General features: G+C 25.9%; 1 protein-coding gene across 1 annotated transcript; it reads left to right on the top strand.

Moving 5' to 3' along the window:
• The first annotated feature begins 28,638 nt into the window (after nucleotides 1–28,638).
• On the top strand, nucleotides 28,639–125,216 carry LOC129606711 (dendritic arbor reduction protein 1-like). The gene is made up of 7 exons (XM_055517196.1): nucleotides 28,639–28,821; nucleotides 119,400–119,604; nucleotides 119,669–120,651; nucleotides 120,725–121,295; nucleotides 124,503–124,562; nucleotides 124,662–124,853; nucleotides 124,983–125,216. Exons 1-6 carry the CDS (start codon nucleotides 28,762–28,764, stop codon nucleotides 124,850–124,852), a joined length of 2,070 nt encoding a protein of 689 aa, XP_055373171.1. The 5' UTR covers nucleotides 28,639–28,761; the 3' UTR covers nucleotide 124,853; nucleotides 124,983–125,216.
• Nucleotides 125,217–144,179: the final 18,963 nt, after the last annotated feature.

Below are 144,179 nucleotides of genomic sequence, written 5' to 3'. Positions count from 1 at the left end.
AAATCACTATCCATAAATTCGAACATTTAACCAGATATACTAAAAGTATTCAATAAAAATCTAAGGTTCATTGTATATAAGATTTCTGCTTTCTATGTATTATAATAATATCATTAAGGAATTAGGACTTAGAATATACTCATCCTGAAAGTATGCAATAACTGCTTATTACATTATGTATTAATAATTCTGTACATTATAATACTAAATAATACAATTTTGGTATTTAAATTTAAATAGTATATAGAGAGAAAATTATAATATAGTATTTAAACTTGTTTCAGGAAAGCGTGCCTTTGTTTTAACACAAATTCGAACAAATATTAATATTAGAGCCACGAAAATCAAATTAAAATTTACAGATGTATACTTAAAATTGAATTTATTCAGTACAAATAAGTTTAAAGAGTAAATAAGTTAAGTTGATTTTATATTTTTTAAATTAATTGTCCAAAATTTCATATTTGATTTCCAATTAAATATAGAATTGTAAAGATGATCCATCAGAAATCCTGTACTTAATCTATAATATCAAAGAATAAAAATTGCTTTCAACGAGGTCTGCCAGGCACAAATTTAGCAAAAATTAAAAATCTTATACGAGTATAAAGTCTTAAAGACATTACTAAATTTTAGTATCCGTGAATTACTGAACACTATCAGACTAATTAAATCTATTTAATTGCATTTCTTTAGTCATAATTTGTTATAAAAATTCCTAAAATCAAACTCTATATCAATACGAAATTAAATTTTTTCATAATCCTGAGCTATTTTTAATTCTCGAACACCTAAAAACGTTGAAATTTCATAGTCATAGTAAAAAACTCAACGATTACGTCTTAAACATTTTAACCGCAGTTCAATTCAAGAATTTTATTTAAAAAAGTGTTAAAATTTTAATAAGATAGTTTAAATAAAAAAACGACTTTCACTTCATATTACAAACACAATTTATTTTAGTCAACATTTTATTCTAATTATACGTGAGTGACCCAAAAAAACAAAAAATAAATAAAACAAATTATGAACGTGTACTGTTAAAAATACAAACAAGATTTCGGAAACATTAATTTTATATCTACACACTTATAATTAGCGATCAAAAGATTAATTTCATAAACAATACATGAAGATATTTAATAAAATTTCAATAAAAGTTTTATAATTTTTTTTTTTTTTTGGACATCATAATTATAGGGTAAATTTTGACAAGATAAATAAAAATTTAACATAATAAAATCACTTTTAAATCACAAGAGTACAATATTTAAGCGTTTGCGTATAAATCGTCCCTGTTATTTTCAAAAGAAACAATAACAGGCAAAAAAAAAACAATGTTTTATTGCGCGAATTAAATTATATGTTGTAACACTGTTGAACTAAATAATAATATGCGAAGAATGCAATTAATAATAATATAGAACAAGAGCTTTTAAAATATGTTAAAAGATTGGAGAGCAGTTCAATAAAAGCAGTTCAATTTCAGCAGTTTTGAGTCTGACGTCTGACCCAAAACTTTTCTTAAATTTCTAACAAAAGTATAGAGTAACATTATAGTTCTCATTGTCTAAGAAGATTTTCGCGTATTGGGGTAATCAAATTTGTCATAATCAAATCAAACATTAGACATAAGTTTTCCGTTTTGAAATTTTTCGTTTCGTTAACGTTTGCTACAATTTTAAGTCGAAATTTTAAGTAAAAATATGAACCTTAATTTTGCGCTTGCTGATACCACTGTTTTCATGGCTATTGTCGTCTATTATAGCCCACCGTTGTATATTTTTCTGAATATAGATTAATTTATTGAAAAGCTGTAGTGTGGTAACAGTTTAACGTTGAAAATTGGGGTTGAACCTTTAAGCGTAGGTGCTCCTGACGTGACGTGACGTAACATGATGTGAAATGATTTGACGAGACGTGATACGGTATCAAAATAAAAATTTTCACATTTATACGAGGAAGATTCATTCATTGTTCTTTGTTAAACGGTTAACGAGAAGAATGGGCAGCTTTGTCATATCAACTGGGATAACATGAAAAGTAATGAAGTTTTGGTTTTCTTCTTAATGAACTAAATACACGCTTTGTACCTACTATTTAATTTTAATTTGAAATAATTCGTGTGCCAACTAGATCGGATATACTCAACTTGAGTAATATGATTGATTTTGTGGATGTGAAAAATCTTGCCGCACATCGTTGCAGCGAGATATCGGTAGTAGCATAGATACACGGTATAATCGACATACATACACCAGTAAAGTTGACGTTTTCGCCACATATTTATAATATTTGCCTGCATAATTTATGTATATTACTGAAAAATGATTATAATCTCTTTGCCTATAAAATATTTATGTAGAAAATAAAACAATAAATAAATATTAAACGAAAACGTTTTAATAAATTAAATCAATATTTTACAAGTATGTATAAGGAAAATGGAACTGTAAAAAAAAATTTGAAACACAACAGAACACCGGAAATTGTAAATTTGCACTTATCAACATGAGAAAGTGCGTGTTTTGAAAGTGAAAGGATATTCAATCCTTTTATTATTGAATTTTCAATATTAATACCTGCATATTGCAAGGGCACGATTGTAATTATATAGAATTCATTGCATCAATTTAGTAATTGTGCAGTTGTGTGTACGCAAGTATACATAAATTTTAAATTTCTTGGCGTTTTATATTAAAAATCTTTTTGTCGATTTGCATATCATTATTTATATACGTTCTTTGATTTATTCTTCTATTATTAAAGTTTCAATAAAATTTTGAAAATATATTTAAATTTTTATAAAAAATTTCATTGCTTAATTCAGCAATTGCTACTTATAAGCTGAATTCCGTAACTGCATTATTACTAAAAAGTGGTCCGTTGCAGTCAGTGCAGTGGAAAATTTCTTCTTCAAAAGCATCGATTTTCAACATCACTGTTACTTGGTTACTCATTTAACTCATTTCAGCTACTTGAATCATATTTTTCACTTAATTGACTCTTTGGATCAGATGAATCTAGAGCAGCTGGTAGATCATTTACAAAATATTTTTTGATTTATGTACTAACAAAATTCGATTCCTGTAGATTAGTATGAAAAATAACTATAAATTTTTTATAATAATGTTATAATTATTGTTTTACAAATAATTAATTTTCACAATAGGACAATAATTATAATATCTTGACATTCAAACAGCAATAATAAATTGAGTTAATTTAGCTTATAAGTTCTAGTTGCTGAATCGCGTAACAACATTACCGCAATTTTGGTGTTAGCGAACAAACTTTACCACTGTAATACTGAATAATTCAGCAATTGTCACTAATAATCCAAATTGTACAGTAACAGCATCTTACTTTTGTTTTGTAAGGTTTGTACAAAACTGTAAACCATAAGCGCTCGTTTAAAAATAAACACTTTCCAGCTTTAAAAATTAGGTTCGATAATAACCTTCTTGTTTGTTGTCATTTAGAAATTTCGATTATTTTCTGAAATTAATAAGTACATAAATAATTTCTTTTTATTAAAACAATTGATTTTATTCAAACCGGTTTTAGTTCGGCTTTTGAAAATTACATAGTAAAATAATGAATTCATGTGAAGAATGTTGTTTTTGTTTTTACAAGTGATTTTTATAATGTGAAAATTTAATAATAATTACGAAAGTTTAATGGAATTTTTCACAGCATTATCTGATTTTGGGGAAAAAAGATTTTATCAAACATACAAAATTTCAATAATCCTTAAACAATTGCTTTAATTTGATTGTTTAATTTAATTGAGTATTCAAGGTAAGGAAAGTTAACCCTATGATTAATGTAACTTAAAGAAATCAAATGACCAATTCTTTATTTATTTATTAACAATTGCAATTATGCATGCCTAAAAAATATCCGTGTAAGTTCTGACATCGATGCACAGTACTCAACAGTAAAAATCTGTACCGAATTCCAACGGAAGCATGTACAATTGAGCTATGTCTATAAGAGAAATTTTCGGAAGGAAATACAAAAGTAAATGGTTAAAAAAGGTAGATCGATTCTCTCGGTTAGATCATACCTTTAGAATAAATTCTAAGCTAGTGTGGAGTTTCCTTACGGTATACTGCATAAACCATAGTTTAAAGATTTGCCTTCAATAGACATATTATCAGCTTTCTAAACCATTACTGCCTTTCTCAGTAAGACGGTGAACTAAATTCGCTATTAACTGAAAAATTTATACAAATACAATGCCGTTTATCCTAGAATCGAACTTTGACCAGTTATTACAGTCATTATTGATTCCTGATAGTAGTCAGTAGATTTTAATAAATAATTATAGGATAAAGTTTAGGAAAAGTGCAAATTTGTTTTTCTGACTTATATGACTGTAGGAGCCTGTAGAAACTGTAGAAAGCACTTAATGTTTATTAAACTCTTTTATTTAAAGCTGATTAATTTTATTTTTCCCCGTTTTGTAGATTTTTCTTTTTCAAAATTATAAATTTTTATGTGGAATTTTGCACCATTAAAAGTTTTTCCCAAAAACAATAAAGAAAAAAAATTATTAAAATTAAAGAAGGGCTAAGAAACACCAAAAAAATTTGACACAATTTTCCATTTTAACCACAATCACTTTGTGCTGATCTCCTTTTATTTTTACATTCTTTTTATTGTTTTCTTTAATATAATTTTCACGAATTTTGTGGTTATAATCAATTTAACCAGCACCAGAGTATTGCATAATTTTCTGTAGTACAATATTAGGCTAAGATGTTTTTTTTGGTTTTTTGCAAAAAAACATGAAAAAAATTATGTTTATTTAGTCCTCTATCTTCATTTTTCAATGAAAATATCTATAGAGTGTAATAAAACTTTGTTTCGTTAACAATATCTAAAAACAAGTGAAATCAATTTTAATTTATAATTTTTAGCTTAATTTGATTTTGCTTTAATATGCTTTTAAAGTTCGTTTTGTGAAAGGGTTTTACATATAAAAATATGACAGCTATAGGATAATAAGTAGATAATTGAAATTTAGAACCAAATGTATAGCTATTATATAGAAAATAGTGGAAATAGGTTAATGAAGTATAAATTGTAAATAAATATAGAAAAGATAAGGGAACTTTATTCGGAAGGGAATTCAGAAAATAAATCTGAAGAGTTTGACTAATTGGCTACGGTTATTTATTTATTTGAATAGCTAACAACTATGTGGCTAAGGCTAAAATATGAGGCATCTTTGTAATAAAGCAGTGACAATATGAAATATGACAAAAATAACGGCAACACAAAGTGATTACTTTGCCATGAACGTATTTTATTGATCTCCGGTTGATTTAACGATAATATTGAATTTAATGAAAGAATTTGTTCTTTTTATTTGTTGTGCTCATTGTATGCCTTCAGTCTGCTTCTTCTTTGCTTTTTTTCAGCCTGCACTCTTCTTGTAACATCTTTGTATATAATTTTTTCTAAATTTTAAATATTCTGTAATGGATTCAAATATTTCACAAATATGGTTAATAAACATTAAGAATTTTAATAACGAGCGATACTGAATATATCAGAGTTAACATCACGTAAACCCGACAATTAGCAGCTTCATGTCAAAATATGACAATTAAAATATTGAACTTCAAAGTTAAAGAAATAACCACAATCAAATTGCAAAGCGGGGATCTGGGCAACGATCAACAGGGTAGGCTCTGACTGGTTGCTAACCCAGAGTTGTAACTGTTGAATTCGTAGCCAAGTGCTTGCAGTACCTCCACGTCGGTGGTCCCTGTAAACTAAATACTCGACACCCGTTGTTTATTTAGGCTAAAACTGCAAGGGCGTAACGTCGAAGGCCAGCCTAGCAAGCTACTGGAGACTTTAAATCTATTGCTCATAGTACAATAAATACAGCCTCGGATAAAAATATGGATGACTTAACTGGTAAAGACTTGGAAAGGAAAAGGATAAAACGATTTTGGAAAAGAAATATACTAAGATTTGCATGCTGGAACATAACATCTTTCAACAATAAAGACCAGGAACTCCTCATGGAAATGGAAAATCATAAGATCGATTTCTGTTCCATTTCAGAAACAAAGAAAAAAGGCAAAGGCACTATAAAGTACAAAAATTATTTGCTCGTCTACAGCGGTAAAGAGAAACACCAACGCGCTAAATCAGGAGTAGGATTGCTTCTAAATAATAAATTCATACCTCACATTGAAAACATAAATTATATTAACGATCGCTTACTAGTAGTAACTTTTAAATTTAATAATAAAATTTTGCACATAGTAAACACGTACGCACCAGATATCAGCAAACCAAAAGAAGAAGCAGAAAGGTTCTACGATCAGCTACAGTCAGAAATCGATAAACTCCCCCCTAGTGATAAAATACTAATATCAGGTGACATGAACGCTAGAATAGGTAATAACGTAATAAGTGGCATCAAGCAGCGCTTCAATGAAAATATTTTAAATGAAAATGGCGAGATGCTCGTTGACTTTTGTGCCAGAAATGAATTTCGGATTAATAACACCTTTTTCCGTCATAAACCTCAACACAAATTCACGTGGTGTAATACCAGAGGGCACAAATCAACAATAGATTACTTTATTACTAATAGGAGTTTTCATCCAACACAAATACTGGATGTGAGATCTCTTGCTTCTGGGAACGTTGGTTCGGATCATTCTCTTGTACTGTGTAAAATAAGAATGGTAGCGAATCTGGAAAAACAAAAAAAACCTCTATATATAGAAAAAATAAACATTGAATCAATCTCAGAACCCTCTTCTAAATATTTATATGAAAAACGATTAGAGGAAAAAATTGACAACAACTCTATCGGGGATCAAGACGATGTTAATCAAGCTTGGAAGAAAATAGAAAGTAATATACAAGCTGCAGCAAATGAAGCACTTGGTAAGAGGAAAATCAATGTAAACTCGAAAGGGAATGATAAACCATGGTTTTGTGAAGAAGTGAAAGCACTAGCAAAAGAAAAACGTGAATTCTATTTAAAATACAGAAGTACAAGATCGCGATTGGCATTCCGTCTCTATGTACAAGTTAGAAACCGTGTCAACAAAGAAATAAGAAAAATTAAGACAGAGTATTGGATAAAATTCACGAAGGACATGGAATATGATATGTACAGTGGTCAGAAAAAAATATGGAACTTTCTAAGAAATAGAAAAAAGCCAATAAATGACTATGTAAGCATTCCTTCTATAAAAATCTGCGATTGGGCCTCCCACTTTAAAACACTATATGAAAACACTGACATGGAAGCAACAGAACATCGCAATTTTATATTCACAAATGAACCAACTTTTTATGTAACTGATCAAATTGTAGAGGAAAACATAAAGTTACTGAAAAACGGAAAATCACCCGGTGAGGATGGAATCTTAAATGAATATTTAAAATATGGAGGTAAGAAGCTATTCTCCGAAATTTCAAAATTATTTAATATAATATTGGAAAAGCAATCGGTGCCAACAGATTGGAAACATAGCATCACAATACCAATCCATAAAAAGGGCAACAAAAATGAGCCTAGGAACTACAGAGGCATAACTTTGTTAAGTGTAGTATTAAAATTACTGACAAAAATTATTAACAAAGAGATACAGACATCTGTAGTATTTAGCGAAGAACAGAATGGCTTTAGAAAAAATAGATCAACTGTAGATGCCATATTCATTTTACGTCAACTGGTAGAAAAATCAATCGAGTTCGACAAACCCTTATTTATGTGCTTCGTGGACATGACACAAGCCTTCGACAGAGTTCAACTTAAAGATTCAATACAAATATTACAAGAAAGTAATGTACATAAAAATATAATAAGTTTGGTCCAAGATTTGTACACAAATAACAAAACCAGGATAAAACAAAAAAATGAACTGTCCCAAATTATACATGCAACCAGCGGTATCCGGCAAGGAGATAGTCTTAGTCCAACCCTGTTCAATTTGGTAATGGATAAAATAATAAGGGCAACTATCCAAAATGGGAAAGGATACAGGATGGCCGACCATGAAATTTGCATAATATGTTATGCAGATGATGCGGTATTATTAGCTGAAAACGAAAATGACCTTCAAAGAATGTTGTTCACATTTAACACAGTTGCCGGACAATACAATATGAAAATATCCACCGAAAAAACGAAATCAATGACTATATCGAAGGAACCAATTAGGTGCAAATTAGTAGTCAACAACAAAACGATAGAACAAGTCAATCGTTTCAAATACCTCGGTGTCGATATTACTGATTCCCGGCAAATTGAAACAGAGGTTAGTTTGCAGACCGCTAAAGCGGCAGCCATCTCTGGGAACTTACGCGATGTCATTTGGAAAAATAAATACATGTTAATAGACAATAAAGTCCGAATTTACAAGACCTGCGTTCGACCAATAATGACATATGCAGTAGAAACCAGGGCCGATACCGCGAAGACAGAGCAAATACTCCGAAGAACAGAAATGAAAACTCTTAGGCAAATATGTGGATATACGTTAAGAGATAAAATACGAAACGAAGACATAAGATCTACTTGCGAAATACAAGATGTTGTTCGGTGGACTAGATGTAGAAGGAGGAACTGGAGAGATCATGTAAATAGGATGTCAGAAAACAGAATCGCAAAGATTGCAATGAATAACAGGCCGAGCACCAGAAGACCAGTAGGAAGACCACCTAAAAGATGGAACGAATGCTGGACCTCTTCATCACAAGACCAAGAAAATTAAGGCTGCATTTATATGAAAAACAGGCTAGTAGCCTAAAACACGAAGAAGAAGAAGAAGAAGAAATTGCAAAGCGGTACTTCAAAATTTAACAGTTTTAAAATTTTGTATAGTAGAACGAACAACAGCGACTTCAAAACTGCATCATTGCATCCTGATTATGTTTATTGAATAAAAATTTTATAATTTAAATTTTTGATATGCAACACTATGTGTAGACGTGATTCAAAACACACCAAATTAAAATGTTTTTTTAAAATATCTTCGAGTGTCTCTATCAGTCATCGTTTTTTTTTTTAAATTTGAAATCTAAATCAAGGAAATTTTGACAAACACCCAAGCGACGATTTCTTAATTCTTACTTAATACAAGACTATGAATACTTTGTAATCGAAATATGAGACTTACTATATACTGTTGTCCATAGGAAAATAGAAAAACAATAATAAAATCAAAATACCATTTTTATCGCCAATTTAGACAAAAATATAGAATAAAATATATTTCTTGTGTAATTCAATAGTTTAATTTAATATCTCTCCGCAAAAAGATAGTTATACCGAATATCATGAAAATCATTGAAAAAAAATAAATATTACAAACTTTTTTTTTTTTGAAAATCATTAAATTTGATAGGTTTAAGCCGACAAAACAACGCCAAAATAAAAACAGTTTTTTTTTAAATGAAATGAAATTCGTGCAAAAACTCTGAAGCGAATCTAATTTATTTTATTCAGTGAATCACTGTAAATTGTTTGTAAAGTTTTTTTTTTCTTTTTTTGCAAAATTAGAAAAATTCAAGAGGAAAATTGAAACATTCTCTCTATTATTGTTTATTATTTTAAAATAAATTGAAACATGACATCTTTTGTTACTTAAATTTTATTTTTTTTATTTTCATATTAGCTGGTAACCGCATTGGCACGAAATGTTGCATTCAAAGAAAAAATTTTTACAAAATTTTTGATTTAATTTGTACCCACTTTCATTATTACGATATTTTTCTGATAAATATCCAAATTTCTTCCTTAATTTTCTTAATTTAATTTTTTATTCTCATTTCTGTTATAGTTCAAGTAAACCGCGGTAAAATTAAGGTTTTCTTATAAATAAATGAAAGTGAATTTCCATTTTAAATTGTTTAAAATGAAAGTAATATTAATATAGGATTACAAATTTCATTTTGAACTTTAAGGATAAAGTAAACTTGTGATGATAAAAAAATTAAAGAAAATTTTTTCTATGCAGAAAATTTTGCCATAATTTTTTTCCTAATATGATTTTTATCAAAATCTAATTTTAATAAAAAAGGATCACTTAAAAAGAAAATTTTTAAACTTATTATTAGAAAATTTTGATCTTGCATTATAATTATTTCGGTATATAATCCATTTCTAGTTCCAAATTCTCATTTGGAGGTTAAAATTCCCAAAAATCAACTTTGCAAGATTGAAAACTTAAAATTTAACTATGAAACGATTAGTTTGCAATAATGTAATTCTCTATTATGAAATGTAATGTCTGCCTGCCTGTCTGTCTGCCGGTGCACTAGCGTATTTTAAACTTTAGTTGATCTGATTTTAATAAATTTGACTATGTAATTTAAATTTGCTGTACCAGACGTCCGTAAATGAATTTTTATTTTAATTTTGAGCTGATTTTAGTTTTTCAAATATTTTTTAATGAAGCTATTATGAACAAATTTTCTTTCTAATTTTACATTAGTATAAGCGAGAGTCTTGTGATGAGCCGACAAATAATAACAACATTTTTTTCCAATTTATTTGTAAAAGCTCTCGTACAAAATGTTACGGAATTGAAGTTAAATGCAAATGTAGATCAAAAAGCAAAAATAAAAAATATTATGAGTGACTAATTGCATATACGACTAAGTGCATCAAAAACTGGACGAAGTATAATGATTAAAGCTAAAACATCCTTTTGAATTACCATGAACTTCCGTTTCTTCTATTTATCTGGCGCAAAATTTAATCTAAAAACAAAAACACAGTTTAAATATTCCAAGTTTACTGAAATTAATTTTATACTTCGTTCATTACCAAAAATTAAATCCTCTCCTGCCTTTTCAAAAATAAGTTTTTTCTTAAGATAAAATCAATATTAATAGCATTTTATTAATGATTTTTTTTTTGTTATTCTGATCCTCCATATCCAATAATTATTACTCACCAATTTGTCACTTTCTGTTTATGGCCACCATTTTATAATATATAGGAAGAGTGAAATTTAAGAAAAAAAAAATATCATCTTGCATTTTATAAAAAATATCAATATATTTTCAAGACCTAGGTACAATACATTGTCGTATGAAAAATTTTTAATACAAAAAATCATTGGGACAATTTTCAATCACTGCACCATATTTAAAAATTATTAAAATATTGATTGATTTATGCGTATGCCTAGTACCTGTATACAATCATACAATTAATATTGGATCTAAATACTGCTGGAAGCTGTTATTATATCGTATCAATAAAATTCCTAGAAAAATTATTACATTTTATCACTTAAGTAATAAATATTCTCTTAAGATTACATGCACTTAATATAACAAATATGACACACCTTTTATCCACAAACAGCTATAATCAAAAAAAAAAATTTTTCATTCTTATAAAATTTAAAATTTCTACAAAAATACAAAACTCTTCTTACTTACATTATTGATTTCATTATTATTTTGTATATTTTTTTATAATTTTCGATGATTTTTTAAATTTAGATTTTGAAATAATTCAATGACATTTAAAAAGTTATAAAAAAAAAAAATCGAAATTGTATGCGACATGTCCTCTGGTTGCATTTCACTAAAATCACTTTAGCTACCATATAAAATAGTGCGCGTACATTCATCAAAATCTGTCACAAAAAAATCTTAAGTTCCATTACAAAAATGTATGTAAAAATTTACTTATATTCAAATTAAATTTTTAAATATAATAAAAAAAAACCATCGAAAAAATGAGATACCGATAACAACGTAATTGAATCTGATTAATATTATACCACAATATATGTATGCATGTATGTATAGATCTGCATGTGTAATATAAAAACCCACCGCCGCGTCGCATGCCATCGTCAACATAAAAACTGAAAACTCATCGTTTCACAGTTAAACAGAGTAGCTACTTTAATGCTCAATTTCATTCATCTTTCCTTTCAATTTAATCACATTTATGTATCTTTAAGAAAAAGAAAAATGTTAATTTCCCCGAGTAGAAAAGAATATTACTCAAGTCCATATAATATGCATAATAATCCACATAATACAAAGTGTCTGGGATTTGGTGGTATTCCCGAAATTAATGTAGAGTTAGCTTAGACGAACAAAAAATAATAATAATTTTATCGTTTTCCTCCTTTAGTTTCTTAATTTAAAAGATCATTTTACTTATAATCAAATATTATACCGGTCCTATTGTGGGAAAGTGCCAAACAAACACATATCCACCGAATACACAACGTTCAAGAATAGGGTTTTACGGAATATGGTGGATGCCCCTTTGTATGTGCGAAATGGAGATTTGCACAGAGATCTAAAAATTCCATATATAGTTGCCGAAATTAACGAAAGGGCGGTGAGACGTAGAGCTCATCTGGAGCAACATGTCAATGTAGAGGCCTCTCGGTTTCTTGTTATCCGGGATTCTCTCAGAAGACTTTGCCCTCTGACTAAGCGAAAATGCACTTCACCAAATCGGGGAGTATTGAATCTCTTTCAATCTATATTAAAAAAAATTTGATGGTTGGTCTAAGGGGACTAGTGTCAGAATAAAAGGAGGAGGTTTTGGTTGTAAAATACATAAATAACTATGGATTTCCAGGGAATGGCATGTTATAAAAAAAATCGTTTCACTTACAGCTCGGAAAATATGACGCTCTGGCACAGTTTATAGTATCAGTCAAAGAGCTTACAGGCTTTACGAAGTATTTATTATACTTTTCGGAAAAACTTATTTAAGTATAATATCAACATTTTTGGTAGTAACTTTTGGTTTTGATAATTTACATGTGTTATCTAACGCGATTTCTGATATTTCGCGTTCTCTCGTTATAATGCGAAATTATCGAATGACCTACCTCTTTGTATCAGTACTGAATTATTTCATGTGTTTTTAATGTGATATTAAGCCTATTGCCCTGATCTTTTATATCCGATACAAATAGAGTGAGAATCTCAGAAACAAGGTACCTACGGAGACGAAAATTTGCAGTCAATCAATAACAATAAAAAAACGAAGCATATTTTGGTTTTACCCATCGGATCCTGTTTGATTGTCCGCCTTTACAAATACTGTCGTATCTCGTACACTCTTTATATTTATAATAAAATTAAATCCAATAATAAATACCAAAAACAATAATTTTAAGTATACGAGTATTATTGTAATACTTATGAATATATCATAAGCTCGCCAGTTGATTTATGAATTATCCATTTCTGATTTATCTTCTTCTGATCAGGGTGACAAAAACAAAACCAAAAAGAAAATCCAAAAGAGTTAAATCCAAATGAAACAGATGAAGAAGCTAAAAAGTCACTACCACATACTTAAATATACAAGATACCAGTAACAACGCAGTCATTGATAATAAAAAAAAGAGAAGCAAAATGGAAAAATTCAGATATAGAACTTGAAATGTACTTAATTGATTATAAACGACAGGTTACTTTTTTTTTTTGAAAAAAATGAAAAAGTAATTCAGTACTTTTAAAGTAAATTTCGTTATCGAAATCTTTAAAATGAGAAAAAAAAAAAATAAGAAATTATTGTAAAGAAATTTTTTAATTAAAAACAATTTTTTGTCATTATACTCGTAAGATTAAAAATTTTATTTTGTTTTAAAATTCTACATAATATTGCCATTGATATTAAGTAGAAATTTTTGGAGATTTTCTATACAGTATTTTTTGGCCGAAGTTATAAATGAAAGGTACAAGGCTGTGTCTTTGGATGCATTATATGAACAACGACTATAAGTTAGCAATAGATGGTTAGTGAATGGTGGGTAGGGGTTTACAACAGAACAAATTAAAAGTTCTAATAATTAAAACGAGCGAGATACTGCTGAGAATGCCGTAAGAATTTCGAACTTATTGCAGGACTACCTCATTTTTTTTTACAGGATTTTCCTTCAAACCGGATGCAATAATTTCGTGTTACTTCAAGCCGAAATTTTTTCTCTAACATTACTCTTGCTGATTTCTAGAATTCAATGTAGTATACTGATTAATACAACTGAAGCAATCCAAGTAATTATCGTAATTCATATATTATGTAATTATTGTCTATTTAGTCTATTCATCTTTTAAGTGCTCCCACACGAAACATGATACTAATTCTAATTAACGGTATTCTCCATATTTTTGATTTATAAGTTCTTTCTACGTATATTTATGTAAGTAAACCACCAAATTCTACCAGTTTACAGACTATATGAATTAGAAGCTTCCTAAAAAGGGAAATTTTGAAGCAAAAATCGTCTTCGTTAAGAAACTATTTCAAAAATTTTAGTTTTCCTTTTGTGAAATTTTAAAATAAGGCTTGCTAATATTAATCTTCAATTTTATATTACGTTGCCTTTTCAGCTATGTATAGATATTTTGATTTACAATCATACTTAAAATGAAATTTTCAACAATTTTAAATTAGAGAACTACATAAGCTATTAATTTTTTCGTTTATCAAGCTGATATTTTAAATAATTAAATTTAGAACGGGTTTCGTATTCATATTTGGTCATTCCATTCCAATATTTTCTAAAATTAAAGAGTCAGATGTAATCTGCATATGACCAACTTAAAGTTTGCATAATATGTGCTACTGAAATCCGGAAAACAACCCACAGTAAATGTTCTTTCTCTGTAGCTCGATTTCCACCACTTTATATAGATAAAAATAAAAACACTGCATCGGTTTTAAATAGATATTAGCCTACTTGGTTCCCCTTTTCTTTAAAGAGTCTACACATTTGTTCTATTATTATTCGACAAAATTGATGTAGGTTCTGAATCCTTAAGTAATCCTTAAAGTAAGTTGGAATGAAAATATTCTTTTCCTCTTTTTATTCCAGACATATTATGTAGGCATATCAAATGAATTGAATCTTTTGCACTGTACAACAGAAATCTGATCTTGAATTTGTCAAAAACAAAAAACAAAGAGTTGAAATATTTTCGAAAGATATTTATTTGCGATTTCAAAAAGATCAAGACGATTTTAAATAATCATTCTCTTGCATTACAAGAAGAAGAAAAAATCTGACAACCGGCAGCAGTTCATATGCCATAAAAGTTAATTTTTTTGAAGTTAATTTAATTAAATAATAATATGGATAAAATTTTTGCACAATTTCTTCATATTTACAAAATCTTTAATAAAATATCAGAGATTTACAATTTTATTTCAGGATTCAAAGTGAAAATGTGAAAAAATATTATTGCTTCATTATAATTCATCATATTTTGCAGATCGTAGGCAGGTATTTAGGATGTCATTTCACCTACCAGGTGAACACAAAACGTAAATCAAAATATGAAAATTAAATTTTGTTGAAATTTTTGAGTTTCAAGATAGCGAATAAACTAAGACCTTCCAAATCCTTTCTCATATTTCGTTTACATTTTCACATTATCATCAGTTTCCTGTTGCGGAAAAAGATAAGCACATCTTTATGATCTTACCTTCTTTTTACACAAGTGAAGGCTGAATCTTGGATTATGGTCAAAAGAGATCGTACCCGTGGCGGACCACGACTAATAAATTTTTGATTAATTCTGATTTCAACAATCGAATAAGCACTATACGATGTGGCAACCGTCGACTCGTTGAAATGAAAATATGAAACAGGCTGAATTCAAGAAATAAACCCTTCGAATGATCTCCTAGGTCCTATGATTTAAAACATTTCGATGTTATTCCCATAATTTTTTCGATAATTCTCGATAAAATTTTAATACTCACTTTGCATATCGTATAGGTATGAAACAAATATTTTGAGAAACACAACTTTTCATCAGATATAATAAAAATTTCATTTAATATTTTCATGTTCAATGAATAGTCATAAACATTCAAATAGGATTAAATTGGATAAAAAAATATTTACAAATATAAATATAGTAAGACGTTTTAAAGTGAATTGTTAAAAAAAAAAGAGACAAGGATGAATCAAGTACCCACGTTCGTAGGTATGTTAGCGAGAAGAGGAAATTATTCCACATTTGTTTTTTTATTAATGATAAATTCTTTATACAGTAAGGAATAAAAAGGCATAAACAATAATGATGATGCAATAACAAACAGATAATCCAATCCAATAAGAATCCAATAAAAGAATCTCATTTCACAAAATAGGTAGTCAGCATTGACTTCTTTTTGTACTGTTAACATTAAGATGATCGCGCGGATATGATGTTTAGATTTTTTGCTGCTTCTTCTTCTTATCTTCTCTTCTCGTTCCAACTAAAATAGCCGCGTAAAAGAATATGGTATGCATAAATAAATTTATGAAACCATGTATGTGTTTACAGTTGAAGAATACAGGACGAATTACTAAAAGAGACAAACGAAAATTGTAAATAATTCTAAAAGAAGACCTGCGTCAAAGAAAAATTCGTGAATTATTAAACGAGAATTATCAGAAAGTCATATTGTGCTACATTAAAGAAAATGAATTAAATATTAAATGCTATATCCAAAGGAAAATAAATGGATTCAATTAAAATTTTCTCCAAATAAACTAGCACTCACTGTACGTAGTAAGACTTAAAATTATATATTTTAAGTGAACAAAAGTAGATGATGCGTCAATAATTGTATACTATGTACTTGTGTCTGCTTCCATAACATTAAGAATTAAGTTCAGTTTTGCACTGGTTTTATTGCAAAATAATACGAGTAATTGGCCATATTTGTAAATGTGTGCGGTTTATTAGATATTACAAGTTTGATTAAAAATTAACAATTTTTCTGTTTTCGGATTCATTCGGATTTGAAAAATTTGATAAGATAATGACTTCTTTGGAAATTGAAGAGAATTTTATTTTTCCTTTGATTTTTGTGTTCTTTGTTCTTGGTGATGTAGTGCACGCGTTCGTATATCGTTCATATTTTTTATTTCCATATTCTTTTATTTTCCGATAAAATTTATAAGTAAACGTGTTTGTTTGAATATGTGGCAGACTTTGTGTCAGTATATACAAATTACAAATTATTCATTTAAATGTCATTCTTATTATTGAATTGTTTCTATTTCGAGCAGAGTATAGGAACAGTTGATGTTATACTTTGGTAAGTTATGAATTTAGAATTGAAATTTCCTTCTTCTGGAACTGTTTTGTATTTCCTTTTATTTTGTTCTTCAATCATTCTTCAATTATTCTTCTGCTTCCCATATATTATATCATTACAAAAAAATTTTTGTCAAGTCAACCTGCTTACACTTTATGACACCAATTCATGTTGCTTAATAATTTTTAGGTTCTATTTTGGATTCTATTTTGGTTTGTTTTTTTGTTGTGTATAACTCTTATTATCAACTGCTTTCTCTCTCTTTTGTATTGTTGTTATTTAGCAAAATAAGAGTAAGAATTGAGCATTATTGATCTTACTGTAAAGATAATTTTGATGAATTTTTTTTTTATGTAATCTTACCTTTTTTATTTGATTGTTTGTTTGTTTGGTTTGGTTATGTTTTTATCTATTGTTAAAATTAAAGTTCTAAGAAGGTTTTATTTAAAAAAAAAATTATATAAAAGGTTTATAATATACAAGTATACAAAAATAAATTCATAGGATATTTTTATATTGTCAAGGGTATACAAACATCTTATATATTATGTATAGTTTATTTACCTTCAAATCTATGTATGTTTGTGTATGTGAATGTTTTGATCTTTTGATTGATTTCTTCAATTGTTGAAAATGTGAACATTATATAGAATAATTTAATTCTCTGATGAATTAAAATTAAAATTAAATGATGGAAGAAGGAAATTATTTATTAAAAATACTTACCTCACATGATGTTTAAAAAAAAAAAGCAAAAAAAAAAACTTTTGCATAATTTTTTGTCTTTTTTCAATTTTTTTTTTCTTTTCTTCTTTATTCTTTTTGCCTCCTTTATTTTATTAAAAAAAAATTATATTGGATGAGTGCGAGTGTACAAGTGCATATTGTAATTTTGTTGTCAGGTACACATTGTGTATGTTTATGACTATGCGTGAATTATTATGTAGGTATGTGCATATAGGAAAAAAATAAATTATTATTAAAATGTAGAAAGATTATTTTAAAAGGACAACGCGTGGGACGTTTTTCTTAATATTGTCAATTTTAAATTTTTTTTTTAAATGAGTATTTGATGTTATAGATTTCATAGTTCGTTCAACATAGAAAGTGAGTCCGAATTTTAAAAAATGACAATATCAGGAATCGTAAATAATATTTTGCTTATATGGTCGAAAAAGAGCTACCCAACTAAATTTTTATTAAACACAACAAAAATCTGATGTGATCAGCACAAAGCCGACAACGTCTATTGCCTAGTTTTGCAAAAGTTTTATCTAAAAGGCATTTATAGATTATCAAAATGCCTTTTAACCATTCCATTGCTTGCAATTTTATGTCCCTAAGTTCGGTTTTTGAGTCTTAATCTTTCCAAAAAAAAATACAGGTTGGTTAATTATTTCGCCTAATATGCTCAAAAATGTGAAAATAGCCCAGAAAAAATTCCAGTTTTCTAGGTCTGATATATTCCAAAAGTTGACCAGTCCGTGATATAGCCGAAAAGAACTCACATATAAAAATAAGTTCCCACTGAAAACTCGACATCTAAAATTTGCAGCACGTTCCTTCCTGATTGTTATGTAATGCGGTCGGTAAGAAACCTCTAGAATTTTTTATAATACGGTTTTGAAACTAAAAGTGTGACTTGATAAAATTTAATCGGAATATATAATAAGGGTATAGGAAATTTGAATTTCTCAAAAAGACAGTTTTTGGTTATACAGTCACAAATAAATGGAGACATCTACGATCTATATGTTAAAAATCTTGAGTTTTGATTGTAAAGTAAGGCAAATGTTTAAATTATGTAACAATTTAAATTCAGTTCGACAATGTAATTTATTTGTTATAAAAGTTATGCCTTAAATGTTTCCTCAAATGTGATGAATCAGGTGTGCTTGCTAAAATCGTTGAAAAGGATATATAAGTATTTAATTTAATGTCAAGCAAAATTAAAATTCGAACAAAATTGAAAAGTTTATTAGAAGAAATTTAATTCATGTGCTACTAATTCAAAAAAAAATTTCATACTTGTTTCACTATGTACTTGTTGATCTTGTCCTTCAATTCGTCTGCTTACCAAATATCAAACATCGTTCATAGTGGAGGGTTAAAAATTTGAACACAGACAAAACTTCCTTTCTGTTTACAATAGTTTATGTCAAGTTACTGTTTCCAAATCTATAAATTTTGTAAATTCTGCGAGGGTACAGATGTAAAAGCTTATATTTTTAAGATAAGCTGATTATTTTCATGAATTTCTTCTCCCGGTAAAGTAATCAGTTCAAAGTTTAAATCAACTAAATGCTCCCTTCGTAAACACAAATTTCCACCATTACGTTTAGAAACTGCTAGCAAACACAATTTTCACAAATAAAATGCAGTTCTAGAAAATTTTTGCGGACGCCTTTCTCAACACTTCATTAAATTCAATGTTATGATCCCCCTGATAGACTGTTGCGCTGATGTATTCAACTTTTTTTTAATTTAATTAAATTAAATTCGATACAGTAATAGGTAACGCGCAGATCTTAATGTTTGGAAGAACAAGCGTATGACCTTTTAAAAAATTTCTGCGATTATAGATAAATCAATATAACGTATAAGGTAAGAAGAAATGAGGGACAAAATGTCATTGATATTATTAATAAATATAAGACCAGATGAAAAAAAAAGTGAAATATAATTGTAAAACAAGTTAGAATTTAAACGATTAGAGATAAAAATTGTGTTTATATAAGGAAGATTTATTAGCAATTCCACAGAAGTATTGAAATTTTATGAAATTGGATACACAGAAGTCATATTTTTTATAGTGTAATTTTTTTTTTTAATAAATCTTTTTATCAAAAAATTTTCATCTAATTTCAGTTAATTGATACAGTAACTATTTATGGTGATCATACATTGAATATGACTCTTCAAATCTGTATATAGTTATAGTAAGTGTTTGTGGGATTCTTAATAATTTGTTTTTATAAATAAGGGATTAAATCAAATAATATAAATTGATTTGATTTTGAAAATTGCATAATAATTCTCAAATAGGGAAAATTTGTAGTACCTTTATATCTATGAAACAGGAATATGTAATTACGGGATGAGTAATCTGGTTGTAGCTTATGTGTGAAAAAGGGTTTTAAAATAAAAAAGCGTCTTATAACTTCGAACTTTTAGGAGATGGTTGACTCTCTAAATAATATTTTGGAAGTTATTTTTTCATTATACAAACCACGATATAGACTGTACAAGTAATTTCGCTACTTTTGATGCAATAAGAGGATTCGGTTCCGAAAGTTTTGCTTGACGAATACAAATTTCACGAATACGAACACGACTCTATTGTTTTTTTAAATTAGAAATTCTCCTAAGCCTTATTATACGCCAATTTTTGAGAAATAAAATACTTAGTTCTGTTACCTTAATTCTGTTGACGGAAATTCTAAAGAACCTGCGAATTTACTCAACACACTGCTCTATTAAAAAAATCGCATGATATATACCGAAAAATTTGTTCCGAATGTCATGTTCTTTATTAAAACGATCGTAAAACCATTCTGCATATCTTCGAATTGAAGAAAGAATCTTGAAATAACATACTTTAATTTGAGGTAGAAACTATTGATGTAATATAGTATGACTTTCGTATATTTTAACCTTGGATCAGTGCTGTTAATTTTACTACAATTGTAGTATTTTACTACATTTTGGCATTCTATACTACTATACTACTGTAAAGTTATTTTTACTACTTTTTTGCCTTTATGCTAAAATGTCATTATTTATATTGGTTTTTGAAAATGTTATTATTGTATTGCTAAAAAAACCACTTCCAAACCATTTTCCAAAAAAAGTTTGTTAATGTTTAAATTCGCGCTTTGCGCAATATGTGAATTCACAGTAATCAGATCAATTTGACATTAAAAACAACAATAAAAAAACAGAAAAAACATGTACCTATACCGTTGCCAAAGTCGAAAATATACGTTGCCAAATACGTTGCGTAGGCGGCTTGATTTTATGTGTACGGATATAAAAAAACTTTTACGCAAGCTCTTCCTGCTATGCATCTATTTAGTCAGATGTCTTACTATTTGTTTGGAGTTAATGATAACCCCAAATTACTACACTAAAGCTCTCCATACTTCTGTTTTTAAGACAAAATGGTACTGAAAAACAAGTTGAAATTTACAACAATGCCTTGGATTACTAAGCGTGAGGAAAATTTACTCATAAAATTTTTGGAAATTTGAAGTGAGACCATTATAAAATGAATTGGTAAGCTTAGATTAAGCAGTGACGTATTATTGAAGATCATTTCATTAAATTATTTTTTATGCTTTTTGAATTCTTGTCATAACATCTAAGAATGTTAATCGCTATTATTATAACATTATTACTAAATAGTATGTAAGAGAGAACTCTTTGTTCAATTTTTAACACTCAACAGATTAATCAAAAAATTCTCTTAATTTTTTTTTAACAGTTAATATTTTATTACTATTTTACAGAATCATTTTATTAAAACATTTTAACAGAATGAATATCATAAAGAGAAAATTTAATTTTTACAGTATTTTTACAGTATTGGATTTCGTGTTTTTAAATTTTACTCAATTTAGAAATAGTAAAAATTTTAATAAAAAAAAATTAAATTTTATGTTGCTGAAAATCTTTCAAAAAAAAAAATCAACTCTGCAACTAAATCTGTTACTGTAATTTAAATATGAAATATATTTTATGTTATAATAATATTAAATACTCATACAGTGCATAATCTAACAAATTAATATAAAAGTATAACAGTTATTTGTTGTTGGTATTTCTTCTTTTTCCATATTTTCTGTATCTCTTTTGTTACTTTCGTAATATTATATCATTATGTCATAAAGTATGTACATAGTACATAATATACGTTTTTGTATTATGTATATGTATATATGTGTAATATATATTTTCGCATATTTAAATGTTATTTGCTTAATTATAATTCGTTATACATGATTTAATTATTAACTATGTATGAAGGTATACGATATACGTAATTACTTTATCTCTAAGTATTTTCAAATCAACATTTTACAAATATTTTAATATATACATATGTACATATTATGTATGTATGTAAATACCTATATTATAACTGGTTAGATGTATAGATAATAAATTAAATTTATTCACATTAATAAATGAACATTCATACAAAAATAAATGATTATACAATAGTACCGCTGTATCACTGATTGCTACATACATAAATTCTTCCAATCTACTAACACCATATACAAACATTTATGAACACATTCTTCATTGTAAATACATGCATGCAATACCATAAACCATAATGTAAACTATATAGAAATGAAAGTGAAAGAAAATCATAAGAAAGAAAAGAAAAAACGAAATGAAATTTTTTATTTTCTGTTTCTTTTTATATGGGTGTGGCAATTTGCGAACCAATGAAATTATTGAATCTTCACGTGGATAGATTAACAGGTGAATTATTGTTTTTGTATTTTGTTTTTCTTTCTCTCTTATTTTATACTTTTATTATTTTTTTCGTTCATTTTATTTTTCTAGAAAAAAAATGCCTTTATAGCTTCATAGATTTTTTATTGTATAAAAAAAATAATTGAAAATAAAAATGAAAGATTCGTAACAGAGGGTTAATATGGAAAAAAAATAAAATAAAATAAAAAAAAATTTGATTTTAAATAGAAGAGAAAATTTTGATGTCATTAAGAGGGTGAAATTTAGAAGTTTTAGAAAAAATTTCCTCATTAGGAATATTTTTGTATTTGTATGTATGGGGTCATTGTGATATTAGAATATAAAAGATGGAGGAATAATGAAAATATTTTTATTGATTTTAGCATTTTGAAAGCATTTTAGCATTCAAATGAAGTTACGAGTTATAGCGTTCTTTTAAATGAGAATTTTGAATTTTTTAATTAGAAATTAGTCACATTACATTTTTTATTCTAAATTATTAATGTATGTATACGTAGACCTACATGGTCTAGAAATTAATTTTAAAAAATTCATTACGACTATGTCTACATGCAAACAAATTTTATAAAATAGTCATATAGTATTTTATGAAAAAAAAACTAGTCATTTCCTTATGTCCTTTGGGAAAATTCCATATTATAAACCTTTTGGAATTCCCGATTGTAAAATTGAATAATAAAAATATTCTGAACTACTATGGCATTATAATAAATAAATAATTTATAAACTTTGATATTAAAAATTCTAGATAATTTATAAAAGACTACCTACATACATAAATAATAATAGAAAACCTTTAAAGGATCAAATGAAATACAAAAGAAAAATCCATATAAAAATTCTTACGAATGATGTAAAAGAAATTTTTATTTGGAATTTCTTTTTGTAAGAAAAAATTTATGGTTTTTAAAAGGATTCATAAAAATTTTTTAAATATAATTTTTAAATTCGCAGTCGTATGTTATAATGAACGAATTAATACTATCTATAGTTATATAGAATTTTATAATTTTTAATTGAGCAATAATTTATGAAAATGTAAATTTATTTAATCATCAACATTTTGCGTAAAACAAAGTACCTATGTACTTTGTATACATGCATATCGATGGTGAAGCGCACAGACATACTATGTATTAAATTTAAAATTCTGCAAGAGAGCATTTTGAAAATTTGCAAATGTGCGAGAAGAAGCCAGTTAATTAGAATTCTTTTTCTTCTTGCATTGCATATTCACATACTGGATGTTAGCGATCATATAATGCTGGATTATATGATCGCTGTACTTAATGTACCAGTTCACCCGCATTTTTTATATTACGGAGGCATGATAATTGTTTTGTCAACTCATCTTTTACCTTCGATTTTGCCCTGAGCAAGGAGTTGAAGAACTTCATATTTGTCGTTTCTTATTAGAGATCTTTTTTCTTTTGATATTTGCAAAATCTCTCGATTTGTATACATTCTTCTTAGAACCTCTTCATTTGTAATGTGATTAGAATAACGCTGCAAAATTAAATTAGTTTCTGATTTCAAATAAGTTTTTATAATCCTTCTGTCTATAACCGTATACCTGGGTATATATTTTGTAATTTAACTAATCATAACTTTTTGTTTATGAGTCCGATTGGTTTCTCATTCATTTCAAATATAGTAATTCACCAAAATTTTTCTCCAACACAAAAGCAACATTTTTGTAGAAACATATTGAACGTTTTGCAACTAAAAAATTTGTGCAATTTCCATATAAAATTTATTAAATCCCCGGGTATACTGATTATTGACGGAACGTATATTTTTTAGAAGGTTTAATAATACTTGAGTTTGGGCACAAAAGGTCGTGCACTTAGCATTAATTGGTTAATAGTGTTGAATTTGCTAATGCCAACTGATGTGCTTAGCATATTTGTGATCTTCATCACTATATAGGTTTTTGTAATATAAGCATTCAAAGAAGGCACTAAGACCTTTTTTTGTCAGAAATTAATGCACGTACGTCACTGTGCCGTTCGAAATTAGTATTGGTATAAGAAAATTTGCTACTTAACATATCAGTGCACTTCACCACCGACATATTATTATACTTACACTCGAATAAGTGTTGCAAATATCATTCAGCCTTTAAAATACTTACATAAAAATATTATAAAAAATATTGAAGTGTCCCATATTTAAATAAACTATTTCACCTTGGAATTATATTTGCATATATTATAGTTTTTAATATGTAGGTATGCTTATAATAACTAATAAGTATTATAGGAACAATTTTTAATGCATTTAAAATTTTGTTTAAAACGAAAAACAGAAATGGGAGTGTTTTATTTTCTATATTTTTTTTTAATTTGATATTATTGCGTTAATTCTCAACTATTAGTTTGTATTTAAAATTTCTTTTTATGAATGTGAGAAAGAGACTTACGAGTTCTAGTAATTATATTGTTTTTTCTATTGATAATTAAGTATATTGCGGTATATTGCGACAAAATAAGTCAAAATTTATTGTAAGGATTTGAAAAAAACAATAGTGTTAAATTATTTAGCTCAATAATGTTAGAGATGAGAAATTTTCACTGCATAATAGATTGTAGATTTCAACGGAACGGAGTGGGGCAGAAGTAACCCTCCGAGCCACCGCAGCAATTCCTTTCTTATTGTAGCCTGTAACTGAATAGTTGCATATGGTCTATTTTTCAAATTTCAACACATTATGTTTTAACCGGTCCTACTAGCACGGCAGAGTACTACCCTTATGCAACAAGAGTATTTTATTTTTTCTGTATAATACGAAGTATTATCAATGTCCGTTTTTCGTGCATAGATGGAATTTTTAATAACATCAATGTAGATGGCTTGAGTTCTACATTGTTTAACGAAAGAACCTTAAGTACAAATAACAAAAAATTAGCTGTGTCTTTATTGATTTCTATTATATTGACTTTCCAAACTAATATTATGGGTTTCGATAAAAATGTATTTTGTATTTACTATTGAGAGTGTATGCCATTCCTCGGTTGCATCACCTACTAATATTAAAAATTATAGATAACACTATACATAATATACTGTTTTTTGAAAATTTCTTCCCATTTAATTTTATATTTCGATGAATGAACCACTGCAAAGAGTTGGAAAAAAATATAGAACAACATTGGCTCTTGAAGAACATTTGCGTTTGTTTTAACTAACAAAATTTCAAAAGCAAGAGGTTCCTAAATACAAATAAAGTTTGTACTACATAATATTTAATAGCTTTATTGGAATATTAATGGATTGGCGTACATTAATATTTATTATTGAAGGTATTATTGAATTTTATGTCAAACAATTTGTGCTTAATTCTAAAAATTATTATTTTTTTGTTCCTACAGTATCGAAGTATACATACAACATAATTTTATATTTGTATTTTATATTTATTTATTATAAATGAATCCGACCGATTATGCAATGGTTGTTGTACTGAACCTTTAATCGAAGAGTTTTTGGTACAAATCGTGGTTGGATCATAAAAATGATAATTGATTAATTTATAATTGTATAGCCTAGTATTAAATATGAAAAAATATTTTATTTCAAATTGTAAATTTTAAATTTCCTCCAAAAATGAGCGTTCATTAGTGCACACAATAATCATATGCAATTAATTTGTAATTGTTTCATGGTTAGATACAAAATGTTACATGAATTTTTATGTTACATGAGTAGAAAATAATCACACTACTAGCTCTTATTAATACATATTAAGAATAAAATTTATAAAATTTTAATTTACTTAAAATTTAAGTCTCACTTTAACTTAAAGCTTACTAAAATACTTAATGTAACTTAAAAGGACGCCTAGTAACAACGTTTTTGCAGCTAGTTGAATAATAATTTTTTTTTTCGTGGAACACAACAGTTAATGTGTAAGTTTATTACTTAATAAATGTACAGGTATGTGTATAAGTACATAATATATAACATTATCGATTCCGTTGCCTTTAATTCCCACTACAATAATATGCTAGCGATTACTACAATTTTCGCGAAATAAAAAAAAAATTAAAATTATTTTTGGAAGTGATTTTACTTTCATTTTATTTTTAAAACTCATAAAAAAATTTTTTTTTTAATTTATATTTTCTTATCTTTAAAAATTACAAAACAGAAAACCACAACAGAAAAAAAAAACTTCAAAAGAAAATTTATTTTCTTTCACCTGTTATCTTTAAAAAATTATTTTTAGAATTATTTTTTCATTTTTTTTTTTGTTCTTTTCTTTATTTTCTGATAAGAAATCTTCAATCACATAGTCACATATACATAAATTTTTATGCTTTTTACATTTTACACAAACAAAATTTAAACCACAAGAACAATAATCGAAAATTTATAAATATAATGTTAATAAAAATGTTACGATCGTAACATGTCTGTTAAATTTAATTATGTTTTTAGTTAATTTCTATGTAAAATAAATAGCAAGCATGCAATCAAACATGTAGTCAAGTAATCCATTCGTGTTACTCACCTTTAAAGTGAAATAGGAGTTAAAATAAAATTACACAATATTTAATTCACCTCTTTTAATCTCATTTTTTCTCAATTTATTTCTCTCTTTCTCTCTATTTTCATCATTATATCTTACCTGTTTTATAATTATTATATACAGCTATGTATAGCTATGGCTTTATACAATTATTAATGATCATTTTCGGAGTTGAATTCGGAATATTTTTATTTTAATTATTTTGGAGGAGATGGAGTAGATGTAATGTAGATATTTTAAAATTCTTATTGAGAAAATAAAAATGTTAAAAATATGTGAGTGAACGGAAGATATTTTTTTTTTGTTTTCAACTCTTCTCATAACAGAATATTATGTTAGCAGGTAAAAAACAAAAATTATATTACCTTTTCATTAAATTTTATGCTATTCGTTTTTTTCTTATTTTCATTTTTATTATGGTTTTTAATTTTTTTTTTTTTTATTATTATAATTTTTTTTTTCCTCGGTTAGGTTGATATTCATTTTGCGGCAAACTATCCAATCAGTATCGTTCAGGATATTGAAATGTAAGTGTGATTGCATTATAGTTCGTGACAGTAAAAAGAAAAATTAATTCGCGCGTGTCTTTAACGGTATTTTTTCAGCGCTTATATTTTGTGTGAACGAAAGCAAATAGAAAAAATATTTTATGAAAAATTTAAAAGTAAAATTAAAATTTATTTTTTTTAAATTATGATGTAAAATTTTTTTTTATAGAGAAAAAGGCAATAGAAAATTATTATTTATAATTAATAAAAAAAATAAATAAAATAATAAAATGGGGTTTTAATTTTATTCCCCATATTGGAGTAAAAATAGCAGTAAAAATAAAAAAAATTATTATATAAAAATTTCTTATTCATACAGAAAGAAATTTAATAAAAATATTATTAGTGAATTAGAAGAAATAAAAAATATTATTAAATAAAATAAAAAAAAAATTTATTAATGAAATTAAACTTAAATATTTATGTACTTAAAATTAATTAATAATTAATAATGTGGGATTATACTTAAAAATAAATGGTACATAATTTATAATATTTAAATTTAATCTAGTGAAATTTTAACTGATATAATAAAAAAAAATTCTAATATATTAATTTAGAATTTAAAATTAATTATTATTCATTAATGGTACTTATTATATAAATTAAATAATTATGTAATTAAATAATAAATAAAATGATTTAAATTTTTTAATAAACTAATTTTGGAAATTTAATTAATCTGTATAACAATAATGTATAAAAATTTTGAATTGTTATAAACAAAAACTGATTTAGAAAATATTTTTAATATTTACACACAAGTATATTTCATATTATTTAATAATTATGACGTATGTATTTTTAATATTTGAATAACATGTTTCTTAAAAAGAATTTCTGTACATGCATCATTAGTTTTTAATTATAAAAAAAAAAATAAATTATTTAATACAATTGTATATTGTACAAAAATATCATTTGAAATTATAAATTAATGTAAAATTAAAAAATATTAAAAAAAAAACCTGAAAAAGAGGAAAAAAATTAACAGCAAAACCCAAAAAAAAATTAAATAAATAAATAAAATACAAGAAAATTGAAAAAAAAAAAAATAAGTTATACCAAGTTATTATTATAACAGTGTTATACTCTAAATGTATTTGGATATAGAAGGTGATCAAATTGTACCATCACCAAGTTCGTGGGTAATGCAGGTAAGTTATTTAGAATTTCAATTATAATTAAAAAAAAAATTTTTTTTTTTAAATGAATTCCGGATTTTTGGTCGAAATTAAAATTAATTTAATTGGATCAAAATTGAAATTCAATCGAATTTCTTTATAGTTGTCATTAAACTCAAAATACAATTAATTTAAAATTATAACTTTTGTTGAACTAATGTGTTTTTAGAGAAAAGAGATGATATTGTTAGTTACCATAGAGTTACTTATGGTTTAGTTACTTTTCTTAATTAAAACCATTATAGGTTTTCTAATATTTGTATAAGAACTAATAAAAAATTATCATCTATTACAAATTATTACCTATTCGTTCTATAAAATTATAATTTTCGAGTATTTTTAAAATGTATAGAAAATTTAGCCACAATTTATTTATTTTACTTTTTATGGTGAATTAGTTCAGTTGATATTTTGAGGAAAACTTGAAAAATTTTAATTTTTTCTTTTTATTATGACATTTTCAGTCGATATTTTGAGAGAAATTTAAAAAATTTTAGCTGAAAAATTAGTTGTCTTATTAGAAAAATGTGAGAATTTCCAATTACTTCACTTCTATTATAAAAAATGAAATTTTTTATTTGCAATTGATTTAAAAGCGAGATGAGAAAATGGGGTATACAATACATTTGAAAATAATATTAAAATTTTACTTTTAGTTATTGAAAGTTTTTGCAAAATTTACTATATAATAGAGATGTCAAGGAGTTAACATGAAACGTTAAAGACATTCGTAGTAAGAAAATGGGAAGGTATAAAATATTAATTTTTCGTTAAAGTTTCATAAATTGAATAAATTGAATACAAAAAAAAATAAATTTTTTAGGCATAGTGGAATAGGAACTGCTGTCTGCAATTAAATATTTTTATTAAAAAACACTTAAAATTCGTATTACAATTTTACTTTAATTGAAATATTTATTTTTCAAGTTAAAATTTTAAATTTTTTTTAAAGATGACAATACAATTTTACAGTACATAATTTGTGAATTTTAATTATTTGATTAAAGTAAATCGAAGTAAGTTAAAAAATATTTTAAAAAATAAGAAACTAATATGGGAAAGCAATGATTTAGAAGAGCCCTAGTAAAATCTAGTTTTCATATTTTTGTCAAATTATACAAATTTTTTTTTTTGTAAATATTGTTCAGTAATAGAGCAAAATTATTGGGTTTGTGTTAGACCTTTCTAACCCTATTCTCACTGTTATATGAGGTATAATGATAATTGTGTGTAAATTACAATGGAAAAAATTTCATATTTTACTTTTAATATAGAAAATAATAATTCACTTCATTAAAATTTTTTATAGTGAAAATTACTATAACTAAAAAATTATTATAATGCATGAAAATGTAAAAAAATATTTGCAATATTAAAATATTGGAATAATTGTTTAAAATTTGATTAAGAGCGACAAAAATAATAGAACAATTTTATAAATTCTGTTTATGAAAATAACAATGTATTTGGACTATTTAATAAGATTTCATTAAAATCTAAAATATCAATGACTGTATATCATTATGAAAAATTTACAGTCATACTCCAAAATAAGAAATCAAAACACATCTGCAACTATGTTGTATAGAATCATATGAAACCAATATAAAACATTAGACAATCCTAAACCATAACTGCCTTAATGTTAATCTATAGCCTTCTGCATAACGTTTCGATACCCTAAAAAAAAAAACTAGTCATCATTATTGCATTAATTTCGCTACAACTGTTATTTCCAGTACCAAAATGTTCTCTTTTATTAAATTCCGAATTAAAAACTAGAATTTTTTTTTTATTAAAAATCTAAAATACTAATAACAATATTGAAAAATTCGTAATTTCCTGCCTGCCGAGTATATCTATATAAAACTGTTATAACAGTTAACACAATTCCAATATCGAAAATACGATAAAATCGAAATGAACTTTAAATCACAATTTAATTCTTATTTTTTATTTTTTTTTATATTTTTTTGCTTACCAGCCATACTGTCTGTTCTAAAAAACATAAAAAAACAAAAAAAGTATTAAAAATTTTAATTCTAACATTTTATTTTATTTCTGCTTTTTTTTTTATATATTTATTTTTTTCGAACATCAATTGCTAATACACCTATGTACACCTGTTCTTATAAAAGAAAAAAACAGAATTACTGTATATAAAAATATGTGAAATCAGGATGACTCAAAACAATTACAAAAGTTATTAATAAAAAAAAACATGAAAAAAAACTATGTGTAAAATAATAAAAAAAAGTAAAGATTTATTAATTGTTTTTTATCAATGTTTTCGCGGATTGATAAAAAACAAAACAAGTAAAAACGTTTCAGTCGGTATAAACCGATTGAATTATACCCTGCACCTTTCGTTATTGTGTAGCAATTACTCGAACCTGTGAGATCATTCTATAGAAACTTCACGGACATATCTGACCTATAATTGGACATCCGACTGCCAAGTTTCATGAATCTGACCTTATAATTTTTCCAAATATTTAAAATTAGCTTTTGGAGTTGTATGGTAAGTACCTGAACCTGCCAAGCAATTCCACCAAAACTTCACAAATATATCAGATCTATAATCGGACTCACAACTGCCAAGTTTCATGAATCTGACTTTATTATTTTTTCAAATATTAAGAATAAGCTTTTAAACTTGTATGGGAGCTACTCGAACCTGTCAGGCAATTCCACCAAAACTTCAGAAATATATTTGAGCCATAATTGGACACATGATTGCCAAGTTTCATGAATCTGACTTTATTATTTTTCCAAATATTTAAAATTTGCTTCTGGAGTTGTATGGCAGGTACCCGAACCTGTCAAACGATTCCTCTAAAACTTCAGAAATATATTTGACCTATAATTGGACACATGACTGCCAAGTTTCATGAATCTGACTTTATTATTTTTCCAAATATTAAGAATAAGCTTTTAGACTTGTATGGGATCTACTCGAACCTGTTAAGCAATTCCACCACAACTTCAGAAATATGTCTGACCCATAATTGGACACATGACTGCCAAGTTTCATGAATCTGACTTTATTATTTTTCCAAATATTAAGAATAAGCTTTTAGACTTGTATGGGAGCTACTCGAACCTGTCAAGCAATCGCACCAAAACTTTAGAAATATGTCTGACCCATAATTGGACACATGATTGCCAAGTTTCATGAATCTGACTTTATTATTTTTCCAAATATTTAAAATTTGCTTTTGGAGTTGTATGGTAAGTACCTGAACCTGCCAAGCAATTCCACCAAAACTTCACAAATATATCAGATCTATAATCGGACACACAACTGCCAAGTTTCATGAATCTGACTTTATTATTTTTCCAAATATTAAGAATAAGCTTTTAGACTTGTATGGGATCTACTCGAACCTGTTAAGCAATTCCACCACAACTTCAGAAATATGTCTGACCCATAATTGGACACATGACTGCCAAGTTTCATGAATCTGACTTTATTATTTTTCCAAATATTAAGAATAAGCTTTTAGACTTGTATGGGAGCTACTCGAACCTGTCAAGCAATCGCACCAAAACTTTAGAAATATGTCTGACCCATAATTGGACACATGATTGCCAAGTTTCATGAATCTGACTTTATTATTTTTCCAAATATTTAAAATTTGCTTTTGGAGTTGTATGGTAAGTACCCGAACCTGTCTAGCAATTCCACTAAAACTTCACAAATATATCTGATCTATAATCGGACATACAACTGCCAAGTTTCATGAATCTGACTTTATTATTTTTCCAAATATTTAAAATTAGCTTATGGAGTTGTATGGCAGGTACCCGAACCTGTCAAGCAATTCCTCCAAAACTTCGGAAATATATTTGACCTATAATTGGACACATGACTGCCAAGTTTCATGAATCTGACTTTATTATTTTGCCGAATATAAAAAATTTGCTGTTGGAGTTGTATGGCACCCACCCGAACCGGTGCAGCTATCCCATTATAATTTTTAGAGCATGTGTAGAATATAATTGGACACATGTATACAAAATTTTATATTTATAGCTTTGTTAGTTTTTGAAATATTTAAAATAAACTCTTGGAGTTGTATGGCAGCTACCCGAACCCGTTGTCCGACTTAGTCCAATAACAATAGGGTTCGTCCTTGGCACAAAAGAAAAAACTTGTGAAAGTTTGGTGTCGATTGCATTATTCGTTTTTGAGTTATCGTGCGATCGGACGGACGGACGGACGGACGGACGGACGGACGGACGGACGGACGGACGGACGGACGGACATGTCTAAATCGACGCAGAATTTTACGCTGAGCAAGAATATATATATATGTCCATACCGCAGATGACTCCTTCAAGTAGTTACAAACTCCATACCAAAGTTAATATACCCTTCACGAAGTGCAGGGTATAAAAAAAGTTTTTTAAATAAAAACACAACGGGAACAAAATAAATGAAAAAACAAGAACAATAATAAAGAAATGATTTTAGAATGACGGTTAATTATTATTGGATGAGTATATATAACGGAGAATTTATCATTTTTATGTAGTGATCGTTTGTTTTCTTGCTTCGTTATTATTTTTTTTTTCATTGCAATTCATTTTCATTTATTCGGATATTTTCAATATGATCGTAAAATCAATATTAATTTACGATAAACAACGAAATTTTATTTGTAATTACTAATTATCTTATGTATTTAATTTTATTTTTAGTCATAATATTACGGGCATAAATTATAATAAAATTTTAGAGAGTATTATAAGTAGCAAATAATTTAAGATTAGAATTTTATATTATGAAAGAGGTTATTGCCTACAGATTTGATCCAGAATTAAAATTAATTATCACATCCAATTTAATGAACTGTTTATTGATTTTTTGTCAGTTTGATATACTTACTGTAGTAAAATTATTCATTTTAAGTAATTAATTTGTAAAATATTTAAAAGCGTCCTCTATATATGTACTGACCAATAAAATTGCTATCGTATTAATTATCGTATTAAAACTATTTTAAATAAAATTTTTTAAACGAGATAGGTAAGTGTGATGATTTGTTTTTTATTTTTTAAAATTTTAAAATTTTGTTTTATTAAACTTTTATTAGAGATTAATTGACTAAAACATCAATTAAATTTAATGGATATTTTTTAATGTTCAATTTAATTACAAGATTTTAATGAAAATAAAAAGGTTTAGAGAGTGATCACATTCAACATAGTATAAATATGAAAAATACGTGTGTGTACACTAAATTCACACTGAAATTTTAAAATTGGAAAATTGGTAGTAATTTTAATTTATATTTACACAATCATATACAAGCAAATAAACAAATAGAATTCATTATAGCGCGTTATTTAGTCATTTCAACATAAAAACTGTTATATTATACATGTGTGTGCGTATTTTTCGTTTTTTTTTAATCGGAATCTCGTAAAATTTTAATTTACACATAGTAATTAAGAAAAAAATAAAATTTTATAAATTTAGCTTTTTTTTTCCCCGTCGGCTAATACAATATTTGTTTCAATTTATTTTTATTAGCAAATGATAACAACGTAGCTATGTTTAAATTTATTTAGAATTACATGCTGATAAATATCTTAAAATTTGCAAAATTGCATATTTATTGGGGTATGTAATGATTATAATATTCAGTTGTAAATTTTTGAAATGTAGCTATATTTACAATATCAGACTATTAATTAGAATTAATTTAAATACATGAGTAATTCAAGATTTCGTAAAACAAAATTTGAAATAAAGGGAAATCTACTGTTATATATCGAAAAAGGCACTGTATTTGTTCCAGTATATTATTTCATGTGCAATATACGCCCTTGTAATCAAAACTGATTTTCTTCAGGAAAATAGGGTTAGAAAATTCAGGTTAGAAAACCATCAACTCATTTTGCAAAATTCTTCTTAGTTTCAATTTATACTGTAAATATGTTGTTAAAATAGATAAATTGTTTTTCATGAAAATATGACATTTCCTGAAATTCAGAGAAAATTTATAAAAAAGAAGACGAAATTCGAAAATTTTTGAATAATCCAAAGTTACTACTTATATGAATGAACAAAAGTAGGCTATGAATTCAATTCTTGAGGTGTGACAATGTTTTGAAAGAATTTTTTTAATACACTTGTTGTAGAGCGTTAAAAATATTGGAAATCTTAATATGGAATTAAAATATATTGTTTTTATCTTGATACCTAGCATTTGCAAATACGACATGCTGTTAAGTGCAGAAGTACAATTTATATTTTTGAGCGCCTTTTCTCCTTTTCAAACTTTATTTTGTTATTATCCCTTTTCTTCAGTTTTACTTTTGTTTCTACTCTTTAACAATTTAAAAAAGTACTTTTTTTGATAGTGTAGACTTGGTACAACAGGAACTTCGCAAATTTTTTAATTAATTTATTAAAAAGTAAAATGTAGTTGGTACTTGTTGTAAAGAATAAATTTTAGATGACAACAATTATTTCGATTCACATTGTTGTTTGGGTCAATAATTCCAAGTAATTATGAGTTTTTTTTTTTATAAATATTTGCACAAAAATATGACAAAAGTCGAAAATGCACAAAAACAATTAATATTTTCAAAATTTCTAATTTGACGTCAAGTATAATTGAATTTAAGAAAATAATTTACATTTCTTTCTTTCTCTGATTGTTATATCCAAAATCTTGTTTTCAGTTTGTATGAGTGACATGAAAATTCCAACATAATTTTAATGTTTAAATTAACCAGTAAGACTACCGAGCTGAAATTTTGGTCTAAAATAAAATTAGAATTAATATTTTTAAATTATACAAAACCCTAAAATAGTTGTAACACAATTCAGTAGATAAGATTTGATTCGACTATTATATCAATTTTAATAAAAAATCGATTATTTTCAATTGAACAAGACGAACTTTCATGGAAGCTGTAATCCTTAAAATTATATTTTCACTTAAATCACAGAGTTGAAATGACCAACTTTTCATTTCTCTTATACAAATATCATAATTTTATTATGTACAATTATTGGACAATAAAATAAGATTCATAAAAAAATACTAAGGTATTCACAACAAAAACATATACCTATTTTCTTTTAATTAATAAAAATGTTTTGTCAAGATGTCAACAAAATTTTATCAATATTACCAATAACTGAAGGAGTAAAAGGAAGGCAAAAATAACTGACAGGTTAAAAAAACAACTAAAACAACAAAAAAGTTATGAATTTTATAGTTTAAATGTAATGTTAACATAAATACTTCCAATTCACAATACATAGGTACATATGTACTTAAAACTGTATATAAGGTGCATATAATATACATAAATATGTATATAATATAAAAGAATGTATATTTGCAAAAAAATGTGGCATTCTTTTTAATTTTTTAATGACTTTTTATTTGAAATTTAATATCCAAACTTTTATTTGAATAAAACAAACATGAATGGGTCATGAAATGAGAATTTTATTACTATGGACTTCTAATTTAATTTTTATTGAAATAATTTTATATTCTCCCATAAATTATATTATATATTTTGAATACAAATGAAAAAAAAAAATCAAAAATAAAAAGGAACAGTTAAAAAAGGTCCTATAGTTTTCATGTACGTACAAGATCTGGTGTATATATGTAGATAGATTTCTTATATAATGAATATGATAAGTGCGAATAAATATATTTGAAGAAAATTTTCTGCAGGTCATTTAGGGTCAATCATCGGTTTCTTAGCTTATAACTTAAAGGGTTTATAATGCCTTTAACTTGTACCTTTTTAATATTCTAATTGGTTATATATGAATAGAAGGAATCAACAAAACCTGCTCAGTATCAAAATTGAGATACATTTATAATAGGTTTAGGCGAACATTGTTACTTACAAGTAGTGGAGCACAATTGAGATTTCAAGTGACTTAAAGAAAACACAGAATAACTGAAAAAATTTGTAGATGATTTTGTGTACAACAAGTTCGTCACTTCATTTACTGAAATTCTTTTGCATTAAGATACCATTTTTTAGAAATTTCTAAAACATTTAAAGTATTTACCCGTCATACTTCACCCACCATAATGTATGTACGTGACCGTAGACATGTAAAAACTCATAACAAGAAAAGTGGTGCAAATAGAGAAATTTTTTTTTAGTTATATCTAAACAAATCACTAAAAACATGGTATATGGTGTAGTCATTTCAGTGATAATTTTAATGTTACTTCATGGAGGAACCGAGAAATGTATAACATTTATGAACAATTGTATAACAGTTCATTTACTAAAGAGTTCCTTTAATTAAAGGCATATGACGTTATGAAAATCTCACTTAAACTATTTCAATATTAGATAATTTTTAATTCTCTGTCTCTCTATCATTTTCAATATCTCAACACTATATATTTTTCGATTTTCTGTATTTTCAATATAGACAGTTATATACCCCTGTTCAATCATAAAGTTAAAATTATTCTCTTTACTATCATTATTAAGATATTTTGTATTTGAGAATTAACACATATAAAAGTATAAGTATAGATTATCAGTCTCTCCAATTTCGTATTAACTATGTACCTGCTTAGTTTTAAGACCACAATTATTGTATATAATATAAAATATAAATTTTTATAAGAAAAAATTTAGTATGTAAGTTGTAAGGGAATAAATTGGTTGTGGCGTTTTAAAATAAAAGAATTTTCATTTTCCTATCACGAAACATACGCACAACAATATTTTTAGAAGAATTTGAAATACCCAATTTCAGCAGTTCTTATTTAGTTATTCTTTTTTATTTCTTTTTGAGCTTTTAACTTATAGAACGGTTGGAATATTATAAAATTTAGCTTGACAAATATTCTCATTATTCTCTCCAATTTCAAAATTTTGAGATATGAGTAAATTTCATTGTGCTATTTATTATGTTATTTATTAGTACCACAGAAAATTTTGTTCTAAATTTTTTTCATTAAAGAATTATAAGATTAAATATATGAGGTAATTTGTGTTTCGTTTGTAATATAGTAATTAAACGCATTACGAACGAAATGCAAAGAATGTATCTAAATTTAGCATGTTCATTAAACCATTTTGTAAAAAAATATTGTAAATACTTATTTGTTTGTTTCCTTTTTTTAATGACTTTTTAAACAAGAAGAAAAAAGCAAAAATCAATATGAGTGGGGTCATTAAACAAAAAAAGAAATGAAATTTTTACGTATTTTTTTCTCATATTTTTAAAATAAAATTTTTTTTAAACCAACATTATTAAATTTATATGTTTATATAATAAAATTAACACAAGAAAAAAAAAATGGAGAAAAATAAAAAACAACAGTATATTTTTTTTATTAATGAAAATAAAAATTGCGCGGCGTTATGAATAATTTAGGATACGCGCAGGTATAAATTTTTTTTTTTTTTTAAATATTTTATTTCAAGGAAGTACTGGGTGTTTTTTATATTTATATATGAATTATAAGACCTACTATTATAAGATAGGCAATGAGGTTTAAAAAGGATCAAGTGCGGAGGGTGGCGGGGGGGGGGGGGGGGGGGGGGGGAAGCATATTATTAATATTAAATTGGGAGAGACAAGTGCTTTTAAAATAAAATAAAATTGATAAAAATTCATGTTTTTTTCATTTTTTTTTTAGTATAAATTTTTTATTTCATATTTTAATGTAGTCTAAGCCGAATAATGGGTTGGATATAAAAAGATTTTATTATAAAAACGTGCGTTAAATCTCATTTTTTATTACATATCGCGTACATAATCCCAAAATAGGTAAAAAAAAATCTAAAGTATTTTTTTAAAGAAATGGGCAAAAAATGAAAATTTTAACACTCTTAATGGAAATTGCAAATGATTTAGTATTTATATTTTATATATTATTAAATTTAATATAAATCAGGAAATACAAAAATATGTTTTTTATCTTATTTATAATGGTTTAAGAAATTTGTCTAATAAAAATAAAATTTTTAATTATTCACTTAATAATAATAATAATAATAAATTAAAAATTAAGTAAATTTAAAGGATTCTTAAAATATTTAAGAGGATAGGCGCCAACAAAATCACTTTAAATTTAATATTATTTTATTAAGAGGTTTCACTTTTTATTAATACTATAAATTTTAATAAAAAAAAATTGAAAATTATGAGTGATAAAGAGTATATAAAGTAATTGATTTAAAAATTCCTACTTAATATTTTTGTTGTTATAATCCAATTCTTAATTTTTATAATTTTTCTTAATCTCGCAATTTCTTTTTGTGTTAATTGATTTGCTATAAGTATTGTGAGTAATTCATCTACAAATATTTTAAATATGTAATAAAATCTTGCACTTAAATATATTCGATGTTAAAGATGTTAAGGATGATCCAACTCCTGTGGCAATGATACTATGGCAAATCTTAGTCGACTATATAAAAAATTTACTCATTTTTTTTTGAAAAAATATCCTGCTAATTTTATTTTCCTGCTATTTATTTTCGAATTCAATCTTATACTATAAAAATAATTCAATATAAATTTAAATCAAATATACAGAGTTACACTTCTAAATCTAACAATGAAAGAAAATAAGAATTTGCAAACAAGTTAAGAACACTCTTTTATATAGCAAAATATAAGTGACGAATGTAATTTAAAAATCTAATGTCTGAAAATTAATTTAAATTGATTAAACAATTGTGACGTTTAAACTAAATAATATAAGTAATGATTAAATTAATAAAAACCTTACATTTTTTAAGAAAAGAGTAGAATTTCTTTCAGCGGTAATTGCATATGGGAGTTGATTAAAGCTTTTCGGAGCCAAAACATCAAAAAAGTGCTCAAAACTAGAGAACTAAACTCTGAGTACAGAAAACCGAAAAAGATAATTACTTCTTAAATTATATATTGGAATAGTCCTAAAGGAACGGTTACCAGATCATAAAAAGAAAATTTTGAGTGCTTTATAAAAATATGGCTTAAAGGTAAAATATTTAGAGAGAAAAATAGAGGAAATGTAGAGGAACAAATGATCTTAATTCCACACTTTTCGGCCACAAGAAGTTTATATAATTTGTTCATCTAATCTAAATTAAAACATTTGAATGCTAAGATATATATAACAATATACAAGCATCATTAAAAAATAGTATAAAAGTCTATGGTGTACCAAAAAATGAAAATGAAAAACTAACCTCAATTGCAACAAAATTGTTAAACAATTTAGAAATTGATTGTTCGGTAAATATTATAAAAGAAACATATCGAAAAAAAAATGAACGGGCAAATGACACTTTACAATCAGCACCAATAATTATTGAATTTATGCAAAGCACTTCAAAAGTAAATTTACTTTCAAAATATAAAGAACTGGTTAAAAATAAAGCTTTCCTTCATTCTGGTAAAATGCTCAATGATAATAGCAAATCTCCAATATATGTAAATGAATATTTATCAAATTATTATAACTTTTTATTCAAAAAAGCAAGAGACATGAGAAGAGACAAAAAAATTGAATTCACTTGGGTTAATGACGGAAAAATCTTTGTTCGCAAGAACAGAACCAGGAAAATTTTTCACGTAAACTACTTTCAACAGATGTTAGGAACAATATTGTTTTAAATGGCAAATAATTCTAAGAACATTCCGAAAATATGCATTCAGATTATTTATATGGTCCAACCACGTTAATTTAAAATCCAATGAGTCCAATTTTGCAAAAGAAAAAACTGTTGAAAAAAGCTACAATAATAAATTAAATTATAATAAGTTAGGCAACAATGCCTCACAAAGCTGTATACAAAAATGGTTAACACTGATCATGCTTTTATAATTAAAATTTTCAAAAGAATATAATATTAGGAAATTATTTGACATTATTTGCAATAATAATTTTGATTTTCGATTTTCAACTCAAAATTTTACCCACTCAGTGCACTCACTTTACACATTTTACAATACGTATTTGAATTTTGCAATAATTGAACACTATAAATAGTGAATATATAGCGAATCATATAGTTTTAAGGAATGCTAAACTTGTACTAATTGACAATTTTTACTAGTAATTTAAGAATATTAATTTTAATTTTAAAAAAATGTTTGCTGTTTTTTTTATTATAATTCATATGCGAATTTACTACATATTTTAAAACGTTGGCAACACTTTTAACACTTATTTAAGTAATTTTTTTTATACTTTGTAATTATTACTTAAGTATTATACTCGTATCCTATTACAAATTTTAAAACAAATGTGAACAATTTAATATTGATTATAGATTATATAGTAGCTAGAATTAACAATAACAGTCATCAGCGTAATTGTCATGATTCAGATTAATTAAGTTAAAACTCATTTTTGTACTATAATGTTTAAGATATTACAGCTAAAATATGTAACAGGAAATATTTTTATAGTACTTAAATAATATTTTGTGTATTTTATATGCGGTTGTAATATTTCTTATCTTTATTACAAACATTTGTATGTGACTCAGAAATTCTTAGTATTTACATGTATGATATTTTAGTTGTATAACTAAACCGTGGGAGAAAATAATTACATTATTGTAGTCTTGGGAATGAAAATCTCTCAATTTTGATGTCATAATGATAACTAGATTTGTTTTAGTTCGGTAATTTATCAAAGTTTATTTAAAGATAGTGAGTAAATAAAATAATTTTAAAGTTTTTTCTTACAAGTAATAAGTGTCATAGGTACCTATTTCTAATTTTTCTTAGAAAATGCAATTTACTATTGTTAATCTAATTTTTTTTTTATTTATATTCTTAAGTATACATTTTGTAAAGTCTTTATGTCATTGATGAAAATTTTGATCAAAACCACAAAAATTAGGATTTAGTGTTGACAACTCTCTTAAATTCTTGTTAGATTTAAATGTTGAACTTTTTATTTAATTACAATTTTTTTCAAAAATTCATAATGATCTTTTATATACAAGCGACTGAAATAATATTATTTCGGGCGTTTGTATATGTAGATCTTACACAGAATTTGCAATAATTTTGTAGAGTTTTTTGTGGAATTTGGAGAGTTTGTCAAAAAAATATCATTCGGCATTGAAAATATTTTCAGAATTAAAATATGGAATTGCTGTTTTTAAAATTTAATATGAGTGGCAACACTGAATCTCTATTCTAATAAAATTTTCAAAAAAAAATTTCCTTTGAAGAAAAATATTTGTTAATATTATGATTTTGATTTAAGGGCTTTGTTTTGGGCCACACGCAAAAAAAAAATAATATAGAAAAGAAATTCTTTAGTATTCTTCATAATTGAAATAAATGAAGAAAATTTTTGTGTACATAAGATAAAATAATATTACCGTTATTTTTCATAGAAAATGCATAATTTGTAAGTACATAGAAAATATAAGAAAATATTTATTATTTCCTGGAATAGGAAAAACTAATATTCATTAAGGGAATTTACTGTCGATGCAATAAATCTATTTCAAAATTTCTAAGAATTTAAATGATTATTAAAAATTTTTTTAATATTTTTGAAAAAAAAAATTTTTTTTTGAATGAGAGAGATTAAAATTAATTTATAAAACACTTAATTAATATATCATTATATTTTGTATTAAAACAGAATTTTATTAGGAATTTCTTATTCATATATGTCGGCAGGTCTCCACGCCAGATCATATAGGTTCCTGGAATTATTAAAAAAAATTAAAAAAAAAAAACACTGTAAATTACAACACCAATGGTGAAGTAATTATGGAACCGGCCCTTTAACCAGATGGTCTCGGATCGGGTCAGATCACTATAAAAATTATATTCAATATTATAGCTTAGTATACAATACTTATAAAATAAAAAATTAGTATACAGGTAATTTTCATATATCCTAATATATGGGATTATAAACTAAGAAAAATAAATAATAAATATCAATAACCTCCAATATTTAATATAAAGAAAAAACTATGGCAGGTTAGTCACCTACATAGTTTATTCCGAATGAAACAATGAAATAAGAACATGCCTATCTATGATATCATGCACCAGCCCTATGTTCCTTGTAGCAGTGAAGAAGATCGAAAAAACAATTGCAATACAAATTATTTAACAATTTGAACTGATTCTGCTCAACTATAATTGAATCACTAAGTTAGTTGAATACACTTAAACAATTCGGAAAAGTGACTAAGAGGCAGCCCAGTCTTAATTTTTAATTTTTTGAGCAAATTTTTTACTCAAAATCGCATAGCCGAAAAGATCCTTAATATGAGGTTAAAACTTTATAGTTTTTAACAATACAAATGCAAGTTTCTGAAATTTTTTCGCTCAGAGTAAATTCTTTTTTTACCCTTAAGAAGACGATCGAGTTCTTGATTTTTGGTTGTGGAAATTTACCAACTACACCACGTTCAATATAGGTAATACACAAAATTTTATAAAAATAAACATAGCGTATGGTCAATGATATGGTAAACGCTTCAAGTTCTGGCGACATTCTCGCCATAGCGAAATTGAAAGCCTAAAAGAATCAGTTTGATTTTTTGAAGCAGTTTAACATAAAGTGTCAAAAAACTAATTACTCGCTATTCAATAATAATATTTTGATAAAATCTTACATAAATAATAAAATTGAATTGAATTCGAGTGCTATGGGGTTCGGAATTAAAGTAACTTTAAAACCTAGTGAAAAATGTGATCAATTTTCAATTAACAAAAAATTTTCGCTCAGTATTTTGGTTCTGTCGTTTTTCGAATAGATATTATAGAAATAATTCAACTTTGACACACGAACAACAGTGCGGCTAATATAATCTTTAATAACATAAATATTTTTTTAGGTGTTTACGATATAACGCGCATACATAATATAATATATATACAAAATTCTCAATAACTAATTTTTTATTTGCTGTAGGTTAATGTTTAACTATAAAAATATTTGCTTATGAAAACAATTTAGAAAAAATCAAAAATATCATGAAAAAAAAAAGAGTCACAACATGGTATTTAAATTGCACATACATCATCAGTTCATTTGCATTCAAAAAATATTTAAGCCTAACAAACTGTTCATACAGACTTACAGCCTATAATACAAACCAAACTATCAATAATAATTTAGAATATAAGTAAGTTTATATATGTGTCTACACCAAATATAACAAATTTGTGCGCATATGTAAATAGCTTCGTGTTTTAAATACTTATTTTTGTGTTTATTTTTTTTTCCCCTAAATTCAAAGTAACTATGTAGCTATTTTTATTAAAATTATAAATTCAAATATTTTGTATATACCTACAATATAATGTGTAGAATAAGCAACACGTCAAAGTTCATTACACTAAACATGTCAGAATTTTTGTGAAAATGTGTCAGAATACCTGTCAAATTTCAAATATTATATATATTAGAGTTTGTATATAATTTATAATTTTTATTTGTTCCTTAGTTTATTTTGTTTTATTTTGATTTTTTTCCGTTGGTTTGTGCTTTAGGCGATTCCTGAAGAAAATTTTTAAGAAAAAAATAATATTTTGCTATATCTACACTTAAGTGTGTTTGTTAATATGTGTGAATAATATCATATATATTTGGATTCCAAATTATATTTACAATAATTGAAAAATAATATTATGTGTAGACTATAATAGTAAAAAAGTCTAAATTATGTAGAATTTTTTAGACATACATGGGTCAAAAAAGAGCAAATTTATTCAATTATGTATTGAGATAAAGGAAATATGCAATATAATAAATAAATATTATTATCTGTTATTATTATTATTTTAATTTTTCTTTTGCCGATTACAATATTTAAATAAATATTTAAACACATTTATTATTATTATTAATAATATACGAGTATAACAATATTGTATACATTGTGTTATATACAATATGCATCTATAAACGTAAAAAAATTTTTCTACTGCATCTCTATATAAAATATTATAAATATAATTATACTACGTTTATATATTACGTGTATAATTGAAGTGAGGTGAAAAATCAAAAATTTTATTAAATTCATGTTTTTAGTATGTACTTATATATGTACAAGTATAATTATGTAATCTTCAAAACAAATCAGTGATTCACTTAACACTTTAGCTTTTTACATTTATACTATATGTTATTATTTGTCACTTTATACTTCTTTACATGTAAATTTAGTATGTAGATATATCAAATGATCTAACGAACATTGATCATATCATCTCATACGAGAATTTATAACTCTTAATATTATAGAGTTTAAACGATTTGATCATTGAAATTAAAAAATATTTTATTAAGTTCTCCGTTATGTATGGTATCAAACATTATGTATGGTTCGGTATGATATGGTATGATGCAGATTTTCGTATATGGTTATAAGACTTATAATTTTATTCTTAGCAATACTGTGAGTACAACTCAGTTAAAAAACGCTTAAAATATGGTTCAAATATTAATTATAATTTTTGGGAATATGGGCAAAATGTAAGTTTAATTTTTTTGTTTTAATTTGCAACGTGTTTGAATCTTTCAATTAAAACGGTAGGGCGTGGGACTTCCATTTATACCATTTTCGTTATCGTATCCAAAAATCACAATTTAAAACATGATAACAAATGCCAATGCATGGGCAATGGCTGCTAATTCAATAGATTGGTAATTCTACAGTTTTTTTTAAATTTCTTTGAGTGTTTCTTTCTAAATTCTGGTGCACTAATGATGGTGTTGTTGGCCTTTAAAATTTTTCTGCCAAATACCAATTTTTTTATTTTTGAGCGCCCAGAAAATGTCCTTATTTTTTTATTATATGCGAAATTGTCGTTTCATATATATCTTACTAGCTTTAATTTACGAAGTAGTTTATTCGCTAAAAATCCTGTCAAAGTTTTCGAATAATAAACTTAGAATGTGAATTGGAAATTAATAATAGTTTCGCATATACGATCGATAATATAAGTAATAATGGAGTTTAAATGAAAAAATGTAAAATTTTTAAGTCCCAAGAAATTCAATAATCTACATAATATATACATAATACTACAAATATGTGAACAATTTGGAGAAATATAATTATGTGAACAATTTGAAGAGAAAAACTAAAATAATTTATTCTATATGTACAATAATTTTTTACATATTCTCATACTAAATTTGCTGAATTTTTTGATCGACATGGGAGTGAAAATTGTTATGAAGAAATTTACTTAAAAGATAGATTTTTGAAAAATTTTAGTTCAAGACCTGCGCAGACCTAAAGTCAAAATTCAACCCCAAAATATAAAGAAAAAAAAACGTTATTATTTCTCAACAAACAACAAAAGAATGACAAAAATGAAAATACCCAAAATTAGAAAAAAATATTTGTTTGTTTGTTTGTTTTTCTTAATATTTTTTTTTTTTTGAGAAAATTGAAATGGAAATCCGTACCTATACAATGAATTCGATGGCACCTTAAGGCATACTTTTTTCATATTATATACATACACATTGTATATGTAAACATACTGTACAATTATACATACATAAAATATAAATGTAAACTATGAAAATGAGTTGATTTTCATATATATAGATTGAAATCGAACATTATTTACGACGAAAGAAAAACAAAATTGAAAGCCGAATAAAACGAAAATGTTTCGAGATATTCAAAAAATTTTTTTAACATTAAAATGGTAATAGAGTAAATATTGTGTGTAATGTTGTGTTAAACCTATATTTGTTTTTATATTATTTTACTTGCAGTTTTATTGATACCTTTACTAAAATTCACAACAAATTTGTATATATGAACTTCCAAGAACTACAAGAGTAAAGACAAAATAAGGAAAACGCTTTTTGTTTTTGTCAACACATAAAATATTCTTCTGTTTCATGTATAAATTTTCTTCTATTATATTAAAAAAAAATATCCAAAAAAGTGAAAAATATTGAAAAAAAAAATAAAGTTTTAAATAAAATTATGTGCAATATATAGAATATAAGAAGCACATACCCACATATAAATCTAGCTATGAACGAATCTTGAAAGTACCTAGAAGAGTGTCACCAGCGATACGACTCATATGAATGCCTTAAGTTTAATATATTATGAATCAAATTAGTTAATGGAAATGTGGCGTACATTTGAATGTAGTTGCATAAGTCGAAATAAGAGTTTTATTGTTCTGTATTCGCCGTAGCAAAACTTAGAAAGAACTGCAAACCGTACGAGTCAAAATCTATTATCACTTTCAAAGTATTATCATGGGACAAATTCCTATAGAGCGAAAAGTAAGTAAGTATTTTCAAAAAATAAGACCTAATGTTGACTTATAATGTATGCAAAAAATTTATTGCAATTAATTTATAAATACACTACAGCCTATTCGAAAAATTCTACACTTTCAGAGTAGAGTGTTAAAATAATTCAACCTACATTCAAAATGATACGTAGATCTTTTACACAATAATATAAATTTTGAATAACGCAAAAGCTTAATATTTAGGCATAAAAATTGATTCTCACCCCACTTAGTAGTTAAAGCATAGATTTCATTTTCGAAAATGCATATCTACTAACTATATTAAAAAATGTAAATACGCACCCGATCTCTAATTTATCACTTAATCATCAATATATTGCCTGTAACATAAGACAAAACATGCACACAGGGTATGTATCATGCATTATACGTACACGCGTATATTTCTATAAGTACATCTCAATATTATATGACAGTAAAATTCCTTTTTGTCTCAATAATAATAGTTATAATAGTTGCAATAGCAATAAAATCAGAAAAAAAAAGTAGAAAAACAAATTCTTCGGGTGTTGCTGCTAGCCTTAAGCAAAACAAAAGCGAAAAAAAAGTATGTTGCGCAATTTACTGATGGTATTTGTTTGCTTTTTTTTTTTTACTTTTTTCCAATTTTACTTATTGTCTATTTGTTTTCATTTTCGAATTTAATTTCAATATGAATTCATTATGAATTTTTAAGTTAATGTACATTCAAAATTGTAAAATTTTGTACAGTTTTTACCTTTCGAACAGTTTTTACCTTTCAAAGAATTTTTCATATTCAATAATTCGAAGAAAATCTGCGTATGTACAAATGTTTTCCAATTTTATTGTAGAAAGAGTTAATTTTTAACAGGCTGCAGAAATGAGGTAATTTATTATTATGCGCCTAAAAGTATGCAATTTTTCTCATTTTTTAATTTCTTAAATTATGGACTGCTCTGCTATGTTAGACTTAAACTAAAGTCTCTTAAAAATAAAAATTTTAATTTCTGTTAAATTATAGCAATTCTTTGACCGTTTTTTCGTAAATGAGTTCAAGATGCATTACTTAATTATTAGAGGACTCTTCTCAGCATTTATGTTTGAATCAAGTTGAGAAAACCTTTTCTTTATATTAAATGAAAAATATAACAGAGCAAAATTTACAAGTAAAATGTGCTTATATTAAACTCTTATTTTCAATATTAAACTGCTTTGGTTTTTACAAATTTCTAATATACAGAAAATTTCATTAGAAGAACATTATATCATTTTATTACTCGTATTATGCATTTAAAAAAAAAAATATAGGAGTAAAATGTCTTTAAATGTCTGTAAAAATAAAATATTACAGATGTATGCACACACTGTCTTTTAAGATATATGCATGTCAGTATATGTTGTCAGTTACATAAAAATGTGTGTGCATATCAATAAATGTAGATCTAAATATACTTTACTTATATGTATATCAATATTCGAAGTGCTATGAGTAATAACATAAAAATTTAAGAATTATTTAATTTTTTTTTTTCGAAGATTTTTCTTTAATATTCAAATTAATTCAAATGAAATGCAATTGCAATTTATTTATAATTTTTTTTTTTTGAATAATTTGTTTTGATATAAGCTTTAAGATTAAAATTAAAAATTTTTTTTGAATAAGAAAAAAAAAATATAATATATTATTTAAGTAATTTAAATTTTTAAATGATTATAAATTAAATAATGTGTTATTTAGGTTCGAAAGTTCATAATTTGAGAATAATTTATAATTTTGTTTTTTTTAAATCGAATTTTTGTATATGAGTTTTGGGGTAAGTATTTTATAGGTGATAATTGAAAATATTTAAATTTTTTATTGAAATACTTGAATTCAAGTTGTGAGAAAAAATATAATACATTTGAGTATTTGATAAACAGTTGAATAAGAGAAATTTGGAAACTAAACTTATGGTTCACTTGTACAGTCTTCAATTATACGTGTTCGGCTGCGGTGGTCGGAGCATAGCAATTCATTCGTTCATATCTCCTTTTAGCAATCTACAATCTATAAGCTTCTTATAAATAACTTTAGCTTGAAATGTAAGCTTACTAAAACTAAAATATTATTATGTAAAAGAAATTCCAATTCAGAATACAAGAAGTAGTTGTTTGTCAAAATTATTCTCTCACATGAGTAAAAATTTATTAAATTAGGTAGTTAAGTCATATTAAAGCTAAATCGTTTAAACATACCAAAAAATTGCATATTTTCAGGCGCAAAATGAAGTGGTATAAGAAAAATAATTGTCATAATAGTTTTTAGCTTTATTCAGATGCTGTATATCCTTGTTCGACTGAAACATTATTTTATTTTTAGCCTTTTTAAGGTAGTTTGGATGTATTTTTGTCAAATTCATCCAGAGATAGTCTTTTCGATTTTGATAGAATAAAAAATCAGTGGTAGACCGGCTATAAGATGAAAATATTGTGGTTTAATTAACACGTTGTTAAAATTATATTATGTTTATAACACCGATGGTGCGAATATATAACTTTAACTACACAAATTTAATAATTGAAAAGATTTGACCTATTTTGCTAACTAAATTATGTACTTAACTTCAAAAATTCATAGCTACAGAGATTAACATTATTAATGACATTGCCTAATATTTTTGTCTATTTTTTGTTTACTATTGTTTGTCAATATTTTTTGGTCTACATATTTTTAGAATCAATTAATATTTTTGTTAACAGCCAGTCTGCGTACGCATAAATATATTTCTTATTTTATATTTTTAGACTAATATTATAGAATTGCGGATTATGAATATTAAAGATAAACAAAATTTTTATTTTAGCATAATTTTACCATGTATAACAGCATCTGTTCAGTTATTTAAAAGAAAACATAAATTGCTAATAACCTTATTTTAATTTTTAATTTATATTTATAATTTTCTATGGGAAGTCACTAAAAATATAGCCAAAAAAAAATTAATGTATGTTATGTATTATGTATAATTTACAGCAAGTATATTTTGTGACTATATACTTTGAAAACTCCCACGTTTTTCGATTTGCTGAGAAAAAATTTAATAGTTAAATTTCGTACAATATACAATAAGCGAAATATTATGCATTTCAAGTATACATGAGTATATTGTTATAATCAATTTTAATATATATTATTTATAGACTTCTTAAGCTGCTCAGGTGTATTATAGCTATAAAAATCAGAAAAAGATATAGAGTCAAAAATTTTTTTTACCATAAACTATATAAATATAAATTTTATAAGTCTAGATTTATATTGAGAATATTATGTAAATATTTTATATAGTCAATTCGATTTTTGATGCTTAAGCATCAATAATTTAATCTGCATCTTAAAATTTCCGATACATAAAATATAAGTGTATGATTGTATGTAATAATATCTTTTAATATTTTATAGGTATGTATATACCATTATTAAGAGTGTAAAACTTTTTCCTACTCAAAAACGCTTTGTACATTTCCAATATTAATTTTCATATAGAAAAATTTTCTTACCTGTATGTTGTGGTAACACGTAAATTGGAGGAAAAAATAAGGTGTAAAATATATTTGATTTCCCAGATTTGGTGGCTTTTTATATTTTCTTTTCATTTTGGATTTCTTTTTGCATAAAAATTTCATAATTCCTAAAAGAAAAATATTATTCTTGTATGTTAAAAAGAAAATTAAAATTTGCAATAAAAATAAATTTTATGCGATTATTTTCAATTAATCACGCATTACTCGTATAATTTATATTTTAAATTTAAATTTTATTTTATATTTTTAGAGTTAAATTAAATACACATAAATGTATAATAATTTGATTATTTTATTAATAGTTTATAAATTCATAACACTGTTAGAGTTACCATATGCCACACAGAAATGTTGTTATAATTTGTCAATTTTCTTTGAAAAGTAAGTGTGAAATCCAAAATTCAGTATTAAATTTACATATATTCCGAATATTAGCTCAGTAGTTGCACAACTTGAGTTCTGCAATACGCATTTCCGATTTCATATTTTAGATATTTGAGATGAAATAAGTGAGTCACACTTATAAATGTAGTAATTTAAAAGAGAGTAAAAGAGTTTTTAGAGAGTAGAAGAGTTAAAAAAGGGTTTAACTTCTTAAAATCTGAAGTTAATATGAAGGAAGTAGAAGAAAAATTGATTTAATTGGAAATTTGCATTCACTTTCATTTCAATGATTGCACAGTCTTGAAGTTTATCTCAGAAAAAATTAATAAATTTGTACTATAGAGTACTCGTATTTCAATATAAATAAATTACTTTAAATTCAGTATTGAAATAAAGATACTCGAACAAAATTATTTACACACAAAAAAAAAGTATTTTCGCTAGAATATAGAAACCCTAAGGAAATTAAAAGCAAAATACAGTAATCAGTATTTCGATACTCGTTCAACTTAAGAGGCTTAGATTTTAAAATAAGCGAAAGAAGCAAAAATTAAGACAACATGAACGTAACATGAAACTAACTAAAAAAATTTATTGTGGGTACAGTTGTGGGCATATCAGCTTATTCTGTTATCTTACGATCAGCTTATTCTGTATTGATTTTGTAAAGTATATTGTCAACGTAATCAACTCTAGCATACATATACTAATTACAAATTATTAACATTGTTCAAATTAAATTTTTCTGCAACCTGATGAAACAACTATAAATAATGGAACTCACTTTTTTTTTTACTAACAAAAATTAATTTAATTTTGGCAACCCTAGATATTAATGACACATTAAAAATTTCTTTGTATAATACCGAATTATATTCATGTTTTTTTATATAGGCTTACATGCATTATGGCATTATATACATAGATAATACAATAGTATAACATAGATAATATGAATAGTGACGTAACATGATTTTAAATATTCTTTGAATATCAAATCAAATTAATAATGCGCGCGTTCTGTTTTATACCTATAAAAAGAGATTATATTTACACCCGAATAAAATGAATGATCGACCTACATCGAAAAATTTTATATATATATGTATATGCATACATGGTTATTTTTAAATTACACACCTGTATAACACATAACCCTCTATATATATGCAATATATGCAATATTACAATACTTAAGGTAATTTATTATAAATTTTTTTTATTTATTTTATTATTTTTCTATTATAATTATTGTTAGTTTTTACTTATTATTGTAATATTTTTTTAAATGCACATAAATAGAAAAAAAAATTATTATAGGTAACTATTTGTTTATTGTAAACTAAATTGTTATTTAAATAATTGATAGATCCGCTCCTTTTTAAATTGATGCTTACAATAAATATAAGTACACGATATTGTATTATGGATAAGATGCAATCATTTCAATGAAAATAATAAGGAAATAGAAAATTTAATCCTGATTACAGTAAGATATTAATGAATAGCCTGAGGTTGGAAAATTTTCATATAATAAAGATATATTTAGATGAGTATAACAATTAGAAATGAGTATAACAAATCAGAATCGTGAAATTTTTTAAAAATAGCTCATTTAAGAAAAATCAGATAGCTTGGATCCGATTCAAAGGCAACTTGCGTCAGAAATAAATTCCCAGTTTTTACCATTTAGTTTTAATTTTTTTAAATAAAATAAGTTGGACCTAAAATTTACAATAGTTTGCAATTACAATTTTAACCATAAATAATCGATAAGCTCTAATTATCAACTAATTCTGATATTTTTTCTAAATTCTTATAAATTTTATACAATATTGAATTAATATTATTTTTTTTTTCCTCCACGAGGAGCGAGGCCCCTAGGCCCCATTCACGTCGACCCATAAGATCTTTTGTGATTCCCATCCCTCTACATTGACTTTAATCCTAGGCCCCCGACAAACCGCAGTATGGCAGCCACATCAAACTGCGAGATCCTCTCCAAGGTCACAAAGCCCTCCCGAAGCACCTCAGCCGCAGGCGAGCAACCGCCTTGCACTCACACAGTAAGTGCTCCATGGTTTCATCCTCCTCCAGGCATAAACGGCAGACCTCATCCGCCACTCTGTCCATCCTTTTCAGGTTTAGTTTCCATTAGTCTAGCATATATTTGAATATCAATATCGTTCAAATAAATTTGATTTCTGGTGGTCTAATCTTACATTTTAAAGATGTTCAAAATCATTTCGTGCCCATATTGATGACCGTTCTATATTTTTATATTAAATATAAGAATTTAGACCTTTTTTTCGATTCAGTCTCGAAAATCTGAAAGAAAATCATTATTTTACTAAATGTTTCATTACAAACGCATTAAACAATTTATAACCACATTGGTCTTTCCCATGCAATTCCTAAAATTTGAAATTATACTTAAAGCAAATAAGAATTTTACAGATTTGTTAAGTGTTTTGTATGTTCAACAGTAATTGATTAGTATATAATTGTAATGATTAATTAATAATTGTAGTAAATTTTTTTTGTTTTCTTTTTGTACTTTTATAACTAAGTAATAATTATTGAATGACTTTATTTAGAATATTATAAGATTGACTCAACAAAATTGATTATTAAAATTGTTGTTCAACAACTAGAGAGAAAAAAAAAGTAGGTATTATGTGGGAAGTGCTAGATTTTATCTTAAAATGTAATTTATCTCTTAAATTGGTATTTATATATATAGAAATACAACAAATATAACAGTGTACTTGTATGACCTACAAGTTAAAAACAAAAAAAATTGTAAATTATACTTGATTTTTTTTTATAGTTTGATTTTGCAATCTTATAATTAATTCAATTCTTTCAATTACTCAATTAAAATTCATTTTGTTATTTCAATTTTTTTTTAATTTATTAAAATTTTTAATAGACACGTTGAAATTATTATTTTTGCACGTTAGTTTCAATACATTTAGTTTTCAAGTGTGGTCTCTTACAAATACTTCCATATAGAAATATTTCAAGTGTCATTCCAAATTATGAGAAGAAACCTTTGGTCTTTTCTTATAGATGTCGCGGAAATATAAAAATCGTTTTTTACTTACACTGAATTATAAAATTACTTCTCCGTTTCTAGGTCCAAGGAATCTCTGAAATATAGACTTTTACTTGTTCAAAGCCGAGTTCTATAGCCATTTTAAATCTACTTTTGCCTATCCACTTATTCAAACGGCAGCACAAAAAAGTAATTCATTTGAGCTGATTCATTTAAGATCCGATCGAGTCAGTCGTACAGCTTCAATTTCAAAAGCAATTTTGTTGACATCTTCTCAGTCTAGATAAAAACCATTGATATTTTGGTTTCAAAATGAGTTTCTTCATTCCGCTTTATTGGATCAGTTCGGATTTAAGAATTGGGGGGTATTGTATCAGCTTTTAATTAACACATACTCTCATTTTGTAATTAGGTTTTAAATACGGCAACTTAATATTTGCCAAAATCATCAAATTTCATCCTTTTGTGTGATTAATTCATTCAAATGTACTTGTTTTAACATTACATAAGAGCACAGTATGGGCATTATTAAATTATTAAATGGAAACTTAAAATTCATTATAACAAACACATTATTTACATTTTATTATGCAACTTCATTTAACATCATTAAACATCATTATTTTTTCCCTAAATTGATATTATTGTATAAACTTGTAGAAAATGAGTCTTATTGATGATAGAAAATAGTATGCAGCAGTATTACGCAAATCTTTAGTACTTATTAATATTGTCTAATCTGTTGTTAATCTCATTGTACGCAAGCATTTTATTATAGTATACCATTTTATATGATTACTATTTTAATCTTTGAAAAAATGTACTCATGCAGCTACTGTACTATTTTTTGTTGTATTCAAAGAATAATAGTAATTGTTTAAAACAAAAAATAGGAAGAAAACGAAAAAAAAAGATTATAAGCTAAATGAAATTGTTTTCAATATAATCTCAAAATTATAATCCTAACAATTTACTTAAATTTTATATTTATTTTATTCAAGTATATTATAAAATAATATTTATGCTGTAGTTACAAGAAAAATTCTTCTTCGAGGCAAACAGTTTTTAACAATGTTATTATGGGAGATCTATTACTAAAATATTTTAATGGATATGCTTATATAATTCAGGAGATATCTTGGTAAAACGCATACGGAATGGGACACGGGTTATTCTGATTTTGATTATTATGAACTACTTATATACTTTGAAGATTAATTTTTATAGGGCCATTGGTTTTGAAGGGACACTGTGTTTTATCTTATGTACTAAGTGTGTTGCATTAGGAATAAACTTTATATTTAAAAGCATAACCCTGTACTTATTTCTCGTTTTCTAACTTTTTGCTTCAAAATTTTATACCAGACGATCACTTAGCCAACAAACTTAGAAAGGGAAAGGAAAAGAGGGAGAAAATAATATTATTATAGTAGTATTAGGTCAATATTAATAAGTAAATTAAAATTTAAACAGCTATAAACAAACGTATACAACTACTGTACGGTGACAACATACGCGTAACGCGTTCGTGCATCCTATAGTCCGTATTATGACACAGAACAATGAAAAGCTCGACAAGTCTTAGGTAACTGTGATTCTCCCTGTAAAAAATTCGTCTCAATAAAGCTGAGTCAACCACATTCACCACTGCAAGTTAATGAATGAAAACTATAACGAAATTTAATTCAAATATCCAAATTCGATTATCAAAACTTATCATCCTTCATCTAAATAAATCATCTATTAAAAATTTTAATTGAAATAATTAAATCAATTGATTTGAGCTAATTTTTCATTAGAGAGAAGAAGAATAATAAGATTCTCCTATGGAGGGTGACTTGAAAAATTTTAAGCGACTCAATATTATTAATATGAATATTTTAATATATAGTATTTATTTGGATTTGGATTTGTACAACATGTTTGATATGCATGAGTTTTGTGCAACATGTTTGATATGCAAGAGAGGCAGAACTATTTAGAAATAAATGTTATAATATGATGTATGATAGAGTGTTTATAATGTTAAGAAGTGATAAGTACAATTCTGGAGATATTTGTATATAACTATATATATATACTTATATATATACAAATTGTTTGTATATATATATATATATACAAATAATTATTCTTAATGGAAATATTTTTAATAATCCAATTTTTATTTCTTTCAATGATTAAAAATATTAAAATTTTTTAGTAATTATCTCGATCATACTAATTCACAATTACTCATTTCTGTTATACTCTGTACTTTATATGTATATGTACACATACATGTATGTATGTCAATATATCTCTTGTTAATTTCCCTTGCATAACAAATCAAACTATCTAATATACTTGCCAAATATAGGCATTTTTATTACGAAATAACAATTATTACTATTGAAAGTCACTTATATAAAAACAAAAAAAAATGTATTAAGAATCATATCAGCAGACATGTTGTATACATGCATGTATAACAGTAATAAATATATTTAAAAATAAAGAGTCTATAAGAAGATCATAACATTTTACCATAATAATTAAATAATAGTATATATGTAGCTTTCGATTTCATAATATTTTAACAAATAGATACGATCCTATAAATAATTCTATATTTTCAATTATAAGCAGGAAAATATTAGAGAAATAGCAAAAAATTTACATTAAGCGCAGAAAAAAAGCACTGTAAATTACATATTACGAAGATGTATAACACATATGCATATAAATACGCAGATTATCAGTAAAGGAAAAAATAATAAAAAGAATAGAATAAAAGAGCAGAAAAGTAATAATAAAATTAGGTATTCCTAAATAGAAATCAGCCAGGTAACTAAATCTTGTTTAGAGTTTTTTAAATGTCATTTGTTTATATGTGGGCTTCTTGAATTTTTTCATCTTTAAAAAAGTGAATAAATAATGAAAATTTGTTTTTGTTGTTGGTATAGGTATACCTACATACAATTACATATTTATTTCAATACATTGGATCAGTTATATGGAGATATGCACATATGATGTATATTAGAGAATGTTTAAGATTACTGTATAACAGTTATAGGTAAATATATGCCAATAATATTTTGTACTTTTAACATTAAATCATGTTGTATAGAATAATAATCGCAGGCGCAGTTGTTTATGTAATATATATATTATAATATATAAGGTAAAGTAAGGTAATTTCGTCATGTTAAGGGACTTTTTCGGTTTTTTAACAATGTATTTGGAAGAGTTAATGTGTTTGCAATAAAAGTATCATTTTTTGTTAGTTTGGAATGTTGACAAAATTATTTTTAAGTTTTTCAGACAGTTACTTTGTGAATTATTATATTTTTTTAAATTTTAAAATATCTCCAAAAGTCATGTAATTTCGTCAGCAAAAACTTTGAGTTTTTAATTTCGTCATGTGCAGTTGCTAATTTCGTCATGACAAAAAAAACTAGGTTTTAATACAGTTCATTGGACTAAAATAAAAAATAACGCAAATTTAAACTGTGTATATCATAATTAATAACTATCCGGTAACAATTTTGAAAAAAAAAGCATGACAAAATTTGAACAATTCAAAAACTATGTAAAATTTTAATTTTGTCAGCACCCTATTTAAGTATTACATTCCGCCGTCTCACAAAATATGATTGTAAATAAAATTTAGTAAAAATTAATTTTAAATTTATTAAATTTTTTTAGATATTGTACAGAACTGTTATATTTGTCAAATTTAACATTTCAATTTCCGTTTTTCTCGTGTTCTTATCATTATTTGTAGAAAAACTTTGCCAATCTACATTTTTCGTTACTATTAAAATAGATTGTACCGGTGATACCTGAATAAAATATAACTGACGAAATTTTATATTTTGGTTAGAAACACTGTAAATAAAAGTTCTGCATTCAATTTTTTTAATATTTTAAGTTTCGAAAGTAAATATTCATATTTTAAAATGTTTTAATAAACCACTTAATTTCGTCATTCTGACGAAATAATCTCCAACTCCAAGAAATTTGGTTGGTAATTTCGTCACTTAACTTTTATTTTTTAATATTTCACTTTTTCAATTTTTTTCTTAATAATAATGTTTTTTTAAGTTTAATTTGTTAAAATATAAGCAAATATGTAAGAAATTACACATATTTCAACAGATATACCCTTAAGAAACTTTCTACTTTTCTTAACGAAAACACTAAGAAAAAGCAAAAATTTGCCCCGGTATTTTTTGCAGTAATTAAGAATGCTTTTTAAAATTAATTTATTCAATTTTTTTAAAATTTAAAAACGGATCTTCTCAGTTCAAGTATATTTAAAAACAAAAATGTTTAAAGTTTATTGAAAATAGACGGGGTTTCCTAATATTTGACAAATATGTGAAGGAAGTGCGACCTATGACGAAATTAAATGCACTGACGAAATTACCTTACTTTACCTTATAGAAAATGCAAAAAAAAAAATTTCAATTTCAATCGTTTCCCATTATTAAAAAATTGTTGTTTTCTAAAATAACAATTTACTAAAACGTATATACATGCTTAAATTGTTTTGTATTTTTATAGTGGGATTGCATTCATAAATTTACTCACCTTGATGAGTCAGTTTTATATTTTCTTCACATTTAATATAGATACGAGTATATTATATCTAGGTATATTCATTCATCTTAATAAATCTAAATGATGTGCAATAAAGAAGCTGTTATACTAATAATCATAATAATAAAAAATATAATAAAATGCTGCGCATTGGGAGAATTTTGTTTTCTTTATTGCATTTTACATTTTGATTCTAAAGCACAAAAATCTTTAAGAATATTTTTTTTTTTTTAAGGTAAGTCAGTCAATTCATAATCTAGTATAATTTGAATTTTTTATTTAAATTTATTATAGTAAATAGATTGTAGATCTTGAAGAGACTATCGGTATATACGAATAATAATGTATGAAATATTAGTATATGCATGCATTTTATTTATTTGACTATAATATGTGACATTAATTTTTTTTTTTAAATAAATTTAAGAAAATTATAGATTAAAATGGTATAATTTTGAAGATTTAAGTACCAACTTTTAAATTTATAGCTATATGATATTGAAATGTATAAAAAAGGTGATTTTGTCGTTGACAAATTAACTATTGTCAGCAAAAACAAAATAATAATAAAAACGTGTATTCTGAATGCTGTGAATAATTGAATGATAATAAAAATATGAAGAAAATTTTATATTATGAAAGTTTATGTTGCACCTATAGAATGTAGTATTGCCATAACGCGATATATGGGCACAAAAGTGAGATAAACGGTGTAACCATAGGTATAACATGAAATCCAATGATGATTTTTATATGATAATATTTTGTGGATTTTATGCAATAATTTATCCAACTAATTTTTGTATGAAAATTATCATGATTATTGCTTAATATCATGAATTTCCGATTATAAATGCAATAAAACAAACAGTATAAACAACTGTATATCAACTCTAATATACAAAATAATTATAAAATCCTATTGCAACTTACTTAGAATATAAGAATTAATTCTAAGCAACTTACTAAGAATATAATATAATTAATTTTTAGTTGATACGTGTGCTTTTTGGGCTCGAAAATTTGATTAAACTCATAATACAAAGTACTTTTTTTGTTCATATTTTTTTGAAAAACTCATTTGTACTCCAATAAGAGCACTTTATTGAAATCGTCAAAATTTCATTTAACGCAAATTTTCAATGCAATAAGTATCGCAGTATTGTTCTTTGGGTGTGATAAAAATAACTTTTAAATTTAATTATTTTTTTGTATTAAATTACTTAGATTAATAAATTATTAAAATTTATAATAAAATATTATTTATTTATTACATGGAAGACACAATATCATAAAAGAACAATGTATTTTAAATGAAATGAAATGCCCTTGTGTTAGGAAAATGCGAAAACCTTTTGTAATTTATTTATTTTTCATGAAATACGATCACATACATGTATAATGTGGTGTATGAAACTACGTTTGAGATGTATACCTATAAAAGTTTATTAAATTATATCTCTTTTATAAATAGGACAATAAAATATAATTTATTACAAGTTTTAATAAATAATTGAAGCCCGTCCTATTCTCTAACAATCAATTTTAAACACGATTTTTCATTATATATGATGGCGTCAGCTATAATGCAAGAAGCATTTTAAATTTAAAAGAGGTATATCAATATTTAAGTTAACAATTTCAAATTTTTCTATAAATATAATACTCGATTATTACTATTCCATTTTTGAGTACCTTATACCTAATTATGTTGTTATTTTATCTGGCTTCTTAGTCGGTTCAATTGAATTAATTTATTTAGCCATGTTTTTACGCTTGTTCAGAATTGTAAGTGATAGCTCTAAAAATATGAAACTAAATACATAATACATAAGTTTTTTTCAAATGATTTATAATGAAAAATTCCAGAACTCTTATATTTATTCTGTGTGATTGGACTAACAGTCCTGGTATCTATAACATTACTTCAAAAGTTATTTAATCGTCATTATTTGAAAGTAGTTGAGGCTACACAAAACTAGTGGCAACTGCCATATAACTTTACAAATTGTTTCACCTCAATTGATATTACTGTTCTGAAATCGGGCCTGAATGAATATTACAGTAAGGTCATTAGCATGATTGAAAGAAATTGAGATTACATGAGTCCTTATTGTAGTTGTCATACAACTTCAACAGTCATTTGGTCACATTAGCTTGAAATGTATTGCAGGTATAATATTGAAATTTTAAAACATTATTGAACTTGAACGTCCGGATATCATAGAGTTGAGATGGTCAACTATATATAGGTATTCTCGTTGTATATTAATAATTTTTATACAAAAAATTTATAATTTATATTCAACAAGTTATACAAAATTTTCATGTTTGATTATTCAATTCTTTCAATAACATAAATACAATTTTCCTTTCTTTCTACACAAAAAAAAAAAGAAAAATTGATTCGATTCGAACAATTATAATAAATATACATATATGAAATCATTGAATCGCAACCCCCTTCATTTCTTTGGTCACCTTTAAATTTTCTTCATATTATTATAACTATTAAACTGTGTAGTTTTTGATGATGGTGATTCAATTGTTTGAAGTTCATTTTTCATGCTCAATGAATTTTCAGAAAATTACTTCTTTATAACAATTTTTTTTTTGTATAACTTTTTCCTGTTGAATATGTTTTTGTATATTGATTGAACTCGATAAATTCTACAGTAGAAATATTTATAAAATTTATAATATCCCCAATTTATTTGCTAATTCTTTTGTATCAAATTTCATTCTCTTTTTAGCACTTTTCCAAAAATTTTTTGAAAAAAAGTGCTTATTAGTTTCACTCTGTCCGTCCGTCCGTCCGTCCGTCCGTCCGTCCGTCTGTCCGTGTGTCTGTTTACAAAACTTCTATACCCTTGAAAATAGAAAGCTGAAATTTAATACGCACATAGATCTTTACTAGAAACTTTTTTCCGTAGAACAAAATTTTTACCTATCTCCCCCCCTCCAGAAGTTATACCCCCCAAAGTACTAAAAATGGCCAATTTTAAATATTTGTTGCAATGAAACCATAAGCATTTTTGAAATTTTGCAAACGCAGAAAGGCAGTGGCTTGCTTCTCCTTGCGCGGTATTTTATAGTTAGACTTTAGAAAAACAAAATGGCCGTTCAAATTTACCGTTATCTACAGTCCTTTTTTTCCAAATTTTTGATGTCGTTTTTCTTCTAGACTCCAGCCTGTAGAAGCTTGAAATTGTAGGAGCTTTTAGACATTAACAAGTAGCTCATTTCTTTAGAAGAAAATTTTTTTCCATCTCCACCCCCTCTCAAGTTATGTCCTCTTGAAATTTGTAAAATTTGCATTTTTGACACCTTATATTTCTGAAACCGCAAGCTTTTTCAAATTTCTATAAACGCAAAAATTTAACGGTAAATTCCACGACATTAAAAAATATAATTATTTTTTTTAACTCACGCAATTAACCCTTAAAATCGAGCATTATGTTAACCCCTGTTTATATTAATTTTTGCTTTATTTCAAAGACTGCATAAATGGTTCATCCTAAATATATGCAATGCTAGAAATAGTTTCGTTTATAAATGAAAATAATTTTAATAGTGTGGTGGATATACATAGACTGTTTTTAAAAGCAGTATTTTCACTTGTTGAAGGGAAAAGTGCTACAATACAAACCATTGGTTTGACCCAACTTTATTTATTTGTTTTTGCTTTCTCGCTTGATTTTCTGATAGTAAAAATTAAAATTATTTTGATATACGATATTATCTATTGACATAGTTGCGTCCACGTCCATGTACTTATATTAATGACCCTATATAGATTCTCTTTTACTACCATTACATATATATTGAAAATATTAAAAATTATGTAAAATTTAAAATTATGTTAAGGATGTTAAAATCTTTTTCGATTGTTTGATTTTTATACTTAAAGAGGAAATTGTATTAAAATCTATTTTCATGGGAGATTGAACTTTAAAATAACTGAATATATTTTAATAATGATATGTAATGTTTGATTGTATAATTTTTTAATATTATTGTATAGAGGGAAGCATTTGAGGTTTAATGAACGATGATAAGATAAATATAGTGTATGATGGGAAAGTGGTTCGGACGTGTGTTAAGTACAAACATTAAATTATATTTGAAAATTAAAAATCGAAATTTTTGTATTCATATTAAACGAAATAGCTCTCTTAGTCAACATTCACAACGTCAATTTGACATAAAGTCATATTTTTCTCCCGGTTGATTTATAAGGTCAAATTATTACCGTTCGCAAACAATTAACATTGTTTACAAAAATATGAGTATTTCTTTAAAAATTGGATAACAGTCTGAGAATCAGATTCATCAATTCGTAGGAAGTGAAATTAAATCGGATAGTGTCGATTTTAAATATTTTTTTTCTGTCTGATTACAAGTAAAAATTTTTTCACAACATATTCGAAGAGGCAAGTTGATTTAACTATGTCTTTTCATTGATCTTAGTAAAGATCAAAATCTCTTTGAAGCAGGTGAGTCGCTAGATATTAGAACAAAAACAGAAAGTGGATAAAATTGGACTCAGTTGTTCTGGCAATCGAACAGTTAACACTCTTTGTTGTTCTTATTATTTATTCAAAACTTTCCTCAGCTTATACGTAAAATTTTACAGTTACTTATATTTATTTCATAATAATTTCTTTAAATTTATTAGCAATCAGTTATGTTGCCTTTAAAATTTCATTGAAATGAAGAGTTAACGGCGGATGTTATTTATTTCACTCTTTAAGTCACTTTTCCAATTAAAATCCTCATTTTCTCGCATTAAATTTACAATTTTTATTTTGTGTCTGAATTTTATAAAATTTTACTAAAATTTTTTGTTTTTAGAAAAAGTAACGCTATACATAACCCGAGAATTTTTTTTTTCTCTTATAGAAATTGCATTTTACAAATTACTCACTTTCTATACTCTTTCTGTGAGTAAAAAGTGACGTATATACGTAGAATGAGACTGATAAACTTCCAATTAGAGAATTTTTTTTAAATTTTCTCTATATTAAAAACAAAATGCAGACATTAACGATTTAATTTTTTAATAAAATTAAAACCTAGATTCTGTCTACAGGTTTCAAGTTTATTAAAAACTTGTTTTTCTGTCCTTTATTCACATAGAGTGTCTTAAATTGAAATTTAATTGAAATCGCACGTTAAATTAAAAAAAAAACAAGGATTAATAGAGCAAAAATCATCAATAATAAATTTTTTTTATTCATCGTTATGTAAGCCAACGTTTTTTAAATATTTCATGGAGCAAAAAAAAAACTATTGAATGTAAAAGAAAAAAATTCCAGTAGTTGTAAGATTCTGAAGATGAAGAATAATATAAATGGAAGAATTACATTTTAAACTTTTGCTTGTTTATTCTTTCCTCAACATCGGATTATTATATAAGTCTCTGAGATTTTTTTTTCTTTTCATCTTAAATAACAATACGTACACAATGTAATATATGAGATCTAACAAGAAAAGAAACGAAACACACAAATCTAGATCATTTAAATGCTTTCTTTAATTTTTTTTTGGTATAAAATACACAGTAGTAGATTTTCTATTGAATATGAGTTGAAAAATTTTAAGAAAATAAATATTACATTGAATAACAACTCTAAAAAAAAAAATTTATTAGATTTTTTTTTTAAAAAAAAAACTTTATGAATAATTTTAAATATGGTTTTATTATAAAATCTCTCTTTTTATTAAAATATAAGTAAGTATATGAGCATATTTTTGAAAAGGAATCAAAGATTCTTTATAATTTTCATATTAACATAAAAATAACTGGTATTCTTATTAATTCTAAATAGAAAAATATTATATCTACTCTATACAAGGAATATTTATAACAAAATATTGTGAATAATAATGGTATATAATTCAACTGTTATACTTACATTATTAGAATATGAAAAAAAGTCAGCACAAGCCATTCAAAATGCTGAGAAAATCCAAATATATTAAGTTCAATCATATTATTATGCACTTTACACATACAGTCTTCTGATAGTTTGAAGTAAATGAAATCCAGCCAGCCAACAAGTCTATATGAGTTTAATATTGAAAATTTTAAAATGTGTTCAGTAACATTAAAATTGAAGAATATAGCGAGTAATAAAAGGGTATAATACATGCTATACACACTATATAGATTATAAAAATTTCAAATATAAGAAGCAAAATAATTGTATATAGACGGCAGAGTTATCAAATAACCACACAAGGAGTTAATCGGTTTTAATAATATTTTCACTTAAATTTTAATACCATCTTAATATTTAAAATGTTTATAGTATTCATTTGTAGTTTTAGAGCCCTTTTTTTTTGTCAGTTTAATGTTTTTGTTATTAAAATTTTCAATTCCATTGTATGCAAAGTGGATTTTATTCATTTATATATATATATATGTAGCATTTGGAAGTCAAGTTAAATGAAATATAAAAGGAATTATATCAATGTGAAAAGTTAGTTTGTGGTAACTGAGATTTTATTAAAATTTTCAATTTTCAAATCACTGAAGTAATATTTAAGGAATTTTTTATTAAATTAATTTTATATAGGAACCTTTATAGGAATCAAGTTTGAAACAAATAGATAATTGACTAAATCCAATATACCTACGTTTTATAATCCCGCCCCGGTTTCCTGTTTCTCACATTATAGCCAAGCTTTGAATTTTTTATTTTTCCAATTAGATTTTTTATGTTTTCTCATTCTTATTACCTTAAACAGCAATTTGTTAATTTTAAGAAAACAAAATGTCGACTATGGCTTACTCTCCCATATACTTTTTGAGTCACATAACTTAAAATGACTGAATATTATTCAAAATTATTCAGGATTTTCAGAAAAAAATACACGTCAACACTTTAATCACCAAAAATTTAGAAAATATGGTCAATTTTGATTGAATACAATGAAAACTCTATTGTAATTTAGTAATTTTTCTCATCTGGAGAGTAACAAACATGACGGCTCATTTTTTTGAGCGGCTCACATTGCAAAATTAAGACAATGCTATTGAGTAGCGGAAAAAGTCAAATCTAATATTTGAGTGGCTAACATAGCAGAATTAAGACAATGCTATTGAGTAGCGGTAAATACGGCTCCGTCAAATGGGTATTACAGGTTGACCTTATAGGAAGTTGTACGGGTACAATAGTTTTAAAATAGTATGATTTTTTTTGTATTACAGGATCTCTTATTTTTCTCAGTGATAATAATTTCATTTGTACATTTATAAAATGGTGATGATGATAACAATAATAATATAAAGATAATAATGATAATCCTGTTGACAATAGATGCTATTGTGAATGACATTATAAATGCATACATATATGTATGTAGACTACATATACATTTACATTCAAGATATTCAAGAAAGTTTATAATAACAATAATATTTTAACAATAATAAAATATTAAATTATAAGTCTTAAAATTATCAAAGTATTCAAGAGAACTCTTTAAATTTTTATTTTTTATTTCTACTGTGATTCCGATTATTATTGTGATAGTATATACAAAAAGCCTTATACCAAAATAATGGTAATATAAAAGAAGAGTATGACGACTATGTGTCATAAATTTCGAGCACTTTCATTGAATTTTTAAGAACAATTTTAATAAAAACCTAAAATATATATATGTACGTAGTTATATAGGAATAGAACAATATGAATATTATGATCGTCTCTGTTATTTTAATAACAATTTAAGGTAAAAAGAAAGGAATTTCATTAGTTAAGAATATTTTATAGGTATATACCAAAATATTATTATAAAAATATTCAAATCAAGTAATTTTATTTTTGAAAAAGAAGAAAAACCAAAATTATTGTTATGTTAAGAAGAGCAGATTGGAACAACAATGAAATGGAAATTTGAAAAGATATTGTAGAAGAAGAAGAAGAGGAAGAATTTTTATAGAATCATTATCAACCACTCTCTGCCGTTGGAGAGGAGAATTGTTTTTTTTATACCCGTACGAACGTATGTTCGAAGGGTATACTAAATTTGCCTTACCGTTTGTAACGCTAAGAAATAACGGTGTTAGATATAGACTCAAGTGTATGTTTTTGATCAGCGTCAAATTCTGAGTTGATTTAGCTTTGTCTGTCCGTCCGTCCGTCCGTCCGTCCGTCCGAACGATAACTCAAAAACTAATTGAGCTAAGTTCACCAAATTTTCACAAATGATTTATTGTAGTAAGTGCCAGAACCCTATTTAAATTGGACGTGATCGGGGTACAGGTTCGGGTAGCTGCCATACAACTTCAAAATTTATTTGGCTATATCTCAGAAACTATAAAAGTTGTGGTATTGAAATTTCACACAAACGAATATATTAGTAGGGCCAATGTGTCTCATAAAAGTCGTTGAAATTACTTGGCTCCTTCTGGCACCTGCCATACAACTTCAAAAGTTATTTGACTATATTTCAGAAACTATTGAAGCTATGGTATTGAAATTTCACACAAACGAATATATTAATAGGGCCAATGTGTGTCATAAAAGTCGTTGAAATTACTTGGCTCCTTCTGGTACCTGCCATACAACTTCAAAAGTTATTTGACTATATTTCAGAAACTATTAAAGCTATGGTATTAAAATTTCACAAAAACGAATATATTAGTAGGGCCAATGTGTCTCATAAAAGTCGTTGAAATTACTTGGCTCCTTCTGGTACCTGCCATACAACTTCAAAAGTTATTTGACTATATTTCAGAAACTATTAAAGCTATGGTATTGAAATTTCACACGAACGAATATATTAGTAGGGCCATTGTGTCTCATAAAAGTTGTTGAAATTACTTGGCTCCTTCTGGTACCTGCCATACAACTTCAAAAGTTATTTGGCTATATATCTCAGAAACTATAAAAACTGTGATATTGAGATTTCACACAAGTGAATATATTAGTAGGGCCGATGTGCTTGATAAAATTCGCTAAAATTTCTTGGCTCTTTCTGGTAGCTGCCATACAACTTCAATAGTAGTTTGGCACAACCAGTATTTTGAAAAACACATAGTACTGAAATTTTGCATAAATTAATATGGTAATACGGCAATTTAAAGTCATAGTCTGCCCCATAGTTAGTTATGGCACATTAGTTATTCGCACATAGGACAACAAATTCGTACGGGTATCACAGAGTTGACAAAGTCAACTCTACTTTTTTTCTCGTTTTCTTTAATTTCAGTCTATTAAATTCAAATTTTGTTATTCTTAAGTATTTCCGGTTACCTCTTGTTAATGCACATTGTGCCGCACATACTGCGCTATACGCGGTATATTATTATTCCATTTTTTATATACGGAATAAAATACTTATAATAAAAAAATTAAATCAAAACACTTTCTAAAGTCAGAGTGTTATATTCGAGAGTATAATATGAAGCTGGTTACACTTATATATAACCACTTATATTATATACATAGTGTTAATTTTATAATGTATACGTATATTCAGAATAATTTATAAATTCAGATGGAGCCTTATTTTACTGGGCTTTCAATTCAATTCAAATAACACATATTCTGTTATACAGTCTTGTTTAAGCACTACATATTTTACAAATTACATAATATTATATTTAAATTATGCACAATACAATTATTATATATAAAATATACATGCTATACAGTAGATATTCAATAGAAAAATGCATACTTACATTATGTATAATAATATAGAGTATAAAAATAGGAAATCAATCGGATAGAATCAATAAATATTTTTGTAAATAAATGTTAAATACTATAGAAAAGAAAATCATTTTACTTTTTTAGTTATACACTAACTTATATAATATAAAATGTTATATTCATTGTGCAATCAGTATATATTTTAATTCCAATTTCTTATAGCGGATATTGAATATAAATTGAATAAAATTAATATAAAATTATAATTTTTTTTTTTTATTATTCTGATTATACTTGAATAGTGTGGTACTAAAATGTGTTTTATTTTTAACACTCGTATGCGCACATAGTTAAATTTAAATTTTCTGTTTTCCTTAATAAATTCAGATTTTATTTAATAATAAGTGTAAAATTTATGATATTTAAGTACCAAAAGGGGGAGAATCAAATAAAATATTTAATGCTTGTATTATGTATGTAGTATACGTATATTAATATACACACAAATATAAATTTGTGTAATTCCATATTATTATTGTGGATTTAAATCGATTTTCAGAAGGATTTTTTGTTTTGTATTTCTAAAATTGAAAAACCTTGTAATTTTGTTATAATTCTGTTGTATATACGAGTAGTAAATAAATTTTATAAGTTATTATTAAATACCATTTCGTTTTAAATTAAAATAGAAAAAGATAGTAAAGAATCTATATCTATCATTAAATTCAGTATAAAGTTCGCAGAAATTTAACATTCATCCTTGATAGTAGATTTAATACTAAATAAAATTGGTATACATTTCCAACACGTTTATCAATTTTAAGAAATTGGTATTGCATAAAAATTTTCCGCGAACACATAGTACTTTCCCAGAAGCTGACCCTGATAAAAAGTACCAAAATGTAAAGATAAGCGGTTGGCAGGAGCACCACCGTAAGTGTATAAATATCAAAAGTACCGGTTTCTTGCACATTAAATGTCGAGACTTACTCAAAAGGTGTGAAGAGGTTGTTTACTATCTAAAAAAAGCACTATCGTTTTTTTTTTTTTGTGCATAAGTGTGTTGAAGTATTATTTTGGTTCGTAATGACATATTTTACGAGCCTTACATGGTTCTGATATGAGTTCTTCTATACCGTAAAGCCGGTTTCAGGTATGTATTTCCCAATTTTTTTTTGATTAGGTGTTTTTGTTTAGAATATACCAAACGAATCCAATTAAGAAAAAGTGGAATTAGGCATGACTACATATATAACATTTAATTGACATACTTATCAACCGTAAGCGGTATAAGTAATCAGCATGAACTAATTAACATGCGCGATTCAAAAGGTGGATGCCATACATATTTAAACGGTATGTGTAAGCAGCTTACATCAACAAGCATTAGCAGATTACCTGGGCAATCGGCATGACAACCAACATACATGACCAACTTGCATGATCAGCTTGCATTACAAACACACAGGACCCACGTGTATGACCTACGTGCATGACCAACTTGCATGACCAACTTGCATGAGCAATCGGCATGACCCATTTGCATGACCAACTTGCATGACCAACGTGTATGACTAATATGCATGACCAACTTGCATAATTAACATGTATAAATAATTTGTATGAGCAATGCGTAAACAACCTAATTACTCGTATTATAACCTATTGATCCTTTTACTGCCATTTATATCCAAACTAGAAAATTTCCGTTTAGACACGGTGTTTTTCAAGAATTCCTTGAAAATTTTGATTATTATATGGGACCATACGTGGAAGTGTTGAATATTGCCTACATATTATATAAAAATTTTAATTCAGTAAGTTTTGCATTCCTGTTTTTAGTCTAGTTTAAATAATTAACAAACTTGCAGCGTCTAAATATGAATTTATTAAGCATTTAAAGTTTTACATTGAAAATTTGATCAAAATTTTTATTTTTGAATAAATCATTCTATTATAATAAAATTTATCAATTTTTTTTTCTTGCAATCTATTTAAAAATTTACACACAATAATAACAAGCATTGCTAAAATACCCAAGAAAACATTTTAAATTTATTCCAAAGTCTATTAAAGCTTACAGTATCAATTATGTATTCATAATTTTATATGAAATCATAATTTTAATGAATTTATTTAACTATAAAATTTAAATATTAAAAAAATTATTTATTAAAGTTTAACATTTTTGAACTTAAAAATTCATTCAAAATTGAAATTTAATTCAAAAAATTAATTTAATGTGCATTCATTTTTTATAAAAAAATTATAATATTGAAAAATTTAATTTGCATATTGAAAATAATAAGAATACAAAGCAGGCTCGGTTCTGAGGTGTTCGGCGCCCTACGCGGTTCTCAAAAATAGTGCCCTGCCGCTTTCCAAACAGTGAACAATATGCAAAAAACATTGAATATTGCATATAATAACTACGCCCCTATTTTTTGGCGCTCATTGCATATGCTTACTTTGCATATATGACAGATCCGGCGCTGATACAAAGACTTGTGAACATTTGAGTTACAAAAGTTGGAATGACTCCGTTTTTTTTTGGCATAAATCTGAATTTTCAATTTCTTCGAAAATGGTGGAAATAAAAATATTAATTTTAAATTTGATACGAAAATAATGTAAGATCTTAAGGTACAATAAAAGTTTTCAACATTTCAAATTTTTGGGTAAAATTTTTAGTTTTAAATTGACATGGTTACAAAATAAATATAAGAAAATATTTATTTTAATTTTATATATTTCTTGCAGTATGTGTTAGTATATTGGAAATAAATTTTAAAATCACATTATATTCGAAATTCTATCTGCATTCGAAAAAATACTTAATTTAATTTTGTGGAGTGAGAATTTAAATTATAAAACCTTATGGTTATATAGCTAAAATTTTCATTTAATTTGATAAGGCGGTCATTTCTTCCCTAACTACATGTTTCTTCATCGGCCAATCTCTCGTATAAACGGCTTCTATATTTGCTACGTCCTCTCAAAATTTCGAAAAATAAAATTTCGTGCTCCCGTTTTATTTCCGGTAATATTTAAGCCGCAGTTTTTTTTCGTATAGCCGAATTCGAAATCAAATATATGACCAATTCCAAATTTTTAGGATTCGAAACAGGTTTAAATATACTTATATACATTAATAAATTTATGTATGAATATGTAATTTTCTAGTGTTAAATTTTAATATGCCGTTTCGAAAAAGTAAGACCACGTTGAGAATGCTATTTTTCGAAATTTAATGTATTTGTACTGTAAAAATATTATTTGTTTCATGTTTTTACAACAATACCAAGACTTCAGGTTCCGAAATTATATAACTATAAGTACTTCAATACTATGCTGTGCTCATTAAACAAAATTTTAATATACTTTTGTTAAAAAAATCTTGCTGTCATTACAAAAATTTATATTTTTCAAATACAAGTATCTTATTTTTTTCCAAGAATTAAAGTTTACCATTCCATAATTATATAATTTTTTATTTAAAATTATGAGTGTTTTTTGATTCATTAAAAAATATTTTAAAATTTTTGAAAAAATACAGCTATGGGTAAGAAAATACATAATTCTTTTTTTTTTAATTAAATTTAATCTTACAGTTTTCATTAAGTGTGTATACAACATATTGTATGCCAGTCTATTATATGTATACATATGTACATACCCATTAAAATTATTCACATATGCTTCAAAATTTATAATTTTTGTTTCTTACAGTTTTGGACCATATATCAAATTAAAAGATTTTTCTTTATTATATTAAAACATTAATATTTTAAGTCTGCTGGTGGTTTTTTCTTAAAATACTCATATGACTTGTAACTGTACAGTATAATATACTTTATTCAACTGTGGGTCATATCTCTATCCTATGTTGTAATAATCTTTAAAGAAATTTTAATTTTTTAATATTTTAAAAGAACAGGTTGATATTGGACATGTTTATTTACTAATAATAATAACAGTATTATATAATATAACGGTTTATATTTATAATATAATATGCCAGCCATGTTTTTTTTCGTTTTTCTTAAAATTTATGCTGCACTGAAAAAATGAAATAGCGAATTTTTAATAGATTAGTTCAAGATTTTAAGGTTATTTTATTCATAGAGCAAAACAAAAAAAAAATTTTTGTTTTTGGACCTTTATGCAATAAAATATGATTTTTTTAAGAAAATAAATAAAATATAACTTCAAAGAAAAAAAAAAAAAAAACTGTTTAAGTCAATGGGAATTTGAATGCATTTTTTTATTCACAAAGTATTGATTTCTTCTTAAAGTTTTTAATATTAAAATCAAGTTTTTTTTTTATTTTGAAAATTTAGTATTAAAATTAGCTGATTTAGTTGAATTTAATTTTCTTTATAGTCAATAGGTTTTTTTTTTTTTTGAAAATCTTTATTTTAAATCTTTTGTGTACTCTGATGCTATTTCCAGCAAGTAATAAACTAAAAGTGACATAGTTTGTTTATTTATTTATTTGCTTTTCTTTTTTTTTATTTAAAAGGTTATTCAATGAGAGCACAACTCTGTTGTCATATTTATACCATAGGGTAAAATCTTCTAAATATGCATGAATAAAATTTGTTTTAAATGTCATTAATGTCAATGTGTCTGTCAGTTTAAGCCGTATTTATACTTTCTATATAAAATGATTTATGCACAGGCCGAATATGTAGATGGTGTACTAAAGCAACATTAAAATTATAATATAATTCTCCGAACTTATCCACTACTTAAATTAATGGAATGAGTTTTATTAAAAATTACGGTTTCGAATGCATACAATTTGTTAATTTTAAATGTAAATGCTTCCTTTTAAATTACGTACAACATAGAAACTGTATTTAATTCATATTTAATAAGTAATCAAATTTTTATCAAAAATTCAAATTTAATAAAAATACATAAAAACAAATACATATACAAGGAAAGCTCGGCTAATCTGATAATCACTCTAATGTCATCGTTGACAACACTATATATGAAAAACATGCAAACATGCAAAAATATGTAAGTGGAAAAATCACAATTCACTGGTTTAAAATTTCATATTATTTTCCAATAAAACTTGCATTTTCTTCGATTTTAATCAAAAAATTTCACTTACTGCCCCTTCCGCTCGAAGTATCTAATCTTCCTAGAAGCATCCGTAATTATTCATACTAAGTACAGATTTATAATTTAATCCGAATAATTTTTAAGAACCTTTTTTTTTAATTTTGGGATTAAATAATTGAAGATTATTTTCACAGGAGGCGAACAAGTCCATTTCGCGCAAAATAAAAAAAACAATTTTCAGTTAAAATTGAAGAATAGACGATAGAGCTTAGAACTAAAGCTTTTATTCTGCTCATTACCGTTTTTGCTAGGTTAGATTAGGTTAGGTTACGCGAATCCCGAAGGATACGTACCCCGAACCCCGAAAAGTCACGTGCCCCGAAGGGTACAAAGCCCGTTGTGGTACTGCCGGAAAAAGGTAAGACCCAAGAAATCTTTGCCTGGAGTTCGCTATTACCGGTATGAGCACAGAAGAAAGGTTACAGAGATCGTTTGCGAGGCGGCCCATCCTCCTTGCACCGTCTATACTAACAGTCAATTGGTTTATTTAGTACAATTCTAAAATTAGAGAAAATAAGTTGGATTTATTTTTAGTCTAATAAAATTTCCAAAAAACTCGAAATAAAATTGTAGTATAGCTCGCAATTATTGTTTCCCAGCAGAAATTTAGCTCCTCTCGCGTAGATAGGCCAAAAAATTTTGATATTTTCGGTTATACTAGACATACAATAATTTTAGCTGATTATTTCGTTAATAGTGGCCAACTCTATCGGTTAATTTTGCTTTTTTTTTATTTTTCAATTTTTGATAGCAAATTTTTATAACTTTTTTCAAAATGTTGCCTTATATTTGTTTTCTCTTTCTTACTTTTTGTTTGTTTTTTATTGTGATTATTGTATAGATTTATTCAACATAATTGATAGATTTATGGATTTTTGTTGAACTTAATGTTTCTTGTTAATGTTTTGCTTGTTTTGTTGTTACTTATTTCATCTGTCATGTTATAGTTTTGTTGTTATTTCTTCAGCAAATTAAAAATAAAAACAAAATTAAATTTTTCTATTTATTTTTTATATATATTTTTTTTTATAATAAAATTAACACCGATTTGTGACTGGTTATTTATTTAATACTTAATGATGATTATTGTTGGAATGTGTCTTGTGTAACTATTTATAATTTTGTTTTTTTTTTTTTTTCAGCTCTTTTCTATAAATTTTTTGTTGCCGTTTTGTTTTATATTTTGGCAATACTAGTAGCTTTTTTATAATATGTAGAAAATGTTAAGTAATAATTTGTTATAATAGATTGGTATAACAATAATTATTTTGTATGTATACACGAAAAATTACAAAATCTTTCTGAGTCATTAAAACTTGTTGAAGAGATTTCCTATTTGTATAACATTTGTATAAACATATACATGTATACATAGTACATACTCGTATATTATGTTAAGTTAATCGATTTAATTAATGACATACATCAACGATAACACGAATTTAACAATGATTTTAATAAAATGTTACATGAAAAACCTGTTTAATTTTATTTTAATTTTTACTTGTTGAAATTATCAAATTAGTAGGTTATTATCTATTTATGTATGTATGTATATGTTTTTAAATTCAGTTGAAGTTGTTAAATTGTTAAATTAAATTATTTAATTTTAGTTTAAGAGAAATAATTGACCGCATGAATTATAATTTAATTAATAATGATATTTTTAATTTGAAAAGTTGCTCTAGGATATTTAAAAAAATATTTAAAATTTTTTTTGACAATATTAATTGAATAAAACAAGAACTGTCTTAGAATTATGAGTACTCCTCGAAAAAATCAGAGTACAATCGCAAGCATTTATTGCACACATATTGCTGACTAAGTATAACCTAACGTGGTAGTGCTCCATAACATGATTATATCCCATCAGATCCGTTTCTAACTTGGGTTTGGCGCCCTACACGATTTTCCAATAATTTCCCCCCACCCCTCTTCATTGTTTTCAAAGCAGTGAACAATATGCAATAAACATTGCACATTCCACATAATAAATCACTTCTTGTTACTATGTCATTCTAAATGCAAAATTACTCATAAAATTGAAGCGTGGATTTAAATCTTCACCTTTTTCTTTTGCAATATTTGTATATAGGCACTTACGTGATATCGCAAGTTAAAAAAAATTGGAAAACATTTGATGAAAAAATTTTTCATTCTTTAAGTTTTCTATAGCGTCCCTGTTTTCCGGTGCTCATTGTAAATGCTTATTTTTCATATATTGTAGATCAGGCGCTGTACTCCATATCACTCCACAAGTAATTTTAAATGGAACATTGTGTTGGAAATTGATATTTACTTTTCATAAAACAGTGCAATGCCAGTTGTGTAATTCGGTATGTTGAATGCCTTTAAATGGAATGTCATAAATGGAGTATTTTTTTTGCAAATCGCCGAGCCTACTATGTGTTCCTAAAGAGACAGCTTTGCTTTATGAAACCGCAAGTATTTCTACTTATTTTGAAAAGCGTCAATAGAGGTTTAAAATATTTATACCACAAACTTGTTGAGTAACATACCAAAATTTTGCACCATTATTGAGGATTTGTGCACCATTATTGAGCATCTGTGAACTTTTATAACACGTTAGAGTTTGTTGGTTAATTTTTTAAAAATTGAAAAACATAAGTGAAAGTTAACTTCCTTAGAGGGTTTCATAAATTCTATTTATTTTTTTTTACATTTATTTAAACTGATATTTTGATTAATTATTTATTGTAAGACTGAAAATGTAATAAAGAAATTTATTTTAATTTTGAATTTTCCTTTCAAAAATTCACATATGTTCGTATGAGTTGGCATTTAAACACAAAATAACCTAAAAAGATTATAAATTAGCTTACCTTTTCTTGGGTTTCAATTTTTTTTTTTTGTTTTCTTTCGATTACATGATTTTGGACTGCGTTTTTGTTCTTTTATCGAAAGTGATAAATTTTTTTCTGATTTCAATTTAATGACTTTTGTCACTTGTACATAAAATTTTTTTTCCTTTCCGTTTCTTTGGTTTTGACTTCCAAAAAAGCCATAACAGAAAACTTCCAACAGCAAAAATAAAATTTTTTTTTTTTTTAATTTTACAATTTAAGTCGAAATTTTTAACAATTCAATATCTTTGTAGCCCTACAGCTTTATACAATTTTTTTCTTTATTTAATTTCGAATAATAAAACCAAAAGAAAAATTGAATAAATTTTTGTTTAAAATTTTCAAAATATTGAAGAATTGAAATGAACAATGATAAAATTTTCTTCTTTTTATTTGTAGTTACTTACACTCATTGTTACCTTATAAAAAAAAATATTAACGCAATTATTTGTGTATAGCTTGATGTGTTGATTGTGGTATTCGTTTGATATATTAAAAATATAAAATTTTTTTTTTCCTAAAAGAGAGAATTTGAAATAAAATTCAATAATTCATCAAATTAATTCAAGAGCCTTTAGCGATTATCAATAAATTTTTAAAATTTAGATCAACAAAATAATTTTTTTTTTGTTACTTAGATTATATTTGCTTTTCAATAATAAAATGCAAAAGTTGGTTAATTCAATGAAAATGGCTCGTGCCTCAAAAAAATAGTTACTTAAAAATAAAATTTTCTTTTTATGTAAGATTACTCGTATTTACAAAAATAACATTGTCTAATAATGAAATACAATTTATGAATATTTTATAGAAACTGAATTGCCAAATACTATTATTTTTACTACTTGAAAAAGTTTCAAACTCGAAATTCTAGTAAAATAATATCTAGTCTGCCTCGAACTACCAAATTATTAGTGTTTAACATTATATTCTTCTATTTTCCCGGTTCATTATCTATTTTGCGAGTATTCTCTAACAGAAAATAATGAACAGAAGGCTCCTTGTTTCTGATTCTGATTCTATAGAGGAATGGAAAACCTGTTGTGTCTATTACGGGACCAGTCTATACAGGGTGTCCGAGACTCAATGGTATTCCCGAAGCAGGGTGATAGAATACATGTAGACGAACAAAAAACACCTAGTGACATTTTCCTTTTTGGGCCCTTGTTCTCGAGTTATGGGGCCTCAAAGTTGGAACATCCAAAAACCGGCTTATTTTCACATTTTTATTTATAACTCGGGAAATGTGACAGGTAAATCCAATCTTGTACACTCGTTTTAAAGCTAATGAAACACTCATTCTAACGGTTTACCAGCGGTTGCAAATACTTTTTTAGTTTCAGAGATATTTAAGTGCAAAGTCAAAATTTGTTAAAAATTTTTTTTTTAAATTTTCGTTTAACCGTCATTTACTCATAATTCCTCGTTATCAACCTATCATTTTTTTTACAGGAAGACGAGCCCTATATTCTGACCTTCATTTTGATATGACATAATGTGGGAAAAATTTTAGAAATAACATGTCTATCAGGCGAAAACTGAGGCCAAAACCTTAGAAAATTAACTAAAACAACGTATTTTTCAAACAAAAACAAATTTTTTTAATCTTTATTGCGCAGTATATGCATTATTAACATGCACTTTTTTTTTTTCAAAACGAAAGACATTTGCATTACCTTTTTTTCTCCACAAAATATTTCCAAAAGTTTCAGGAATATCGTGTCTACGGGGATCAAATTTATAAAAAAATTAGTTATAATCGATAAATTAGTTATAATCCAAGAAATATTCACCCTTTAACCTTCTTTGTGTTTTGTTATTATTCGAAAAATGTAATTAGTAATCTTCACCTGTAGGTAATATAGAAAATTTTAATTTTCTTATTACTTACAAGAACGTTTTTTTGTAAGTAAACTTCCTTTTTTTATATCCATATATCCTTATAATAATACTTTTACTAATACTTTTAATTGGTACTTTTAATATTCTTATTCACATGAAAGTAGAGTTAGTAAGTATTTTAGTATTCTTAATCAGAAAAAAAAATTAAATACTTTTTATCATAACTACATTGGACCCTATTGCTCCAACCACTTTTCGCTTTTATTTAAATCAACTTAAGTATCAAAAAAATTGCAAAATTTCTGTTGCATCAAGATTTAAAACACTAATGAACTTCACCTAAAAAAAAGTACTTTTAATTTTGATTCATATTATTTAAACTATTATTAAGGGTATGAAATAGAAAAATTTGTATAAATAGCATTTTAGTTAATTTTGATCACTTTAATTTGGCTTTCCTAATAAAAAACAATTAGCAATTTTTGCTAAATATTTTGTGGAGAAAAAAAGGTAATGCAAATGTCTTTCGTTTTGAAAAAAAAAAAGTGCATGTTAATAATGTATATACTGCGCAATAAAGATTAAAAAAATTTGTTTTTGTTTGAAAAATACGTTGTTTTAGTTAATTTTCTAAGGTTTTGGCCTCAGTTTTCGCCTGATAGACATGTTATTTCTAAAATTTTTCCCACATTATGTCATATCAAAATGAAGGTCAGAATATAGGGCTCGTCTTCCTGTAAAAAAAATGATAGGTTGATAACGAGGAATTATGAGTAAATGACGGTTAAACGAAAATTTAAAAAAAAAATTTTTAACAAATTTTGACTTTGCACTTAAATATCTCTGAAACTAAAAAAGTATTTGCAACCGCTGGTAAACCGTTAGAATGAGTATTTCATTAGCTTTAAAACGAGTGTACAAGATTGGATTTACCTGTAACATTTCCCGAGTTATAAATAAAAATGTGAAAATAAGCCGGTTTTTGGATGTTCCAACTTTGAGACCCCATAACTCGAGAACAAGGGCCCAAAAAGGAAAATGTCACTAGGTGTTTTTTGTTCGTCTGCATGTATTCTATCACCCTGCTTCGGGAATACCATTGAGTCTCGGACACCCTGTATAGCGATAATCTTATTTCTATAGATCACCAGGCTATCATAATGTACGAATTTATTTCGGCAAATTTATTATTCTGCGAGTAGCATTAGACTAGAACAGAGGTTCCCAAACTTTTCTCTCTCGTGAATCCCTTGTCGTGTTTTTAAATTTTTGATAGACCCCCTGCTCCTTTCTTTGATAGATTTAAATTTCTAGCGGGAGCAAGTTACACCAATGATGTGAGAAAGTGAAATAAGAAACTTATTTAATCAAATTCATATTTTTTCGTAGATCCCTAGCAGGTCTTCATGGATCCCTGGGGGTGATCTTTACAAACCGTAGAACGCCAAAAAATAAATAATAATATGACTGCATAGTAATTGTCATCAATCGATCTGAAGATAACTGAAGTCGATTTCAACTGAATCCTCTAGAATTTCAAAATAGTGTCTAAGATTATCCGTCAGAAAATGATTATTATTATATTCAGAAATAATTACTTACATACGATTTTTCGATAAATAAAATATAAAACATTTTTTCGCTTGGCAACACTTTTACAAACATAAACTGATAAAATTATTGAAGATATGCTCTTAACACACAATATCTTGTGCATGTTTTAATTACCTTTAACGTCAAACTTTATCATTTTCATAAGAATTTCATTCATATTATAATGTAGTTGAAATTTCTGTACTTAACACTTTGCCACACTTTATGAAATACGCGGTTTCAGTAAAAAACAAAAAATCTTAAAATCAAAATGTTCAATTATTATCATCTTTATAACAATTTGTATACCTATGTATGTAGAAATGTGTATGTGTGTATAAGTTTAGATAAAATATAATTTTTTATTGATATTTTCAATTTTAATACTTAATGAAATTTTCAGTCAGTCAATTTTTTTTTTTTGTTTTTGTATAAAAGTTCACCTTATGGCGAAAATTTAAAATGAAATAAAAAAGAAAAAATCATTAAGAGATCTTTTTTAGATTCACTCGCTCTCAATATAATTGTATTTACGATCGGCAATATCATAATGATGAGTGCTCATTTAAAAGCATTCAATGGTGTTACGTTTATACTGTGTGTATATTGCATATGCTACAATGTTAATAATATTCAGATAGGTATAAAATGAAACTCATTCATAAATTATTGTTTTTGATTATTTACACGTCGTATATGACTAATAGTGATGCTTTAAATCACAAGAATAAGAAAAAAAAAACCAAATATCGAGATCCGATATTATTATTATTTTATATTGCCAACTCAATTGTGTTACGGATGATGATATGATGATGAAGATAAAATTGATATCATATGTTATTGATATTGATTAAAATTTTAATTTCATTATGTAAAGATGAGAAAAGTTGTGAGGGGGTCTATAAAAATATTTTAAATTTCAGAGAACTCAACAATCAGAGACTACTTTCATCGAAATATTTAGTCATTTAGTTTACATATTTAAATTTAATATTATTGTTAAAAAATTTACAAAACTTTTTAAAACATCAAAATATTGGTAGCTTATTCGAAAACGTGGAAATAAACTGATTTGGCGTGTTTGGCTGCAATGGAATTTTATTCGGGCTAATTAAGTAAAATTTAATTTTGTAATTGAAACTCAAAATAATTGAGGAATTTACGGAATTACCTGAAGTATTATTGAATTGACCGGACCCAGTTTCATTGATGCATTCCACTCCAATCACATTTTGAAAATTAGAATCTTATTTAAGGGTGTTTTATTTTTCTGCGATTCGATTGTTAATGTGTTTCTCGTCAATTTTCGACAAGAAAACTCGACATTTTATTGGAACGCATTTATTGATTTATTCTCATTGTCTTGTTCTTGACGAGGTTTTTGTCAGGCTAACATATTTGGCAAGTATATCAAGATATTTTAATTTGCTCTTTGTGCCACCGGTGTTCCAATATAGAAGGCAAATGATAGTCTGCTTTATCTGTGCACTTGCATTAAAACTTAATTGTCATATTGGTTTCAAATTCACTTTTAATTTAGATAGACCGTTTTTTATTACAATTCTTTTAATGTTATACGACTTTATAAAACTGTAATAACTGTATAACTTTTTAAAATAATTGTTTTAAGTATTTTGTAAATTTTTTTTTTGATCTTTGAATCATAAATTATTTAAAAAATATTGCCAAATTTTTTATTTTTTTTTTTTTTTGATTCTTACACAATCTTGAATAGAATACGATATAGCTCGTAGTGCTCGAATCGCATCTCTAGCTGTGGACGCGCATATTTATATGAATTTTGTGAGGTTGAAAATTAAAAAAAAATTAAAAAACCATAATTCAAATATTTTCAGTCTGTTTTACAACTTTATTCACCATGAATACAATAGATGGCGTTATAGTGGGTTTACACAAATAAAATATAGCTGTCGGCAAAAATGGTTTTCTTCTCTCGCGTTAACTCATGCGTACATACATCAAAACTACTTTTCGGGGTGTGAAATGTGTTGAGTATTACATGTGTCTTAACTGTTATTGATATGTTTACTAATGTTTTATTAATTTATATTTCATTTTCATTTTTTGCGCTTACATTTATTTTAGTTATTGTTTTTAATTCAAAAAGAATTTTTCCATTTTACCATTTTATATGATTACACACTCTTATATATGTATGTACATATAATACAAATGTACGGTGGACATACATTATTTGTATGTTAATATGTGTGTACACGTATGTGTGTCTGACAACTGACTATGTTTTTTTTGTTTTTGCTTTAATTCGCTTTAGGCTGCGAAAAAAAAAACGGAAAATTCATTCGGGTATCAAATTTCGATTGAAATCGAATTGAATTTATCATGAAAGTCGCAAGAAACAAAAAAAAAAGTAGAAAAAAAAAAATAGGAAAAAAAAAACAAAACTAACAAAAACAGTTAATGCCATTCATCTTTTGCGGCATTTTGTTTTATATTTTTCTCCATTTTTTTTTTTGTTTATTATTTTGTGATAATATTATGTTTTTATTGTTGAATGACGGTATTGGGTCGGAGGAAAAATTATTAACTGCGGAAATTTGTAAAAACAAAAAACTAAAATGAAAAACAATATCAAAATTGGATAACAAAAAATAGTGTTGCCGTAGATAGTTTCAAGAATAAATTGAAAAGAACAATGCTGTGATGCTAAGAATTTTTTTTATATGAAAATTTTTTTAATAAAATTTTATTTGAAAAAAATTTTAATTTTTGAACTTGAATTTGCTATTACGAAGGGGTGATCAGTTTATGACTAAAATATCTCGGATTTTGATGAAAATTGTCACTTTCAGGTCATAAAATAAGACTGAGATTTCAGTACACTAAAGTCTATGAGGCCTAAATTTGTAGTATTCGTGTACAAGTTATCGGATAAAATTTCTTACGGGTTAAAGCGACTATACTTTTAAAACTAATTCGTGTCATTTAAGCCGATTTGTTATTGGTATGGTACAGTAATTATTTTATGATATATAAAAAGCCAGTCTTATGTGAGACACGAGGCGTATTGTACTACTTATATACAAAAATATATTTTTCAATTTGTATTGAATAAATTAGCCCAATTTCGTTGTACATGGAAAAATTGGAAATTTAGTAGAATTAAGTGAAAAAATTACTCATTTATCTCTTTTCAAAACATTTTATTAGTGCTTTATTATATTGAGTGATCGCCGCTAATAAAACACTTTCGAAATTAAGTGCCAAGGTCTGATAATTTCGAAGTAGTTATTGTAAATCTTGAAAATTTTATACAGTTTATCAAGCTAAATATACCTCACATATCGAATTTTTTTCTATGTATTTTATTGCTATACTTTCTTTGACCGAATAGTTTGTACTCCCAATAGCTATTCAATTTTATATTCTATATAACAAAGTTATTCTTTATCAAATGTGCTCCTCTATATGTAAATATATTTTAACACTTATTTTAAAATGCAATGCAATATAAGTGCCTCTAAAAAATATAATTTTTTTTTTTTTATAATCATATTATTTATATTATACGTGCATAAGTATATTGAGAGTAAATATATTTTAACACATCGATATTATTCGTATTATATTGAAAATATCGAATAAACCCATATAGCTTATAATATTGTGTACAAAACTAAATAATACGATACGGATAGTGAGTGAAATTTATTGATGTATAATACAAACAAAGCTTCTTTTATATCGTTATTATTATAGGTGGTTATTTTGTTAATAAATCTTAAATTCATGATACCCTATATATGTACATACGTATATATAATATGAAATTAATAAAAATTATTTTTGTAGATTATGTGTAAGAAGATAAAAGGGGCAAAAAAAAAGAGTGTATAATAACATTAAACTAAGGTTTATTTATAGAAACTTTTAATGAAAAAATATAGTTATGGATATTATATGAGATTACACGTTAAAATATTAAAAGAAAATTACAGTTTATTTGAATACACTACAAATTTTTTAAGAAAATTTTTAATATAATTCAAAAAATGTGTGCTAATTAATTAAATTCTGTCTACCCGTTCTGGCGTTTATTCTAAAATACTTCAAGAAATTTTTTCTTTTTTACATCAATTCCTGTTCAATATGAAATCACAGAATTAAGGCTAAATATTATTCTATTTCAAAATATTCCGAAATTAATCAGTTCTTAATTGAACCAATCAACCGTCGGATTCGGCCTTAATTGTACTGATTCTCATATAACCCCTAATTTCTTAATTCTACTGTTACAACCACTATTTTCTTGGGAGAAAAAAGTTTTCTAAACCTATAATAATTTAAAGGAAATTTGCTTCTTTACAAAGTCATCATATTATATTGATTTGAGTCTCTAACTACGCTGTATGGATTATTAATGTTATACTGGTTTACACTATAATATTTGCTTCATCGATATCTTAAGTACATAAATATAAAATTAAATATATAATGTACAATATTTATATATAAGGTAATTCTGATTTCTATATAATAAAAAATAATTATCAATTGATGAAAAGTATATAAAGTATAGATGATGTGAGTTTTTAACTATGAATTTCTTTACGTATGATTGCAGTAGCATTAACAAAACCTAATTGTACATATTATGTATAAGGTGTACAAGAGTAAAGATATTATAAACTCTAGCAAAATGTGTATATAATATAAGTATTAAATGTTAATATTTACACAAAACAATGTTAGAAATTGTGAAAAAACATGTTCAGTGAAAAAGAGTAAATTTTTTTTATAAATATTTGCATTTTTCATTAAGACTTTTATAACACTTACACCATATTATGTATATTTGTATATGTAGATGTTTATGTAATACTTATAACTTAAACTTTAAAATAGATACTTGAATAGAGCGATTGTTACAAATTTATTGTTTTTTGTTATTTTTTTATCCTACTGTACAAGAAATTTCATTAAACAGACGATTAAATAACATTGATGCAAAATCTATACATTGCTATTAAGGTATTCGAGAGTATATTTAAATGTCGCAATTATTTTTGTTAACAAGATGATTATATATATGTGTGAAATTTTTAAGTATATATGGTTTTAATGTAAATGAATTAAAAATTGTTTACATATTGGGAGTTTAACAAAAATAAAATGTGTTAAAAAGAAAGTTGCGCTCTTCTTTTAAATTAGTATATGAAGTCAATTTAGTGATTACATAATGTAAATACATACTTATTTTATGCCTTAAGATTTATAGCTGAGTTTTTAAAATTTCTTGTTATATATAGAAGTTTCTGTACGTGCGCATACTATGCAAATGAATATTTTCCGGGATATTCTTCGTTTTAAAATTAAATTGCTTGAAATAAAAAATTTTTTGGTAAATATTTTACTTTCAAATTTTTGCGTATTTGTACGCGAACTAGTAAATATATATTTTTATAGAGTGTATGTAATTTTCAAAATAATTGGATTAGATAATTGTTTTTACATTAATACATAAAATAAATGAGGCTACTGAAGACAAAATTTATAACGAGTCGAGAGTTAAGTTCATTTTCTGTTTAAGTATTTACGGGATTCCTTTAAGATGAAATAAAAAATTTTGCTACCCAAAACCTGAAAATAACTTCTCCCGAAAATGAGACGATATTATGACAAAGTTTATTTGCTAAATTCTAATATTTTAACTAACATAAATTAGTTAAAGATAAGAGGCAATTTAGAATAGAGCTTCCATCCAATAGTGTTAAATTTTTAAAATATTTTTTTTTCTAAATTTTTGAGAATTCTATCGGCATTGTTATGAGAAAATTTTATCGCTATGGAATCGAGAATTCAGTTAAGACACGGCAAACAATACCATCTTATTTATATTGATATGTATAAGATTTTGGTTTGATTATGTTATTTAAAAATTTTCATGATAGTTATAAGCATAGGTTTTAGAACACTTGAAATTAATAAAAGATAATGTTAAGAATAAAATATATTAAAATTTTTTGAAATTTGCTCTCAGATTAAAGCACATTGTACTTAACAATAATCATTTCTTACTTATGTATGTAACAACGAAATTATTATAGACTTGGCTGTATTATAGGCAAAATTTCATTCTTGCGAAAACATGTAAAATAACACATATTTTTAAAAATTAAAACAAATATCTATAATATTGTTTTTTAAATAATATTAATATTAATATCAATCATAATAATATACAAAATTTAAGTAAAACAAATCATCAAGTCTGTTGGTCATTTAAGTCATAAATGAACACATTTTATTATTAATTATTATCAACTATGTTGCTTAATGTGTACATAACCAACCAAACAATATTTACTTTTATATAATACTTTATACTTAAATATCTTATAAAATATTTAAAAATTAGGAGTGTTAATTATTTGGAATTTTAAAAATTCCCTGTAGGATATCACAACTATAATATTTCGAATGTTCAATGCGTACACAATAAATATCAAGTGTAATTCATTTTGTATGAAAAATTTCTCTTTTAATTTTTTTAACTGCATATATGCATGAATGTGTATAACAGTTTTAAACTAACTTTAACTAAAAAAAATTATAATTCAAGAAAATATTTATTTAAATAATAATCAAAATAATGGTATTTATGACAGATAACTACAGGAGGGTTAAAGAAATTTTTTTTTGAGGAAATAGAAAAAAGAAAACTCCTGATTATATTTGGAATATTTAGTATAGCAATATAATAAATTTTAATTCAACAGTATATCAAACGACATGTTTTATATTATTATTATTGTTTAACATTGGAATGTTGTGTATGAAATACTTTAGACAGAAGGTATGAAGGAGATTTTTTATTACGTATAATATTGTGTAATAAATTATAATATTTAAGATAGAATTTTTAAGTTCCTTCATTCGATATTTGTAGTGTATATATAATATCTTTTATAAGTATACGTAGTTGCATTAATATTCTTTAAAACATGTTAGGCACAAATTAATATTTTAAGAAACTAATGAATTCCATTCTGTCTCTCCTTACTCGTCTTACACACACACATCATATTTTTTTATCATGCTGATTTAAAAAAAAAAAAATACAATTTTAAGATGCTTTGCATATTTTTGTTGCCTTTCTTTATTTTTTTAAAAATAAAATATTTATTTTATATTTATGTTATATTTGTAGAATTAAAATGTATATAAGTATATGTGTGAGTATATTTTGTATAATTTCCATAAATTTAATAAATAAAGTAAAAATTAATAATCAATTTGTCTGTTTGTTTTCATTATTAATTTTATTAATATGATATTCACCTGTATGTCATCCATAACAAAATTGACTAATATTTTTTATAATATAATTGATATTTTCCTCTTGTAGGGTCTTCTTCTCCTATACTTTTTTTTTTTTTGTTATGCTTTTATTTTTGGAAATTTCTTTAAAATACTTAATACTCTTTATAACATTTATAAAGATTCGAAACTCAATTCTTTCTTCTTATTCAATAATAATAATGGAAAGAAAAGAAAAAAAAAATAATAACAATAAAATTCTATATAAAGGTAGATGCTACAAAAAAAAGAAAAAAAAATATAAAAAAAAAACGTACACCAAATATTTGAGAAGAAACGAAAAAGTTAACAATGAAAATTTTCTAAATATCATTATTGTGCTTTTAAAGTCTACTTAGTAAGTTACTTGCCTCACTCAATTTAAAAATATTTGAGTGAAAATTATAAGGTAAAGAATTTTTGAATTATGAAGCATATTTATACCCCGTACGAACGCTAACAAATTCGTACGGGTATCACAGAGTTGACATGGTCAACTCTATTTTTGCTCGTTTTATATTATTTTAACGGGGGCTTTCAGGGCTATATTAATGTTCTTGAGTAAAAGTTGTGAGCTGTTTTTGTTCATAAATAATTCTGAATTGTCAAACAGTTAAGTCGGTTGGACTATGTAATAGTCAAACATTTAAAGATGTCGATGCACGCAATACACCAAAACAATAACGTTATAGATATGCAATATATTTTTTGGCTCTTCTATAAAAGCAGAACAGTACAGATGATTTAACGGCGCAACTCGTAACAATAATTCTTAGCTATATTGTTAATAATTTAGAAATTTTTATGAACACAATCGATATTTTAAAAAAAACAAATATAGCGCAGTTTTAACTACAATATCGCGATTCGCGATATACTGTGTTTTAAGTTTTAATTACTTAATTAATAAAAGCGTGAAAATGTACTGTCTTTTAAGAATATTTAAATACATTTATGAGAATATGGAATAAAGCTGATTGCTATAAGTCACAAGGTTCCTTTTGTTAACAACGCATAAATGTTTTCCAAGTACAAATTGTTTAGGTTTAGGTATAATTTATTATAAATGATAAAAGCGTTCTACTGAAATATATTTCACACATATTTTATCAGCCGCATCACTTGAAGTTTTGGGTTATTATCGAAATATTTTGTAATTTTCTGAAAAAATAAATTCCGAAATTCGAAATTCTATTAAAAAAAAACCTAATTTTTTTTCAATAATATCCTATTACCCTTATTCCAAGTGATGCAATTAACAGAATATGGGTGATTATCATAGAACTTTTATATTTTTATGTATAATATAAAAAAATTGCATAAATTTAGGGGAGATAAATTTAGGAAAATTCTACCATAATAATTTGATTGTAGTGCTAGTAGTCGATTGTATTTCGTTGGCCTATAAGGTTATAACTCTTGAAAAAAGAGCGATTACTGTTACATTCATATTTTAACTGTTTTGGAGAAATAGAGAAACGAAAAATGGTATTTTGAAAGTTTTAAAAGATTAGAGAGAAAATTAGGAGAAAAACAAATTCTTTATTTATGTAATTTCGTTGAGTTTCCCAAAAAAGTTTACAGAAAACTAATGAATTTCGGAAACACGAAAAAACGAACCGAAATTTCGTTCGAAACTTAATTCTTATTTGAAATTTATTGACGTATAAGTACACAATATTAATTTTATGGTCACTGAAACAGAAATTTGACATACGAGTATTATCAAATTTGGTAATCATTGTGATGGAAAAAAACTATAAGACACAGCCACGTTTTTAATTTTTAACAAATCGATTTTGTTGTTTTAATTTTATGTATTATCAATTATAAAACGATTGAAACGAAATACACTATGTCCAATATGCTATTTGGGCTTCTTTGACAAATAAATTGTCTACATATAATTCCATATTAAAAAATCACACACATTCAATGTAAGACGTTATAAAAAAAATAATAAAATAGTTTATGACATCATTTAGGCTTAAAAAGTTTTTCATAAAAATTTTTATTTTCTACCAAAATTCCATCAAAATTTTTAATATTCAATAATAATAAATTAATTAATAGTTTAAAATTATTGACATTTTAATGATTCAAAATTTATACTTTGCGTATTTAAAAATACATTTAAATATTTTATCGATGTTTATGTGTATGTATCATATTAATGTATTATGAATTTTATGAGTATAGAAGAATAATAATTTAGGAAATTTCCAAAGAAGTCATTTAGAAGTTCAATGACATTATTTTAACTATTTTAATGACAAATTTGCTATAATATTTTAGTGACATTCAAAATTATCTTAATTTTTCTAATAAATTTTGGTTTTTGTTTTTTTAGTGATCAATAATAAAATTATTCAACTATTAATAGTTTTGCTAGTGATCTCCAAAATAGCGATTATTGTTGAAATGTGTTGAATATTCTAAACACTTTTATATTCACCACACACTCATTTTTTTGACACTTACGAGTACCTTAATTCTCGACATTATTTTCGCAATTATTAATTTGTTTTGTTGTTATGTTGCCAGCTACGGTAATTATGAAAATAAAACACAAGCATTTAAATTGTTATTGATGTTCCGAAGTAGTCAAGTTCATTACCACTAAACGCCAACACTTTTATGAAAATGTTGTATCACTTTTTATTGTGATTTTCTTGCATTTTATTTTTTGTTTTTGAATTGGAGAAGAGTTTACGTTTTAGAATTATGCAAATTAACACAACACTTTTTCTTTTTATTGTTATTATTATTTTTTTATATTATTCGTTATTTGATTTAAACAAAATGTGTCTTTATATTATAAATTAACCATACTTTTGGTGAAATAAATAAAAAACGTCGAAAAGAGAAAGAAATATGAAATTTATTTTTTTTAGAGTGACCATTTTCAGTTAATTGTAGTAGTTTATTTATAAGACTGGATAGCAGCTTAGATACCCAGATTTTTCTGAATCACATTTGATTAGATATAACAGTTGAACTTTGATATTATTATGTCATACAATAATTGCTAATGTGTTTCGAAAAGGATGCAGCACTTTTCTTGTCTTACATAAATTTCACGCGCTTCAGTCCACAAATTTACTAAAATGTAGTTGGATTTAGGCGAATATAAAATGTAGGCTGTCATAATTATTAGGACGCCTGGCATATCTTGTATAAGTAAATTTTTCGGGAAACCGCAAACAACCAAATCTAATGTCCTGTTAATCTTTGATTAAATCAAATAACAAATGGTCCTATATGTTACCATTTTTAGGTTCCTTATATTAACAGATATATTTAATACAAGATGGTAACTCTTTTTTGTATATCCACAATATGTAGTTGGAGTTTCTTTTGTCTCAAGTATAGACTAGCGTGAAATATAAAACAAACTTTATTATATTTCACGCAATCTAACAAAAATATAATCAGTGAATATGGATGCACGGTTAAAAATCGAAGATGATGATGATGCTGTGTCTTGAGTTGCTCTGTTGTATGTTTACATTCGATGTGCGATCCTAATTTGAATAAAATAACAAAATTAAAATTAAAAAAAAAAAATTATAAAAACAAAAACAGAATGACCATGTCGTTTCTTTTGTGAAGGTATGGTATGCAAGATGGTGAACATGGTGTACACACATATGTATGTAAGTATGCCAGTTTGTGTGCAACATTTGAATATTTTTTTTTTGTTTTTTATTATAAAGGAAAAGTAGTAAGACTCTTGGGTTGTCATATTGATAGTCATTAATAATATTATCTTTATCTATCTACAATGATAATCATTTTTGGTCATTACCATAATTGTGACTCGTATATGTTACTGCAGAATAGCATTTATTTGTTGTTCTGTTTCTTTTAGCTTTCTGAGTATTTCCTTGAATATTTTATTCAAAAAGAATAACTCGACTGTAGAATTTCTACGATTTTTTTGTTGTTGCAAGGTGCGAGAGTGGTGCCGCGATGATAATGCAGTTATGTTGTTGTTATTCATGTTAAAATCTTTATTTTTTGGCGCTTTTTTTTTTAATATATTTTATTGTTTTATAATAAGTGTTCGATCAATGAAAATGCTACAAAGAAAGAAAAATCAAAATATAAGAGACACTAAGATTAAAGTAATGTGAAAACCGTCAAAAAGGTGTCACCTAACAACACTTAAGATAGATTTAAACAAGTATCATGAATAATTTTAAAGATTGGAAACAAGTTTCATTGAATGGAGAACGCGCGTTTAATATTTAACCTTCTTTAGTGTTTTTTTTTTTTTTGGTAGAAAATCTAATTTCTTATTTTTCAAGAATTTTTTCTATTTTTTTATTTCAATCAATTTCGAATCTATTTAAAACGGAAATTAATTCAATACGTGTGTGTATGTATGCATTCTCTTGTTATTACAAAGTAATATTTGACAAATATTTTTGAAAATTCAATATTATAAGGAGACCGTTACGAGTAAAGAGCCAAAAAATGCCCAAAAAGCAAACAAATTTTTTAAGATTTTTGTTGAAATTTCAGAAATTCAGAAAAAATGTTGGATATCCTACCAATGCTGAGCGCATTAGTAGGATATCCAACATTTTTGCAAAAATAAGTTATTATGTTTAATAGAGCTGTAATGGCCTAAAGAATTGCTCTATATTTTTAAAATACTTAGTTTACCCCCCTTTTCACTTTCTAACAATGCAACAAATACGCTGAGCAGCTAGAGTATTCTAAAAATTTTACTTCTTGCAGACTCGAATTTACGATGTCATAGGCTCCCAGGTACTTGAATCATGGAAATGGACAACCAAAAATTAACCCTAAAGTGATTAAATTTAGTTTTCCAAATTTTTTAGAAAATCCTAGAGGTCGCTAGTACCGAAAATAATATTTGAATATAATCGTTTTATTTTTAATATTTATAATAAATTTTTTTCTAATGTGTAAACTGATTTTGGAAAAGCAGAATGAAAAAAAAAGATATCAACTTTTCTTATATCTAGTTTCTATTCACAATTTATTATTAAAGAAATTATTGCTGGAAAGAAGTCAGAATCAGATGAAAGATCTTGGGGTTATATTTATAACCAACAATTAGCATATACGGATCTTAAGGAAATGAAAAAAATTTTTTTTTTTTGTTTTTTAGATACGGTTGTCGCTGCTTATATGACACACATACAAAAAAAAATTTATGGAGGCTTTTGTTCCAATTTTTTTTTTTACTCTTTTTTTTTAAAAAAAAGAATGTTGGACGGAAGAGAATTTTCTATTTTCTCATTATTTAAAATAGAATTTTTATGAATGAAAAATCAAGTTTAGACTGCATATAGAGATATTTTGGTTGTTGAATGAGATTTTAAAAAGAAACAATAAAAAAACAAAAAAAAAATTTTAAAAGAATGTGTAGAATTAAAATATTGATGAATGAATTTTATAAATTAAGGTTTAATATGATTTTTTTGAGAAAAATATATAGAGTTTTAGAGGGGTTTCTTTTTTACTTCTGGGTGCGTAAAAAATATTTTGTTTACAAATAAATCATACTTAAATTTCAATAATGGCATACCGGATTTTTCCTTAATGAATCTTTATCCATAGATCAGTCTATGATTTAAAATTATGTAATTTTATAATAAGAGTGTTAAAGTATTTAATAACAATTATGATGATGTGGAACAGTATGAAAACTATTCATTGTCTTTCATTAATAATCATTTCGTTGAGTCAATTTATATACTGTGTTGTTACTTTTATTTATAGTTAGTGTTAATTTACTACTCTACAATTCGTATATTACACTGGAGGTGGCAACACTAATAGGCAATAGCACTAAATAACTGTAAAATTCTTTTGCGTTATTTAAGATCTTATACAAGTTGATACGCAACAACCTTGAAAATAAATTGAGTGCAAAATGTTAATAAGAAAATACATTGAAGTAAGTAAGTTGCATATATTTTTCGATACAATACGCACGTCCTGTAACTTCATTATTATAATTTATTTCCAGGTATTTCAAATATGAAATCCAAACAAAATTCACTATAAAATTTCCTGAAAAATTTTTAAAAGACACAAAGTCTCAATTCTGAAGCCTCAATTTGAGCAAAAACATTGCTTATTTGGGTATCTTTATTTGATAGCATAAAAGTGCCACATGCTTAATTTAAAAATCTGCTAATTTTTTCCGAAAAACTGATTGCATTCATCGAAATACGCTCTTACAAATGATTCGCTTCCCGAAAAATTTTATATTTTTGAGGCCCTAGATTTTTCTTATACTGTACCTATTATTGGAATCGATTTTAAAAATTCCATTATATGAAATCCGGTACCTGTACACTATGGAAACAAATGGATTAATCACAATAATTGAAATTATTCTCTGTTTAAAAACAAAGTTTAATAACCAACAATGACGATTTCGCAACAATTTTCAATTCCCAAACTGTCATCATAATCCAAAAGTTTCACAATTTTCGGAAACTTAAGTTAGTGGTCCGTAAAATGTTCACAATTTATGACATTAGATTTAATGTAAACATTTTTTTTTTAAAAAAATTCTTCAAATTCTTGCAATTTAATTTTTAAAAAAATTTAATTTTTTTTTTTCTTTATTTTTATATTTCAACATCACACTTAATTGTTCACATAGTGTTAACAAGATTAAAAAAAAAACACAATAAAATTAAATAAAATATTTCACATAAAATCCTTAAGTATAGAAGCTTTATTGAAATCAACCAAGTCAATTCGTTCAACAAAAAAACAAAACCTTCTTAAAGAAAGCACTTCAAATGTGGTTTACCCCACCGAAAGTGGTATGGAGGGGGGTCGAAGCAAAGGAATAACATTGGACATCAACACAATTTTTTTTTTTCTCCCCTACAGATAATTTTAAGCAAATTTTAAATGTCAAGTCAATATAACTGCGACTATAAATGACGTGTACAATGGCAACTAAGTAGTGCTATATAGAGTAGTATTAGAAGCAGATACAAATGAAAAAGAAAAAAATTAGCGTTTATACGAGAACATAGCCGCGAAAGATTTTTTTTTTTTTTTTTTCAAATTTATTGTTATTAAAAAATTTGTTTTTATACACTTTTTGTTGTTGCTTATTCTCGATTAGAATAAAATTTATGATATTTAATTTTAGTTTTATGGTTATTCGAGACTTGACTACGATTATTGTTGTTTTTGTTTTTCTGTCCTCTTGTTACAAAATTTAAAACACGTAAATCTCCCATAAATATCATAAATAAAGCAAGTTTTGTCCGGCTGATTTCAAACTAATATATTTGTGTGTGTGTGCAATTCCAATCTAAATGGTATGTAGATATGTATGAAGACATTCTATAATACCAATGTAAAACCAATTGGTATTTTTAGTTATAGAAATAGATTTTAGTTCATTAACGCTTTTGAAAATTATCAAAAGACAACAAAAAAAATATTCAAAATTAATTTTAAAATTAATTCAATTGCTTATTATGTGATTTTCATGCTGTAATACATAAGTGTGCATAGTCAATGCAAGTAGTTTAATTTTTAAAAATAAAAATTAAAATAAAATTAATTTTTAGTATTTTAAGTATTTTGCAATAACATTTCATACAAACTTGTTCATTCACTGACTTGACACTTCAATACAAACGTTATATAACAATAATTATTTATTTTTAGTATAGATACTTAAATGTTAAGTTAACAAAATTATTGTTAGAGGGTAATTTAAAATAAAAATAAAAAAAAAATTTAATTTTTCTTATTATTTTAATTTTTTTTTTTAACAAATTATTATAAAAATTGTAACATGTTTTTAATTTTTATCGCATAATATAAATTTATCCCATGAGAGTTTATTTTGTATAAGTTCTTTAAAAATTCATTATTATTTTTTATTGAATAAAAAAATGTATGGAAAATTAATTGAGTAAGAATTTTAATTTTATACAGTAAAATTACTACATTGGGATTATAAATTTTAATTGAGAAAATTATTTGTTTAAAAATTAATTTGAAATTTTAATATAAAAAATTGAATTGCTTAATGTTCAAATCAAATAATGTTTTATTAAATTTAAAAATTATGGGTTAAATAGAAATGAGTGAATATTTTAAGCGCATATTGTTCTTAGAATAGATACGGATTTAAAACTGAATTTCATTTAAATTTGAACTGAAGGTCTATTTAAATTCAATTTAAAGCATCATGTCTTAAATTAATACGGAAGTACATGTGCATATTCACTATCACTATACTCTTTGTTTTCCAAAATTTTATTGTTAACTTATTTATTTTTAAGAATTCATTCTCACTCATTTTGCAAACCGTATAACAGCTATACGTAAAGAAGTTTCATGACTTTAAACGAGTGGCGTAATATGGACCTTCTAAATACTGAAAATTGAATTTTTTTATAGCTGCCACGTTAGGTAATCTTTATTTAAAAAACAAAAATTAAATAATTTTTCAAAACTAATTTTTGAAATCGTTTTGTTGTTTGAACTGAAAGTGTATGCTTGTTCTAAAAGTACCGTTACAAGTCAGCCCAAAAAAGAAAATTGACTTTTGAGAGCCCATACTAAACAGTTGTGATAGAGGCCTATTGAATTCTTTTCTTCACTAATTAAGGTTTGCACTCTGGCGCAGGTATGTATATCTGATCAAAATTCGATGTTCAGATCTGTTTAATATTCGATTTCAATTGAATTTTCTTTTTTGGAAATTCGAAATTCAAGCCAACTAAAACTTAAATTCAATAAGGTTGGGTCAAACCAATGGTTCGTAACGTTACAATTTTCCTTTTTTTACAATTGGAAATAGTGCTTTTAAAAACAATCTAGCATTGTACTACATTAATAAAATTATTTTCAATCATATACGAATATATTTAAAAAATTGCATACCTGCAGGATGATCAATGTATTCAATCTTTAAAATTTAAAGAGGCATTAATGCTTGATTTTAATGGTTAATTGGCCGAGTTAAGAAAAATAATTATATTTTTTAATGGCATGGCATACCCTTAGCTTTCTGCATTCATAGAAATTTGAAAAAACTTGCAGCATCAGGAATATAAGGTCCCGAAAATTTAAAATTTCGAGGGGTAATAACTCGGGAGCGGTTGGAGATAAAAAAAAAATTTCTTCTAACGAAATGAGCTATTAATTATTGTCTAAAAGCTGTTAAATTTTAGATTTCTATATCCTGGAGTCTAGAAGAAAAACGACATCAAAAATTTCGTAAAAAATTTTTAGATAACGGTAAATTTTAACAGTTATTTTGTCCTCTTAAAGTTTTAGTGTATTATGCCACCGTAGAAGGAGCAAACCACTGATTTTCTGTGTTTACAAAATTTGAAAAATGCTTATAATTTCATTATGCCATAAATAGTTAAAAGATGGCATTTTTAGGGGTTTGGAAGGGTATAGGGGTATAACTTTTAAAAGGAGGGAGATAGGTAAAAATTTTCTTCTACGGAGGTAAGTTTCTCGTAAAAATCTATATACATACATAATTATAAAATTTCAACTTTCTATTTTCAATCTTCTATTTGTAAACAGACACACGAACGGACAGGCAAAGTGAAACTAATAAGCACTTTTTTTAAAAATTTTTTTGGAAAAGTACTAAAAAAAATGTATATACTGGAGGATTGAATTCTTCAATATTCTATTAAAATATTTTTATTAATTTCTGCAAATCATGCAATGCAATTTTTATTAAATAACATTGCCACACATATACGCAACAATGTTTGCATTAACTTAGAGTTTGCAATATAAGTAGATTAGAAGATAATTTAAATTACTTAGCATTATCGTAATGTATTATTTTACACTATATTATAATATAATCATACTTAAGGCTTAACTAAATTAATATGTTCATAATTACCAATACTAGACCATATACACGGCTTATTATTGTCCAATATTAAAATCTGTTTATGAATTTTGCCGTGGGAAAAATATTTTCTCATATTGTTGAAATTCTTTGAATACTTACACATACTTATTATCATATAAATACTTACAAAAAATTCAATATATTTTAAAATATTTTATGGTATAATTAAAATTGAAAAAAAAATTTTCTAATAAATAGAATTAATTTTCATAATAAAATATAATTATTACCTTTATTAATTTGATTTTCAGTTAAGTTTTTTACTGGTTTTTTTTACTATTATTAATTATGTTATTCTTACTACCATAAACAAATTTGTTGTTGTTGTTTTTCTTTTAATATTTTTTAAGCTACATTGAAAGAAAATTATATTAAGAAAACGCTTATAATTTTTATTTTTTAAACTGATTCCAAACATTTTTTTTACTACCAAGTTTGTACGCTTAATTAAAACTTTAATATTTTGTTTTTTTTTTTTTTTTTGTATTTTTATGGTAAATTAATGAAACGATTGTAATCTCTCACAAACTATAAAATATATAATTTCCATATAAATATAAAATAAATTTTAATTTTTATTAGTTTTAAAAATTAAAATGTTATTATATGAGATCTCGTAATTTAAATTGAATTCAGTTTGTTCACAATATAGTAAATATTGAGAAAGAAACCGTGTATATATAGTAAAACACTAAAAAACTAAGAAAAATTTAAGGAAAATCGATTAAAAAGCAACCAAATTTATTGATCTAAAAATTACTGATTTTTATACTATATGAGACTACTGTAAAAATGCCCACACAATAAGTTTGATTACAAAATTTTTTAAAAATTTTTTTTTTTATTTCTAAAACTAAAAAATTGTATAAGCAAATTATAAATTTAATATTATTATATAGGATATTTTTATATTATATGTATGTATGTAAATTGTTTATAGCAATAAATCTAAATTTGACTATTGTCGTCGTTCTATATTTTACAAAATAGTTAGTTGCGATATGGTCTTATTATACAAATTTGAAATAAAAAACTTAAAATATAAGGTAAAAATTTTTATTTTTATACCCTGCACCTTCATCAGGGGTACACATTTATTTTTTTAGGGAATTTGCAACCCCTCGAAAGAGTCATCTCCAGTATGAACATGCATATATTAGGCAAAGTGGCGTTACCATCATTTCCAAAATTTTTGTCACAATATGTAGATTGGAGCAATTTTACACTACAAAAAATAAATTATGGGTTTATGTCAAAATTAAATTTGGTTATGTCGTTTTGGTCGATAAAAATAAAATATATCTACATTTCTAACAAAAAAGTAAAAATTTTGGGGGTGAGGATTATTTCACTTTGCTGTTGGGCTCCCTAATATATTCTTGCTCTGAGTAAAATTCTGCGATGATTTAGACATATCTGATCTGATAACTTAAAAACAAACAATGCAATCGACACCGAATTTCTCTTTTACACAAAGTTGCTTCTTTTCTGCCAAGGACGGGTGGTATTTTAATTTGGACAATTCGTCCAATGGATTCGGATAGCTACCGTACAACTCCAATAACTAATTTCAAATATTAGAACTGAACCTTCGCAGTTAAGTATCCAATTAAAAGGCAGACATATTCTGTATATTAAATAAATAAATTTTTGAATTGTCCAGGTGCAGGGTATAATTCAGTCGGTTCAGATCATTTTTACTTGTTATATATTTGTTTAGATTACAAATTAGAATTTGAATCAATAAAAATGTTATTTATGATTTCAAATTAAATAATACGCTAATTGCTTTATTGTTTTCAAATCACTTTGGTATAAAAAATAACAAAAAAAAAAGCAAAACAAAAAAGAGTGTTGATTTGATTTGATTTTTAATGGTTTCGGTGGTATTTAACGATAAACAAAAATAAATGAATTCAAATTATAAAGAATATGTTTGAATAAATAGATCAAATTTTGGACAGAAGCCATAATTAGCAAAAGAATTTTGATAAAAATAGTGTTGGTATAGTTTGGTGTACAATGGAATTTTTAAAATTCATAAAATTCCATAATATTTAGATTTACCCGTTTTTTTTTCTCAGTGTTTCGAAAATGGTACGAATTTCAAAGTTAAGGTGTCATCGACCAATATGTTTCTAAATTTTTGAACAAAAATATTGTTTCAAAAAGCTGTTCAACAAACAATTGCTCATTATCTAATTTGTAAGCCTGTGATGGAAATATTGCCGCAACATATGAAAACATTAGTGAGCGCCGCAGAGTAAATATGGTGGTTTTCTATACAGTATTTCATAATACGGAATAACAAAACCAGGCTCTGGCGAAACATGACAATAACAGTCTCACAACTCATAAGAAATAAACTCTTATATTTTAAAATGAAATTTATTCACAATAGAAATAATTTTTCTCTCGAACTATCACGAACAGTCATTCCTTTAATATTGTGATTTTAAAAAATTCACAATTTTTACCGACCATATTGTGTATACAATAGGTAGGTTATGTGATGGCAACAAATTTTTGCATATCGAGTTTTCGGTGGGAATGCACTTCTCCATAGTAGGGAAGTGTAAATAAACTATTTTTAGCAACTTGTCGGTTTGTCGGTCTGTCGGTCTGTGTGTACACGCGTATATCTCAAATTCTGCTGAACCAATTTTGATGAAATTTTATATGTAAGTTTATTTCCACCATGGCCTCGGGACCACCATATATCAGGCCTCGGGAACTGCACTTCTTAGCGGGCCTGTATTGATGGAATTTCTTGAAATCTGATATTCGAATTCTGGTTGTTACCGAAACTAACTGGTGAGCATTTCAGGGAATTCGGGTAGCACAAAGCGAAACTCTACTAAGAGCCAAATTTACATTTTTCTATATATATATGTATGTTAACTATAAACTTACTAATGTCCTAAAAATTGGAAAGAAGTATTTAGCAGCCATTTTATAATATTCTGTAGCCTTTCATTTAACTATACAATACACATTGCGGTCGGTTATGTGCTGACCGCATCAGATTTTTTTTTTTAATTTTAATTATACCTACCATAAATTTCATTTTGTTTTTAAATGTATAAATTAAAAAGTTTGTCTTAAAACAAAAGATGTATTGATCTCTTAGTTAGTGTTAATTTGATTGCCTGTTGTTAATATTTTTTATGATTCCAGTTTTTTGTTTCCTCTTAAAATGGATTGTGTTCTTTATTAATCTTTTTTACGAACATGTTTTGGAACACATATTTCAAATAAGATGTAGAAGATTTTGTTGTTTATGTACAATTTTATAGCTCTTTTATGGTTGCAAAATAACTCACCACTGAAAATTTTGTATGCTACACGGGTGTATAATATTATATTTAAGAAATCTTAAAAATAATAAATGAATCTCAACTTGAGCATTTTTTCTAGTTATTTTGTAAAATTACAAATAATAACAAGAAACTTATCGATCACATGCTTAATTTTTTCATACTAGTAGAGCGTCGTGACGGTGTCACTCCCAGCCCCCCGCTCAAAATAGTCAATTAAAAAAATCACTTGAAAAAGTCACTCAAAAAATTCCTTAAAAAATGCACTCGAAAAGTCGCTCGAACCTTTCCGAGGAGGATCTGTGTCTAAAGGTGCACACCTCAGCTTTCTACGTTAAGCCGTTTTCATGTTAGAGCCATTAAAAAATGTCATTAAATGTGTTACCGACCGACAAACAAAACTAACAATATTGGGCTATTATTATAATAATGAGCCCAGTTATAAAAAAACTGCAATTGATTCCGGCTGATCGATGTAAACAAGAGGTTTCATACACATATTATCAAATAAAATAAGGCAAAGAAATGAATAGCATGACATCGGATGCCAATTGTTCTGTATACTAAATGGACAAAATTGTTCATCTATCCAAGGTAGTATTTCTGTTAAATAGTTCTGTTGAATAATTTTAAAGCACTGTTCTTAGTCAGCCTCTTTTCTATGACAAAGTCTTCCTTTCCAAGTGTTTCATGCTTTCTTCTAAAATTTTTTTGTTTAATAAAATCTTTAAGTGTTTTAAGTTAAACGTGTAAAATTTAATTATTTACATGCACACTTATGTTCAATTTGTACAAAAAATGCTTATTTAAAGCAATGTTCTCTATAAATTTTACACTTATTTGGTATTCTTTATTGGTAATATAAAAATTACATAACATTTAATAATCATTTTTATTGAATGAATCCACTAAATGATATTTAAAGATGAAAACCAGAAATTAAAATATTTTTTAATATTGTTGAGCAAGTAAAAAATTTTTAATGCCATCTAAATTAGAAAATATTTCAAGAATTTCAAGAATTCTCCAAAAAACATCGGCAATATTTATTTTAATTACACATTAAGTAACTATCTAATTACAAGACTTACTTTTTTTTCCAAGCATTAAAATTAACCATTAAAAATTGTAGTTAAAAACAATTAAAATTAAACAGAATTTTAATATTAAAAGTAAACTCGCTTACTGAAATAGGCACAAAAGTTAATGAGCTGTCTTTTAATCTTCTGAATTGAAGAACCATAGATTTTTTCTTTCTGAAATGATTCTTCTTTAGAAAAACTAATTTTCATCTCATTTTTAGTTTCTATTCAGAAAATTCAGAAAATTATTCTGGTTTATGTACGATTTTTGTTAATTACAGGATAGCTGTTTCTCTCACATCAATTTACCCGAATAAAATCAATTCCTTAAAATTATATAATGAAGGTATTAAAATTCATCTTGACATCTCATTAAATAAAATTATTCATTAAATTGAAAATGTAAATTGACAAAAAAAAAAAAAATAACACTCCTTTGTTAAATTAACAATGAAAATTGTCACTCAATTTCACCCAAATCAAAAATAATTGAACACTTTATTTTAAACGTCAGGTGTTTACTGTGATTTTTTTCTTTAAATTAAAAATTCAATTTTTGGGCAAAATGTTATAAATACTTACAGTTTTGCACCAAATCTGTATATTATATGTTAAAAATATTAAGAAATATTCAAATATAATTAAGTAGATCGAAAAATTTAAATATCAACTTGTCATTCACAATATTTTTGTAAACTATTTTAAGGTGCTGATGTAAATTCATTATTTTACTTTAGTTAGAGCCAAATAAAATAATTTTTTAAAACTTTATTATGTTTTTTAACTTTTAAAATATTGCATAATTCAATTAATAATGTTCATTAACTTTCAAGTTACTTCCATTTTATTCATTTTATTTTATCACTAATCAGCAATCACTGATTAACACTCGATTTAATCGCGTATGTATAATGTCACTCAATTCTAAAAAAAAAAAAAATACATAGAATATAAATGTTAAAATATTGAAAAAGTGATTGTTAGGAGCAAAGAATGTCTAATGCAAAGTGATTTTATTACAATATTAACAGTATAAAATATGTAATAACGGGACTTTATAAGGTATAAAATTATTTATAATATTTATATACATAATATTGTGTTCAATTATATATATTATAATTACAATGAAGGTAAGCATTATAATTTAATATTGAGAGACAGTGAGATATTAAGAGACATTGAGAGATATTGAGAGACATTGAGAGATATCGGGAGATATTGAGAGATATTGAGAGACATTGAAATATTGAGAAGAGTAATCACTGATTTAATTTTCATTCATCAACTTATTTCGTCGAATGTTGTGTCGCCGAACAAAAATGTTCGATCAAGTTTGAGATCAGTTAGTATTTTCAAAATCGACAAAAATTACAGAAATGAAAATATGAACGATTGCAGAAATAATCAAAGCCGTTAATTAATGATAACTGTTAGCACACTGTAAAAATTCTATAGTTGTGAATTGATTTTGGTATTGGCAGAAGATTCTCTTAGGCTTAAATTTTCTAAAGCTTGTTTAAATCATGTATACAGTTGTAATTTGTGTTATTTTTCTTAACTTTTGTTAGTTCTGCCTGTAATAATAACCTCCAACTCTGGGAAGTATTTAGTAATATTTCTCATATTAATCCATACTAATCGATCCTTGTTTATACTAAATCTTTCTGTCTCCTCTTTCTTTCCTGTTTAAATGATTGATTTTTAAATACAATATTCATTTTACTTTCCATATTAAGTTCATAAGTTTGAGTAGTAACATCTACTATATTGTAATGTGAGTACATTACGACATTTACATATACATATTTGTTAATATGTAATATAATATGAATATAACAGAAAATATTTCACATAAATTGTTGTTTCCTCTTTTTTATAAAAATGTATATAAAATGTAATAAAAAAAAAATTTACAGGCGTCTGGTATTTTTAGACGGTAGGGAACCATTAAAATTTTTTGTTGAAAATGTCAATGATCCATGCTTGAGCATACACCATCCAAATACCTATACGATCACTCATAATACAAAAATAAGCAATATTAAAATTAATACGACAAATTTCCATTTTTTAAACGAATGTACGATAATAAAAATGCACTAAAAGTTGTAGGTTATATCAAAAAAATTACGGTAAATTGCAAAAATAAAAAAAAAATAAATAAATTTCAAAAACAAATAGTTTTTTTTTTCGTCTTACTTTAAAAATTTTTATAAAAGAAAGTTCAGTAATTTAATTAAAGAAAAAATATTTAATTTTCCTAATAACTTTAACAATTTATTTGAAGTTTAATTTAGAAATTATACAAAAATTTATTGAACGATCGTGCGAAAGCCACAATATACCACTTGTTTGTATGTGTGTACTTAAAGGTTTTTACAGTTTAACAACGTTTTATATGATCACAGTTAAAAGTTCATTAGTTTTGTGTAGTAAAAACAAAAATTATTGTATTCAGAAGTAATTGAGAAGTTATTTTCACTTAAATGAAAGTTAAAGTAGTTACGGTAATCACTTGTGTAAATTAAAATATTCATTTTATTATTTTTTTTTATATTTTTGTGTAATTTTTTGATTTTTAAATTGAATAATCGTTTTTTGATTAATTATATACAAGTATATATACACATATATGCATTAAGTTCAATGAATTTTAGAAGAATACATAGAAGCATTGTTGATTAAGGCAAGGTTAAGTTCCAAAATGCCACAGTAATAAATCTGTCAAAGTAAGTATAAAGATGGCCTTATAAATTCGAATTAGAAAATCCAAATAAATCAAGTATAAGAATTTAAAGCACTTTTTAAAAGAATTTTGAAAGATTCTAAAAACCAGCACCTTCGTGAAGGGTGTATTACTTTGCTATGGAGTTCGTAACCACTCGAAGAAGTTGCCAGCAGTATTAACATGTATATATTCTTACTAAGTGTAAAATACTGCGTTAATTTAACATACCCGTCCGTCCATCCGTTCGCCCGATCGCACGATAACTCAAAGACGATTGAACAAGAATTCACCAAACTTTTGAAAGTAGTTTCATTTCTGTTAAGAATACGGATAGCTGTAATACAACTGATTCTTAAAATCTCAATGGAATGGCAGGATTATATTGGGTAGCTGCCATACAACTCTAAAAGTTGATTTTAAAATATTGATAAATAATAAAGTCATATTTATGAAACTTGGAAGTCATTTGTCAAATTATATTCTTACATACCCGCACAAGGGTGTATGGAAATAGCCGAAAAAGATATTATACGAAAATCTTTCAAATTACGTTATTTAAGCCATTTCAATACTAAAACATTAAAATAATTATAACATTATATCCGAAATATTGAACACTTTTAAAATTTTAAACATTTTGCAATAAGTTTAATAAGAAACTTCTCGGATTTTCAATTATTTAAAATTACTATTCCCAAATGTTATATAGCTTTATTACATAATTAAATTTCATAGAATTTATTATTCAATTTTCACAAGAAAAAACAAGGTTTTAAATTACAAAAGACAATGTCTTATAAAATAGAGCAACAAGAAATAAAAACACTCATCCCTTAAGGATGTTAATAAATCACTTATTCTTTATTGTTGCTGTTATATTTGCACTCTAAATATAAAAATATTTCCCTTTATAACAGCTCGAATTTACAAGAATGCCTCAAGAAATAATTTGTAGGTATTTTTTTTTTGTTAACAATCTTATACTAATTTTTTACAGCCACATAGTGTAGTACTCGAGTATATAATTTTTACCGACCGCATTGCATACAATAAGGGAGGTCATGTGATGGCATCAAATTTTGCATATCGAATTATAGGTAAAAACGCATTTTCCATGGTTGAAAAGCGTAAATAAACTATTTTTAGAGAGATGTCAAGCTGTCGATCCGTCGTAAGTGCAGCATATGTATCTTAAGTTCGGCTAATATGATTTTAATGAAATTTTATATGTAAGTTTATTTTGGCCGTGTCACGAATTGATCAACTTTTAGAATATGTCAGGCCTATGGGAATTCGACGCTTTTGTGGAACAATTTTACATTTTTGCTTATATAGTGAGAAATAATCAATCAATTTCCTTGAAATTTAATATTTAATTCCGGGTTCATTAATGTAAGATTATGAACCTATAAACTTTTTGATAAGATCTATTTATAGAAATCGAACCGGGGATCAATTTTACGTATTTTACGATATTTACAGATGTAAATGATGGTATTTTATGAAATTCATTATTTTAGTTCTAGTTGTTACCGAAATTAACTGCCAAAATTGTCAGTGAATCAGACGGTATGAAACGAAACTTTACTAAGAGCCAAATTTACATTTTTCTAGGTACGTTAACTGAAAGTTTACGTACTTCCTTAAAATTGAAAACACGTGTTTAAAAGGCATTTTCATATAATCTTCTGTAACATTATTGCTAAACTATACAGAGCACACTGAGGTCGGTTAGGTGTTGATCACATCAGATTTTTCAATATTATTTAGAAAATCATTTCAAAGAACCAGATAAACAATTGTACAATAATATTTTTAACAAACTTTTAATAAAAATTTATTTGAATTCTATACAATGTACAAAGATTTTCAATATTATTCATTACATTTTTAGTTAATTTAAATACAATAATGTTTTTTCTTATTTCAAATTTTCTATGACACAATAAAAATATTTTATATAAGAAATTTTAATATATGAGATCAAAATGTCTACTTCATTAATATGTTGAACGTTTCATTGTGAATATTATTGCAGAGGTGTGATATGAATAAAAAGAATAAAATTTACTTAGTACAATATGTTGAAAAATTCTATTCCTTTCAAAATTTATTAGCTATATTTGAAAATGAAAATATATAATTGAAAATTATATTATGTTCTAATTAATTTCTATATATGTTATATTTAGATTTCATTATTGTACATATATGAATGGTGTTAAAGTTCAATAGAATTAAATATTATGAAAAAAAAAATTATATAGCAAAGTATAATCTATAATTTACAATATATTGTAATCAATACTAGTAGCATTTTAAAATTATTTTATTGAAAATAAATCAAAAAATTTTAATTTACACATTTTCATATATATTATGTATGTATTACGTAATGGTGCCGGTATATATGGTGTAGAAGAAAATTATGTCCAATTATTATTTCGTTATGCCACAATAAATTGAATTAAAAATTATAAATGATTAAAGAAAAGAAAAAAAATTGCATGATTTTCTTATTATTTTTTATAATTAAATTATGTTCAATGTTGTGCTACTTGTATCCAGAGCTCTAGGGACTTAGATTAACTTTTTAATAAATTAAAAATTAAATTCTAACAATATTCTTGCATAACTAAAAATTTTAAGGGTTTTTATTAATAATTGCATATATACAAGTACTTGAATGCTTTATTGTTTTAACTCTAGTTCAATAAAGGTTTTAAGAGGTAATTATATTCTTTGGGTGTGGGTGATCTCATTGTCAACAAATATGGTAATATTTCTTAGAATCGTTATTAATATGATTTAGTGTTTAATTCACGTCGAATGCAGTTCACTAATTTTTCTATAATTTGTAAATAATTGAAAAAAATTTAAAATGAAAATTTTTGTATAAAATTATGGTATTCACATTTTACTAATTGAATGCGAATCAGTGTTGATTGTTACTGAGCGTTATATTGAAGAATTATAATGGTTCATAGTCTCTATGGAATGAAAATATTCAAACTTTTAGATTCTAATAGAAATAACGGTGCGTATAGTGGTTATAGTTCTTTTTTTTACATTCCAATTATCATATGCCAAAGATTAGATATTATTATGCAACCTATTTGGAATGTATTAAGGATTTAGTGTGCAAGGTTCAGGTATTCCCATGGGGTTTTTATATTATCCTGTCTTTTTATATGGTTGAGACACAAATTTGCTTTTATTGCTGAATAATGGTTTCAGAACAGACACATATAATTGAAAACCAATCTGTTCGTCACTCGTAAGTTTAGTATAGGTATCTTCTTTTAATTCTCAACAACTTCTAGCTTGTTGTGTAATAATATTTAAAAATAAAAATTTAACAAATAGAAGAAGTTCTTATATATATGCAAAAAAAAGTTTGGATATTTTATTTTTATAAAATTAAAAGGCAAGCATAAAACATTAAAATTTTAAAGATTATGGCGTCATTTCTGATACTTCTATCCTACATAGCGTCTTCACAAAATATTTCGTAACTGATACTCAAATTTCAAAAATAAAATATCCAAGCTTTTCGTTTTCGTACACCTTATGTGTATGTATATGTATGAACTTCATTTTATTTATTAAAAGCTTCTCAAAAAAAAAATGAAATCATTTTGAGATTCAAATGTCAAAATTAATTTAGAAAATTAAAGTAAAATATAAATTAATAAAAATAATAAAAATAAAAAAATTAATAATTTTTAAAGAAATCTTTTTCAATAAACACAAAAACGAATACTCAAAAGAACTCCAATGATCAGAACTGCTTATTTTAAAAGTAACAAAAAAAATTCTTTTGATAATAAAAAAAAAATAATAATAAAATAAAAAACATTGCGCATAACAAGGCACCAAAAAAGAAGAAAAGTCTTCCTTTTCATCATTTATTTAAAAGCACAACAAAAACAAGAAACAAGAAAAGAAATAAAAGAATGAAAAGGAAAGAAAAAAAAAACCGAATCATTAATTCCCTGAATCTTCCTGGAATTTATGAGCGCTCAACAATTTTTGAATCAATTATAAACATGTCTTACATGTAAGAATTAGCATAAAATATTTTTGTTTATCTGTTTGTTGGTCATAATATCATTTAATACATGACGACTTTATGTTTTATCAACGCTTATAACTTAAGTATGTACATACATGTATCTAAGTACATATTTTCAATCCGCACAAGTGTGTCCATTTGATTATACGTTTATACGTTGCTCATTTTAAGGTGACCAATCTCTATTAGTTGAATTCTTTATACTGCAGACTTTATAGCGTCTGAGATATACTCATTTAATTATTTTTGAAGTTGTAGGGCAGTCAATGCAATAACTTATACAACCACAAACAAAGCCAAATTATTTTGTCAAATAATTTGTCTCATTTTCTAAGTCACTTATTTAGAATTCAACAATTTTAACAATTTTTATAATATGACTAAATAATTTTTGTAGCTTTAAAGTATTTTAAAAATCTCTTTTCGAAAAAAAGAAATACAAAAGATATGAGCACTTCCTTATTAAAATAGTTAATTGATTAGTTGGTTAACGAGGCCAGTCCACCAGGTCCATCGCACTCCAATTTGCACAAAAGTGCCGATTTACTATGACAACACATCAGACCGTCATTTAGCGTACGATTATAGGTGGCTTATCTAAGCTACCCGGTTCCGTTGAGAAATCTATCTAAATTCTCGGTGATAGTCTTCGATATCTAGTCCAACCCCTCCATACTTGGTATGCCCCACTTGACCAGTCTTGTTCCACTCATAACCGGACACTCGCAAAGATATTAAAAAATAATTTCTCTCTTATCCATTTTCCGGCTGTCGCGACAGGTCTTATTGAAGGGTAATCCTAACCTAGTCGCATTCTCCTCCAACGGCCAGTAGACTGCCTTCAGGCACGCAATATTCCTTCGCAACATTGCCAGGAGCCCATCCGATTTCCTTAGGTCATATTTTGGCCACATTGGTCTTGCCGTCTCGAATATGTACAAGGCTTTCCAACTGCGGTCAGAAATAGTGTCTACATATTGAATTGAATTGGTACCTTTATACTTACTATATACATCCATTCACGCAATTGTTTGTGTATAAATAAATTTGTTATTTTTTTGATATTTATTTCTTGTTATCTCGCTAATACGTTTATTGTCACCTTGAAGTGTCTTCTCAATAATTTTTACTTCTTTATTTTATTTTATTTTTTTTCCTCATCAACATTAAATTCTCAACCAAAATATATAATAAAAAAAACAAAAAAAACAAAAACAACAAAGACAAAATTGTCAAAAGAATTTGATCTTCACTTTAAATTTTTTTTTTTTTTGATATTTTATTAAAATCCAATGTATGTCCATCTCTTTTACTCAATATGTAAATTAATACGATCCAATAAAGAAATATAAAATGGTTTACATAATTAATTATGTATGTATGTATGTAAATAACATATGAGTAAATTTTGTATAAAAGTATTGTGTTGTGCAAATTTGTAATAAATTCGACTAATAATTTTAAAATAAAAAAAAAAAAACAATAAAAAGTAAAAGAAAAACAAAAATGTTTTATTGAATTGTGACATCAATTCGTTAGTACAACAAAAAATAAAGAAAAGAAAATAAAAAAAATTAAAAAAGAAAAAGAATAACCCCAACAAAACGGAGCAGAAAGATTGAGAAAAAAACCAAAAAGAATAAAAGTAAATTAAGACTCTTGTGTGTTCAACAAAATAATTTCGATGGCAGAGAAGCTCAAATCTTTAAGATAAACTCATAAAATTTATTGACATCATCGGTTTATTCCACAATTTTAAAACTAATTTGTATTGAATTTTCTTAAACAGGCATAAAAAAACATGCTTACATACATAACATATATATATATATAATTAAAATTACACACATGTAGACATATGGTTTTATTTATTCACCTCTGGCTTGTGCACATACATTGTACATTTAATAATAAAATAGCCATGCATTCTTTCTTAATTTGAACAGAACAATATTTGACGAGTCTACCGTACATTACACAAAATAATGGTATTGTGGAAATGGTATATTCGTATGTACGTATATAAGCCATTTTCATATGTATATGTGTATATTACCTATTATTACCTATATAAACAAATAAATTTTTATACAATATTTTTACAATAATTTTTTTTTCCAAAAATTAAATTCTTTTTTAAATAAATATTACAGTTAATGGTAAAGCTCTGCGGTTTTAATTTAATTGAAATTATCATTTTATGTAGAGCAAAAAATCCACGGTACTAAATCCGTTATTACTATCACGCGTAAATTTTTATAACAATGAAATTCGCGTGGTTACTCAAAATTTTTGTAAAATATGAAATGATTATATGTAAAGAAAGAAATTCAAATAAGAATTAAATTTGAAAAATTGCATTCTTCTCGGCGCGTTTATTCCAAATACAGTATTTAAAAAGAAAAACAAAAATAATAAATCGTCGGTATTATGGAAGAGTCATGAAACTGCTTTTTTGAGAGTTTTGGTTATATACATAGAAAAATCCAGAATTTTCCAAACTGTTTATAAAAAAACTCGTTATTCCAACATTAGTATTTTCGGGAAAATAACGTTGTAAATTTTACATGTATCTGAATATTGACTTTAGTGGTTATATGCGCCATCATAAATTTTAGTATTATTTTCAAATTTTATTCAAAATTCTTAAAATCCTATAAATCTTTTTGTTCAAAGAATATTTTAATTTCTTAATAAAATTATGCTTATCACGGTTCGTTATTAGAGTTATTATATATTAGGGCCCTTTCCATACAAATAATTAAAATATTGTACTAATATTTCTAGTATATATTTTACTAACATACATTAAAATTAGTAAATTATTTAAAAAAATCAAAAATTTATTTGAAATATCAATCAGAATTGAAAATACTATAGACAAGTTTCGGAGTGCATGCAAAGCAAACACGCAAAATATGACTATTTTATTTTTACATTTTAATTAGCACATTTATCAAAATAAATTTTATTCTGTTAAAAAAATTAAAAAATTCTGCTTAAACATTTGCGAGAGAAAAAATAAATTAAAATCAGAGTGAAACTAAAACATTTCTTCATACATTATGAATTCAAACGTCAATGTTTACATTTCCTTAAAAACTTATGACCCAAATTTCCTATTTAATTATTCCAAAATAAAAAAAAAATTCAACTATTGATACAAAAATTGTGTACAACTAGTTATAAAAATCTAAGTAAATTACAAAAATTTTTTTTTCTAAATTTTGACATTTAACTATAATTTATCAGACTCCTCTCACTTAGACTATATATAAGAGATCAGTTTCATATGGGCATATTAATTATGATCTATTTATTGATAAATGTTACAATTTTCCTTTCTTTTTTTTTTCCTTAATTTTTAAAATCAATAAATCAATCTTCTATTATGTTTTGATTTACGTTAGCTTATAATTGTCCACCCCCCTTTACTACTCTCATATATAATGTTACAGTACATTATTAAGTGTCTGGAATATGAATAAAGTAAGAAAAAAAAAATTATACACCAATAAGATTTTCTATCATAAATAACACGCTAACTAGCTATGTTCAAATTAATAGTAAACCAAAATACATAATATGTATATGTATGTGCATATATGTGTATATATAGAAATCTGTCGAACACTTCGTAATAACATCAATTTACATCATTAACTATGAAGCAATATTCAACAAATTGTTTGAAGTCAAACTTGAGGCTAACAAAATCGAATATGGATAATTTAAATAAAAATCAATAATAAAAAAAGTACAAAAACAAAAAAATAAGGTAAAAATTATTAAAAACAAATTCCAAAAGACATGCACATATACTCGATACACGGTTAAGACTAAAAATTTAACTGATATGCAATGCTAAAAGAAATAAATTGGAAGGAAAGAAAAAATTAAAAAGACTAATAATTTTTCTGATCAATCTTAATTAGAGTAACCAGCTGTTTTCTACTTTATATAACTTATAGGCAAGGTACAGTTGAACGTGTCAACTTTCTGATACCCGTACGAATGAATGATTTTAAATGATGTGTGTTAATTGCTGCACTGCTTCACACATCCTCCTGGTTTTCATAATATGTATGGTGCTTTTACGCATACATTGCAGTTACCGTATACACTCACACTATCTCAAAGAAATTTTATTGAAAATAATGGCCATAATGAATATATTTAAAAAATTATGACCAAATAACTTAATTTTTATTTTACCTAACAGCGCTAATAATAATTTGCAAGTGTGAAATTTCGATGTTATAGCTTCTATAATTTCTGAGATATAGCGAAATAACTTTTAAAGTTATAGGGCAGCTACTCGAACCGTATTGTCTCGGTTAAATTTTGGGTATGCTTAGGTCAACTAGTTTTTCAGCTATCGTTGAGACGAATGGACGGTCGGACAAACATATGGACATGTTTCAGAATTCGACGATAATCGAAAACACACACTTATGTATAGGTAGGAAATGATCTTAAACCGTAATTTTCTACCAGTACAAGCGGTGAGCTTTTAGCGAACATACGTTTTTATGAGTATGAAAATTGCAGCTATAGTACTTCCAATTTAGTAAACTAAAGCACAATCAAATTTGAAATGATATTGATAGTAAATTTTACTAAAAAACTTTTATATTTAATTAATTTTGTGCCATAGCTTAACTTTTATAAGTTAATATCAAAATGTTATATTTAATGTCTAATGGCCTGGTAGAAATAATCTGAAATAGATTTTTAATCGTAAAATTATTAGAAACTTAACCGTAAACCATAAAATATTTGATAAATAAATAATTTAACCCGTTCTGCTATAGAGTCCATATCGAAATTGAAGATTTTTAAGTTTCAAGGTTTTCCCGAAACTTTTATTCAAAAGCTTCAACTGTAGAGAAAGGAGTCGAAAATTAAAATAAATATACACTGAGATCAGATTTAGAGACCGAATTGGAAGCAAATTTGATGTTTCCTTGAAAATCGTGGAACTGAGTGAAATGGTAATGAGAATCAACTCCGTTTCCGAAGCCCCAAATTCAATAAAACTTCTAAATACATACATATACTCTCTTTGAAATTGTTACGCTGGCAATTCCATTGCTTTGTTTTTATACATTGTAACCGTTACATGGTACAATAAACCTTAAAGTTTTGTTTAATTTTTCACCTACATCTCTTTATGAAAAAAAAAAAAATTTTTCTGTAATCAATATTGAAACTGAAACTATAAAGCTTAAAATAGTAGTTCAGCTTACATCACGAATTATTTCAAGGTCTTTTGTTAGTTAAAATAAAAAAAAAACAAAAATTAATATAAAAACAAAATAATTATCTTAAATTATCAAAATTGATCCATGGTCTCTTGTAATTCTAGACATAAAATATTTGAAAAAAAAATAAAAAAAAAAATTAGAGTCACTTAATATAATCTCCGTGCCTATAAACCTCGAATCACCTCTATCACTGTACTTATATACTGTCATCACCTCTGTGCCATTTGCATTGAAAACTATGTAAAAACTAAAGAATTTTTGTTTAATCGTCCCTATTTAATTTTTTTCTTTTTGGTTTTTTTCTAAACGATTTAAAGAAAAAAAAATTTAAATTGAATTTTCGTTATAGTTTTTCAATAATTTTACAAAGTTTTCAATATAACAATAATTTATTTTTAAATTTAACATTATAAGTTAATTGTTTGCATGGGTATGTGTGTATATACATATTTGTACGGTATATAATAATAATTGCGATCACGTTTATATTATGCTAAATAGTTGAAGTCAAATTACATGGAATTAAAAGAAATAATAATATAGTCAGGCTGACAAGAGAGATAAAAAAAAATTGTGTCAATTGAGTACACATTTAGTGATGTCGGTATACTCTGAGCAAAAAGATGTTCTAAATTTGGATAGTTTAAAAAATTATTCAGATTATTGACTTATGTCAAGTGTAATGATTCTCATTTTTTCTGCTATAATTTTATGGGCTAAAAATAAGGTAATTTTTTAGTTTACCCAATAATATTTAAGAAGAAGCACATGCGCTCTGTAAATTACTAGCCTAATGAATAGAGGAACACTTTGAGGTATCCAATTTAGTATACTCTCCCGATATGAGAACCTTAAAGCCTAGTGAGATATGTCAATGTCGATACAGGACCCTCCTTTGTTTTACCAAGTTACTAGCTAACTGCAATTCACACGTTAATTTATTTGAATATTCCTTGCGTTATTGAATATGATAAACATGGACATGCGTATAACACATTTTCTTTATCAAATTATTTTTAATTGAAGATATGAAAAATTGTACAACTTCTAATATAATTTGTAATAAAACTAGCGTCACTTGTTTTTGATTTTGGATATTATGAATACGAAATATGTAAACACAGCTTTCATTTCAATAATTTTGCAGCTTATAACAATGTGATGAACAAACAATCATCGATTTAAGTGAAACGATGGATTATGAGGATTTATATAAAAAAATCAGTAAAAATGTAGGAGTTTTGTCAATTCGCACAAACCGTTTTGTTGTAGCGTTAAACCAATCGAACACTTTGTTTTTGATGAAAAAAAACTAATTTCAAAATTATTCTAAAATAATATTATATTACAAATGAATTCATTCAACATTTATTTAAATAAATTTTATTTTTAAATAAAAAAAAAATTACATTATTTGAATAATATGTGAATAAAACCGTTGCAAATATCGGAATCTATAATATTAATGTTAGAATAATTATTTAAAAATTTTAGAGTATTATTTTTGTATTCCTTTTTTTTTCTGCAAAATTCATCGTTTGAATTTAAATTAATCACAATACAGTCAGTAATTTATAGGGTGTCCGAGATTCGATTGTACTCCTGAAGTTGTATTGTAAATAATACAAATTAGATATAGACGGTTTACATAATTCTGAGTAGCAAGGTTTAAAAACTTTTATTTTTTTAATATTTTATTCCCAGATTCATACCTAATAAAGGTGTCACTCTTATTATTTTTCGTGCATTATGTTTTATATTCATATTTTAAATAAATTTTTGCTTAAATATGTCAGAAACTAAAAAGCATCAATGCTTTTCTTATAGAAGCAGGAATTCATGAACCTTAAAATGGGTACACCAAATTGGTTTTTACTTGTTATATTGTCCCTATAAAGCAGTAGCTGCGAGGAGTGATAGGCATACTGAAAAATAGAAAATACACACACAGTAGGATTCTGGGAGAATATGGAATGCGGCCTATGGACATTAGGTCTGACTTTGTGGTGCCTTGTGGTTGTGGTTCCACAAAGGGAGGATTCGAGTGCGGAAGGGTTATGCATGCATGAGGGGTTGTCCATCTATACGGATGGTTCTAGGACCATGGATGGTGCGGAGGGTCTTCTCCGATTAGTTGGGCGTAGAGCTGTCGATTGCCCTGCCTGATGGATGTAGGGTTTTCAAGGCAGAGATTTTGGCGGTGCACGGGACGGCGGAATTGGTTGCCGTTAAACCGATGAGGGGATGCGAGCTGGCAATTTTTGCGGATAGTAGGGTGGCGATTGGGGCCCTCGCGTTCTATTCGGTTGGGTCGGCTTTGGTGGGTCGATGCAGGAGGGCACTTTGCAATATGTGCAGGTTGACTGTGTGCTGGGTTCCCGGTCACAGCGGGATACGGGGTAATAAGATGGCAGATCGTCTTGCGAGGATGTCGTGGATGTCGGGATGTAGCGGAGGTTGAAAAACGGAGAAGCTCTTTGCCTGTTCGTTTTTAATGTGGAAGAGAAAGCGTGTCTTGGGGGCTTAATTTTATGATAACCTGGGGGACCTATCCGGGGTGTCTCTCGCGCGGCTTTTGGGCTTCGCAAGGGAAGTTGGCTGGTTTGGATAGAGGGTCTAGTGGGTCGGATTGCATGGGGATTCTTGGGTGTTGTTTTTGGGGGTTGCCGATGTCCCTTTTCTGTTGGCCTAGTGCATAAACTGCAAGTGGATATACAGGTGGAGCCCCCTCTGATAGTTGATTTTTAGATAGACCAACTTCGACGCCTTATAATCCGAGAAGGAGAGACTAAATACGGAAATATCACCTGGTTTGCTTTGTTCATCTGAATCTTCAATTCAGAAAATTCGATCAAATTGAAATTCTATCAATCAGCTTTAGAAGTACCATCAAATTTTTGACACCCTGTATATATTTCTGAAAATTGTATATTCTAAATGAGTACATACTATTTATGTCTTTTATATATTTTATATGCATTACAATAATTGCATGGTCAATTAGAACAAAAACCTATTAACTCTTATACCTTCATATATATATTAAAAAGTGCATGATTTAGTACAAATTTAATATCAGAGTGAATAATCAAAATATACATAAAACATAATATAATAGTAACAACAATAACTCTGTGTATAATATTATATTTATGTAAGTATACATAACAATGGCATACTAACAATAAAATATCATAATCTCATAACATCAGCGCGGCTACAAATTGTATTTATATATGAAACTTATATTACAAAGAATATAAAACGTGAAATTAAAAAAGAATGTTACCAATATAAGTGAATTGGCTGTTATTTATACTCAGTGATTGCGCTTACAAAAATATATACAAACATATATGTACACATATAGAAAAACATATGCACGTGTGCATGTTGGCGAATATCAAAAAATTTAAGAGAATAAAAAAATTAAAAAAAAAATTAAAGAAAAAGCAATAAAAAAAATGAAATGTCCATAGGGGGTAATTGATAAGTGGAAATCAATTTAATGGATTTTGTCATTAACTAAGAACTGGGTGGTAAATTGTGGTACTACTAATATCGTTTATATTTTTTTCTACCAATATTCCATACGAAATAAATTATTTTAATATTAGGTATACTAGCTACACACACATAATAATATGAACGTATAAGCATGTGTTACCAATAATATCAAAAAAAAAAAGCAAATAAAATTGAAAATTTCGTAATATTTCGGATTTTACTTTATTTTTATTGTTATTGTTGTTTTTTCATTTTAAAATTAGTCAATTTAAGGTTAATTGAAGATTTGTGATTGGTTCTAATTTGTAACTTACTATTAAATCTGTCGTGTTGAAATTAATTTCGAGGAAAAACAAAAATAGAATAATGGAAAATTAAATTTTAGCTTGGAAAAATAATTTAATTTTTTTTTTTCAATTTTATAGTGTTTTATGAAATTGAAGGTCTTTTAAGTGTTCTTTCTGGTTACCATGACTAAAACGAAAAAATCAATTTTATTTCGTGTATAAATGCACACATTATATAATTTGATTCATTGATTAAGCTGTGAAAAAAATTTTAAAAATTTTTAACCAAAATGAAAAATTTAGAAAATTTCTCAATTAAAAGTCAAATTATACTCAATTTTTTTTAATGTAATGTAAATATTAGTGTTTTAGGAGAAAAATAATTTTAAATAATTTATGGTAATATTGTACAATAATTGTGCCAACAAGAAAAATAATTAGCACTGCGGCAACAATATCAAGCGTTCATTTCTTATGAGAAATAATATTGAGTGAACCCATCTACATTAAATAATAATTGGAAGACCAGTGGGAGGTAGGAGTCCGACAATTTATTGCGACTTCCATTTGAACTATTGAAAAATTGTAGAATAAGTACGGATCCGGAGAGAACATTAGAGCTGTGATAGGGGTCATAACGGGTCATTGACTTATTGGCGAACATGCCCATGAGCCGCTGTGCGATGAATCTCTGACGAAGCTCGGTGCTTACGAAGAGGAGGAGACTGTGGCCCATCTCTTTTGCTCATATCCAGCTTTGACAGGAAGAGGACGGATATTTCTTGGATCATTCTTTTTACGGACTACGGATCTGACGAATGTGAATGCAAAGAGCCTTAGCCGGTTTCTAAAAAACCCGGGCTGATTTCCGTATTGTGGATCCGGTAGTATCACAACGGGCCTTACTGACTTGTATATGTACCTTGCGGTGGCCGCGTTAAACCAAACCAAAACATAGACAAGTATAATGAAATGTTCAAAAAATTTGATTAGTAATTTCTTTTTCTATATAGCGTTACTTCAAACCAAATTGTACCTACGATAAAATTTCACCGGGCAGAAAGAAATTTAAAAACCAATTCAGTGTACTCGGGGTTCTTGCAATTTTCCAACCACTGTAACAAAGTTGTGGTAACATTCTTACAAAAGTTGTAACATTTGTGGTAACATTCTTACAGTAAAGGCAGAGGTTAAGATAGAAAAACTTTAAAATGTTCTTTTTTGATGCTTCATTTGAGTTTAAACATTTTAACCGGAAATTCTTGAAACACAACGTACATGAAAATGGCAACATTTTTTTTTTATAGACAGTGCCATCATCAGTTGTTCTGCCTAAAATGGAAATAATTTCCATTCAAAATTATTCAAAAACTGAAAAAACAAAAATTTTTTTTTTTAAGAATTTTGATTCATAAATTAACCAATTTAACAATATTATTGGTTTTTAAGGAGTTAGGCTATGAACACATGGGTACTCATTTTAATTTTGAGGTCTCTTTATTATTATTTATGTCTTCTTATTTAAATTAATTTCAATTCATTTAAAAAGAATTTAAGGTGTCAAAAAAAAAAAATATTCTGTCGCCTCAACTACTTTCCCTAATGATATGTGAGTAAATTTAGAACAAAGTCTTCTTATATACTAGTACAAAAGAATCGTTTAGTTTAGAAGAAAAACAATATATTTTTGGAAATAATATTTTTGTTGATTTCACCAGAACCATTTATTTTTAGTCAATTTATTAATGTTGAATTTAATCTCCTTAACTTTTATTTTGGACTTCTTTTTTAAATGTATAAGTATGGAAGTTTATAAATATTCAAAATTAATCTTATGTCATAAATTTATTTCCTAACAATATACTGAAAGCTGTAGTGACTACTTTATATAAGAATAATTTATTGTTCTTAATTTTCTTTTTTAAAATAAATTAAGATTATTTAAAATAACCAAAAAATTTAAAAAATTTTGAAAATTTATCAATTATAGAATTATAAACTAAAATATTTAAAAATTTGGAAATTGGCACAATATAATGATGAAATATTTTCACTTTATTTATTTTACAGTCCTCGGAATTAGATTATCGAAATGAACCAATGGATCAAATTCAAAAAATTAAACCAGATATTGAACGTCATTATGGTTACTATCAGCAAGATCAAACATCCGATCAGCATTCAACAAATTCGAAAAATTCGAGTCCAGTTTATGGTTATATGAATGATGGTACATCATGTTATGAAAGTATTAATGGAAAGGATTATTTTTATGGTAAGAAATTTAAAGAGAATTTTTTTGAAAATATTTAATTTTTGTTTTCCGTAAATATACTTAGAAACTCGACATCATTTCCATTCACCGAATATAAAGCCAAATAAAGACATATTAATGTTAAGTGAAACAAATAATAATTATCAAATATTTATTGGTGACAATCGTGAAGAAGCTGATGCCGCAATAACACAAAGTATATGGGAAAGTACAACATTACATAATATACAAAATTTAAATACAAATGATGTTAGTCCAACAACAGCAAATACAATTGGTGGTAGTCCATCTATAATAGTTCCTCAAGTTAAAAAAGAAATATCAGATGATCAATTATTGGATACATTTTCAGCATCATTGCTCAGTCCATTACATATAAAATCAGAAAAATCTTCTTGCCATACACAACAACAACAACAACCGAATCTTCTGCAATATTCACAACAACAGAATCCAACACAAACAACAACTGGTGTTGGTGGATCAGCAACATCAGTACAATCATATACATTAAATAATACAAATACTACTAATAATAATAATAACAATAATAATAATAATAATAGTAATACTAGTAATAGTAATAATAATAATAATAGTTATCATCATCAAGATTCATTTCAACATGACATTAATACAAATAGTACAACATTAAATATTAGTAAAGTACCTTGGCAACATCATCAACCTCAACAAACAACATTAGATAACTTTTATCTTGATAATTTTAGCAATATTAGTAGCAATTCACATAATTTATTGACTGATCCGAATAATTATAGTACAGGAACAGTAGCCTCGGTATCAAGTCATGTTAATAATAATCTCAATAATTTATCACCGAATAGTAGATTAAATTATTTAAGTAGTAATAATGAAAATCCATCGTCATCACAACAACAACAATCACAACAGCAACAATTACCTTTAGGAACTGGAAATCATAATGATAATCCATATAATAATAGTATTAATGGAACAAATACATGTGAAACATCATATCAAAATTGTACCAGCGGTTATGATTGGGAAAATGAATTATCACAGGTGAAAATAATAAAATTTATTCCAATTTTATAATACTAAACATATTTTACATCTTCTTTTCCAATTAATATAGCATTCGTACGAAAAATTTCAAGCTCATCAAAATTATTTACCTTCACCGCCTGCACCACAAACACCACGTTTAATATATTCATCGTCACCGCTTACCCCACCAAATTCAGATCATGGAAGTCCCAAAGCTAATTTAAGTGCCGCCGCAACACTGCCATCTATTTATAATAATTATCAACATAGTGAAAAATATTCATCAACATCATCATCATCGGCATCATCATCTTCAATATCAATATCTGTTTGTTCACATCAACATAATCAACAGCAACAACAGCAACCACAACAGGATGCTAAACCTTATCATTTATCATCATCAAATAATACAAATAATGTTACACCTGGTAACATTATTACAAATAGTAATAATCCAAATTCAATTTTAACAACAAATTCAACTGTTAATGGTAATTCGAATCAAAAAGATTTAACAGTTTTATTACCAGCTAATGGTAATGTTATACCAGAAAGTATATTATCAATAGTTGCTAAAACAATAACGAGGCCTCGTTATAATCGTAGAAATAATCCAGAATTAGAAAAACGACGGATACATCATTGCGATTTTATAGGTAAGCACAAAAAACACAATTAAAAATTAGTCGGTAAATTTAAAATAAGCATAAATAAGAAATTTTTATCCGCTTGTTTGGGTTTTGGAAAATTTTGGACCGCGTATAACAGAAAAGAAAAAGTTACCAATGAGTAATTTATTATTTATGAAAATTATTTTATTTTTTTAATTAGACTGATTTTAATTAAACTTTATGGCTTGTTGTTTCTCTACATCAATATTTTTAATGAGATTCTGTCAATCTATCAATCATAAAATTCGTTAAAAATTATTCGTAACCATTGAGACTATGACGTATAGTACTTATGCGCCATATTATGTCCATATGAATATTTTCTTATGTAGTCGTTTATTTTCCAGTTTTTTAACTCTAATATTTTTGGGTCAAATTTAATTCGAAATTAAAAATTATGAATGAATAAGAAAAATTAATAATAAATTTTAATTGTAAGTAATTTTTAAATATTCTATATAAATAAAAATACGAAATTGGCAGAAAAACGCTATTACAATGCGTACAGTGACGCAAAGGAAAGGAAGTTTTTGATATTGCTTTAAATTTTCGATTGGCTTACTGTGAAAGGGAATGCTCATATGAGCTGATAAAATTCTTGTAAATTAATTTGATAACCAACATTATAAATAACATTTGGAAACTGTAATATTGCGGGTCGTTTATGTTGACTGTTTGAGGTCAAAATTCATTTTTAAATTTAAGATTTTCATTTCCATAATATTTCATTTAGGAGGAACCGGTTAAATTACTTCTTTCAAAAGATTTAAAAAAAGTTCATTCAATATTAACAATTTTTTATTTCTGTGCTTCGTAGGAGCTTCATAGTTTTCTCGTTCAATTTTGTTTCAAAGAAATAAGATTAAATTCGCGTTTGCAATTCTAACAAAGATCTGCAATGGCAGCACTCTTTTGTAGTCTGTTGCAAAAAACATTCCGTTTTTGTTGTTAGAACTGAAAAATCTTCTCTCAAATCGATAACAAAAAATTCTTTTCTGCTTTGATATTCATAACCTCAATTATAGTAGGCAACTCAATTAAAAGAGAATAGAAATCAAAGCAGAGTTTGACACCAGAGTTTTTGTTGACAGCGCTGTTTTAGTAGTTCTGTTGCAGTACATAGTATGTGGCCAGCCTCAATTAATATTAAAAATTTGTCAAATCGTATATTGCAAAATATTTGAATGTAATCCTCGTCGACACCAAAAATTTTGTATGTTTTGTTAATCTTTTTGTAAAGCGGTAATTCATTTTTACATAATCATATTGCCTACCTACAAATTATGAATTATCAGGTATTGTTGCATAATTTCCAAATTGCCAAATGTTGGCAGAACTTACATTTATAAAATTACTATTATAAAATCTTTAACTTTATTAAAATTTCTTGCAAAATCGTCTTTATTCACCTATAAACCTTTATTATACTTTTACTCTGATACAAGTAAAATCTATACACCTTTCACTTTTCTTCGAATTTTCCATTATAAATTTTCCAATTCATTTTTGAATTATATTCAAAAAAACAAAAAAATTGTATAAAAATACAACCATAACTTGTTTTAATAAAATAATCAACCTTAATCTGATTGGTTTTACAATTGTAAATAATTTAAATAATGGGAAAAATTATATAAAACGAAAAGAAGAAGAAACACAAAATTAAGGAATATGAGAAGATTTGGGAACGGGAAGTTAAAAATAATATTACCAATTCTACAGAGCCATTAAAATTCAAATTGTCTCATAAATCTTTTTGATTATAGCTCAATTTTCTTGTTTTAAATTTTGAAAACAGAAAAAAGAAATGCTTTTTAGAAGTATAAATTGGTTCCATCCATCTATACATAATTTCATACATAAATACAATTTTCTGGGGCTATATCGAATACTATTGAATACGAGTATTGTGAATGTTGAATCCAAAATGCACACCTTTTAAAAATAATTTAATTTCTGCTCGTTATACATGGTTATAAGATCTAAGATGGTTTTTTTTTGCATTGTTATTGCTGCAATTCTTATTATTGCTAGTTTACGTTTTTGTTTTTTTTTTTTGATAAATCTTTATTTTCAATTTAATCATTTTTAATAAATGATTTTTTATTTGCGATTTAAATTATGTTGAAAATTATGTTGTTTTATAAAAATAATTTATTAGGTGAATTTTTAAACCCAAATCGTAATTTATCTTCAAAAGGTATTATAAATTTGTCACTCCTTTCGCAATGCTGGGAAATAACGGTTTGACATAAGGGCACAAGTGTACAATCGGTATCGGACTCTGAGTTGAATTAGTCTTGTAAATATTGTACGAATATGGTATGTAAATATGTCCATTATTTTAGCTGCCAGTTGCCGAACAACTTCTGACATTATTTGAATCTAAGCCACAGTATCGAAATATCGCAAAAGTTAATGTGGAAATGTGACCATTATTTTCGATAAAAGACATTGGTATTGCATATATCCTTATGATAATTGCCATACAATAAATAGTTACAACTTATACTGCTATCCAGTTGTGCACGGAATGCATGAATAACAAAGTCATCAAACAAAATACAAATATAAAATAAAAATATAAAAATTTAATGGAAGTATGTAAACAATTTGGTGTCATTGCTATGAAATTTAGAAAGTTTTAAATCTTCAGCTAATACTGTATGAAGATATGTTAATTAACACCATTCATTCCCTAGTCGTTTATAAGCTACTTATAATATAAATATTTTGAGGGCTGTATTTTTTTGGAAAATGAAGTTTAAATTTTTAGTTGCGTTGAGCAAACTTTTAACTTGAAGAGTAAGAGATATTTTTCGGAATTTTTTCAGATATTTTTCGGAACTCGATATTTCAGAAAATTTCAGAAAATATGAAAAATTTTTTGTAGAAGAAGAGCTGATATTTTTAACATGCCCATGTAATTGAGAATTGAGCTTTTAAGCTCAAAGGAAAACTAATTGTATCTCCACAGTGAGCTTTTCTTCGAGCTTAGGTTTACATGAATAACACAAATTATCGGTATTTGCTATTATCGGAAACAAAAATTTTTACTCTTCCTCAATTCATTTCACATTTTAAAAGTTTATGACGTATAATCTTCACCAAAATATCATGTTACCCACAGCTTAGTTTTCGTTCTCTTAAATTCAAAAATATCAAGAATTAACCAGATTCTTCTATTTACAGGTTGTACAAAAGTTTATACAAAAAGCTCACATTTAAAGGCTCATCAAAGAATTCATACTGGTAAGTAAAAACCATACAGCTCTTCGGATTAATTTAAAAAAACGCTTATAAATATTATTTTACTTTAATGCTTCCTTCTTTTAATTTAAATCAAAATAGGTGAAAAACCATACACTTGTCAATGGCCAGAGTGTGAATGGAGATTTGCTAGATCTGATGAATTAACAAGGCACTATAGAAAGCATACAGGAGCAAAACCATTTAAATGTATTGTATGCGAAAGAAGTTTTGCTCGTAGTGATCATTTGGCTTTACATATGAAACGTCATATTCCAAAGACGAAAAACTAAGGTGAGAAAAATTAAAATTATAGAAATAAATTTATTAGTTTAAGAAAAGCACTTGTGTTTTGTAATAAATTTGATATTCAAAATAAAAAAAAATTTTTAATATTGAAATTTTCTATACTTTTTTTTACAGATCATCTAATTAAAACACAAGAACTTCATAAAGAGTTGAGTTTTTTAATGAATGAACAAAGGTAGAATATGGTAATTATTACCTTTGTATTAAGATGATTGATCTCAACCACCTATATGTTATACATTATGTATTAATAAAAAAAATTCATAAAATTTCAAAGAACAGTGTATACTTTAAAAACTATTGAAGCAAAAGTGGAATTTTGTAAAAAGAAAAGCTTGTAATTTTAAACAGAAGAAAGACACTCTTACTATAAAAAAAAACTTTGTAAATTGTAAATTTTTAGTTTGTATAATTTTTTTTTTTGTAATTAAGTTAAAAATTCTTAAATTTAAAAATTTTAAAAAATTAAAATTCTAAATAAAAATTTTAATGTTATGTAAAATAATAATAAAATATAATTGAGCATTTTTTTTTCAAATATATATAACGCTATATTTTCAAGTATATATAACGCTGAACACTGCCCAGTAAAGAGCAAGCTGCATAAGCAGGAGATATCGGTTTCTCCTGGGCATTCGGGTACTGCTATCTAATTTCCTTGAGGATATCTTCAGTTTTATATCTTCAGTTATTCGGAACAGTTGTATTATAGGCGGGAGAATAGAGAGACTACAATTAATCGCGAATGGCTGCAGTGCAATCTACCAAGTATATATAGCAATGCATATAAAACAAAAGATCATGTGACTTTCAATTATTTACAACAGAAAAGTACTAGAAAAATTAAGGGAGTTAAAACTAAAGTATTTTTAGTTAATTAATAATGATAATAGTGTTTACATCAAATAATAGAATTGGCAACGCATAATTGAAATCGCATAAAATATGACGAGAAAATTTTAAATGCCCGGAAACCAAAAAAAGAACTTAGACCTACTGAAATATAAAATTTAAATAGGTTTTAAGAAATAAAGAGACCAAAACATTACACCTTACTTCAATACTGTTAATCTAAAACACATTTTCTCAATAACATATATTTGCCGTATCCCCATATTTATGTGTGTACATATTAAGTGTTGGCATCTCTCTCTTGACAACAAAGCATTAAATTTTCTAACTAAATCTATTTTCTAAAAATTTCGATTCCATGTAATATATCTGATAAGCAGTTTCTTCCTTATTTTCAATATCGATAGCTAAATCTATCTAATTTCTGAGCTTATTAACCTTCTTTATAAGGCCGAAAACGTATATCCTTTTTGGTGTTACATACCCCGTGATAAAATGAATATCAAGTATTAAAAAAAGTTTGGTGCATAATTTTAGGCGGAATTAAAGATATTAAAAATGACACAGTAACTTTTTTCGAAAATTTGAAATTTACTAAACATAAAGATAATAGGTCGAATTTACAGATATTAAATTGAAGATAATTTTTAATATATTAAAAATTCTACAAAATTTCAATCTCAGCGAATTTGAATATTTGGTCCGTTTCGTAACGAGAGTAAAAAAAGCTTTGTTTACAATCACATTAAACTTTTTCAGCGTAGATAATTTAATAGGCGTTATTTCATTAGACAAAACGTAAGTATAGTACTTTACACCGACAAGGAAAATCTTTGAATAAAGAGGAAAACTTTTTTACTACGTTTTCTTAATATATGAATTTAGTAAGTATACATGCATTTAAAAATTTCCTTCTTCCACTTTAAATATCGAATTATGAAAATTCTAGTTTTCACATAGCAGATAAAATTTACGCCAGTGCGAAGAATACAAGATCAATGCGCAGAATACAAGATCATGTCCAAATTTTTCACATAATCATATAAGAATTAAAAGCAAAAGTTGACAGATCCTAAATTATTTTCAGCTGCAGTACTGAGAAGGAATTATTATTTTAAATGTGAAAAACTGTTATACAATATTTTCCTGATAATAAACAAATGATTATTTGTTTGCAAACATTACATTAACAAATTTTTCTGCAACTAAAAGCATTATTTCTCTTTTACATTGCTTTACTGTTGAAGTACTGAAATGACAGTAGAGTTCAACTTCAATAAAATGTCAGAAGCATCACATTGATGAAAGCGAAATCACTAAATTTTTCTACAAATTTATGTGATTTCTAAGGTTTGAAGACTCAGTTTGCCTGTTCGGAAACGAGATTATTCAATTTTCATTTTATGCAGTCATTTTTTTTTGTTTTTACTTTTACTGCAAATAAAAATACTTGACAACTAAACAAATCAAAAAAAAAAAATGGAAAAAATAACGAATGAAATGTTATTGGTATGTTCGTGACAGGAAGGCAGAAAAATGTAAAGGAAAAATAATCCGTCAATTAAGGACGCCTCCACATTATAATCTTGTATTAAACACTTGGATTTCAAATCCAACAAACTCAAAAAGAAATCAATATATTGTAATATGATATGTGTATAGATATGTTTGTAACGTTAACTTGTTAAAAACTTGAAGTTATTCTATTGAATTTTCAATTTATAATAACGTATGGTCGTAATGTAATTGGACTGTGTTCAAATGAAATTAAGTAAACTATTCATGTTGACGTGATCTGTTCAATAGTGCAAGTTCTCTTTAAAATTTTTCTTTATTTCTCTCTTATATTTGTTTTATTCTTTTTTTTTTTATTTTCTAACAACAAGAAACATGATTCGTAATGAGATTGCCGTTAAAAAAGATTAATCAAATTGATTTGAAATCAAATTAAGAGAGTGTATATAGCGTATAACAGTTGTATAACAACATAACCAATATTTTTAAATCATTTAAAATTTGATTCTACATTAATTATAATAGCAATAATATAGTAAAAAACTGAAAGGATCTTACCAGGTAAATGGAACTGAATTAAAACGTAACGGTTAATTATTGTCCAGCAATTGAATTTGGATTGAATGAAGAATCGCGTCTTCAAGAAGAAGAGTCTGGATGTCTTATGCCAATTATACTGTATAATACTGTACTTCCTAATTATATGAAAGAATTCTTTGAATACCTAAGATTTTAATAATAAATTGCACCGAATTAGGTTTCGAACTCTTGTGCTCACAGCTACGAGTAAAATTTGCATAATATATTTTGGAATTACATCGAAAATGGAAGATCGACAGCAACTTTTGAAAAAAATTGATTTGATTGAAAACTTAATTACGCTTAAGATTTTCATATCTCAAAAGTGATAGGATCAACTATCGTACTTCCAATTACTCTCGTACTCTTTAATTCAGGGATAACATAAATTGATTTTCTTTCATCGATTCAACATTGAAAAGTGATTGGTCTTGATTGATGAAAATTTGATTTTAGTATTTTTTATCTTTTATTTTGGATTTTTTTATACGATTTTCTTATTCATTTGCCATAAGTTATCTGTAGGAGCAAAATTATTTAAGTGTAGGAGCAAAATTATTTAAATGATAATTTGATACGTTTTGAAAAAAGAAAGCATTCAAACGTAATATTTAAAATTGACAAAATGTAAAAGTAGAGTTTTCATTCATATAAATGTCGTGTGATTTAGTTTTTCACCGTGTTTTATATCTGTTTATGTAATATTATCATGCTATTTCTTAGACTCTAATACAATTGAGCTGTTTATATGAATATTGAGTAATTGGTCTAATTTTAAGCGTGTTTATACAACAACTGTACATACGTTTCATTTTTAAACCATTCTAGGAATAAATAGGCAGTAACATAATCTAGACTATTAATCGACAGAACTGGACATCATATTAATTGAACTGAGGAATGATAAGATTAATTTTATTATTACATGATGCAGTTTCTGTCGGGAAATGAATATTGTCGTGGCTATAGATTAATAACCTTCTTTAGTGTATGCAATACGATTAGTAAGAATGTAAAATATGAAGAAATATATAAGCACTGAGACAAAACAAAGCCCGTGGGTTGTAAGTCCTATGTCCAAGTAAGCCTAAACACAAAATTCAATTTTTTCCAGTGCAAAAGTCCACATATTGTGGCAAAAATTTTGTTAGTGAGAGTTAAACCACTTTGCACCTGAGTCTCTCATTCTCTCATTTATGCTCATATTATTATTAAAGTGCAGGATTACTTCTTGACCTCCATTAAGAATTCTGTCAGACCAAGCCACGTTGGCAACAGAAAATGATCTCAAATGTAACAATGAATGACTGTAATTGAGATAATCTATGAAAGGACTCAAGAACTACCTATATGTAGTTCAAATTTAAGTCAAATTTAAGTAAGTATTAGATATGCATAACGGCTAAGATCTTGTTATTCTGTTTTTTTGAATTATTTGTTGACATAAATTCATAGATTAAATTTAAAATTTTATCTATACAACTTTATTTTTATTTCAATGATTTATTTTTTCCGTTTCTATTTCTATTGCGTCTTATTACCATTAGAAACTTTTATAAATGAATAGAATTGATTGTCCAAAAGGCAAAAAATAAAAAGGCAAAATTAAAATTTGAACTTTAACTTGGTGATCGCATATATCAAGGATAATTAGAGCACTTGGTTTACATAACAAGTGCACGTTTTCATATTTAAACTAGTGCCTACATTAAAAATATTCGATGATTTCATTGATGATAGTGTGATTTTATTGCTGTTATGATGAAAAGCGTCTATATCGAAAAGTGAATTTTGTTAAGTAAACAGTTTTTTTTTTTACCCTTATTTCAATTTTATCACATGTGTGACACCTTTTTCATATTATTATGTGCTTTCTAAATAATCAATAAAAAATATTTAAAATACGTTATTAAATTTTTAAGAAATTCATTTTGTTTTTTTTTTATTTTTATTGTTGTTGTTTTTTTCTTTTATCATCAAAATTTACTTTTCGCTGTTTCCTGTGCAATAGTGTTCAATATAGCTTTAGAGCTTACCTTTGTCATTTTATTTTTTAAAAATTTTCAATGTCAAATTTTTTTTATTTGTTGGTTTAGGTAACGGGGTATCTGGTTGGCTCATTTTTCGTTTACAATGCTTAAAAATTTTTAAAAACCATGTCACCCGACAAAATGCAACAGGTATCGGAAAAATGTTCTATTTGAGTAATTAAATTTCTTTAGTATAAAAATGATTTTATGTTTGGAACAAATTTTTGTCCAAGTCCCTACAAAATGCTTGATTAGACTAAGAGCTAGTTACTCCTACAATCATTAAAATTCACCTGATTCATACCAACTGTAGTTAATTGAGAGCTTTCTCATAGCCTAAATTTTTTTTTTAATTTTCAAATAAACTTTAAAATAATCTGTTGGTTTGTTCCGATTATTGCTCGAGCTTAGATTTTAAAATTTTTATAAATTTTTTTTTCCAATACATTAAATATTTTTTTTTTTATCATTAATTAAATAAAATTCTTTCTTGTTTATTTAGCATAAAAATATTTTTTTTTTTTTTTTCCAATTTCTTATTTTATGCGCGAAAAAAAAATAAATAAATATTAAATACATGATTTTTTTTTATTCTTTTGCTCTATAAATGAATTCTTATGTTTGCTAAAAAAAAAAAAAATTGAATAAATAAATTGGCAAAAAGTTAAGGTTTTTTTTTTATACATAAATAAGAAATCGAAAATTCTTCTTCCCGTCGATATTACCCACTATATACGTGTATGAGTACATGCACGTTCGTAAAGTATTTCAGGGATATGACTAATGTAACGCAGCGGAAATTTAAATTTTGACATGTCTCACAAGTTTCAATATATAATGATTCTTGGGATATGAGCCGTTCCATTTTTTTTTACAGGAAGTAAAAAACCGGTAGAAATAAGTAAGAATGAATTGAAAATAATTGTAGATGATTGAATGATTGTAATGTCACAGCTTCTGTGTACTCTTCTAAAATTTAATTTGTCCTTGATTAAAATCAAGTCAAATATGGCTTTATACATGTCAAATTATGGCTTATACGATAACGCACAAAACTTTACAGCATTTGTTCCCAACATAAGAAAAATAATTGACAAACATTAACCAACATCAAATTTTTTCAATAATACCAGAAATTTTGTTTTGTTGGCAAATAGCCAATTCTCTTGAATTTGACAAGTCAATTCTTTTGAACTCCAGATCCTGACACAATTTAATTGTCTTAAAAAAACATCAATTATGGTCGTAAATATCGTTCAAAAAATTTGACGTGTTTGACAAAGAGGTCCTATAGCTTTTATTAAAAAAAAATATTTTTCACTCATAACTCGTTTCAAGATTCTCGCAGTCTTTACAAAATAAATATTAATAATTCATAGTTTTTCTCAGTTTATTTGCGTTTCTGGGCAAAATTAACAGGATTTTTTTACCATAGGAATAATTGAAAGCTCATTGCATCCCTGATGCGTGCGCGTACATTACATGTAAATATTTCAAATATGTACATATGTATATACACATATCCATGTATAGGTATGATGTAAATTTACTTACATACATACAAATTTTGTATGTACATATATGTGTGTATGCTGATTATGTTCATTATTTGTTGAACATGTTTCACACTTGCAATATTTTTTTTTTTTACAATGAAAATTTTATGTTATCGCCTATATAGTGATGGATTTTCTTTGTTGTTTTGCTTTTTTCACTCAAAATACTGATATGGTGTCAAAACAATCACAACAATAAAAAAAAAAAGAAAATTAACGATAAGCAATTTTTCTTTTCTTGTTATTTTTTTTTTGTCATGTTTTCTTTATTATTCTAATTTCTTAAGTAAAAGATTGCTTGATCATGCCCTATTACTTTAAACTCCGAACAATTCTAAATCCAAATATTTTATATAACATTATATTTTAAGCTAGGTATATAGGAAAGTACATAAAAATATTAATAAATTTTTAAATACATACAAACATAATAAAATATTTTTCAATTAAAGTTTACTCAGATTATGTTAATAAATGACTTTAGTTAACGAAAAATTACAAAAAAAAAAAAAACATAACCTTCAAAAAAAAAAAAACAATTTGTAGAACGCTTTGCAATAACAAATTTTCATGCAGAGAATGAACACAGGAAAATCACAAAATAATCATAAAATAAAAATGCTATCGAATACCTAAAATCAATAAAATAGACAAGCGAATAATCACCGCGCGTTTTTTTTTTTTTAATATTTATTTAGTCTGAAATTTATTATTTATTCATCAAGTTATTTTTTATGGCAATTAAATATTTAGAAACTCAAATATAATCAGGTTATAACTGTTCATATTTTCAAAGAAACATTGTTGTAACCACATACAACTCTACAGTATTCTGACATACATGTTGTATGTAGAGAGTTTCTATTTTGGAAATTAAGTCATTTGAGTCATGGGTAAACAAACGAAAATATTAAGTCACAAAAAAAAAAAAATTAAAAACATTTTTTTTTTTTTCATAAAGGTTAAAAAGAACATTTTCGATTGTTGTTCAAAGGTAAAGTTTAGGTTGTTTCTAGGTGCAAATAAAATAAATTGAAATGTTCAAATTAGGATACGCGAATACTGTAAGTTAAGATAATCCATTTTAGGTAAAACAAAAAAAAAAAAAAAAAAAAAAGTAAAAAGTACTGAACATGTCGGTGTTTTGGGAACACCTTCCTAACCTTATTTTTAATAAAAATTACATTATTTTTAATATGCGGGCATAAATCTCTTGTATCTATATACGTTATTAGAAATTAATTGCAAAATTTTATTTTATTTCACATACACATATTGTAATGGTTATATTAACTGAGGTAGTAATGGTGACAGGGATGTTATACTAAAAATATCTGAAGAATATTAACAAAAATTTAATTGTTAATAATTAAGCAGTATAAATCACTTAAAGTGGTCCACTTTGACAACCTCACTGTTATGTGCATACAATATAACATACCTTTTTTGGTGTAACATCGCACTTTTGAAGTGGTAATATTCTGTAATACCAAAAAGCAAAGTTTGGTACACCAAGAGTACAATTTTTAATTTTGAGGCGATGTGATATTTTACCTTTGCGTGATATAGTTTTTAAAATTTACAGCCTATAACTAAATTTCTACCCAAAATTTTTACAAAAAACATCGATAATTTTTTTTTTGATGTACTGGAAAGAATTTAAAATATTAGTAAGCTAGTTAGTTAGGAAGAGATAGTGTCATCCTCGACTTTGCCACTCAGCACTAGGTTAGTAGAACGCCTATCGAAATTCCTCCACAACACAACTCTTCTCAGTAAATCCATTATTAAGACTCTTAAAAAAGTTAGATTACTCACAGACATTTCCGAGAGCTCCTCTAATTCGTTGAAACGATTTACTCCCAAAAAGCGTAATTTCCTTCTCATCAGAGAAAGCACTCGCAGAGCATGTGCTGCATGTCCTCACCACTTCCATGTTATCTACTGTAAATATTCAATGCTCTCAATAAGCAGTGTCCCGTCAAAATGTTAACAGCAAAACTGATATCGTTCCTTCTCAATACCAGTAGCTCCCTCGTCCTTGCACAGTTTTTCTTCGGTCGCAGGGCTCTTGTCGTTACATAAATCCACTCGCAATATCAAAGTAAGTTCCCCCTTATTGTAGTTTCCACATCTATTAAGTTCTTCGACTCCCCCCAATTGAAAATATTAAAATTTGGAAAGACCTGAATCGTTTCTAATTTTACATTTTACTTACTAATCTTGTGATTATAAATTATGTTATACATTGCTGAATTCTCTTATATTTTTGATTGCGTTCATTTAATTTTTTGTCACCTCCTTAACGACTTCCTTTTTACATGAATCGATTTATATATAAAGAAGACTTAGCTGTTTTATACATCTATTATAGAACTAATTATAAGGCATTCCAATAGAATGTATATACTCAACTAAACTATGTACATAATATGAAAAATTTTTAATTTATAAAGTCTATCTGAAGCAAATGTAGTGATTACTCAAACTGAAGGCTGATCTTCGATTTAGCATAACACAAACCTCACAATATTGCCAACGCTCTATTATTAATCTTAAATAAGTTTATATTTCCAAACGATTATATCATTTCTCGGTATACAAGTGCATCTCATCAAACAAAGGTTATCGTCTAAGAGAAATCTGTTCTTTTAATATTTTTTATGCTTACATTTTATTCTTAAAATATTGCAACAATTTTACATACACATACATGTATGTGAATTCAAATATTTTGTATATATAAAACAAAATATAAATAAGAGTTAAAAATCTTACATGACGTATAGAAACCTTAATTAGAAAACAGGCAATCTGACGCTTATGTACATGATCACTAGTTAATGATAAAAACGATTTTGTCTTTTCTAATTGATTTTCAATATTTTATTAGTTCTATTACAAATAACAATCATTTTATTTTAGTCGTCATTATCTAGATTTTAAAATTAATTAATTACTTCAGTTTTGGCAAACATTCAAAAATTTAACAATAGCATGCTAAAAGAATTTTTCTTAAAATAAAAGATAAAAACCTTATAATATGCAGTAAAAAAAATTTTATAAAAGGTTTTCCAATTGAATTGAATTTATAAAGATTAAGCTTAAATATAGAATTCTTGATTAAATTCGGTTACACTGAAACAAAAAAAAACAACAAAAGAGAGAGAATAATGAATGAAAATAAAAATTACAGCAATTCTTGCACTAGAAAACAATTAATTTAACTGCAATAGATTGTTATTATCGTATTTAAATTATGTAAGTAAGTATTTATAAGGTTTTATGTTACTAGATGAAAATCTAGTACTTAAATATATATGTATGTGCATGTATTACAGTTCAATCGGATAAAAAATTCATGCCAAAATAGGTAAAAGTAGGCGCCTAATTAATTTGGCGTCTTACTCTTAAGCATAATCAACTACATATAATTATATCCATAGCGCATGTAAGAGTTTTGTAAGAATTTTCGCTATTAATAACATGAAATTGAAATGGATTTCATATAAATTTTTAATAGTAAATCCTGAAAATATTTTAAAGTTCTTCATTATTCTAAAGAATTGCTACTAATCTTTTGATCAATTTAATCATAAATGTTTTTAGATGCAAAAAAAAATTTTTTTTTTTTCAGAATTCCTCTAATTATTTTCATTAATCAGAGCTAGTAATACTAGTTATACTATAAATAATGAAATTATTATAGAGATATTATATTTTGTCGGAGACGATTCTAGTTAATTCGCGATATTGTGGTAAGAAATGTGAGATTTTTTAACTTGTGTTATACAGACTTTGATAGGACAGAAATTTTGAGTTCGATAACGAGGTAGACATTGACTTGTAAGCAGTTAATTGCTTAAAAATAAGCAGATAAAGCCAAATCAGGTTAAGGGTTAATTTATTTTATTCAAATCAATAATTAAATCATATATTACTTTTGGTGACACCTGTATATCAAAACCGAATCATACTGCATCGTTCAATTGCTTATAGTATAGGTGCAAAGTTTTTGTTCAAAATTCCAATTAATTGAATTGAGTTTAAAGACGTTTTACACCACAGTTTATTAGTCGACTTGAAAAATATTTTTAATTAATTGTAGATTGCAAAGAAGGGGTAACAGTCCACCGCGACCAGAAAATATAGATCTATTGCGCCACCCAACTAGGTGCGGGACTAAATCCTACAACACCCCCGCGAAACCCACCCACCTGATGAGTTCGAGCAACTTTTAAGGGCCGGTAAACAGCAGCTCCGCTGGAATGAGCATGTAATTCCCAAGTACCTCCCTTGACATGCGGGCGAGGGCCCCGTATTCCCTCAGAAAGTGTGGCAAGAACTCCTCGTCCTGCCCGCAAAACCTGCAAACATCTTCAATTTCTGGACCAAGCTTTTTAAGGTGACCCTTAGGCCATCAATGCTCCGTCAAGATCTTGGTGAAAATTTTCAACTTATTTCCGCCGAGCTCTATTTTTTTCTTAAGGCGCCCCTGATCATAATTTCCAGGAAGCTCCTTAGCCCGTCGAAGCCCTGGAAAACCCCCCTAGCGCTCCGAACGCCGCCTCTCCAATCCTTCCTTAATTCACCTCGAATCGTATATGGTCCGATTCCGCAGAAGGACTCCGACCAAAGAAGTGATGTGCTTGCTCCCTTTATCCATGAAAATTTTTACACAATGGTTTACAATGGTTCGAGTAACTGCCATGAAAACTAATTCTAAATGTTTCAAAAATAATTTTTTATACTGTTTAATTGCAACGTATAATTCAGTCGGTTCAGAACGATTTGCTGAAATAAAATTTTTTCGTAAAAACAAAAATTTCAACAAAAATTAAATGATTTTCAATTTTTATAAACTGTTACAAACTGAACAAAATTGTGAGCCGAAATTGTAACACTGCAATCAATAACATTAAAATTTATAATTCTTACCTTCAAAAACTACCGCTTGCTATATAGTGTCTAATTCACATTGTACATAACAAAAACCATAATAATAATTATTTTAAAATTATTTTTTCACCATATTATGCAATTAAATCCCAAATTTTTTTAATTTTTATTATATAGAATAAAATTTTTTATTATAAATGTGAAAAATTCTACTCCTTAATACTTAAATAAACATTATACGACCTAATTTAAAATCAATTAAACATATTATTATGTATGTATGTATATAATTGATATATGAGTACAAATATATGTACATACTATTAAGCATGTATGAAGAAAAGTGAAAAAAAAAATTGCAACATTTTTAAATTTTTATTTAATTAATTAATTTGCAAAAAAAACAAAAAAAAATATAAAAGCAGGGTTCCTCTTATAATTAAGCATTTAAATAAATTTTACATATGTATGTATAATTAAGTCATGATTTAAAAAATTAAAAATTCTCCTGTAAAATTCGAAAAAAAAAAAATATTTTTTTTTTTAATTATTTTTTCGGGTTGGCCAGTGCAACTGGCATTTTTCCTTCAATTTAAAAAATTATTTATTTTTTTTCTTTTTTTTTTTTTGAATTTTATTTTTTGAAATTACTCGAAAATCTTTAATAAAGATTCCAAAAAAAAAAAACAAAAAAAAATGAATAAAATTTAAAAAAGTTCTGTAAAAAAAAAAAATTTTTTTTTTATTTTTTTTTTTCCGAATTGCAAAAATTCCACAATTTTATAGCGATTTTTAATAGGTAAAGATAGAATTCTCACGCGCAACCTTTAATCACCTATCGTGCAAGTTACAATTGGGTTAAAAAGATCAAAATGTAACTTAAATGTTTTTTGGTTTTTGTTTTCTTTTTTTTTTTTTGTTATTTTTTATTTATTTTGTTAAGCTGATAGTTTGGGAATCATGTGCAATTCTGTAGCTCTTTTGTTTTATTTACACGAAAAATTTTTGATTTACAAAAATTTATTTTTTTTTTTGGAAAATAAAGTAAGAAAGCCTTTAAAAATTTAGCAAATAAATTTAAAAATTTTTTATTAAATTTTGATTATACTTGATTATAATATTATAATTGAGGTCAATTTGAAGGAATATGATTATTATTAGAAATTTATTAGAAAAATAAAAAAAAAAATCATCAAGTCAATTTTAGTTGAAATTTTTAAACTAATTTCATTTTTTTTTTATATTTATATTATAATAAATGGGGTGTAGGCATAAAATACGGGCATCTTGTATTATGAATAAGCTTACAGAAATTATCTTGATCAAATATATATATATCAGAAATCTATAATAACATCTTGAATTAGAGAGAAGAAAAAAGAAAAAACAAAAATCTATTGTCCTGACCTGAAACAAAAAACGAGCAAAATAACATTGTATACTACAGAAGCTGAAATAAGGTCTGTATATTATTCATATAACAGTTATACATTTACTTTATAGTGTAGTATTTATATTAAAAATTTAACTTACATTTTTATTTGTGTGAACCAGTCAACAAAATCTCAGTCATGATATAAACACAATATAAATAATTGTGACCTGTGAAAATGATGTTTCAAGAAGTATTGAGTTTTTGAATTTTGTTTTATTGGCCATAATATGCGCAGTTCATGAATTCAGTTCATTATTTTTAAAACCTATAAAAATAAAAAAAATTTTATACAAATCTAAACAATTTCAAAAAAAAAAAAAAAAATAAGCTTGTTTTGAATAACAACTAGAAAAGGAGTATAGGATGCTTTAATGCAAAATATCTTGTGTTGTATGGGTTTATTATCTAGAAAATTCAAAAATTTGATTTTGAACATTGAACTTATGTAGATGAAATTGGATTTGAAAATTTGATTCATGAAATAATATCCTCCGCCTATAATATTCCTGTTCCAAATATAGGCGAGATTCAAAATCGCATCGAAACCTTTAAAGGCAGAAAATAGAAAAGTGAATGACATAACCCAAATTACGTTCGTATCGTTGCCATATATCATGACGAATCCTTTGCTTTACGAGTTTCAGCCTGATATTTATACTTCAGTAACGATAGGCCTCCAAAGCCAAAATGGAACAGCCTATGCCGAAAACTGCGTTGGATCTTAATCGTTATTATACGAACTCTGGAAACAAGGCGCCTTCCAGTTTAAATTAGCCTTCCCATGGTATATCGGGGACTATAATATTAAGAAGTTTTAGAACAGCAATTCCAGTACGTCTATTTTATGTCTCTCGTTGATTTTTAATACCTTGATGCAGGTAAGATAAGGAATTTCCGACTTAAACTAATGAAATAGTATGTGTTATAGCGAATTTTTACATTTACATTTAAGTTTATGTGTTCAATTGAAGAAATGGGTATATGTCGATTCGATTATTTTTGCAAAACAGCCACTATTTCATTTCAATTTTGAAAACACCATGTCTTTAAAATTGATGTACCCATACTAGTCAAGTAGAAAATATTTTCATATTATTTGGAAATTCACAAATTAAAAAGGCATAAAATTGTACAATATAGAAAAGATGATAAAAATTTTGTGATTGCTACTGCAGTTTCTGTACATATGTGACAGAGATCTAAAAGATTTTAAAATTCTTTTACTTTTTATCATTTACATAAATTGTAAACACATATACAAAATATTTTCAATGTAATTACCCTATGTGTAAATTGAATACAATATAGTGTAGGTGTATCATGTGGAATAATTGTATAAATTTTTTACACTTTTTTGATTCTCCAGTACAGTAATACAAAATTACACATACTGTTTCATAGATTCATATGACCAAAATATTCATATTATTTCTATTTCTTGGAATGGAACTTTAATATAGTCAAATATATCAGGCGTTTTTGATTTATTAGAGTATCTTAAAAATGAATTAAAATTTTTTTTTTCATTTCACATTATTTTACAGTATAACAGTAATATTGTGCTGTACAGAAACAAAACTGTACCCTAACAAAGTTGAAAAATATTTGCGTAAAAATATGATCTACCAAATAGATACCAATGTTACGGTAGTTAGTTTTAATTCGCGCCAAATTGTAAATTTCATATACACATTACATCGTATTTAATATTATTCAATACACTAGACCTGATAATAATATGTAAGAGTGAGTTAAGAATAAAAATCTGATATTTTGTATAATTTAAAACAACTTTGTTTCTTTAATATAAAAAAGTCATATACCAAAAAAACCTAAAAAGAAAACCGAATTTTAAAAAAAAATTTGAATTTAATGACGATTTAACAAAAAAACAAAAAAAAAGCGAGAAGAAAAAAACTGAAATTTGATCGATTTACAATAAATGATAGACGATTAATCAATAGTTTTTCTAAAAATATAAAATATAATTTAAAAGGACGGGAATTTTAAGTTAAGCTCTGCAATATGGAATTTATGTCCTGTTTGAGTTATTGAATACATGTTAATTACATTGTTGTTATGCACAGTGAAACAGAAATATGTCAAGACTCGCGAATCATGGAATGCTTGCGCGAATTTTTGTATAATTTTCATAAATTTGTAATAGTGAATGAAGTATCATATTTAATATCAGACCTTAATTAATTAAATAAATAAGTTATTTCTGTGCTTATCGTAAATAACATATCTTTGGTTTCGGTCTTAAGACGTCCAGAAGAAGTTTTAATGAACTTGTGGTTAATAGCGTTCTTATTACTGGTTTTCCACTACTATATTGTTGTTTAAAAGCTCTTCGAAAGAGCGCATCCACAACAGACAACATACACTCCGATTCCACAGACAATTTATTAAAAAATTTTTTATATGCGAATTTTCTGCCTCATAGGATCAACAGCGTAGCTTGTAATTCATTTCCTTAAATCTAAAATCCTGACATTTTAACGGTATTACATATTAGTATTGGTTTTCTTGTTTTAACTCCAAATATTTTTCCTTAAAAAAAAAAATATAAAATATTTTTATATTTTCGTATATTTCCAGATTTAAAGAAGTAAAAACTAAAATAAGTAAAAATCTAAAAGTAAAAATAAAAATTGAAAGTGTTGAAAACGAAATTTTTTTTATTTATTATTTATTTCTTATAGCGTTGAAATGTCTGTCGATCAATTCATGGTGATAATTTTTGAATTTGAAAAATAACAACCTTAATCGTGAGCAATCAGTTTAATTTTTTATTTTTTTTTTTGTGGTGAACGTATAAAGATTTCTGTTACTCTTAATGTCCGTATCTGATATTGAATTTTAAAATAAATAGGATTGAAATACATAAATTGAGGTAAAATTTTTATTAAATTAGTTTGAAGTTAATTTTAATGTAAATTTAATATTAAAAAATACTCGAACAGAAATGATGAAGTTTAAAATGCAATTCCTTGCCGCCAATATACAAAAAGTTTGGTTATGTTCCAAAATCCTATGTAGAGGGAACGTTCTGTAATTTCCATTTCTAAAGAAGAGCAACTTTTGTATTAAACTTTTGTATTGCTCTCTCCAATTCATCTTCATTCTAAAACATAAAAATTAATATGAGAGAAATTACTCATGTTGTAGCGTTGTATATAGTTTGCTATAATATCTAAAATATTAGTCTATGTCGGAAATTGAATGATTCTATTACAAGTGTGTATATTATAGAATTTTTGTCTTGTTTTGACACTATTGCTTATATTTGAGTTAGTGACTTCACTACACTCCCAAATTCACTATTATCAAATGTTATCAGCTTATTACCTCAAAGGGCATCGGTATTCGGCTTAAAACTAGCATCGAAATAAACAAATGGGTGTATTTGTTCTAATTCGAATGCGACTAATTTATGCACGTGACAAAGGGAGAAAATCTAATTTATTATTGTTTCCAGTGATTTTCCAAAAAAAGAAACACAACAAACAAATTTAATTGCACAAATTTTGGAGAAATATTTTAAAATTCCGTGAGAATTCGGTTCTGCCTAACATTTTCTAAGAAGGTTTGTTCTTTTTCCTAGAAAAACTTAGAACTCTTTTTGAGAATTTTTCGACAATTTCTGTGTGATGTGAAAAAATATTGTATCATTAAATTTCGGAAAAAAATCTAGTGTAGAACAGTTAATGAGCTTTTGTGCGGTACTTTATATTTTTGTTTCTGATCTTCTTACACTTGCACTGTGATCAAAATGAATTTGGGGGACTATTCCGAACCAAACAATTCCCATGCCAAAGCTCTTTGGATCTCCAATGATTTTATTCAAAGACTCTAGTTTATCAGGAAGTTTCTAAACTGTTATACGGCATTCGGAAATTGGAAAAGAAGGAAAAAAAAAGCTTACAATAGGCTCATATTTCGGCAATAATATCTTCTTTAATGTAATTTCAATTGAATTTCGGTGTTTTATACTTGCACGATTATTATTTTTACTATTATTATTATTAAAAGTGCATTTATAATATAATTACATTAATAATTTATATATATTTGGAAAAAATATACCTATCTACCTATATACGACCATTTGTATGGTCGTATGGATACCTACATACTTTTAATATTTTAACAAAATATTTCTTGTTATGCACTGAATACACTCTTATGCTATATTGCAAATGCGAATAGCTACATTCTACAGATTTTAGAAAAAAAAAATTTTAGTTTTTACCAAAAAAAAACAGAAATAATGAAAATCAAAAATATTTGCAATTTATATAGAAATAATAATGATAATAAGGTGACCTCTTAGTCTGACCTCTTCAATTTCGATTTCGAATAATAATATGTGGTTTTGTACTCGTATTAATTTTTAACTTTTATTGCTTTTGTATAAAGTTTTGAAATTCGCAAATATTTGGAAATAATTCGAATACAGTGTATGTATGTCTTATGTATGGCTTGTATATTGGCGGCAAGGTGAATTTAATTCATGCAACTATGCGCATTTAAAACCGTGTTTACATGATTTTTCATTTTTAATATTTTTTTTTTTTTGAAAATATTATTTTAACAAGTATTCAAGGAGATGTATAAATAATATATATATATACATACATATACATGTACATACAAAATGTTGATTAATGTTGGCAAATGTGCTTTAATACGAGTACCATCGTGCATTGTATACAATATTTTTGCTTAAAACAGAAACAAGGAGAAAAAAAATGTATGTACATATGTATAAGAAAGGTCCCAAAAAGTTCAATCCTAATTTAGAAATTGAAAAGAACATTTTAAGCAGGTTTAAATAGTGTTTAAGCATTAATTTAACAAATGATCAATAATAAATAATCGAATCGAACCATAAACTTTAATATTTTTTTTTTGTAAAAAAAAAAAATAGTTAAAAAATGTGCATATGTGCAAATAGATTTTTGTTATTTTTTTTTAAATTAATTTATTAATATCAATTACATTGGATTTTTATTTAAATTTGGTATATTTTGTAATGAGAACTCTTTGCAATCATATACAATGTAAGCAAATTGTATCTAGGTACTTAATTTAACAATTCTCTTAAATAATAATTATTAATAAGTAGTACTTTGTATTTTAATTATTTTTCGTTTATTCGAGACAAATTTGTGGAAGGAATATAAAAATACTTTGATTATAATGTCGAAATTTTTTTTGAATTTTTTTTTTATTGTTTGGAGTTTATCATAGAGTCAAATCTGCAGTTTTTCCAAAATTGTGATTTGAATTTAATAAGAATAACGTTATGGTGGTTGGAATTTTTTAATTATTAGTCTTTTATAGTTTGAATTTATACTTAATTATGATTACAATTTATTTGTTTAAAAAATGAGTATATTTATGATGCACTCAGAGAAATAAACCAGTGAAGAGATCATAAATTGTACTTCAAAAACCGAAACACATAATATGAATTTTATTTGGGAAAATATTATTTTTTTCTGAGTATATGTTTATTAAAAATAATGGCAAATAATTGAAAATTAAAATGATTTCTAATCAATTCCTTATTGAAATAATTTGTTTGATTTTGAAAATTTGAGCTCTGAAAATTTGTAAAATTGAGTTCTAAAAAATTTTCGGCCTCAAAATCGAATTGTGTTTAAACGAACTATAAGTAAAATAAATTCTACTTTTACAACAATTACTATGATTACTTATGAAAACACCATGTGCCATCGATATGTTATCTCATATAAAGAAGAACTCGATCTCATATGAAGAACAAATGACATGTCTGAGTATAGTTGAGTCATAGAAAACGAAAGTGAAAAAGAAAGGCATAACGATACTGAAGACAAGGATGAGCATACTGCATTTCTTCGAATTTTGGTTATTTTGGTAAATAACCAAAATTATGCAAAAATATTCAAGTAGATGTAGCGATCGAATGTAAATAATACTTGACAATCATGATGATTACTGCAGTATAAAGTAATGTTGAGAACAATTTGCCGGTAATTTCTTTATATCTCCGCAGTTCAGTTGGTAAAGCAGCCGCCTAGAAAGCGATAGGTTATTGGTTCGAATCCAGTTCAAGGAGAAAATTTTTTTTAATTTTTCTGTTTTTATTCGTTCCTTCGGTTACGTTATCCATCTGTCCTGAAAATTGTATGACGGAAACTTCCATTATTTATTCTTATTTGAAATTAATATTAAAAAGATAAACAACTAGACGTTGTCTTATTAATTTGTAACAAAAATATTCAATTTATTTAATAATTTTCTTTATTTCAATAAAAACTGAGATCAAATTCATTTTTCGATTATAACAATCATTTTAAATTCTTTATTGTAAACAATATTGTTCTAGACAAAAATGTTATTATTAAGAAACTTACGATCATGCAAATCCTTTATAACAATTCAATAATATTTT

This window comes from Condylostylus longicornis, unplaced genomic scaffold (assembly GCF_029603195.1).
Source record: "Condylostylus longicornis isolate FDR11 unplaced genomic scaffold, ASM2960319v2 ptg000021l, whole genome shotgun sequence".
NCBI classification, from domain to species: domain Eukaryota; kingdom Metazoa; phylum Arthropoda; class Insecta; order Diptera; family Dolichopodidae; genus Condylostylus; species Condylostylus longicornis.
The sequence above is the reverse complement of the archived record's forward strand: the minus strand, read 5'-3'. Positions and strand labels throughout refer to the sequence as shown.

Coding starts and splice junctions, on each gene's coding strand:
- LOC129606711 (XM_055517196.1), top strand. CDS start 28,762: ATGTATTTGGATATAGAAGGTGATCAAATTGTACCATCACCAAGTTCG. Junction 28,822..119,399: donor CAAGTTCGTGGGTAATGCAG/GTAAGTTATTTA, acceptor TTTATTTTACAG/TCCTCGGAATTAGATTATCG. Junction 121,296..124,502: donor ACATCATTGCGATTTTATAG/GTAAGCACAAAA, acceptor TTCTATTTACAG/GTTGTACAAAAGTTTATACA.